Here is a 144,179-nt window from a genome sequence, read left to right as displayed (position 1 = left end):
TATGCAACGACGACTTCATGAGACCATAGAAGCTAACCATCTGCTTCCAGATCACCAATTTGGTTTTAGCCGTTCCCATGGGACGAACGAACAACTTGTTCGCGTCGTTGACTATGTAGCGATTCGTCTTGATTGGAAGCGCCGAGCATTAGGATTATTTCTAGATGTACAAAAGGCCTTCGATCGAGTTTGGCATGCTGGACTCCTGTATAAACTGCGACGAATGAGGTTTCCACTCAGCTATATAAAGGTCATAGCCAGCTTTCTGTCTAACCGAAGTTTCATTACGTCCATAAATGGGCAGAAATCGACGCCAAGACTTGTCCGTGCAGGGGTACCTCAAGGATCGGTGATTTCCCCGATACTTTACTCTTTGTATACTGCAGATGCACCCACCCCAGATAAAGGGATAATTGCCACATACGCAGACGACACTGCACTATTCACTACCGCCAAACGTGTGCATCAGTGTCAGAAACAGATGCAAACTTTCCTGCCGATCTTTGAACGTTGGTCTCAACGGTGGAAAATCAAGATAAATCCAGAAAAGAGTACTTCAGTCGTTTTTAGTCTATCCAATGCCAAAGAAGGGGCCAGCTTGCAACTATTTCAGCGAGATGTACCCAGCGCTGAACAAGTTAGATACTTGGGGGTGCTGATTGATAAACGCCTTTCCTTCGGACCACACATCAATCCCCAGACTAAGAAGGCCAAACAGAGGATAGGATATATATATACCCAATGTTCCGGTCCATGGCACTCACACTCGAGACACGCCTGCATTTATATAAAATGATGGTGCTGCCGATATTACTATACGCCAGTCCCGCCTGGCAGCATGCAGCGAAGTCTCATTTAATTAAACTGCAAAGAGTCCAAAATCGAGCTGCCAGAGCAATTGGAAGGCATCCTCCTCTTACTCGCATAATCCAGATACACGAAGATCTGAATTTAGAGCTTCTTGATGTAGCACTACGACAAGCCAAACTATCCTTTTGGAATAAAATAAAAGGACACACAAATCCACTAATTAGCAAGCTGGGGTCGGAGAGGCCTCGTCATTTCCGCATTAAACTCCCGAGATTGGAGTAAATTTTTGATTTTTGTGTTATGTATGTGGTGATTGTAATTGTTTTGTTCACTTTGGGAACACAAAATTTTAAACTTCGAGCGACAGTTGCCGAAGCTTGTTCTTGTTATTATGTATATGAAGTTAATTGTTAAAGATGTTGTCTACCGAATATAACAGATTGGAGTCAAATATAAGCACTCCATATCGATTATGATATATTACCGCACCGCACCGCACCGCCGGAGCTCAATTGGCTCCCGGATGTCAACTGGCAAACATCCTGAGTAGTATCGGAACGCGATAAGGCCGGTCGCTATTTAATATTCGCAATTTATTCGCATGTACTTATAACTAATGTGCACGGGTTTTAATTAATTCGCACGTACTTAGAATTTATTTGCATGTACTTAGAATACTTTACATTTATGTATTTGCATGTTTATAACTTTTTATGAATATATATTTATTTATTTTATGAAAAATATGTACATAGAAGGTAATTAGAGGTACTAAACGTTATGCATATGGTTTTATATTCATTACTGCAAAGTATGTAATGTATAAATCGATAATAATTAATGTTTATAGTATTGAAAATAAGTTTTCTATGGTTTATGAACCGCTATGAACGGTGGTAATGGGTGTAGGTACAGGTTCAATTACGATTGGGGACGGTCCCGGTACTCGAACCCGCGATATGTAATATTATTAATTAGTACTATGCAATAATTGCATTATATTATGAAACACGGTGGTGCAACACGCTAGACAGAATACTATCTCCGAATCTCGATTCCGCTCTGATGCCAGACAGAGAGAATGAATTAATATTCAGCGCAGGTAGACGAGAAAGGAATTTGGGGGAAGAGCGTTCAAGGTAAACAGAGAGAATGAAATAATATTCCGCCCAGGTATCAAGAATGAAGCCTCTGTTAATTTAGGTCAAGGCGAAAGGGTTGTGGATGAGACGGGATGTTGTTGTTGTGACGGGGCAAATACACGACAAGTTATTTTGGAGAAAATAAATTGGTTAGAGATACGAACCGCTTCGATTTCAGGTGGAAAAAGAAAATGTATCACGGGGTGATTGTGTCCCTTGAAAAAGACAAAAGATTGTAAAATGCTAATTTTTTAAAAGTCTCCCGCTAAGCGGAAAACTCCCTCTCTGTGTGGGTGTGGTGGGGCGATACGGACTTTAAAATAGTAATCGCCAAGGCAGGTACAGAATTTGGACGAAAAAAAGGATTTTAAGTTAAAAGGACATGAGTGGAAGGTGATATAATTCAAGGCGGGTGGATGTAAGGAATTTATCTAATGGAAAGAGAGGCTGTGGGTTTTAAATTTGGACGTCTAGAGTTAACAAGGCAGCGTGAATTTAAAGGGAATGTTAGTTTCCAGTATGGAAAATAGGGGCGGCCCGAATTTTGGGGTATTTAAACTTGGGAATCCGAATTTGTCCGCACATTTTTGTTATTTTTTCTACGGTGTTTGTTGCTGTGTTTGTTTTCTGAGTTTTTCTTCACCATGATGATCCATATTGTAAGTATTGCATTTTTTATCTAAGTACAAGTGTTATACGAGAATGGAATTTGACTAGTGTTTTATTGTAAATACAAACTAACTTGTCAAGTTCTATCTCGGTTGTGTTTTTTTGTTTTAGCGGCAAAGTGTTTAGCGTGGCGAGACGGAATAAAAGTGAATTGTAGTTACAGTCGCGATTAATGTATTTGAGATTTGTGCAAAATCCCTAACAAGGATCGAACCTACGACCCTTTGCACCAACAATATTAGCTTTTTTTTTACTCTACATATAACTATAAACCTTTTATTTTTTTAAAAAGAAATAAAACGCACAAGTCTACTACATACAAGTTTATTGTTCTAAAACTAATCTACTACAAAATAAATACAGAGTCAAATTATTTATACATAGCGTTTACACATAGCGTTAATACAACGCTTTACAGTTTTTTATAAGTCATTTTGTACACATGTTGTAATATATAGCGTTCACACAACGCTTTTCACTTTTCTCAAGCAAAATTGTACATATACATTTATATATAATGAGTTTTACATAACTCATACAGCTTTAACACTACGCTGCTATATTTATACATTATAACTACTCTAAATTACAATGCTTTTAAGTTGTTACTTTGTGGAACAAATAGCTTCCCAGAACTTGTTCTCCAAAGAAAAATCATATGAGTGAAACCGGTGCGAATCCAACGCACATATACAATCGGGTATAAAGATATATCCCTGCCCACAAAAGTGAAACTTTTTTGTTGGCTTTTTATTATATTTAAACACACAGTGACGTACGGGATTACCGTACAATTCTCTTCTGCGTAATGTCTGTACTGGCGCCCCAGAAAAGTACACTTTATTATTATTACAGGTGATAAATTTATTTATATACATTACACCTTTTTGTTCTGTTTTTGATTTGTTTGGAGCCCACAAATCATTGCATGTATATGCAATATGATGATTATTGTAGAAAAATGTACTATGCAGAAATTTAGTATACAGTTTCATAACTAGTTCGATATCTACACTGTCCACTTTTGCATCGAACGCTTTTCTGTCACGTATAAATATTCTTTTATGAGCCTGCTGGAAGTAGCAGCAAATAACACCCTTGTAAGTTTTGATCAACTGTTCCATTTTCTCTTTTTCTATGCACTCAAGATTTAGACATTTGTGAAGTTCTTCTTTTGGTTCGCCAAGTTCACATTCAGAACATGTAGGTTTGGGATAATTTTCTACTATTGCTTGTGCAATAGAGAAAATAAGACACTGGTCTTCGATGCAGTATTCACTGCAGGCACACTGTAAATTAATTAAAGGCACTTGAGAATTTTGTCCATACAATTCTGTCATTTCTTTTTAAGTTTGTTCCAAACAATGACAGAAAATAGGTTAGGGGTAACTCACGGCACATATAATGTAAAAACATAATACAATAAATTCCACACATGGATGAGTTCGGGTTTTGAACCACCGTTTCACTGATGCACCATGAAATACAGTTCTTTTTTATAAATTTTAGTACATTTGCACTAGGAGGCTGACCAAAACTATCAAAGTACAGGGCCTCCTTATCACTGTTTATAAACAAACTTGTCCAGTGTATCCCTGGTCCAGATTCATTGTCGGTGTTAATAATCAATGCAGCAGGCAATTGCACACTTTTTGGCAATGTATTATTAGCAAAAACACCTCGAAAAATAAAAGACAGACATTTGTCTGATTGAACAGTTTTTTCAATTTCAATGTTATTCATTGTTCACTATCCAAAAATGCACTATTTTTGGAAGAGCAACTTTGCTCGGATAAGTAATACACACTTGAAGCGTCGTTGTAAAACGAAGCTAATGAAGAATATCCACTGTCCGATGTTGAGGTGTTCTGTTTAGGTGCAGTCCTTGTGGCTTCTCCTATAATATGCTGTTGAAGCATGAAGCTACGGAGATAAGATGCGTATAAATGTGCGTCTCTAAGAGCACATTTGATTGTCCTTAATCTGTGATAATTGCGACAGCAATTTTGTGCAGGGAAGGCTAACAGTGACGCTTTAGGGCATCCTAGGTCCTCGAGGTTAACCACAGTGCGGTGAAGTACTGTAATCAGAAACTTGCATTTGTCAGCTCCAAAAGAATAAATAACTGATGCGTTTTCAGTGTACTGGGAAAGTACAGAAACCAATTTTGAATAGCAAAGTTCGCCGATAGGCCATTCGAGAGAATGCTTGTTTTGTGTTTGCCACATATTTTCGTTTTTTGCTCCAATATCTAAAGTATCCCATTCGTAAGGTGGTAGAAATATCCATGATTGCATACTATCTGAGTCTGCATCGACTATAGCTAGTTCTTTAGGAATAAAGTTGCCAGAATTGTCTCGGAATCCTTGAAAATCAACGACAGCCCTCATATTGTGATCCGTACTCCTTCCTGGCTGGTACTCAACTGATTAGTATTTTGTATTATCTGGGAAAATGCCTCTATGTTTGTCTATTTGGAGAAGAGAGTCGAACTCTCCATAAATAATGCATGTGACCGCCGTAGGCAACGGCGCAGAGAATGACAGTTTAGCACTTACACTCCCATCGCGTAATATGTCCCAAGTAGAGTCAATTTCCATTGTGGGTGAAAGAATAAAGGGATACAAAGCAAATCCATTATCAAAATCTTCTCGGGAGAGACTATTTCCTGTATCCTGGTAATGTATTCCCGTTCCAGAGAATAAATTGTAATATGCTTGGATAATATTTTTGTCTGTGAAGCTGGGGCAGAGAGGTTGGTTTGGAATGGTTCTAGTTCCAACTTGGAGTTGAATTTTATTCAATCCGAAATGATGGAAATTAAAGGGGTTTTTATGTATTTGACCATTGAAAGCTGAATTTTCAACAAAACCTAATATTACACGTTTAGGAACAGTACCTAAAAATATATTATCTAGATTATAAGAAGTAATATTTTGAGGGATAGTTATTGATTTTACTTCCACGCGTGTAATTGGGTATTTAGCTGTAGTAGTTTCAAGAGCGTTTGCATGAGCAAGCCCTATATCTGGAGATACAGTAACTCTTTTTACATAAAGAGAAATGTCCTGTATTTCTACACGATACGAAGAATTTTCGGCGGCCATCAATGAAAATGCATCGTTTGATCTATGTAATTTAATTCTCATGGACACATTGTTCAAGAGAAGACGAGGTTGGCACATAAAATCAGAATACAGTCGCCCGTACATGTCGAATGACCGACTTTGCGCAGCAAGACTCATTCGTTTTTCAATTCCTTTATTTTCAGTTAGATTTTCTAACTTTCCAGGCGTATCGCGATACCAGAGAGCAGCAGTGAGATGAGATTTTTTAGCCTCATTAGAATAGTTGAGTAATGTTTCAATGTATGCCCTGTAAGCGTAACACCCTGCAGAGGACGAAATCAATTTGTAATTTAACGAAACGTCGACCTGACTGAATGCTGTATGTAGAAAATTGTTTCCGGGGGCAACCAGGTTATCGGCAGCTAAGGCCGTACCATCTGGTTTAGTTATTTTACATTTTAGGTACAGATAAATGTGTGCTGGATCAATGTATTCCCCACTGTCTCCAGTAATGGCAAACTCGACTGGACTGTTACTAGTTAAAGATGAAATGGGACGATACTCCACTAAACAAGAATTTTCAATGCTAGTTTGAGTTAATGGCAGAGAAAACAAATCCAATTCTGTATTTGTGCATTCCGATGAGTTACAGTTTACTAACGACATGGTAGTTAATTAGCGAATATATCTCTGTGTACCCTTCGCCTTTTTTTGCGTGACTGGCAGGTAATAAAGGGTGGTTCGAATTTTATACTTTTAGCTTTTCGTTTCTGTCTCCCCTTTCCTGAAAGAATCTGAGAAATTTTTCTCTCACCTTTTTCACGAAGAGCTTGTCCCGCCTTATTTACACGATCTTTAAAAGATTGTTTGAGAGGCCTGTTTTGTAAAACATCCCCAACAAATTCCATTCCCGAATGTAAAGCTTGCTGGCCAATTGCTTTAGCACCCTGTTTTAATAAAGGCGCCGCAAAACGAAACAAGCTTTTAAATATTGAACCGAGGGCTCCGTGGCCTTTTTGATAGGGAGGACCGGAAAAATAAGGTAAACCTGTTCCCGCCTGGTTGAGATAATAATCTTGATATAACTGACGTCTATCGTATCTCATTGTCACTTGAAATGTAGTTTAACACTCAGATCTCCGAAGGCAAATGAGAGTTTACGACCTGTGTTGTCTCTTAAAACTATTTCTATTGTATCAAATAAATATTTCGATACAGGCATATAATGAACAGGGTTAAATATTATAGATTGTGACCGGCCATAAGGCACCGAAGAAAATGTAAACATTCTTAAAAGAGGTGCCTTTGTGTCTCCTACAAACTGGTAACTGAGTACATTAGTGTATACTAAAACCTGCTGGAGATAACCAATATTTAGGTTGGTTTGTTTCGAACTATGCTGTTGTTTAACAAGATTTCTATTTGGTTCGAATCCTAACTGCAGAGCCAAAATATCAGAGAGGTTCAGTGTAGATAATTGTGCATTGTATTTTCCCTCAACAATATTGCTGGACGGGTTATAACCGAATCGAAATAGCCCTTCTCCAATATGATCTTGATTTAAAACTTGTAAAACAGACTCCACACTTGAATAATATCCAGGGGGAACGATTGTTTTACCGCTCTGTTTACTTGACTGATCCGAGTCTTGGTTATAATAAGTCCACATAATTTCATTTTGTCCTTTTTGAATATTAAACAGACTGTTTGTGAAATGAATTTCAGACAGACCCACTAACCAGCCTCCAGACTCGAGCTTAACAGCATTAGAAAGTTTAGTTAAAAAATGAGAAGGTGTATTAGTCGGAAAAATATTTTTGGATGCATTTGAAACCAAAGTTACATAGTAATCATTATCACTTCCTTCAGAAATCATTATTCCACTTTTTTAAAATGTAATGTAACGCTTGACGCTCCAAACTCAAATGGAAGCAAAGTTCCATGCTCTGTTTTTAATATAATTTCAATTGTTTCAAAGTAACGCTTCTCTACTTTTAGATACTGCCTGGGCTCAAATATATAACTTTTTATTGCTCCATATTCATAATCAATATGATTATGATTTGACAATATCTGTGCATATGTTGATTTCACGGGGGATATGATAATCTAAATTACAAGGATAAATAGAACTTGATCTTGCCGTACCTGGACCAATAACCGAATGTATAGATATTTCTGACTTAGGAGTATCCAACGAAAAACCAAACACTGGAGCTAATTGTGGAGATATATACAATTTCATAATTTCATCGTCCTCTAGTGTTGTTTGTGTATACATACTATGTGTGGACAAAGTATAGCCAAATCGGACATGTTGAGCAAGCAGTTTTCTTTTTGAAGGGGGAATATTGTTTAATAATAATTGAATATTGGAGTAGTAACCTTTAGGAACTATACTTTCACTATAAAAAATCTGGTCCTTCTTTTTCGGTTTAAATTGATATGAAATGCTATTTGTATCGGAAACAATATTATAAAAACTCCAAGTTAAATGAAGCTCTGTGGCCGCCACCACCCATTGTTCATTTAATTCTATTGGTTCGCTCAGCTTAGTACGGTAATGTGCTATTTTATTATCAGGAAACAAGTTCAAGTTTACATTGGAAGGTAATGTAACGTAGAATTCGTCCAGCGGCATAATGGCAACTAACCTAAACACGCGTAATATCTGATTTACGTACGTAACTTGCACATGCGAGGGGGTAGTTTTTCCATTTTACTAGAACAAAGTCTCCCTTTCGTTTTAGAATTTTCTCGATAGTAAATGGCTTGTCTGGATCAAGTGTAATTTTTTGTAATTCTGGTTCATAGAAAATGCCTTTGACAGGATCGTTACTCCAGTCTTTTATACGATATGTAGGGGGATCAGTACTCATACGATCGCTAATTATAAAAATTTCCTCTGTCCAACTAGGTAGATATCCTTTCTCGAATTTCATTTTGGCTTTACTTATCCTTACGTAGTTACCGATATTAAATTTAAATTTGATATTATTGGTTTTTTGACTTGTATTGTTTCTAGACTGAGACCAGACCTGCAGCGCATTATTTTCGCTCACCTCAACAGGAGCCATTTTTATAGAACGGTGATACGAGTGATTGTATGATTTTACTACAAGGGGGAGAATATCTACATAACGATACGTATTATTGGCTGAGAAGTGTTTATACAATTTTGATTTTAAAGTACGAATAAATCGTTCCACTACTGCTGCCTTTAGTTTTGAATAAACGCTATAATGAATAATATTGTACTTGTCAAACACTTTTTTCACTTGAGCGTTATAAAACTCTTTTCCTTGATCTGTCTGGCAGTAAACAGGAGGATATTCTAACATGTTTATAATTTTAGTGATTGCTTTTGCCATAATTTCACCTGTTTTGCTTTTCACTGGTATACAGAACGCTTGCCTTGAAAACACGTCAATTGCACAAAGTATATAGCGCATACTGTCATTGTACTTGGCGATATTCTGCATATCTGCCAAATCCATTTGCATAAGTTCCAGGGGAAAAGTGGTTTCGTAACGTTTACGTGGGAATTTTTTTCTAACTGGAACATGTAAAGTATATGCATCTTGTTTTGATAGCCACTCAGAAATATTCTTTCGTGATTGCGTAGAATGTTTGGATAATTTTTCAGTATTGGAAAATGAAGTCGGTAGTTCATGTGTATAATACAATGTTTTAAGATCCATACTTTATATATCTTCCCATATAAACTCAGCTTTCCTATTTCTTGAAGGGGGTGGGGGCGTGCGTGTAACTATATATTCTTTGGGTATGTTTAGAGAATGAAGGATAGATTGGAACTGATCTCTCCCGACAGGATCTCTACTTTTCTTACGGGGGCGAACAGAATCATTAATCAGATCTATGATATTTGAACCTTGAATTCTTTTTCCATTTATGTACACTGTTCCATATGCGTCCCAATTTATATATTGAGAAGAGAATAGTCTTTTAAGTAAAAGTTCTGTTTTCTTCTGAACAGTTTTCGGTACTGAAGCAAGAATTTCTTCCCTGAGAGTAACACTAGGAGGGGGGTCGTCTTGTTGCACTGGTTCACTTATTTGTGGCAGCTTATTTTCTTCTTCGATCAATGGTAGGTGTGTGGGAATAGGCTTAGTAAAATTAACAAATTGTCGAAGTGCCTGTTGGTAAAGTTTCCATTTTTCACTTTCCCCTATATCTTCACGTGCTAATATTGTACGAATATTAGAATCTAATCTTGATTCGTGTCTCTGAGCTTTCTCAACGGAGGCATGCATATTAGTGGCAAAGTCCTCGGGAACAAGAATCATTTTTCTCACGCTCATTGTGAAAACAATGCACTACCTAACGCTGATATAATCGGACCGATTAAAAATGGCAAAAAGCCGGCGCCTTTTTGAATTAATATTTTCTTTTTATTTTTGAGCGAAGTGCCCTTCGCCGCGAGTTTACGCAAACTGGCCTTATACTTTTGAAGCTTCGTTTTTTGTACCCCTGAAAGCGGAATATTACCGCGTACTGTATTGGCTGCACATTGTCCTAGTACACGAACTAGTCCTGGTGTTGCTCGTTGCAAAAGGCGTTTCCGTTGAATAGGTTTTAATTTACACAATAATTTAAGTGCCGGAGCATGTTCTTTTAGTTGTGATGTCATTCTGACGTTCGCACAAGAAATGGTTTGTTGACATGCTTTCCAGTGGCATAAATAGCCATTTGTTCATCGGGGAAAATATGCGCCCTCATACGTAAAATTTCAGGTGTATTTTGTGTTAAATCAAACATTAAATAACTGTGTGGTGTTTCAGTTGCATCTTGAAAAGCTTCCAAAACGCTTTTACTATTGTCAGGTTTGAATTGTCGTGCTAAATGGTATATTTGGTGTTTGTCACGTGGATTTTTGAATATCACAAGATAGTGTGAGTTGAGGCTTATGTCTCTTATTTTAGCACCTTTGTGAAATAAATTTTGTACTATAAAAATAACACTTATATTTTTGTGATGAGAATATTTTGTAAATATATCTGCAACAGCGGAATCTTTGCTGCTTTCATTCATTAGATCATCAATGACTATTAATCCAGGAGTTTCAATATCCATATTTGCTACATCAGGGATTCCTTCAATAAACTGAATATTTGTATTTTGGCTTAATTTTAATCTGGGAGGAACCGCACCATACGCCCATATTACTGTTTTTGGAACTTGTGTAAACATTTTATGTTTATAAAATAGAAGCTTATCCACAAAAGTGGTTTTTCCACTTTGTGAGGGCCCACAAACCATCATTGCAAACGGGTGTGTAAAACGCAGTTCCATGTTGAACAACACACGTTCTCTGCTTGAAGCGCAGACACACAATGGCCCAAATATATACCACAAATTAATTTTATCTTTTCTTTTCAGGATGAAATTAAACGCGAATGTGATATCTGCTGGGAGGTGGGGTTCCGGGGCAAAAAGGCCCTTATGGACCACGTGCGTGCTGTTCACCGCCTGCGCCCGGTGTCCCCTCCCTCGTCGCGCCAGAGGCGAAGAAGAGAGGGGAGATGCGGGTATTGTGGAAGACAGAGGATCGATGGGGAGTGCCCCTGGATAAATACACAAATTGAGGCACTAAGAAGGGTCTTAGGACTGTAAAAAAAGACAATAAAAAATATAAAAAACACTCGTTTTTTATTTAGATTCCATATGGAACCGTTTCAAAATTTTCAATTTTTCTTCGTTTCGTGTGGACTGCTTGGTGTGTTTTCTGCTCAGATTCAGAAACAATTTCAAAATTGGCTTTTCGTTTAATTTTACGTGGGTTCTCAACAACTCTCTTTTCAATTTCCCCTTTGACCAGTTGCTTAAAATAATCAAAATTAATCTGGAGTCGAGTTCTGTAATTCATGGTAATGCCTCTCTCTTACTTTAATAACATGTTTCTCATCCTGAGGATCATGTTTGTTCACCATCTTATATGCATAATTTTTGGTACCACCACCCAAAAAGCATGTAATTTGGTAGGGCTCTTTAATCTCATCCGTCATTTCACCAAGAAATGAGCCTGTAGGAATAAGTTTTTCATGTTCTCTTTCTACATAGAACACAGAGTCCGTATCCACGTAGTGAATACTTTCCTTGACTTTGTCCATAAAAGAATATAAGTGCATTCTTCCATAAGCAGTAATAAACGCAGAGACAAGTACATTTGAAAGTACTAACGGTTCATTTTTGCTTTCCAGATCAATATAATTCACTAATAAACAAGATTCGGAAATAGGGACAACATTACTGATTTCATACTGTGGATTAAACACTATATCATGGAATTTCTGTTCTGTATTTACGAAAATAGACTTAGTTTTTAAAGGATTTTGGGCAAATTTACAAAAGATTGAATTTAGCAGAATTTTGGAAATAAAACGAAGTCCAGGGTTAGGTGCAATTTCATCTTTTACAAGTTGAATTCCCTCACGTTCGAAATAATCTTGAATATACTTGTCTTTGTCATTCTCTGAACTGCAGCCGGAAGGATATCCTGAAGACTGTTGTTTCAGTCTAAGAAATGTGTCTACATAGTCTTTGAACACATTATCATTCAGGTGAGCCGAAGGAAAATCCCAAATTTCATATATTTTGAGTATTTTGTACCCTTTTTTTACAGCTAGTTTCAGTTCTTCCGATACCCAGGTGCCATGTAAGTATCTTTCTTTATCTGCGTGTGTACATTGTTCTTGATTCTCGCTTTGTGCACAAGTTCTGCATAAAGCAAACATTAATTTGTTATTGCATGACATGCCCAGTACTGGTAAATATAAATCTTTAGGGGGAGAATATCACATTTTACAACCCCAAACACATTATCCAAGGTAGGAAACTCTGACGTGTAAACCACTGGTTTCCCTGTAGGCATTTTTCTTTGCTTCATCATTGCAGGGTAAAGAGAAACTACATCTAGCAGTTTCATGCTCGTATTATCATTCTCTTGTTTTTCATAAACTGCCCTGAAAAGTTCAGTGCGTCCCCCATTAAAAGCTTCTTTTGGGATAAGTGGGTTATTCAGGGAATAACAATTCTCAGCAATAAATTTGCGTAATTCTGGATCTTTTTTAATTTCTTCATTGAATTCACATTCCCATTTTTCTACAACCTTGTACCCCATTTGCTCTAATATTTCTTTACGGGTAACAGTACGTTCGTACCTATGGTCTAGGGTCTCGCCAGTCTCGTTAAGAGGCTTATGCCTGTTGTCAGGAAGACAAATCGGGCAAGCGTGGTAGTAGCACCCTTGGAAACTATAAACAGTTTTGCTTTCTTCATGGAGCCCGTCCAACTTATAACGTCCTATTTTAGCCTCCCCGAGATTCCCTGCGTGTCTTAGAGTGATCTTTTCAGTATTTTCTACCCACTTTAACCACTTTAATGCAATTAGAGACTGTTGGTCTTGTTCGCGAAATCCAAATGGGGGGACTTTAATAAGCGTGTTTTCTTTAAGATATTTACTTCTAAATATCAAAGTCGCTAACGACGCAAGAGTCGCGCAGCGAACAAAGCACTGTATTCCACTCAGATCTTCGATCAGATTAGAAAATTTAATACATGCAGCAGCAAGAATTTCCACATCTTTAATACAGTATTCGCGCAACTCTTTTTGAAAATCAAAAATTTTCCCTGCTTGGACTGTTTCCTCATGCCATTTTAGCATCTCTTCTCTTTCTTTGGGGGACTTGGAATCTATATCATAATATTGAATATCAGGGAATGGACCTACATAATTCTGATTTGCAGGGGTGGAAAACAAATACGGAAAATCGCCTTTCTGCAAATCTTCTGCTAGTCCCAGACTTGCAGGCAAGTCCTTCAATTTCATGAGCATGAAATTCAACGAGTCCCTGAACACTATTTTCTTGGTAATAGACATTTCTATTATTTTCCTACCCTGCATAATTACAGAGGGGGCAATATTCTGTTTAGTAATCAGGTAATTTAAAACAAAATGTGAATCGTATCGCCCTGCATTATGTGCAATACACACAATTTTATCAAACCCTTCCCTTGGAGTTTGAATATATTGCATAAATTCTTGAATATTGGGGAAAATATGGACACGGGGACCGCACGTCTCGCAGAAATCTGCATCAGTGTCTTTACACACATGACAGGCTTGCTTAGCAACAGCCAGATTGACTTCGTGTTTCTGCTCATTTTCTCTTTCTACCAGCATACACTCGAAATCATAGAAAATGTAGAGAAACTTTGCACTTGGTTCAGGCTTAACAGGCTGAATATAGCATTTGTGTGCTGGCTCAACAAAAGCATTACAGCTTTTACAAAATAATTCATCGCATTTGTGTGGTGTTTTGCGATTTCTCTTGTTCACTACTTTGTAACATATGTTACATTGGTGAATAGATTGGCAAACACTTGATTTCCGCCCTTCTGTGCGCAAATGATTTTCATAACATTTCGGAGACAAAAATCTCCTATTACATGCAGTGCATTTTCTGGGGATAGTGTTAGTGGCTTCATTGTCATCATGAGTGTATTCACACAATGAACAATACCTAGTGCATTCAGTATGTTGATACTTGTGAGCGAACCCGACTTGGCATATGGGGCAGTAATAATGTTTCACAAGAAGTGTGGGGACAGAATTGACTATATCAAAATGTTGATTGTGATACAGTAAATTAATCTGTTTAGGGGCATACGGTGTTGACCGAATAACTTCATACTCTCTTTCCCTCTCTTTCATTGAAAACACTACAATTTGGTACTCTGGTCCCAATTGGTTTTGAAATTTAATAATGTCCTCTACAGTGCATCCATTGGTTGGATCGACGCGTGCTTCATGGCATAACCGCATAGCCGCTTCTTTCAGTTTATTATCGTATCTACGAAACGATTTGATTTTGTTAGTATTCTTGTCGACTTTGGCTTGGGCAAATACAATAGCGCGTGGCAAGCATAAATTGTCATCGTTAGTCAGAACAGTGATAGCCCGCTGTCTCTGGTTAGCATTGTTTATTGATAGTAAGGGGGCGTATTTTCTGTAAAGGGGGTACTTGTTCCTCCCTCTACCGCGCTTGGGTTCGACAATATGCGCCATGCATTTCAAAGAGTTATCTACAAAGAAGGATTCATTGCTGTTCAGCACTTTGGTCACATAGTGTTGAATAATTTTAGGATTTAATGCCGAAAGGCTGCGCCAAGGGATATAAATATCCTTATTGGTTTCATTGCCGAAAATAATCAAACCAACCTGACTGTCCGGTGCCACATCAAAGAAAATCTTTTTCATTAGAAATTGAAACATGGACCCAACCAAATATTCAGGGTCCCCCACAACCTGATTAGGTATTTCAATGGATATCTCCCGCCCTAGCATTCCAAATCGTCTAAAATATCTTTCTCTTTCATCCACAATAGAAAACTGATTTGCCCCCACCCCTAATTGACACATTGCTGTTTGCACTGTCTCGCAGAAAAAAGTCGGATCACATGTAGGGATATCGTCGTGGAAAATAACTCTGTCACACATATCATAGTATGCGTTAACAAGTTCAAGTGGAGAAGTATACATTCCAGAATGAAAATTACATATAATTTCGTCCGAAGTACTCACCGCAGTGTGGTTAGCCTCGTTTGTGGAGCTTGTAGACGCCATCTTTCAGTAACAGATTCTTCCAGTCGCACGCACACAGACAATAGTATCACCTGTAAAAATAGAAAAATAGTTGTAGTACTAGTTCATATTACACAAATTTGTTTCGTGCTTCGGTTCATTATTTGAATTACATATTATTTAAAAACACACTACATATATGTAACAATTCACTTACCTTAATTATAGCTTCTTTTGCGTTCTTTGTCTTCAAATCTCAGACAATAATCACAAGTTGATATCTTTTCTGACACAATGGTTCAGAAATTCTTCTCAAACTAACTTCTTCTCGCTTTTACGCGTTTTTTTATACCTCATATACAAAACTGACGCCTTCTCTGATTGGCTGAAATAAAACCGACGCGTTTTCTAATTGGTTGAAATAAAACCGACGCTTTCTTTGTTCTTGTGGTCTGGTTCACCTTGAACTTCTTCCCATCATCCTTTGTTCTAGTGTTCTCGGTAACCTTGGCATACTTTGACAGAAACATGTCGTAGCATGCAAGCGACGCGCAGTTTCAAAAAATTTGACCCTTGCTCCGCATTTCCAGACATCCTTTGTTGTCTGGTTGAATCCTCCCCTGCCCTACACTATTGCATAGCTTTCCCCTGTTCTTGCGTTCTGGTTAACCTTGAAAAAAACCGGTTCTGAAAATCTACCGACGCGTTCTCTGATTGGTCAATCAGCATCTTTCTTTGTTCTGACGTTGTGACGTCATTTGACCTTGAACGCACACTCCCCAAATTCCTTTCTCGTCTACCTGCGCTGAATATTAATTCATTCTCTCTGTCTGGCATCAGAGCGGAATCGAGATTCGGAGACAGTATTCTGTCTAGCGTGTTGCACCACCGTGTTTCATAATATAATGCAATTATTGCATAGTACTAATTAATAATATTACATATCGCGGGTTCGAGTACCGGGACCGTCCCCAATCGTAATTGAACCTGTACCTACACCCATTACCACCGTTCATAGCGGTTCATAAACCATAGAAAACTTATTTTCAATACTATAAACATTAATTATTATCGATTTATACATTACATACTTTGCAGTAATGAATATAAAACCATATGCATAACGTTTAGTACCTCTAATTACCTTCTATGTACATATTTTTCATAAAATAAATAAATATATATTCATAAAAAGTTATAAACATGCAAATACATAAATGTAAAGTATTCTAAGTACATGCAAATAAATTCTAAGTACGTGCGAATTAATTAAAACCCGTGCACATTAGTTATAAGTACATGCGAATAAATTGCGAATATTAAATAGCGACCGGCCTTATCGCGTTCCGATACTACTATCCTGGGAAAAACCGGCCATCCAGCCAGAAGCCTACCAGCCATCCCAGAAGGAAGGAAGGAAGGAAGGAGGAAGATAGAAGAAGAAGAGCCTAGCAGCAACCTAACTACCCGGTCTAGGTGCCAGGTTCTACCTGCCTGGCTTGTCTAGGAGCACCTAGACCTCCTTCCTAACCTGCCGGCCTTGCACAGGAGACACCGGTCGGCTTGCCGATTCCAGCTAGCGCCGGGGGTGTCGCGGCATCAGGCATCCTTAAATCCTTTACCCAGCGCCCGCTTGTCGGAGATGCCGGCTGGCTACGGCCAGTTCCCAGCTGTGGTTGGGGGTACCGCGCACATACTACTTTCTCTTACAGGGGAGCCCGTGACGTCAGCAGCGAACAGCGCCCTAAATAAAATTAGGTCTTTATACTCCTCCCCCTGGCACCTCACTGCGAGGAATAAATTGAATGGTCCCTTCCCCTCTTTGGAATCCAGAAGTGGTGAATGCACGTGTATGGTAAATGTAAATGCACTTAAGTGATAAAGGTTAAAGACTAGTGTGCTAACAGACTTTCTTACGATAAGTTTATAATAAACATATATATATATATATAAAGCTGTTGTTCACGTTTTACCCAGCAAGCCCTGAGATATCTAGAATCTGTGTTCAACGACTGGTAAGAAGTTAGCATTTATGGGTAGACTTTTGCCGTCCTCCTAATTGAAGTGTTTAGAGTGTGGTAATTTTGTGTAGGTGGGACGTTGCAAAACTGTTATCGATTTGTTAAGTAAATGTGTATATTTTTTTCTTCTGTTTTACATGCTCATGAGGTGTTGTTTCATTTAGTCGCTTTGCTTGGCATAGGGATATTTGGTCAGTTGTAGGGATATTTTGACTACGTCTGTAGGGACATTGCCGAAAAATGGTTGGCAACACTGGTCTGTAACGTGTCGGAAAATTTCCTATCCTCACCGATAAATGGCCCACAAATGTATGTCAGTGTGGAGAGGCGATTGGATCCATAGAACACATGATGTTTGAATGCATCTTTCATCAACACGAAAGAGACATACTTATAGAAAGATTAAATCAATTGAAAATTCCAACACCCACTGAACTAAATACACTCATTTTTACACAAAATCCACACATCCTGAACAGTATTAGTAAGTTCATAAATAAATCCCAAATCACCATATAATATTAAAAAAAAAAAAAAAAAAAAGCACCGACATTTATGTAATAAAATGTAACCCTGTGAATATAATTTTCTACATGTTTTTGTTTTCATCCCCACCAGGGCACAAGATACCCGGTAAGAAGACTCCTCGGTGTGTCTAGAAGGAGTGAAGAATAGTAAATGTTTAACTGTGTACTAACATTCAAAATTGTGTAATCGTCTAGAATCAACTAACAGAACTACTCAACACACAATTTAGATCGAAAAACAAACTTCCCCGTGGCGAAGCCCCTATGCTTCGGCATAGCAAACTGATCGCGAAGGTGCAACTTTTATTACAGTGACAAAAGTTAAGAAACAGAAAGATGATGTGCATCGTACATCAATGTAAAGCTAGAATCTGGAGAATACCTGGATATTTTACTCTTTCCTCACGGATAAGGGGTTAGTGAAGAAATAACGTAAGAAAATCGGATAATTTTTCAAGAAACATGTTAACAATTTACTACAGGAACGTCGATATAGTTAGTCTTTACACTGATATACGATAGAAATCAGTATTTGTTTCCTAACTGCTGTCACAGTAACAAACAATACCATTCTGCAATCAGTTTTCACCACGTAAGCGCTAAAAGCGCCTATGTTACGAACAGTGACGGCGCCAGCCTAAAATAAGAGGGGGGCTACAGATTTCGAAGTCAAATTCTCGGGGAGCTAACTAGTATCGTCTAAAACGTAATAGTTTACTTCTGTGTAATTTTAGAAGTGACATATTTCAGTCAAACACTGAGATGTTATGTTGCATTTTGTTCCATAGGTACAAATATTTTATGTCAAATAAAATGTGCATGCTTTCTTTTCCTAAGCCATTATCGAAACGAATAATACCACAGACTTACAATTAATGTGAACAGTAAACAAAGTACACCATAAAAACTACACTCATTATCAACTCGCTGGATGTACGTTTAAATGCTAGACGTAACACCCTTTCTATGTAAAGAATGTGAATGCTTTTTTTTTTGGTCAAATAAGAAAATAACCACAGCAAGAAACTACAATAAGATACTCTCAACGGACCTTTGTACATGACCTATGTTTGACACTTAGTCCGGAGACCGAAGTCCCCTTCCTAGGTGCCGGGCCCAGCTAAACGGTTTGATTCCAGGGTACGTGTGACCGGATCGGTTTTTACCCCCGACGAATAGCCGACTCGTGCATAAAGTGACGTTGAATAATAATAATAATAATCAATAATAATTACGTAGATAATAATAATAATTGATGTTAGCCAGCAGAAATGCTTTGCTGACTTAACGTTGAACTAAAATATAAATACCAACAGTTATGAGGATTAGTATACTATTTGTATGAACACAAATCATAGTCAAACATAGATAACAAAAATGTATATTATATAACACACAAAAATAGACACTCTACACAACCCCTCGCTATCACTCAGCATTCACGCACTCATTCAAACTTCAGGGGAAAATTACATTAATATAAATACATTGGCCCTTTTTTAGACACCATGCAATATTTAGTTTTTCTTATGAATATTAAACTGCGCCCGAAGACGTTAATTTGCTTAGAATTAAAGATACTAAACTTTCATCTGCGCGTGCTCATTACATTCTGCCAACGGGCATGACACATAAACTTTTTATTCTTGCAATTTATTTAGACATTTAAATAATTGTTGTAGAATTATCACTAATGCGCCTTGGAACTTCAATAACATTAGGCTTAGATAGCAACTGCAAGGCACACATGTTTACAGACTGAAAAGTATGTATGAATATATTAAAAATAGCACGAAGTTAACTTACTTTCTCACTTAGCAAACTTGAGAGGTGATCTCTGCAAGAGATACACGATTTATGCCGTTTTAATCAAATATTTACCAAGTAAAGCATATAAGGTGACATCAATAAACATTATTACTCAACAGCTCGGCGCAGAGCGTGGAAAAAGAACAGTATGCTGTGAATATATCTTCCGCATTAGCAATTGTGAAATTTAGATGATGTTGGCAAGAAATAATTTAATCAATACCTTTGCGACTTTTAACTTTAAATACAGGTATCTTTTCGTCCGACGGCCGATCTTTGGAGTCTTGGGTAGATGATCACTCACACATATAGAAAATTAACAGTAGTATACTATACTATCTCGGCGTTCTAGACGTTTCAGCGACGTTTACCGTAGTCCTCTAAACGGCGGCGGGACGTCGATCCGCGGTCCTCTTTGCAACACTAACACTTCCCCACATTACTTCTTTGTAGCGGCACTTCGCAATCTTCTTGGACACACCTTCCTTCTACGCTTCAACATCACGGCGATTATCTTGTCGGCCTCGTAATGGAGCGATTAATTGCTTCGCATCGTCTCTCTCTCTCTTTCTGGGGGGACGGCGAAAACGGGCGAAGTTTCTTTACCGGGGGTACTCGTGGATTCTCGCTGCTAATCTCACACGAGACGTCGGCGTCGTCTCAAGACGCAGTAGGTGTCGCTTCATTATCTCAATCTTCTCTTCTAGACGGTAGATCTAAGTGTGAGCTGGTGTCGCTTCATCTTCCAATTTCTCTCTCTCTCTCTCTCTTTCTCTCTCCGTAGAATTCTCGCCGGGCGTCGGCGTCTCGACTGGCGGCTTTCGGCGGTATCATTTCATGACTTCTAATCGGGCTGTGGGCGTCGTTTGTGGCGACGTGGCGTTTGTGGCTTTTGTAGCGCTTGTGGCGGCGTTTTAGTGGTGTGACGTCGCGACGCTGAGCGATGATCTGCTGCGTTGTCGGCTTCATGCAGGCTAGGAAGACCCATAGCCCTCCTTCTCTTGATTTTAGCCCGCCATAGTTGTATTAATGTTCCTCGTCACAAAACGAATAACGCAAATCCAGTGCACAGGTCACTAATTAACACTGCGTATTCGTACAACTAGTCACTGTCACTCACTCACGCAGGATAAAATACACGGCGCGGTAGAAAAAAGACAAAGTCCCGAATCTTTACTCCGACTGTCGCAGAGGTGTTGTCGGTTCAAAAACTGGCGGTAGACTGTACTTGTTTGTTCGTTCTGCCACTATATAAAGACAGCTTGAAACTTCGAATACAACGGACTGACTTTTAGGCGCGGAAATCTGAAGTTACGACGTTGGTGGTCAAGCGTCCCTTTTTTGCTTGATCCAGCTTCTTCAAGCACACGTGTTGCGTTAGAATGGGGTGAAAAGAATAGTTCTACCCTCATCCGGTACGTAACATGTTCCTCCAGTAATTGGCCTCCCACGTGGACTTTCCTGTCGCCAAATGCACAAAAGTCGCTCAAAAACAGTGAAAGATTTATCACAGCACATTGTTTGTTCTGAACTCCAACGACCGAAAGGGGGAAAAGTCGACAAAAGCAGAGAAACACAAAAGGTTCAGAAACGTGGCGTTTTTCTACCGAAGCTTCCAGAGGATACGAAGGTTACAGAAAATATAAAATAACGAAAACCTAGGATATAGAATAATAAAAAAAAGTATGTGACAGAAACTGATTGTCATAATACGCCTGTTTTTATGAGCAGCTACAACCTTGTTTAAATCCAAAGATTTTGCAAGCTCTCAAAGGACAGAATAGATAGAGCACTGAACCATTCATTATCAATTCGATTACGAAGGTAACACTTGATTTGCCGCAAGCAGGCGTTCAATGACAAAAAGCTTATAAAGTTCGTAAAAGGCCATTTTGAATGTTTCAATTGCAAGGAGGTGCTGAAAGGTTTTCATTTTTGTTCCTTTCTGCCTCATAGTGTGCCATAACTCTAACTAAACTACAAATTACAACAGTAGGGAGAGGCAAAATACTGTAGCTTTTCGTGCTTCATAAAAACAGCACTAACTTAATAAAGTAGGTATCAGATGAACAATACCACCCTTAAATAGAAAGTGTGTTAATGATACCATCTTTTCTGCCATAATGAAATATCTTACGTTTTCTTGTTCAACGATTGGAATTCAGAGCTTAGGTCTAAAAATGGGGAGGATGCGAGAAATACCGTCCACTTAGGAGAGGTGCCACTCTCGAGGAACAAAGGAACGAACATATGTTCACTACAAATTCAGCTCCACTAGTCGGTAACGCGTCTGACTACCATGCTAAAGGTCCCGGGTTCGATCAAATCCGGGAACTTTTCTAACGTTGAAAGCGGCCCCGGCGCCCACCCAGCGTCGAATAACATGGGTACCTGGGGGAAACCCTGGGGGGTAAAGGCGGTCAGGGGCGTGATGCTGATCACATCACCCCCAACTACGACCGGATCAAGAAAGTGTGGGGCGTTACCTCCACACCCCCTATACGCCTTCATGGCGTTGTGCTATGCACAGGGGAGCACTTTTTTTAGGAGACAAATACATTGACATAAAAACAATGAATATTGTTGCAACTATTGCGCTGGGCATTTTGATTAGTGAAAATAACTGCTGAAGATTGAAATTTAATTTCAGAATATATTATGCATGAATACTGATCAGATTGGATCGATAGTTTTAGATGTGCTTCAAAGATTGATTCTCCTGCACGGAATCAAGTTTGGTCACTATGGGGGTTCTGCAAAAATTGTTTTCTAACCTTAAAAAATATAATTATTTAACAGGACTGCGAGTAATAAATTTGCCCAAGCGTGCTGATCTTCGCACCTTATTGCAATGATTACTTGATTGGATTTGTATTAAGGTTCATTATATTCACCTAATATTCAGCTAATCGGGACGAGAGCTACAGCTTCTAGTGGAATAGAATTATTTTTGAAGTCCACTTTATGCACAGATAGATTAATCGGGACTGGGCCTACAGTTTAAAGTGGAATCCGAACCACTTAATGAAATGTTACCTCCAGGGATCGTACCTAGCCCTTAACAGGAAGTATGTGTCTGACAGACACGCATGGTTTTTCTTTTCGTTGTGCTGGCAACCCTGGATGTTTCTGTGAAGCGAGCTCCTCAATACCTTCATAATTTTTTTTTCTTAGTTTGGTGGTGTGATTCATTGTTGTCGGTCGCGCTTGTGTGTTAGCTGATAAGACCTTTTTTGTAACCTACCGTGTCTGAGAGGCACATACTTCCAATAACGTAAGTTTTTTTGCGTGTCCCGTGGACACATACTTCCAGTAGTGTAGTTTTCTTACACACAAGTATTATTGATGTTGATGATTAGAACTTAGTTATAATGGAGGAAGGACCTTCTACATCTAGGAAAAGGAAACTAAGCGATGTAGCTAAACTGGGTGAACCCAATTTTTGCGCCAAGGTTTTAAAAATGTGGGAAGAAGTGGAAGAAGAAGATGGGCTAGAAGAGGAGATGGAAGATCTATTTTCTGATGATGATTCCGATGTGGACTCCATGTTCATTCTTGTGACATATGGTTCTTCCACTGATGATGAAGATTGTCGTAATATCGAAGCTAGTATTTCGTCTGTAAGTTGCAGGACAAATAAAGAGAATGACGTTCCAGCTTTCTTTCAAGGTAAGGAAGGATATTCTTGGGAATCTAAAGAACCAACAAAGACTAGACGTGTTCCTCGTCAAAATATAATACGAGGAATTCCAAGCTTGACAAAGATTGTTAGAAATTTAGGTGAAAATCCTCAAATGGAAGATATTTGGTCTCTAATTTTTGATGACGACATTATTGATCATATTCTGTTGTGGACAAATGTAAAATTAGAGAAAACAAGAATTAAAGTCAAAGAGCATCAAAAGAGCAATTACAGACCAACTCATAAGTGTGAAATAAAGGCACTTTTAGCTCTTTTTATGCTTACATCAATTTGTAAGTCTGGACATGAGGATATGGTTTTCCTATTTTCTACTGATTCTATGGATAGACCCATATTTAGATCAGCTATGTCAGTGAAGCGTTTCTAAATTTTGTTACTCTGCCTCTGATTTGCCGACTCTCAAACAAGAGAAACACGGAAGGAGACAAACAAAGTTGCATTTTCATAAAAAAAGAAAAGTTTTTCTCAATAATAGTTATTTTTTCTTACGTAGCACTTGCGTTGTGTATGTATTTTGAAATAAATTTTATAATATTAGATTATAAGAATAAATCTATGTAATACTTTGCAAGGAAACAAAAGTTTCGGCGTTCCGTGTCTGTCAGACACATACTTCCAATTATGTAATAAAAAATCATACTTCCTGTTAAGGGCTAGTACCCCTTGATATCAACGCAGCAATTTTATTGCTAAGACTATAGGGGCTGTGAGCCCAAATTTAATCTTTCCAATGCATAGTATTTAGGAATTAGGTAGTTTGTGTAAAGTAAAGTAAAGTGTTCCCCTGTGCATAGCACCACGCCATGAAGGCGTATAGGGGGTGTGGGGGTAACGCCCCACACTTTCTTGATCCGGTCGTGAGTGGGGGTGATGTGATCAGCATCACGCCCCTGACCGCCTTTACCCCCCAGGGTTTCCCCCAGGTACCCATGTTATTCGACGCTGGGTAGGCGCCGGGGCCGCTTCCACCGTTAGAAAAGTTCCCGGATTTGAACCGGCCGGGGATCGAACCCGGGACCTTGAGCATGGTTGTTTGTGTACTCTTTGATTCTTCAACTTCGTATTTCTCCTTCTCGAATATTTGCAGCGATAATGATAGGAAGGCTTGTGTTCCTGGAGTCATAAACCTTCGGGTTTAAGAATGCTGGAGAGTTAGTTAAGAATAGATATAACATTGAGACCAATAAGAGAACTTCGCTAACACTCAATTGTCAGTACTCCAATGAGAAACTAACAAACAGATATTGAACGTTGCTCTAGTTATAAAAAATAATTTTTCACACCTGTTAGACCTATTCCGAAATATAGTGATACGATTTACAGAGGAGCCGGCCCCTTGGTGCAGTGGTCAGCACATCGTGCTACGATGCCATGGGTCACAGGTTCGAATCCCGGCCTGGGCATGGGTGTTTGTGAGTGTCCATTCATCAATTTCAACTCATCCCCATCTTCGCAAATTAGCAAAAAGTGGTACAAAAGCGAAGTAAAATAAAGCAAATCAATCAACTATTTACAGAGGCTAATAATTATAATTGTACACATTTAGCTGTATATGCCACTGAATACGTCCACCTACCAGGCAGGCAGCAGACTCCCAAGGTAACTTAGTATATGCAGACTCTGTAGCAAGGTTGGCGACTCATGATTGGTCAATTACTTAGTATCAAATTATCAGTGGCCCCTGGATTTTAGAACACATCGTAATAAAGTAATTGCGATCTAACCCAACTAAAAAATGTATTGAACAACGTAAGTTTTATAGTGGAAAATGTAAACTTTACTTTTTAAATTTTCGGTCAAAATGCGCCTACCGTACTACAAAAATCTAGGGGGCTACAGGAAGGGCTGAGACCTAGTGCCCCCTAGCCCCCTGTAGCGCCGTCCCTGATTACGAAAGCTTCATTTTTTCACGTGTTTCTTAAAAAAAAAATACTCAATTTTTTACGTTATTTCTTAATGAACCCCTCATCTGTAAGCAATTGGTAAAATATCTGTGTATTCACCAGAATCTAATCTTTGTACTGATGTGCGACACATCTCACTATTTCGCTTCCTAACAGCTGTCACTGTAACAAAAGCTCTCTCTCTCCGATACGTTTTCAATGCGAAAGGATAGGAGCACGTGGATTGAAGGTTTGTTTGGAAACATACATCTGGGAGACTCGTCGGCTACGCTCTGGCTCTGGCTCTGGTGACGTCACCGCTTAACCAGTCCGAAAGCAATCCGCAACGATAAGTGGGTTCACCGATAATAATTGGGCTCGGCGTAACTCTTGTACTCTTACGTTGTCAATGCTTTGTCGCCACGTTGGAGACGCAAGTGATATTGCGCACGTTGCAGGTACAATTTCTTCTTGTTGTTTCGTTCATGTTCAGTGGCGATGTCCAAGGTTATTTATTGTGCAATCTGAACCTTCGTGTGTATACACGTGTTATTATTGTCAACGAGTGTCAAGCTGAGTGTCGTGTTAAATGTAAATCTACCGGAATCTACCTGTACACGTATTTGAGTTTTGTCCCTGAATGTATAAATGACATTGGTAAGGGTGCGATCTCCGCCGAACGGATTTCTTCGTTTTTACAGAAGAAAACTACTTACGGAAATTAGCATTCCGAAAATTTGTGGAGATATTCTCTTCTGTAAATTTCTTATATCTGGAAAACGGATTTCTTCAAATTTACAGGAGAAATTACTTACCGAATGCAGTTACTTTATACTTGTGGAAGTTCGGGGAAGTGTTTTCTCGCATCGTTCATTGAATTTTGCCGGTAAATCATCTATTTCTTCGATATAAAGGGTACCAGTTAGATATATTGAAAACACATTTAACTCGTTTATTTCCGAATTATTTACATTTGTACTTACCTTATATGTATAGCGGAACATTTTTCAACTTGGGATTATGTTTTTTTTCACTGAAAAAAGCGTAATTTTTCACATTACAAGTAATTTATTGGTCGTTGCTATATGGCGGGCAAATCTTGACTCACGTTGTCTGTCGTCAGCTGATATGCAGTGTTTCCAAACTTATGAAACGAAAAATGCCACACAAACTATTCACAAAAGGTTTTTAAGGGAAAATTGATCCACAAATCATTCACGAAAGGTTAGGTTAGGCAAACAGAAAATTAAATTGGGGGAAAAAAAAACCGCTCACACGTCATCTTGTAAAACTACCGCGTGGTTGCTAAACTAACACTTATTAACCGAAAAATGATGGTTTTTAGGCTAACATTGATCCACAAACCATCCACGGAAGGTTGAATTAGGCAAACAGAAAATTAAATTGAAAAAAAAAAAAAACGCTCACAATGCAACCTTCACACGTCATCTTGTAAAACTACCGCATGGTTGCTACACTGACAGGGGGTTACATATTCGAACGCATGGAACATTTGATTCACGTAGTCGACTGTAATGGTGGCACGAGCTATCGTGCAACGGATATGCATTAATGTCGAAAATGACATTATTTACCGGCCGATTAAGTTGCACGAATGGAAAAAAACACTATTCCCAGCTTCCACAAGTCCACAGGAACTCAATTCCGTAAGTACTTTCCCATCATTTCTCCTGTAAATTTGAAGAAATGTGTTTTCACTATATCTAACTGTTACTGATATAAATGTGTGACCGATGCACGAATGCTGTTGCATCCATTTCCTTCCAGCCAGCCTTTCAGGTATTTTTCGGTTAGGAAGGTTGGAAACACTGCATACCCACTCATGATGCACAACACTAGTCAAGATGTGCCCGCCATATTGTGTGTTATGCAAGCAAAAAAACGAAGAACAATAATTACTGTTAATGTTACAAAATGAAGTTATTTTCATGGAAAAAGCAAAATGCCACCCTGAAGAATATTTCGCAATGCAGAATAGGTAAGTATGAATGTAAAAAAAGATTAAACAAACGAGTGAGAGGTGTTCAGTGGAGATCGCATAGGTACCACATTAGTTTTATTATGTGTGATTATTACGCTTCGAATTCAACTTACCGGCTAGACTTTTGAACCGTACACCACCTAGCAGTGCACGTGATGTGAGGTTTGTGCACTCTAGAAATGAATATACGAGCTGAAGTATAGAAAATCATGAATTTCTATTTTATTGTAACTTAATATCATCTGGGTTGCTCTTAGAATAATGGGATGTTCTGGCTGTTTAATAGTGGTTTTCAGATTAGAACTGTTCATTTTTTCATTACCTGTTTCCAATCGGCCGAACACCTCTCACTCGTTTATTTCATCACTTTTTACATTCGTACATATCTATTGTGCATTGCGAAAGATTCTTTAAGGAGTGATTTTGCTTTTCTGACGAAAATAATGTCGATAACAGTAATGATTGTTCGTCCTTTTCTCGCTTGCTTAAGACACAATATGGCATTTACAGCTTCAGTAGCATCGATGATCAGTGAGTATACAGTGTTTCCAACCTTCTTAACTGAAAAATGCCCCTTGAACCATTCCCAAATAGCCCCACAAACCATTCACGGTAAGGTTCGGTTCGGTTAGGTTAGGCAAACATAGTTAAAATTTGGGGTCGTAGTAATATCGGGAATGTATATTTCGTTTTTTCATCTTCTTGCAAAACACCGCGTCGTTGGAAACACTGACAGGAGGTTACGCCATTTTTCAATGCCTAATTGATGGCATGTAAAAGCATTTTCCTTTTTCTTTGCAGGTGTGTCTTGAGATTAGTCATCCCATACACACAGTAGTATTAGTGTAATGTGAAATCACAGTCATTTACTTCTTGTTTTAATTTCTCATGCATGATGTAAATAATTAACTATAGTACATAGCGGAAGGGGGCTGGAAATGTAAGGGAAAAAAGTTAACATGTGATTTCAACCTAAATTTTGTTTTTTTTCTGCTAAGTTGTTGTGTATATATTTCAATTATATGGGAATGTAGTTACACCAGAGAATTAGAACTTGTGGTCACATACATTTTGTTGAATTTTACTACTTTACATGTTGCACAGATTTGGAGTTTTGTTTGGAAATGTTAGGTTGCCATAGTATAAGTCAAAAAATACATTTCCAAGAGTTAAAATTTACATTACTACCTTCATCTAGTCAAAACACCTATAACTAATTTATTTAGTCCTTTTTAACATTGCTACTTACTTATTCTGCATTGCGGAACATTCTGTAAGGTGTAATTATGAATTTCTCACGAAAATAATTTCAATTTTTTCATATTACAAGTAATTATTGTTGTTCTTTTTTTCACGTGCTAGCATTCTGGATCATCGCACACCGTGCTTGTGTTTTGTTGATTTGGAGTGGTTATGCAGTGTTTCCAACCTTCTAAACCAAAAAAAAAACCTACTTTCGTGTTATTAATTTTCTATTTTTTCCCGTGTTTGAAATTATGCTAATACCTAAATTTTGGGGTCGTATAACCGTTGACGGATAACCCCACAAACCATTCACGGTAAGGTTAGGGTATGTTAGGCAAGCATAGTTAAAATTTGGGGTCGTAGAACCATGCACAGGTAGCCCCACAAGACATTCACGGATATCCCCACGAACCATTCACGGTTAGGTTAGGCAAGCATAGCTAACTTTGGGGTCATGTCATCATGAAAAAAAACGCTGGGTGGTTGGAAACAGTGACAAGGGGTTACGTCATCAAACGCACAGAACATCCGGTTCTCGTAGAGGAAGCACATGCAAGCAACGGCGATTGAAATATTTTTATACATATAAACATGAATTTAGGGTCAAAAAGATGAAACGACGACAGAAAATACATTTGGTAACTTCAACAATGCTTCAGAAAGTGATTTGCATATATAGTTTCTTCTGTAAAAATGAAGAAATCCATTTTGTTTAGATGAGTTACCAAATTTAACTTTTTAAATTTAATTTAAGTTAACTTTTGTAACCTATCAGGCTAAAATTTAACAGTAATAAATTTTGGCACAATTCTCCAAACTTCAAATATAAATTTTCAAACTTCCTTCTGTACATTTCGTGTAAAGCATCTAGCATATTTAAATTAGACCTTATTTTAGTTATTTCAAACAAACTGACTATAAGTGCTGATTATTATTTTTTTCCATAGTGTAATGATAAACATTTAACAATAGTTCTCAATAAGCATGTAAATAAATGCTTATTTTGCAGTAAGTACACGCATCTTCTGAAGTCTTCATAAGAAACTCTAGAAACCTAAGAAGCAGTATTTAAAGAGGAAGAAAATGTCTAGTGAGAAAAAAGTAATCTGCTTGTTTGATGTTGATGGAACCCTCACTGCACCACGACAGGTAAGGAAGAATTATTTAGAAGGGAATTGGCTATGTAAAATGTAAAAGTATTGACCTTAAAAAAGAGTAAAATAAATTTAGTACAGTGTTACATTTACAAAATTGAAAGGTCACCTCAACAGTACATCAGAATAGATAAAATATATTTATTTTCCATAATTTTTGTTTATGTGTGGTACGAAAGTGTGCAATGATTATAAAATGTTGAAATTTTGTACACAATTAAACATTTGTCATGTGCTATCAATGTAAATTTTGAAAAGTAATAAGTTTTTGTATGTAAATATATAAATTGAAAATAAGATCCTTAGGAAAATCTTTGGACCTAAAAGGGATGAGGAGACAGGTGAGTGGAGAATGTTACATAATTTAGAACTACATAATTTGTATTCATGTCCAGACATTATTAGAATAATTAAATCAAGAAGACTTAGGTGGGCAGGCCATGTGGCACGAATGGGAGAGGAAAGAGGAGTTTACAGGATTCTTGTTGGGAAACCTGATGGTAAGAGACCAGTAGGAAGGCCAAGACGAAGATGGAGGGACAACGTCGAGATGGACCTAAGGGAAATCGGTAGGGATCGAAAAGAGTATATAGATCTTGCACAAGATAGGGACAGATGGAAGGCCTGTGTTGCTGCAGCCATGAACCTTCGGGTTTAAGAAGGCTAGAGAGTTAGTTAGTTAGTTAGTTATGTAAATATATAAAGATATATTTTTTAAAAGCTGAACTCCATGGCAGAGTGGTTACCACAGTGAACTATGATGCCAAGGGTCCCAGGTTCAAATCCCAGCCTGGGCATTGGTATTCTTGTGATTATATTTTCACCAATTTCATATTATCACTTATCCTCATCTTTGCAATAAAGGCGATTCATTTCTATTATTTTCAATTTGCCAAAAGTAGCAGAAAAGTGAAGTAAAATAAACCTAATCATTTTCAGAATATATCTCCAGAAATGGATGCCTTTTTGAGGGAAAAGGTGAAGCCAAAATGTAATGTTGGTTTAGTTGGAGGTTCAGATCTGAAGAAGATAGCTGAACAAATGGGAGGAATGGATGGTGAGTAGCAAGGTATCTCCAGGTTGTAATTTTCATTCTTTATAACTCAGATTACTCCATTTGTCATGAGTTTAGTAGAAAAATTCAAACGGGTACCAGCACGGTAGACCGAGGAGAGTGCAGTTTTAAGTTTTAATTTTAAATGCTTTCGGGGGTCTGTAGGAAGGGTGGGAAGGGCATGGAATAATACATCGAGGCAAGGGCAAGATTTTAACAATTATTTTACTAATTGAATCCTTTCACCCCACCCCACCCCATTCCTTGTTTGACTTAAATTGACACAGCATGGAGGGTAAAATTCTGATCTCCAGGAAATGTATTTCTTCAATTTTACAGGAGAAAGTACTTACGGAACCGAGTTTCTGTAGACTTTTGGAAGGTCGTGGAAGTGTTATCTCCCTTCATTCAATTTATTCGTCCTGTAAATCATGTATTTTTCGACATTAATGTCTCTCCGATGCACAAAAGCTCTTGCCTCCATTACCTTTGACTACGTGAACCAAATGTTCCGTGCGTTTGATGACCAACAGTGTTTCCAACCATGCCGTTGTTTTGCAAGATGATGACAATTTTAACTACGTTTGCCTGACCTGACCTAACCTAACTGTGCATGGTTTGTGGGGTTTTCGAATGTGGAAAAAAATACAAAATCAGTAACACGAAAGTAGGTATTTTTCGGTGAAGAAGGTTGGAAACACTGCATACCCACTGATGATAGACAACGCTAGTCGAGAGTTGCTCGCCATATTGTGTGTAACGCAAGCAAAAAAGGAACAAACAATAATAACTCTATATGTGGAAAATTGAAGCTATTTTCGTGAAAGAAGCGAAATCCCACCTTAAAGAATCCTTAGCAATGGAGAATATGTAAATACGAACGTGAAAAATAACAATATAAACAAGTTGGAGACGTTTACCGGGGATCAGAATTTTAATGTGAGGAATTCCCACTGGCAAAATATGAACTGCATATTTGTTACTACATAACAATATCCCATTGAATTTATACATACTTATTAATGCCCAGACACAAGTTTTTCAGTTTAGCTTTTATATATATCGAGGAAGGAAAAGAAGAAAGCTGCGTGAAAAATGAAACAGAATTCAATCTTTTTACTTTGTTAGTGTCCTTTGCAGAACAATCTATTAGACACACAGAAGATTATTTCAAGATAAGACATCTTGAAATTGATTAGGTAAATTTGATTTTGAACATTTACAATTAACAGTTTTTCGTAGATTAGTATATCCCGTTACATTTGTGACTTGTGTTTGTAGATGTATGTATTTCGAGCCTGAATATGTGAAATGGCAAATGTAAACTCCACACCTTAAATTGAATATTTGGTGTATATATATATATATATATATATATATATATATATATATATATATATATATATATATGTGTGTGTGTGTGTTTTTAATTGAATTAAAACTTTTTGATAGAATTGGAATCACACATATCCTTTATATTGTTAAAAGTGTTTTTTTTTGGGGGGGGTGAGAGGCTCAAATGCATAAGGCAGAAATAGATGTGTTGTACATCTGCCTGTACCCTTGATTTTTTGGGAAGTTTGCCTTGAAAACCGAGAATTATGCTCGAATATTATCAAGGTCATAGATATTTATATGTTACTCTGTTCACAAACAATATAAAATATTGCACTTTCTGAAGGGGGGCCAAAAGTACCCTAAGACCATTTTTTTAACCTTGACTCTCCCGATGATACCATATGGTATCATCAGAATAAGGTCGTACTGCCCTAATGATATACCATATGGTATCATGGTGCTGATTACGAAATGAATGTGCTTTTTGGACCTTCATACTCTTATGTTTGGGTGGAAACTGTGACACAGGTCTGGAGCAAACCTGGGAAATTCACATTCATGACCAACCTCCCCCCCCTCTTCCTCCTCAGCAACATATCCATGCCACATTTCCGAACAGAGTTTCACATTTTGGCGGATTATTCACCAGGAACAGGAAACATGTTTCATTCTCTTTGGAAACATCCATTCTTTGAAAAGAATACTAAGTTTTGTGCCATCTCCCCAAAATAGCGGGAGAAGAGGGGGCAAACTCCAGATTTTTTGGATGTTTTTCATTGAAATTCGGGGGTTGCGTCCCACAAACCCCCCTTTCTTGCTTCGGCATTCTGAATTGTACACGGTTGCATGCTCTGATGTTTTACCTGCAAAACAAAACTTATCCGAAGTAGATTGCTCCCATAGTGCCCGAGTTATAACAATTTTCCTCCAAAAATGCAAATTACTTATTTTTCGTAAAAACAAAATTCACATTTTGGCTTATTATTCAACTTGTATAGCACCCAAGAACATGAAACATGTTTCATTCTCTTGAGAAATGTCCTTTCTTCGAAAATAATACTAAAGTTCGTGCCTTCTCCCAAAAATAATGGGAGAAGAGGAAGCAAACTCCAGATTTTTTTTCCATTGAAATTTTGGGGCTCATGCCCCCCTTCCTCGGTCCAGCGTTCTGAATTGTACACGGTTGCATGCGCTGATGTTTTAGCTGCAAAACAAAAGTTATCCAAAGTAGATTGCTCTTATAGTGCCAGAGTTATAACAATTTTCTCCAAAAAGTGTTCGAACTTAAAATTCCTGCCGAGAAGCCCGGGGCAGAATGGGGGTATTTTCGTAAACCTGCTCGGGAGTCTAAAGGTTAAATTAAAATCTACATAGATTCTTCTAGTGTTTCTTGTTTAGGAAAGTAGAAACTTATATAGCATGCATTACAGAGACTTGTGTTTGGATTATGGCCGATACTGAATTGTTGCTGGATTTAATTTGAGCTCTTTTTTTATTTTTTTTATCATAATGTATTGTTGCCACCATTGTTGCAATTAAATAAAAACAGTTGTGGTGTGTGGCAAGTCTGATAATAATATGTACAGGTGTATATGGCTCGTATTCATTTTTATGGGCTACATGTAAGGAAATCAGTTGGTTTTAAGTTCATTTTATGCTGAGATAGGCTACTTGGAACTGAACATACAGTTTAAATTGGGATCCAATCACTATGCAATGCACACCCGACGACGAGAACACAAAAATATAATTTATATATGTATATCAACATCTCCTTTGCATCAACAGAATTCCATTCCTTAAAAGAATGCAGGATGTGGAATAAAAAGAATAACAAAAATAGTATGGACAATTTGCTTACTATTATGCTTGCAGTTGTCTATATATCCAGTGGGGATCGAACCCAGAATAGGTAACAGTATTTCCACTGCACCACCAGGGAGATCTTAAGCTACCTGAAAAAAGACAACTCAAAAGTTTTGTATTATTTTGTTCCATGAACAGACTACCATAATTGATGCTATACTCTAGATGCAAGAATAATTTCTCACAAGTCAGTTATCAAATTTTGATGTACTTCTAAAAGACTTAAGTTAATACTGCAAAAAAATAAACTTTGCTTATTTAAGGCCATAACCTACTTGAGTAACTATATTAGCTAAACTTAGTTGACAAGTTTCACAGACAGGTTTAACATGCAATGCAACAATGTTCTAACTTGACATTAACTTATAAGCAATACCTGAAACACATGATCATCTTTGGGAGAAATAACATCATCTGTAGATATTTTCAATTCTCATGTTTTAAACCAAAATTAACATATTCTTCATTTCAGTGGTAAAAAGATATGACTACGTGTTTTCTGAAAATGGCTTAATAGCATATAAGAATGGCCAGCTTGTTGGAATACAGGTAATACAATTTTCCTTATATGTGCATTACCTTTTCTTTCTTAATGTTGTAAATGGAAATGTACCTTACCAAACAGTGACTTGTGTCTTTTGCTTATTGTGAATTCTTTTATATTTGTGCATGTGCATAAACAAAAGATGAAACTTCTGAAATATAGGAAGTGTCAAAACATAATGAGAAATACAATGCAGAATTTTCAGTAAAGTAAATGCAGTCCCTATAAAACAGTGCATAGATGTCCAGAAGTGGGGGCTATGACACCCCCCCCCCTTTCCTGGGAAAATTAAAGTCAACCAAAAAATACATATTTCACACACACACAATTTAATTTCAGTCACAGTAATATATGTTAATTATTGCAAGGGTCTTGCAGGAACATGATAACATTAAACTGAAGTAATGATTTTTTGAGGGGACAATACTCTTATGGGGAAAAAATGTGCCTCGTTTACACACCCCCTGGAGAAATACAATGCTTGCCCCTTCATGAAAAAAAATCCCAGGTATTGCAATATTTAGGTATTTCAGAGACAAATGCAGGCCTGATGGAACTCTCTGGCATAACATGCCATCACTCAACCAAAGCAGGCCGAGTGACCATTTTTCGCTGAAATTTGTATGTATTTCCATGTATAGGCACCATCGATGTCAGTGTTTCACATGAAACCAGGTCTGGCTTGGTAACTCAGTTGGTAGGGCAGTGGCACGGTATGTTGGGAACACGATTGGGTCCTGGTTGAGCCTATATTTTTTGCTGAATGTGACAATTCGTAAAAAAAATATATTGCAACGTTTTTTATAAAATTAATACTTTTTTAAAACAAAGATGCAGGAAAATATATATACAGTGCCTTTTTTGGTCGAGTTGCCTGCAGAATGGTGGCTAGCTCAGCAGAAAGTAAGATTGAATCTGCCCGCATTTAGACTCACAGCTGTATGCTGACTTGCCACTGGATGCATCAGTGGTTTATTTAGTGGCATGGCATGCCCAGGATTTTCGAAAGGCAGGGGTTATGTATACTTTTTCTTGGTACTCGGCATTCATTTTGTCATATTTTCCTACCTTTGATGTTCTTTTTTTAGGAATACTGGGCCAAAGGAGAAGGGGTCATAACCCCCACCACCACCCCCCCTTTGGGCACGCCACTGGCTTTACTATCCACATAGCTGGTGCCCAGTTTGCATGTATTTATGAAGTGTTAAGGTGTTACCAAGTTACCAAGCTATCCTTACAATTTGAAACAGTGCATTTTTATTCACTACACTTACGTCATTACAAATTCTTGTAGGGAGATTAAAATGCATTTTGCAGCAGAACTCCCACATGTTGCTGTTTCACACAGAGACTGTGTTCGGATGCTTGTGAACAAATTTATGTAATCAGGGTCTGTTCTTGATAAGAAGCAAAGGGTAAAACGACATGTGCTTAATGAGGAGAACGTTGAAGTACGATTAAAAATAACTCCGGTGCCTTGCACAAGAAGCAGACATTTTCATGACATCTGCGTGGCAAGCTACCAAGCTTTGAAACCTGAAACCATACATTAGAAGATTTGAAAGAAAATATCGGGAGGGAAATTGAAGCATGGAAGAGGAACTGATGCATGCTAGTGAAAATTTCCTTTAAAAATGTTATAAATGTGTTAAATGTGTGGATGCTGGAGGACATAATTTCCAACACCTCATGTAACAAAGTACGTGCTCATTTTAATTGTAACTCTCAGTGTAATTGTATGAGATTCTTTCATTGCATAGCTAGCGGCTCCAGTTACATGGATATTGTATCCTGTTTGCTGTCAGATGTGATCTTCCATTCTGCGGGTATGTCAACTGAAAAAGGCACTGTATAATACAGTAGAACCTTGTTTATACATTTTGTATTACAAATTTCTGGTCCCATTGCAAAATGTGTTTATTCCCCAAACATGAAAGAAAAAAGATGTGTTTAGTCGAAGAAAAAACAATGTATTATTCCCAGGCTTGCAGCACTGTTTAGCAGAATACTACATTAGCGCCAGTTGCATCACAGTACCTTCAATAGTCTGCAAGCTACATTTGTTTATGTAAATATACAATGAAAGTTCCCTGTTAATCTTACATATATCATTCAGCAGAAACTGACTGAAGCATGCATATGGTGCTGAAAACTCTTTGAAAACTAATGACAAGAGACGAAATGTTTGTTTACGAAGGGGGTTCCAAACTTTTTCGTTTCACGGTTCCCTTAGTCTTTCAAGACATTTCCGTGGTACCCAAGTCAGAATGTAGGCCTATGTAACACTTTCAACACTCCGTTAGTGATGTTAGGTTGCTTGCCTGAAGTTAAAAAATGAACACATATTTCAAGTTCAGAAACATTTTGTGTGTCAAAAGTACTAAATAAGCACATATTTGGGACAATCCTATCATTTCACTGAAAATATTGAAACATTTTGCGACATCCCAGGGCACCACTGTGCACATTTTGGGAACCACTAGTTTACGGGTACTATAACCCTCATACATCACTCAATTTTCTCTCCATACTCTGCCTCAGTATGTATTTTATTTTCTTGTTTCCAAAGTTGTAATCAAACTTGTAAGGGTGTAAATCTTTAGAGGAGATTCAACACAATTTAATACCAGACCCACAAAACAAGTTTCAGGAGACTTTTACAAGATTGGACAAATCATTGGGAGCAGTGTGTAGCCATTGAAGAAAACTAGTTTTCTAATTTAAGTTTTTGTTCTCATAAACCCCTAAAAAAATGTAAATTCAAGGCAACAGTATAGGAACCTTCCTTCTACTTTACATGTTTGTAAGCAGAGAGAGAAAGCAGCCAACTAAAAAAGAATATACAGAATGTTTCAAAATTATTTGAATGATAAAAACACGTTCCATGAGCAATATAGCATAATCACTGATCAAATATCCTTTTGAAATACATTTGAACACAACGTTAAGTTTTTTTTTGAATGGTGTCAGTAGTTCTAAATTCTGCCACCAGGCGGACCCATTGTAAAATAGCATTTTGCAAGAGTAGATCAGTCGTGAGTGCAATGTCAGTTTCATACATGATTTTATGAAGAGCAAGGAACTCTATTGAATTACCACAGAGTTGCAAACCATTGATGAGAACATGCTGAAATGTGGATTATCGTGTTGGACATGTGCAGAGTAATGAAGGGTGCTCTGCTCTCACATTGAGCACATTCTATCTTATTTTGACAATTTATGAATAAAATATAACGAGTTGAAATCGTTCAAATCATTTTCAAACATGGTGTGTAATGCAGGGTGCGAAATCCTGGGGGGGATTTCCCCCACCAACAATCTTGGCCTCAAAAATTTCCAGGGGGGAGAGTTTTTGTTATAATAAACAAAAGATAAGCCGTTACTTTTAATCATCAAGTAGCACAACTGTACAATATCAACAAAAATATGCTAAAAAGTAGTTGGGAATTGAAAAGTGAAGATGGATATTTGGTTGAAGGATAGTGACTATTTGGGAATGAGAAATTCTAGCAGTTAACACACATTATCTTTATAAGTTGGAAGCCAGTGTTGTCTAACCTCTTGTTATTTTGAGCATAATTCAGACACCTTTCTTTTCTATCTTGTCTTCATTCACAGAGCATTCAGAAACACGTAGGGGAAGAAAAGTTGCAAAAGTTCATAAACTTTGCACTCCGTTATATGTCAAACATCACATTGCCTGCTAAGCGAGGGACGTTCATAGAATTCCGTACAGGCCTCATAAATGTGTGCCCTGTGGGACGAAGTTGCACCCAGGCAGAAAGGGAACAGTTTGCAGAATATGATAAGGAGCACAGAATAAGGGAGAATTTTGTTAAGGCTCTGCAGGAGGAATTCCCTGACCTTGGACTCACATACACTATAGGTACGTACGTACATTCATCAACATGTATTTTTTTCAGCGTCTCATGATATTTCCTCTCCCGAAAACTGTGCTGCACAGATACACAGAGTTGCATTGTCATCATTATACAGGGAGGTTATTGCAGCATGCCACCGCTTCAGCGTCGGCCGCTTGCCGGCCCAGTCATGCAACAGGTGCCGGCAAATTGCGTAACAGATAGCCCGTTACACAAACCGCTTGTTTTGTAATGTTTCCACTTTTCACAATTATAGTTACAATTACAACTTAAATAAGCACGTACCTTGCCGCAAGGATGCTGGAAAAGGTGTCCTCTAAAATACAAATATTTCTGGCACTTTATTTTTGACATGTAATCTTTCTTAGACACCGCTTCAGCGTCGGCCGCTTACCGGCCTTGTCATGCATCAGGTGCCGCCAAATTGCGTAACAGATAGTCCGTAACAGAAACAGCATAAAGCAAACCGAAAGTGTAAAATTATATTTAAAACTAATAATAATGATGATCACTAACCTTCTGTGTTATAAATGATGTTGAAAATGACCTCCTTCAACACCAATACATTTCCGGCATCTGCGTATGAAATTCCTCTGAACATCCATAAGCTCCTTCTGGCAATTTCTCTTCTTATATTTTCTTTTAAATCCTCTATTGTACGCGGGTTATTCTGATACACTTTGTTTTTTAATGTTCCCCATAAATAATAATCACAAGGAGTAAGATCGGGGCTACGAGAGGGCCACAACTCAGTACTGATAATTCTGTTCTCAAAAATCTCGGCAATAAAATTAAGTGATTCATAAGCAGTGTGAGCAGTAGCAGAGTCCTGCTGAAAAAATGACTGCTGGCATTCAATGTCCGTTAATTGTTCAAAAAATGGTTGTAGTATGTCTCTTCGATACCTTTCACCATTGATAGTACCTTCATAAAAAATAGGCCCTATTATTCTGTGCGCATTCAAACCACACCACACACCAATTTTTGCAGGATGGAGCGGAACTTCATGCACAAGGTCAGGTTTTTCTGCGCTCCAATAGCGATTGTTTTGTGAAATAACTCGGCCATTCAATTCGAACCAAGCTTCGTCTGAAAATATGATTAATTCTGGATTTACTCTGCCAGCAACAATATTATCCAGCATCCAGTTACAGAATCGAACTCTAGTCGCGTGATCGCGCGGTTGCAATTCATGAACCACTGTAATTTTGTAGGGTTTTAATCTAAGTAATTTAGTGGCATTTCGTGCTGAGGATTTTGAAATGCCTGTTTCCTGAGCAAGCCGACTGAGGGATTTTTTTGGAGTATGTTCAAGTCGTTCACCAATTTCGTCTAGCTTTTCTTCCGTAAGAACACGTCGTCTGGAAACACGTTTCTTAGGTTCAAGAGATCCTGTCTCTCGTAATCTTTTAACGAAGTTGTAAACAGTATGTCTGTCCGGAACAGGATTGCCAGGAAATTTTCTTGCGAATCGCCTGACTATTTTTCTGCAAGAGTTCGTTTTCATGTAAGTATCGTACATAAAAACTCTTTGTTCAAGACTATATTTGTTTGGCGGCATAACTAATGAATGAATAACAATTAACACACGATAAAGCACTAGCACTGAACAACACGAGTACTGATAAACGCAAACCGAAGTGAACACGTCTAAACAACTGGTAGCCGACAGCTGTTTCATTCGCGTAGTATCGAGAGGCTTCTCGCGGCTTACCACTACTCCGATAAGCCGCTGATGCTCTTGCGACATCTGAGGAATTTCGCTTCTAGCGTCGGCTCTATAGACACTGGATGGACCAAATTTTGAGAGAAGCACAACAAAAGACTACTCTATGAGGATATGTAATGCTCCTGCCGCAACTTTGAAAAAAAAAAAAATATGGAAATTACGACGTTCAGAAATTTTGCGTAATTACGGGGAAAATAGAACTTTGGGATTTGGCCCCCGTTTCCCCCTGGACTCACAATTGTCAGAATTTACATAAAATGTTGCTTTTTGTTCATTCTTACATTTAGAATTTAAATTTCTTAAAAAGATGCAGTTGTTGAGCAGTTATAGCCTTTTATATTCAGTTTATCCCATAGTAGCAAAAGGGGAAAAGTGCTTATTTCAAATGGCGCTCTCAGAAAGAAAAACGCACACAGTGTATGATCGCTACTTTACTTCAAAAATATTCACACGTTAAAATTAAGTGACACTGTTAAATAATTCGTTTATCTGCGCTTTCGTTTTGCATAATAATGTATACGTAACCTCCCCCCTCGAAAATCTTGGGCACGCCACTGACTCTAGTGTTCAAAAGGATTAATCTTGTGTTATCTGCAAAATAAGAGTCACGGTTTTGTTTATTCGAAGGCAAGACAAGAATGAAAAATTGAATCCTTTATGTTGGATGAGTCATTACTGTCAGAAGCGATATGGGCAGAAATAAAGTGCCAGAAATATTTGTATTTTAGAGGACACCTTTTCCAGCATCCTTGCGGCAAGGTACGTGCTTATTTAAGTTGTAATTGTAACTATAATTGTGAAAAGTGGAAACATTACAAAACAAGCGGTTTGTGTAACGGGCTATCTGTTACGCAATTTGCCGGCACCTGTTGCATGACTGGGCCGGCAAGCGGCCGACGCTGAAGCGGTGGCATGCTGCAATAACCTCCCTGTACATATCCTTTTCTAAATTAATGCCTCCCCAATGGTGTAGTGTCAACTTACAGGTTCGACCCAAGGTGGAGGCAAATTGCACAGTGGTTCAGATTCCCCTCTAACCTTTAGTCGACCGACCCTCATGTACCTGTATTCCCGCTGAAGCCAGTGCCTTTTCAAGCGCTCGCTTTGCAAACTATCCACGAAGTGCAAAATAAAATGATGTAGTAACAATGGATATATTGCTTTGTAATTTGAGTACTAATACCTTTAGAGGTACATACTAATGAACAAAAAAGTTCAAAGTAAAGTGCTCCGCCCATGCTGTGCACCACACTATGAAGGCGTATAGGGGGTGTGGAGTTGGGGCCCCACATTTTCTTGATCATGAGCGAAGGTGGGGGTGATGTGATCATGCCCCTGGCTGCCTTTAAGCTGGTCGAAATACCGACCATCCGTCCTCTACAGAAATACAGGAATAATTCCAAAATCGACCATCAGGATAGGCTAAACCGTAAGTCCAGTTCTGATTAGCCTATCTGCGCAAATTGCTCAAACAACAACGTTAACAAACTCCACGTCATTTTAACTTTATCCATATCTGTCAACATGTACTATTGATGATTCTCAGTAATTTTTCTATCCCATATGTATACACCCACGTAACCAGCCATGTATTGGGTAACATGATCTAATGCCTGAATCACACGAAGCTAGATTTTCTGTTGGATTTTCCAGTTAGACTGGAAAACTAGGACATTCCTACTGGAAATCCAGTTCAGTGTGATTCAGCCTTTAAAAACATTCCATAGAATGTTTTGTATTTCAATCTCATTTTGCATTTTCTGTGTGAAAACTAATTTCAAATCATAATCCTGTTCCTACATGCTTAGACAGTACTATTTTAATTAATTAATTATCAGTCATTTGTAACAGAGCCATATCTCCAATTACTATATTCTACATAAACTAATGCATATGTCTACCAATTGCATTATAACAGAACCCCCCTCCCAAAAAAAATAATCAGGAAATGGAATGAATGTTCCACCAGCTATACAGTATTCATTCAGATTTTATGTATAAGATTTGAGTAGGTTCAGATCGTTGGGTTTGATTGACTCAGTACTTCCATATTTCCCTTCCCTTCTTTTTTTGTGAGTACAGTCATTTCTGCATCCTACTTTTCACAAATTAATACCGTGCGTCCATTTCGATCTGCAGCCTAGAGATCGGGAGAAGCGTGGCGGGCGGCACTGACGGAGATGCCGACATTTGCGGCCTGAAATGCCCGCTTATTTTTATGGACATATGCAGACATTTATATAAATATTGCAAAACGAGCACTAACCTGTGTTATAAGAGTAAGGTTTTAATTTTAGTAGCTTAGTGACTGTATGTCCCGATGATTTTGACACGCCCACCTCTTGTGAAACACGGCGTAGAGGTTTGTTTGGAGAACGTTCTAACGCTGCACCAATATCATCGAGTTTTGCTTCGGTTACAATCCGTCGTTTTTGCTTAGGTGTTTTAAAATTTAACGATACAGTTTCTCGTAATTTAAGGACAAGATATCTAACCGTATCTCTGTGTGGAGTTGAAACGCATGGGAATTTCTGTACAAATTACCTACACACGTCTCTACACGAGTTTGTTTTCACGTAGGTACGTGTCATACATAAAAAAATCTTTGTTCTAACGTGAATCTTGCGGCTGGCATTCCAATCGTCTCACTGACACGTCACACATACACACTACAATAACACAAACAAGTAACTGCAAGTAACCAAGAATAACACTCTTGCGCACAGTACGAAATTAACACGCTCTTGGTTTACATTGCTCGCCACTATATTTACAACTCTGTCTTCATCTAGTCGCGAAGGAACAAAAAACTCGAGCTCGGATATTTCGGATTGCGAGGAACCTCACGAAAACCATTCACTTTTATCGGTTTCGTCTGCAGTGTAATCCTGATACAGTGTTGCACATTCGAAACCTCCAAACGATTCCCATCGCCACAAAACTCTTTCAAGGATATAAACTTAATCAGGACGTTACTGATCAAAACCATGATTAAAATGCTTTTTTTATCTGTGGCTCTTAACATCGTTTCTATAGCGTATTTATTTGTGTATATAAGAGCAGAACTTGGATGAATTACAGAAGAACTTTTGCGTGTTATAACACAGGTTAGTGATCGTTTTGCAATATTTATATAAATGTCTGCATATGTCTATAAAAATAAGCGGGCATTACAGGCCGCAAATGTCGGCTTCTCCGTCAGCGCCGCCCGCCACGCTTCTCCCGATCTCTCGGCTGCAGATCGAAATGGACGCACGGTACTTCCTGTAACTAACAAATGTGAAAATTAATATCTTCAAATTTATGAGTGCTGATCAACAAAGAGTGGGACTGAGTATTTTTGTAGAGATGTTTATTACTCGGGTAGAAGGGTTACATGATATTTTTGAAAGTAGTCCCCTCCGACTTGAATGCACTGATCACAATGTTTCTGCCAGTCCACAAACACATGATGTAAGCCATTCTTTGCGAGATCCTTGAGAATTGCCTCACATTTCTTCATCACTGCCTGATAGTCTGCAAAACGATTGCCCCGTAGCTTTGACTTGAGTACAGGGAACAGAAAGAAATCACAGGGGATTAGGTTGGGGATATAAGCAGGATGTGGTACACAGGTGATGTTCAATTTCACCAAATATGCCAGGACTTGATTTCCCACATGAGGTCATTCATTGATATGATGAAATTGCCACCCATTCCGATGAATGTTGTGGTCATTTATTTGCAATGTGCCTCCTCAGTGTCTCCAACACTGACGTGTAGTATTCTGCTGTAATGGTAGTGTACGGGCGAAATGCATGCTGGTACATCATTCTGTTACAAAGAAAGTGATCACCATCGCCTTTTCTGCAGATGGAACAACTTTCACCTTTTTTGGTGTTGGCAATTAGATACTGTGCTGGCTTGTTTCCCTTCTGGGTCATAGTGGGGCACCCACGACTCATCAAAGCTGATTCCTGAAAGCATCACTGAAGAGATGTAGCACCTCACGACATGTGTCCACTAGATTGCTGCATACTGCTCCTCACCTCCATTTTGTGAAATGCACACAGTGCCTAGACCAAAGAGCATTGCTTATAAACAAAGAATCTGATGGTGCTGCCATCTCTGGGTATTATGTATGAAACCCCACTCTTGTCCGATATGCATGCACATTACAAACATGTAACGATACAGGAGGCTGTGCAAAAAAAAAAATCAGTCTCACACTTTCTGATCAGTCCTTGTACTTCCACATTCATGTCCACTATTCTGAAATAATCTTATGCTCTTGTAAAAATAATTTCACTGTTGGAGATAAAAGTTTGACTAATCATATTGGAAACAATACCATGGTTTCATGTATGCATGCATAACATTATTTGGTGATAACATTTACCAACAGGATGAAGTTTTAACAGTGGGCAACATAGTGCCAAGGATAGCAGATTTTTAACGAAGTAAGTGACAAAAGTATATTTTACACCCAATAGAGAAACAACAACCTAATTGGAAAAAATATTAATTCTACAAGAAAGAGAAGTGAAGCAATGCATAAGATTCACCACCAAATTGGATAATGATAAATACTATAAACTTTCTGGAAATTTTAATTTATCTGTAAAATAGGGTGCTATGAATAAAAGTACATACAAGCCATTGGGGAGTGGAAAATTCATTAATGAGAATTCAGAACATTGACACAATACAAAAAGAGGCATGTGGCATAATTTTATTTGAGATATGATTTGTAAGAATTTGAAAAAACAAAGATTTATTCCATATGTAAAGTTTTGTATTTCTGCATTGCATATTGGGTGGTATTTCAGTGGTCTTTTGAATTTAGTCGGAAATACCATTCAATTCGCAACACGGAAACTTTACAAACTTTACAAAACTTTATATGGCATATTAAAACTGTTTATCACATCTATCATGAAGAAAAATTTAGTCTTTTTGCTGTTTTACACTTAATATTCTTCAGAATTTTGCTTCTTTTGATAATGCGTACGTATGAATTGGTAGGCTGAGAAATTTATGTAGTGTTCTCTCTTTCAGGAGGGCAGATCAGCATAGATGTATTTCCCACTGGCTGGGATAAAAGGTACTGCTTACGTTACGTGGTTGATGATGGCTACAATGAAATCCATTTCTTTGGCGACAAGACCCAGAAAGGAGGCAATGACTATGAACTTTACAGTGATGAAAGGACTATTGGCCATAGTGTCACATCACCAGCAGACACAACACAACAGTTGAAGAAACTGTTCAATTTGTGATGTATCACGTGTGTACATTTCCAAAGAATTCTTCAATTTCAATATAACTGATCTAAAATTGTATTAACTTTAATGATGACTTTGTATATAAAAACATGATTATTGGTCAGTATTATTGTTATTGTTCAATCATAAATTAATTAATTTTTATGAGTAAAGTTGAAATCACATTGTTGTTGTGTATTTTATTTCATATAACTAGCAAAATTGAGATGTTGCCTTGTGGGTAACCTATGCAACAGCAAATTATGAAACATCATGAAAAGATATGAAAAAATGAAGTTGATATTATATTTAGTAAAGTTTAATCTGGGAAGTTATAAGATTTTCCAAATGATGTCAGCTTTACATTAGAATTCCAATGTAACTCCAGTGCTTAGTTTTTATTGTTTCAGCATTTTTAAACAAACAAACAAAAACTTGAGGTAGAAGCAGTGGCGGTGATTGGGTTCCAAAATGGGAAGGGGGGAGGCAAGGACAGTTTATTTGCCTTTGGTACATAAGGTTGAGTATAGTGCAAAAGTGTGTGTGTGGGTTGGTGGGGGGGGGGGGCACTGGGTAGAAGTTTCTATAAGAATTGTCTGTATGCTATATCATTTATTGGACCTGATGCTACTGTAAATGTTCCACTCAACAGTGTGAGAAAAGTAATTAATTCTGTGATTGGTACCAGATCAAGAAAATGTTATCTACACCAAGAAGTGATTTGATTTGAATTTTGTTATTTAGCTTTTCTACCACTTTCTGAAAAAATCGCCACGATGAGGATGAATAATGATGTTATGACATTGATGTGAGGGCACCCATGTCGAGGCTGGGATTTGAATCTGGTACCCCTGGCATCATAGCACTCTGTGCTAACCACTCTGCCACGGAGGCTGGCAACAGCAGTAAGAGGTGAAACTGAATCCGTAGCACAAATACCATTAATTTGGAACTGCATTCACTACGTAAGTAGAATATACTCCATGGATAAAGTTTCAAGTCCTGATTCCAACACCACTTCAAAGAAAGTTCCGAAAGATCAGTTTCCTTCTGACAACCATATGTCAAGTCCACGTGGAGCTCAGTCAAGGTCCGTTGACTTGTTTGCCGCCTGCTTTGGAAAATCTGTTCATACCGACCCTTTTGAGCAAGCAGAGGTGGTTGAAAAACTGTGATGTCATAGGGATGACAGATCGTTGGGGAAAGTTTGGTATCCGCTAGTTTTAGCAAGAGAAACTTGTTTCTCTGTTCTTTCCTTGCACTTGTATTCGTGTATTTCCAGTAATTTTTTTATGCGATTCATATTGTAGTGTCTGGATGACAATAAATAATGTCTCATTGTGCTGAAAGTGCATGAATATATCAAGAAAACTAAAAACTCCCATATTGTTTACCGTTTGATGGCAAGTTCCGAGCAAATGCTATTAAAAGACAAATTTCAGGTTGCTACTTTTCCGAATTAGTAGGAATTACAGCAAAGATGATCCTGAAGAAAGGTGCCATTCCTACAATGATAATCCCAGTTACACTAGCTTAGTGACGATAGCAGTGTTCTTGCAAGACATGTGAAGTTTGGATTGCCAAATGCGGGCCTTTTTTTATATATATGGAGTATATGAGTATAACTGGGAGTTTTTGCACATTTTCAAGCAGCTCCGGCGCTCAACCAGCATCGTATAAAGTGGGAACCTGGAGGAAACTCTGGGGGATAAAAGTGTCCAGGGCCGTGTAAAATACATGGGAGCACTTTACTTTTACTTACGGAGTATATGATTGTGAAATGAGGAAGACTATACTTAAAAGTAAAGCACATTGAGAGCTTTGTTAATAAATTTGACCTGAAAATGGAAAGTGGTTATAAACCTCTATCCCTGAAATTCAGATAATAAAATTTCCAAATCGAGATTTTAAATTTCTCGGAATCTGGATATTTTTTGGCCATCCTTAGTGTGAAGGCAAGATTGCTAGGAAAAATGTTCTGAGTAAGTGTGTGTGTCAGATCGAGAACAAAAATCTTGATACGTTTTATCATTAGTTTGTTCGTAAAAACAAAACCGAAAGTACTTCGTGTTTTGTCAAGAAAGAACATTATTTTTTTCCGAATTCTATATTTGAACTGCAGGATCCAAAAATTAAAAGGACAAATAAAGGGTGATCCATAAAGAACGCCGGATTTGAAGTTGCTATAAATGAAATTTATTTTTGGAAAAAAAGCACAAAAACATACCATTCTCTTCAGGAGATATTAAGGTTTAAACATGGAAAACAATATCAGGCATATGACCCCCCGCCCCCTACTAGCCCTACACGCAATCACTCGGTCCTTGAAATTCACCATGAGCCGATCACACATTTCCCCATCAAGTGTGTTGAGGACACATCGAATTTCTTGCTTAAGTTCCAACAAATTTCGGGGTTTGTTCTGGTAAACTTGTGACTTGGTGTACCCCCACAAGAAAAAGTCACATGGTGTCAAGTCACAAGATCGAGGTGGGAAGGTTTGGTCTCCTCGCAACGAGATTATTCTGTCCGGAAACTTCTCACGCAGCAGATTGATTGTTTCTTCTGAAGTGTGGCAAGTTGGAACCATACATTTTCGATGTTCATTTGATCCAAACGAGGCCAAAGAAAATCAGTTAGCATTGCACGGTAACGAATTACATTCACTGTTAGAGCATTTCCTTCTTCGTCTTCAAAAAAGTAAGAACCGACCAAACCCCCACTCCAAATCCCACACCAAACCGTAACTCTGAGGATGTATTTCCTTTTCCTGAATCACTCTTAGGTTCTCAGATCCCCATATTCGGCAATTCTGCTTGTTTACGAACCCGTTTAAATGAAAATGAGCTTCATCGCTGAAAATGATGCGCTTTGCGAAACCCTCGTTCTCTCGTTCCCTTTCAAGGATACAGTCAACAAATTGCCGTCGTTTTCCATGATCCGCTGGTTTCAGTTCCTGTGTTAACTGCACTTTGTACGTGTGAAAGCGTAGATCTTTCGTCAAGATTCTTTGCATTGTTGTTGGCGCCATATGCAGTTCTTGAGCACGACGGCGATACGATTTTGCAGGACTCACAGCAACAGAATCACGCACAACAGCAACGTTTCCTTCACTCCAGCGACTTCGAGGGCATCCAGGCTTTTGGTGTCTTGTGTTGATCCAGTTTCTTCAAATTTCTTGATCAACCGACGAACAGTTGATTCGTTCGGTGCATGAAGATGACCAAGTATCGTACGGAGTTTCCGAACAGTCACCGCGAAACTTTCACTATTCTTGTACGTGCATTTTGACAATCAAAACTCGCTGTTTCTTACTGTAACTTTCCATGGCGTTAGCAACACACGCAAACAGTAGAACAACTGAAACGCTTCTCAACACAAAACCTCAATGATAACTGATAACAACAATCGCACCAACAATGCTGCCAACCAAAGAAAAAAAATATGGCGTCCTTTTGAAATCCGGCGTTCTTTATGGATCACCCTTTACCATCAAGCAAAAACAATGGATCCAGTGCTGCTCTTTTTCCAATTCTTTCCAGCACTAACAGTGGGTAAATTTGTGATTTTGCTTTCTTATAATTTTTTCTATGTACCATCACATTCATGTATTCTGTGTAAGTTGTGTTGCGATGATCTTCAATATGTGTTTTTTCTCTTAAAAACAAGAGCGTTGTATGCTTTACAGTGTTGGAAATGGCAGACACTCGGAGCAGTCTCATTCTGATGACAACACAGAGACCCTGCCAGGGCTATAAACATGGGGGCTGGAAAAAAGGCGAGTTATGAGCAGACCTTCAAGAGCAGGGGAAACTAACAGTCTACAGACCTTGGAGCTTATTATATCCTTCCCTCAAACCTTTCCCATAGTGCCCGTTTGAGGAACTGACTGTACTTATCAAGTCTACATGGAGTAAATGGGATGTTGCCAATTCAGTTTTCAGATTTCATACCGTGAGGTTGCGATAGTGTTTTGTGCTATTTTTTTATATATACCGTAAAACCTCGTTAATCTGGACTAATGGGGGGATAAGTGGATTGGTTTAATGAAAGTCCGGATTAACTGAAATAACCTAAAAGAAAGTAGAAAGTGCATTAAAACTCCGTTTATAGCAACAAAACATGTTTATTATGGTGTATTTAAAGGGCATAGGCCTAAATACACTATACAGTACAGTAAAATGTAAAGCAATACTGTACATACAATGCAGTATGTACGTACACGATACCCATATTATGATGATGTGCCCGATGGACCTGGCTCTGCATCACTCGAAACTCTTGCTGTGTAAGTTTGTTTGAAGTACATGTCTATATTCTGTTGGGACAGCTTATCGAGGTCCAGATTAATGAGGTTTTACTGTACAATGTGGACACTTGGGAGTGTGGCATCGTTGCAGTTCATGTTGGATGTCTAAACACTGCAGGTAAAAGTGACAGCACCGCTTCTCAGAAAAATAGGTGCTAGCTCAAAACCAGATAATCGTCCAGTTGGCTTCCTTTCGAGCAATGTCAAAGATTCTAATCAGGACTTATACCATACTAATCAATACATTGGTATAGCTCCCTGTTTATTAGTTATAATATTTTAACAAACTGCTAATGAGGTAATTTATATCTATTAATTAACATTGTAGTCGTTGTTCAAATTTTCATCTTTGTAGCATTAGTACCCAAAAATATGGGAGGGGATAGAAACACTGGACTCCACTGCTGTCCTGTATGTATATACAATCCTATTATATGAATTTGATGCCTGGTCAGATACGGTTTCTCATAGAGATATATCTAGATATCAGTGGTGTGGCGTGACTTTTTCAAAAGTGTTACCGGTCATCAGACGTTATCATCTCCACCCTGCCACCCCCCCCCCCCCAAAAAAAAACCATGCCTTTGATCTGGATGATTTATTTAGCCACAATCACTCCTAGAAAGAACTACCATTAATGAGAGAGTTACCACGAAAATCCAGTGAATAGTAGTTGAGCCTTGCCAACCATCTCTTGTTTCTTTGCAAAGAGGTGGAAAGGGGAAGAAGAACCACACATTTGGGTCAGTTTGACGTTTCTGCGTTGAGCAGACAATAGAATTCCCCTCCTCCAGCGGTGGGAGGAAGTCCAGACGTACGTACTACTGTTGCCAACTTAGTTTTTTGGAGCAAGGTTTGTTCAAATCACGAATCGCATCAAGTACTTATCTTTTCGTCTATTACTAAACGGTCTCAGTTGTAGTTAAATTCAGCTTTGGCTTTGCAGTCTAGCTCTTGTTGCTTCAGAGAAATAGTATCCCGTTTTAGGCGGGATTTTGCTCTTTTCTGGAAATCCAATGTGACAACACTTGCTGATCTGATAAGACGCAGTGGCAAAAGGGCCCCTAAACAGGCATATGAATAACCCCTAGCACACTTGCCTCGAAGTCTTTCCTCGCTGTTCCCTTGCATTGGTGGGCACCCTTTCCTTTTGAGGGTAGCGGAACAGCCTGTCTCTTTGCTTTTGTCGGCTGCAGAAAAAAAGGCCTCTGCAATATACACTCAACTGCAACGCTGTCGGTTAACTTATTTATCAATGTTGTTATTTTATTGAGAAAAAACTTTTTAATTTCTTTACATTTTACTGTTACCTGCGGTAACACCAGTTACATGCACGCCACGCCTCTGCTAGATATTATCTTCAATAAACAATGCATTAGATACTGTTAACCAAGGATGTATGTAGGTGGCCCGCCCCCTTCCTCCATTCACTAGCCAATCAGCAAATACTTGTTCCTGTTGTGTGGCTGTGGTGGCTCAGTCGGTAATGCATCTGACTACCACGCTAAAGGTCCCGGTTTCAATTCCGGCTGGTTCAAATCCGGGAACGTTTCCGACGTTGGAAGTGGACCTGGCACCCACCCAGCATCGAATGACATGGCTACCTGGGGGTTAAGGGCAGTCAGGGGTGTGATGCTGATCGCATCACCCCTACTGAAGACTGGATCAAGAAAGTGTGGGGCGTTACCCCCCACACCCCCTATACACCTTCATGTCATGGTGCTAAGCACAGGGGATCACTTTACCTACCTTATTTACTTGTTGCTGTTGTATGTTATGAAACTGATTTATTTCCACAATAATACAGAAAGTTAAGGATTAGGTTGTGAATATATAGGTTTGTGTTAACTGCTAAAATTTGTGTGCACCTCTATCACTAATAATACACATAAAATTAATGATCAGACTTTAGTATTCATCAGCTCAACCTGCCAACATTTTCGTATTCAATCAATAATCCAATCCTTTTTTTTTTTTTTTTTTAAATAATTTCTCTAGTAGGACAGTGGTTTTTACACAAATTTATACAAACTTTTTATTCAAAAGTGATCATAACTAGACATAAACTTTTTACCTTATCTGCTCAGCCAATAATAACAATAATGATTATTAATTACCTATTATTATTGTCACATGTGAGATACTTGGTTTCCCACCGAAATATAGTTCTAGATAGGTGACTGCTTACAACATAACTAAGCAGATTGTTACATAAAAAAGCAACTTTAAACAAAAGTAAGGACAAACATTTTAGTATTAAGTTTAAGTTCAAGTGAGGTATCAACCCATGATTGGTCGTGGGTGAGGGCTGCGCTCACTTTCAATTTAATGAAGTGCCATATTAACAGTATTTAAAATATTGGCCTAAGGTTTTCTGCTAAAATTAACAGTATTTAAAATATTGGCCTAAGGTTTTCTCCAGCTAACTAAGTGTGTCACGGAGTGACCTGATCACATTCTAATGAGATGATGTAAACTGCAGTATGAGAGAGATCATTGTGAAACAACTGTTGTCAGAGTGAGCAAGAGCTCACTAGCGACCTAACATGTTACATTTTTTATTTAGGTTTGTGCATTATTTAGTCAATAAATCTACGCTGTTTATAGTGAGTTAGGAGAAAATACTAAAAGTGTCTTAAGTGATTTTAAATAGTGAGGGCAGCTTTGAGTAACACGTGCTTTTTGATAAGAGTTGTTCGCTTCAACGATATAAAATTATTATTGCAATAACGATTATTATGTTGTTTCAAAGAAAATAAACGGTACCAGTTTCATAGATCGGAGACACATTAAAATTGCATATTTTGTGTTTCGCATGGTTCGTACTTACCAATTGTGTATTGCGGAACATAGTTCAAGGTGCCATTAAGCTTTTTACACGAAAACAAATGCAATTTTTCACATTCTGAGTGCTTTTTTTTATTCCTTTCTTCGCTTCCGGAACACACAATATGGCGGCCACATCTTGACTCAAGTTGTGGGTATGCAGCGTTTCAACCTTCTTCACTGAAAAATACCTACTATCGTGTTCGTCACTTGTGCAAACTATACATTATGCACAGGTAGCTGACGGATAGCCCCACAAACCATTCACGGATAGCCCCACGAATCATTTCCGATAAGGTTAGGTTAGGTTTGGTTACGTTAGGCAAGCATAGTAAAAAAAGGGGGGGTTGAAACACTGACAGGGGCTTACGTCATCAAACATATGCAGCATCCGTTTCCCGTAGGGGAAGCAAATGAATGTCAGGAATGCCAATTGTGCGTCCGTGAGATATTTCTCTTGAAAAATACATGATTTTCTGGTCAAATATATTCCACGATGAAAGAAAGTACATCGACGAACGTTGTAAACCTTAGAGAAATTCATTTCCGTCAGTAGTTTCTGGTGTAAAATTGAAGAAATGTGTCTCCGATGTATGAAACTGTTACCAAATAAACATTTTGAAACAAAAATGTAATATATAATATGGGATATAATAAACAGATCAGTAGAAGTCCAAAAAATAAATTTCAATAAATGAAAATAATGTGAAATATGCCTCAAAAGCAAGGGTGAATACTGCGCTCACCAACGGCAGACTATGTGACTCAAAAGCGAGCGTGACCGATCCGAGGTTAATGGATCTTGTATTTAGGTAAATAATTTTCCTCTCGTGCGCATCTGCAAGAAATTTTCCATTGTTAGGAAAGTGAGTTTCCTCACCAAATAGAATATAATAGAATAATTTTATACATCAATAACATGAGCGTCCGGAAGGGGGGTGGCGTTCTCCCCCCCCCCTGGAAAGTGAAAGTCATCCAAAAAATATGTATTTCACACATATAATTTCATTTTAGCCACAATAATATGTGTTAATTATTGCATGAACACCATAACTTCAAATTAAAGCAATGTTTTTTATGGAACAACACTATTTTTGGTGAAAATTTGCCTTCGTTTGCCCCCCCTGGAAAAAAATACCTTCCTTGCCCCTCTCTGGAAAAAATCCTGCGGACGTTGCTACGCCCTTTGTGGGTACGTACTTAAATGTTATTTACCACGGCTACAGATATCTTAATCTCAGGGAGATAGGTTCTTTATTTGAGAATTCCAAATAAAAAAGCGTTTTATAGCCAAGAGGATATAGTTAAATGCGGATCTATATTCTGAGAACTATACAAAATACAGAGAATATATATATATATATATATATATATGTATGTATAATCGAAAAGGCTTCTTCTTCTTTGATTATCAAAAGGGCTTCTTCTTCTTTGATTATCGAAAAGGCTTCTTCTTCTTTGACTATCAACAAGGCTTCTTCTTCTTTGATTATCAAAAAGGCTTCTTCTTCTTTTAATATGGAAAAGGCTTCTTCTTTTATTATCAAAAGGCTTCTTCTTTTAATATGCAAAAGGCTTCTTCTTCCTTTTTTTATCAAAAAGGCTTCTTCTTCTTTTAATTTATTATCTTTCCTTTTTTAAAGCGTAATATTATTTATGCGCTCGCTTTCCCCGCTTCTTTGGCAAACAATACAAGCTATACTTGTAGAAAGAGTAGGGTCGACTAAACTGACAATAGCGCCACCTCCTATTTAACGACCAAAGGTGAATAACCAGGATCGCTAATAACAAGCGCTACCAATGGCCCAGTGCGACTAATAAAGAGCGCAACCGAAAAGTGCTTCGGGGCGTCTAATTTGACACAGCGCCACCGGGGACAAACAACCAAAACACTGACGATGTTCTCCTCGTCAGAGAAATCAAAAAAGATGCATTTCTGAATTCAATTGCTCACCTAATAACTTTCCTAAACGTTTCTTATATGAGCATGTTCTTAATTATCTTAATTTGCTATATACAACATTTTATTCACTCCTTCTATAATTTTTATACTCTTCCTTTATATATTTTCTATTTATTTACTATAATATATATAATCGCTCTTCTCCGCTCCTAGTTTGTACAATGAACTCTGCTCTTCTTTATATGGCGTGCTGCCATCTATCGTCGCTTCCGAGAAACCATTCCTCCTTGCAACTTTCATTGTGTCATCGAAACTGGCACGTAACACAATATCCCCCTCCTTGAGGATGAAAAATTTATATATTGGAAAGTTCATTTGTAAATTTATAAATTTTTCCCTCGTTCTATGTGACTTCTCTTACTGTTTCTATTATTCATTAACTAAGCTCTTTTTTACTTCCTCCGTGCAGTTGTACCTCCGGATATTCTCCAGGTTTTCCCTTCTCTCTATCTTTGTTTCTGTATGCTTTACTACCGCTGTGTTCCGAAACAAATTCATGATTTCGTATGGACCTTCATATATGAAGAACAATTTCTTGATTGCTTTCTCTGATGCTTTGCTCATTGGGTGTGTTTTGCAAAATACTAAGTCTCCCTTTTTTAATTTTATTTTCATACCATTCTCTGCTTTCTTGTTCATTTTCTTCATTCTCTTAATGTATATGTCTAGTAATACTTCCTTAGTCTCTTCTTTGGATATTACTTCCCTCAGCCAATCAAAATCTTTGAAGATGCTAGGTTCTTCCATATACCCCCAGAAACAATTCAGACGCACTCTTCTTTGTTTCCTCAGATATAGAGTTATTTATCCATCTTATTGCTCTGTTAACTGCTGTAGACCACTTCGTATGATTGTCATGACATAACATTCTTAGAATTCTTACTATTTCCCCGTTATATCTCTCTATCGGGATCGAACTTGGATGATACCTAGTAACGTTTATCATCTTAATTCCTTTAAACTTCAGATAATCTTTAAAGTATTCGGATACAAATTGTGTACCATTATCAGTGAGAATTTTTAATGGAACTCCATAATGTTTGACAAACCCTTCTTCTAGATATTTCACTATCTCCTTTGCTGTAGCCTTCTTGAGGTTATAACAAATCACAAACTTACTGTATACGTCGACGCAAGTGAGAATATATGTAAATCCTCGTGATCTTGGGAGAGGTCCAATCAAATCAATAGATATCATATCTAAAGGATTTTTTGCAGTTAACGTGTAACTCTTCTCTTTCCATTTTTATTTTTGAAGGTTTAGTTTTGATACATAGCATACAGTTTCTTACATGATCCACCACGTTTCTCTTCATATATTTCCAGAAGAAAAATCTCCGGGCAAGTCTCAATGTTTTATCAATCCCGAAATGTCCAGACTTCTCATGCACTTCTGCGAGTACTTTCTCAATTAGTGCGCCAGGTACGCAGAGTTGCACTTGATTGGATTTCTCTATGCTTACTCTAAAAATCATTCCTTCCTTAATTACATATTTTCCTTGTATCTTTGCACGTCTCATTTTCTTTCTATTTTCATTTCTATCTCCATTCAGGACATTTAAGATGCCACTTAATTCTTCATCTTTCTTCATGCTTTCTATCCATTCCTGTCTGGATATGTTCCCGAGTTCTTCATCCATGATTGCATTTATGGATAACTTCAACACTTCTTCTGGTTCCTGCGTCATATGTAGAGGGGATCTACTTAGGGCATCTGCAATTTTATTGTCCTTTCCTTTAATATCCACTACTTCGAAACTATATTCCTGGAGAAGTAATGCCCATCTTGTCAAGCAAGGATTCCATTGCCTTGCAGAGTTTAACCATATAAGACTCTTATGGTCGCAAAGAATTTTAAATTTTCTTCCTTTTAAGTAAACTGCAAACTTTTCAATGCCGAATATGATGGCCAAACATTCCAGTTCGCTAATCGTATACGCCCTTTCAAACGCTTTCAGTGCACCACTCGCATATTGAATTACAACATCTTCTCCATCCTCAGTTTTCTGGAAGAGATAGGCCCCTAGACCTATATTCGATGCGTCTGTTCCTATGATGAAAAGTTTTTCAAAATCTGGCTGGCCTATAGCTGGACTAGATGTCGGGTCTTCTTTTAATACATTAAAAGCCTTTTCCTCCTCTTGTGCCCATTTCCATTTCACATCCTTTCTCAAAAGATCGTATAAAGGCTTGGCTTTTGAAGCGAAATTCCTAATAAATTTGTTCCTCCAATTGCATATCCCTAGGAATCTTTGCAATTGTTTCCTGGTTGTAGGCTTTGGAAAACATTTTATAGCCTCATTTTTATCGCTACAAAGTCTTACGTTTCCTCCAGACACTATATGCCCTAGGAACTTGATTTCTTTCTTTGCAAACGAACATTTTTCTAACTTAACAGTAAGTCCTGCTTCTTTCAATTTACATAAAACCCAGTCTATTTTGCTTATATGATCCATCCAGTCCTTTGAATGTATACACATGTCATCTACATATATTGCTAACCATGACTTTGTTTCCAGACCAAATATTCTGTTTAGCGCCGTTGTAAATGCCGACACCGATGAATTTAGTCTGTAAGGTAGTCTTTTAAATTGCAATAACCTGGACCCATACCTAAATGCTGTGTATTTTCTAGACTTTTCTTCAATCTCCACCTGGAAGTATCCTAGTGTTAAATCAAAAGATGTGAAGTACTTACTTCCCGCAAATGAATGCAACAACTCATTAATTTTTTCTACTTGATTTCGTGGTAGTAATACATGCTTATTTAGCTCTCTCAGGTCCAAAACAGGTCTCACGCCTCCATTTGGCTTATTCACTACATGCATGGGGCTTATGTGAATACTATTTGAATCTTCTATGATATCCCAGTCTAGCCATTTCTGTAGCTCTTCTTCAACAGCTTTCCTCTTGGTAAACGGTATAGAATATTGCCTAGATACTATGGGCTGATTTGTGTTTACCTCTATTTCATATGAATACACATTCGTAAGTCCAGGTCGCTGGCTAAATAAGTTCCTATGTTTGACAAGTACATTTCTCAATTCTCTTCTCTCGTTTTCCGAGATTTCTATGCATTCGCTCACTTTATCTTCTATTTCTTTAACGGACGCCACATATTCACTTTCTTTTTCCTTTATTTCTCTATGTTTATCTTCGTCGTATTCACTTTCTTTATACATAACGTCCCTTTTGTTAACCACAAGACCTTGTTTTCGAACACACATTTCTTTTGTCGACTTGTCACATATTGTCTCCATAGGGATATCAAGTCTACACGACTCTTCCAATTCAACATTTAGCCTTCTCTCTTTGACATGAATGTGCCCATCATACTTTTCTAGGAAAGACACTCCTAAAATAATCTCACACCGTAATCCTTTCACCACTAAGAAATTTACTGAGAAATTTTCACCTTGAATATTCATCATGATTTTTATTGATCCCTGTATCTTGTATTCATCCTTGCCGGCTGCCATGACCAATCTAATCCTGTCTTTCTCGCATGTATCTAATCTAGCTTGCGGGTACTTCTCTCTTATTTTCTTCCAGCATTCGTAACTCATGACTTCCACTTCGCTTCCACAATCTACCAAACATTTAACTTCCAGTTCTATTATTTTAGCTTTAACATAAAACGTTCTCCCAGGTTTTAGTCTTCCAAAGTCTGGTTCTCCTACTAAACATAATTCTAAACTATCGCTGGGTTTCTCTATTGTTTCTCCCCTCATTTCATGTTCCTTTTCATTAGCTCACACCTGGGGATTGCTGCAAGAGCATTACATGTTTGACGCTCGATTATTCTGGGCGTTCTCCAAATGTTCTCCTCCGTGCGATCTTCCTTGGAACCTTCTTCCATCAGTACAATAGCTTCTTGTTAGTTCCATTGCCTCGTTTCTCTCTTCGTCCTGAGATATATTTCTTCTCTCAGTTTCATCATTGGATGCTCGTCCATTCTGCTGTCTTTCTTCTCTTTCCTCTCTCCATCTAGGACTTCCCCTTCTGCCATGTCTTTGGAACCTATTTCGGCCTCTATATGCCCTATCATGTCCCTGGTACCTTCCATCTCCAACAAACTCTTGATTCCTGACGTAATCGTTCCTATTTCTCAAGTTGGTTCCTCTTCCTCTATCCTGGTCCTGACCTCTCAAATCCAGATTTCTAACCTCGAGCTCTTGTCTTCGGAACTTTTGCCTGTTGCTATTATCTTCTTCATTATAACGTCTCTTTGAATAAGGTCGACCATCCCTGTCATTCCTCTCTCTATCCCAAGAGTTTTGAGTTTTCTTCAACATATCTTCTGTCCTTAGGTATTCTATTAAGTCGTCCACTTTCTTTATTTTCACCGCCGCTATAGCTCTTTGGATTCTTATTGGTAGCGTCTGGATTACTTGTTTCACTAATTCCTCTTCACTGCATTCTTCTTTCAAATTCTTAAAGCTTCTCAAAGTTTCCCATGTACGTTCCTCCAGACTTTCAATTTTCGACCAGTCGATGTGTTTTCGTATTAGGGCTTCCAATTGCCTTTTCTTGATGTCTTTGCTACAATAGTAATCTAAAAACTTTCTACTAAATTCTCGAAAGTCTTTGCATTTGTGTTGGTTTAATTGGTACCACCCGGCTGCTGACTGTTCGAAACACGTGTCAATGAGACTAAGAGTCATGTGATCTGGGATTCTCATCAGACGTATGTTCGTGGTAAGCGCCTTCAGGAATTTCCTTGGACATTTTTCTGATATATTTCCATTAAATTTAGGCATATGCTGTAATTCCTGTGGTCTAGGTTTCCTTGATTTATATCTTTCACAGCCTTTGTATTCTTCTTCTAGCGTATCTAAAAATTTCTCATTGTTGCTTCCTTCTTCACTACTCTTCCACTTTCTCTTTCTCCTTTGGTAAGATCTTTTCCCATAATCTTTTTTCCTTTCTTCTTCTGTTGTAGACTCATCGCTAGAGCTTTCTTCTTTTACCTCTTTCTTGATATATGTCTCTTCCTCGCTGCATCGAAAGTTGGATCTATCGTTCCTTTCTTTTACTGATATATTCCCTAATCTTTTTTCCACTTTTTCCATTCTCTTCTCTGTCTTATCCATCCTGGATACTGTTCCGTTTATTTTTCTATCCATTTCCTTTCCTCTCTTATCTGCTGCATTCATTTTGGTTCGATTTTCCACAATCTCCTTTTCTATTCTCAGAGTTTTTTCTTGAGCTTCTTGAAATCCATGCGAGTTTTCTTCTCTGAGTTTTAGAACTTCCCTTTCGATTCTATTATTCACTTCCAAACTTCTATCTTCTATCAGGAGCTTAGCTTCCTCTATCTTGCTTTCGTTTTCTTTTATTCCTGAAACGGCTAATTCTATTTGAGATTTACTTTCGACCAGCTTCCTCTCCAAATATTCGTTTCTTTGTTTATTCTCCTCTTTGAGATTCGAAACCTCCTCTTCTATTCTTCTATTTGTATCTAAACTTATACTCTCGATTAACAACGTTGTTTCTTCTATCTTGCTTTCCAACGACTTTCTATTTCCTTCACACGTCTCACTCAATCTCAAGAACATCTCATGAGTTTCGGACCTCGATGCTTCCAATTTCCTGCTGTTTTCCTCGAGCCTTCCTTCCATCTTTTTATTACTTTCTTCTAACTTTCTACTGCTTTCATCTATCTTTTCTTCGAGTCTTCTATTATTATCTTTTGCTTCTCTGTTATTCTCTTCTATCTGTGTTTTTAATTCTCTTTCTAATCTTCTGCTATTTTCTTCCATTTTTTCATCGAGTCTTCTATTATTCTCTTCGAGTCTTCTATTATTCTCTTTTGCTTCTCTGCTATTCTCATCTATCTTTTATTCTATCTTCATTGATAACTTCTGGAGCATTTCTATCATGTTCACATCTTCCGTCTTCTTTTGTGTTTCTTTCATTTTATCTTCTCCTTTTTCCATTCCTTCTTTCTCTTTTATCCTTTCTTCCTTGCAGTTTTTGCATACGTAATCTCCTCTTTCACGTATTCCTATGTACTTTTTCTCTTCTTATCTTCTCACATAGCCAATGTTTCATTTCTTTGCATGAGCTGCATAGGATAGTTTCTTCCTTATTTCCCTCTTTTCCACAACAGTTCAATATTTCCTTTCTGTCTTCCATTTCCTCCATTATAGTTTATCTGTCCTCGTCCTCGACTTTATTTGCTTTCTCCATCTTGGCTTTCTCTCTCTTTGCTTTCGCAGTCACAATTCTGCTAGCCGCAACGTTGGTCGCCACTAATGCTACGCCCTTTGTGGGTACGTACTTAAATGTTATTTACCACGGCTACAGATATCTTAATCTCAGGGGGATAGGTTCTTTATTTGAGAATTCCAAATAAAAAAGCATTTTATAGCCAAGAGGATATAGTTAAATGCGGATCTATATTCTGAGAACTATACAAAATACAGAGAATATATATATATATATATATATATATATATATATATATATATATTCGAAAAGGCTTCTTCTTTTAATATGGAAAAGGCTTCTTCTTCCTTTTTTATCAAAAAGGCTTCTTCTTCTTTTATTATCAAAAGGCTTCTTCCTTTAATATGGAAAAGGCTTCTTCTTCTTTTAATTTATTATCTTTCCTTTTTTAAAGCGTAATATTATTTATGCGCTCGCTTTCCCCGCTTCTTTGGCAAACAATACAAGCTATACTTGTAGAAAGAGTAGGGTCGACTAAACTGACAATAGCGCCACCTCCTATTTAACGACCAAAGGGGAATAACCAGGATCGCTAATAACAAGCGCTACCAATGGCCCAGTGCGACTATTAAAGAGCGCAACCGAAAAGTGCTTCGGGGCGTCTAATTTGACACAGCGCCACCGGGGACAAACAACCAAAACACTGACGATGTTCTCCTCGTCAGAGAAATCAAAAGAGATGCATTTCTGAATTCAATTGCTCACCTAATAACTTTCCTAAACGTTTCATATGTGAGCATGTTCTTAATTATCTTAATTTGCTATATACAACATTTTATTCACTCCTTCTATAATTTTTATACTCTTCCTTTATATATTTTTTATTTATTTACTATAATATATATAATCGCTCTTCTCCGCTCCTAGTTTGTACAATGAACTCTGCTCTTCTTTATATGGCGTGCTGCCATCTATCGTCGCTTCCGAGAAACCATTCCTCCTTGCAACTTTCATTGTCTCATCGAAACTGGCACGTGACAACGTCCATGATTAATAAGCATTTTACATGCAATAGATGCCAATAATTACATTTTTAGGCTACCTATTGATTACAGTCCCCACTCACAATCATTAAAATGGCACTCATCCAAAAAGAGGCTGAATTTGGAAACTGGACTTCTGCTAAGAACCTGTATCAGATTCACTTGGAATAATAAATTGTGTATAGTAATTAATGTAATTCGGATGAAATTATGTATATGTAATTTTTGTGTAATTCATATTATTCACTTAGCGGGAAGGGCCTTGCCTTTGCTCACCCGTCCACTCGATTTTTTCGAGTGGGGTTTCAACAATTTGATTGAAGCAAATTAATTAATTCTCGAATACAAAGTGAGGTGTCCAAAACCATAGTCTTTGGTGAGGCTTCGACCCCCCCCCCCTCCCCAAAGGCTTTTATCTTGCGCTTCTTTGATTTGGTTAGACCACAGACGGAAAGAAAGGAATACATATCTACAAGGTAACCAAAAAAGTTTTTGACGTCCCATTAATCATAATAATGATTCCCTCTGGTTTCCAGGATGCAAGATTTTTACTCACAAAGGTATCTATAATGTGAATCCAACAACACCATTGTATTGTGTTATGCTGGAAAAATGGAATTAATTAAATAATAATGGCTACATATTATCTACACTTTGATGAATTGTGTAAAAATTTGTAATACTTTTTTTGTACTTGCTAAAACATTAAAACAGTCCACCACGGACTCTATTTCCTTCAAAGGGGAGACTCTTGCATTACCTCAGACAATGTTTGCCTACTGGTTACGTTAACCATTTTGTAAAATATTGTGTGAATTGTATTATATTATAGTTGAAATACATGTTTTACCTGACAAACAAATAGGAATCCCTTGACTGATCAATGACTTCTTGGATTACAGTGTCATCTTTAATATTTCATATTAAATTTCATAGAAAGAAATTATTTTAATAGGGCGCAAATAACTTTACGGGGCGCCATGGCATTCTCTTTAACATTTTTTTTTACTATAGATCATTTGGCTCCCAGGGCCGACTCCCGCCGCCCCATAGGCTGAACTTGGACTATAAGAATAGCAGATATTGCGAGCGAAGCGAGCAAGAACATTTTACGAAATGTATTGTTATTTGTATAAAATTTGAAATGGAGGGGGCTATTGCCCCTTGCAAGTCCCCTTGGCCGTCTGTAAGAAAAATGCAAGGAACACGTAAAAACTAATTCCATCATGAGTATCTAATTGTCCTGCCATTCTTAGATTCTCCTAGTATTGTTTTTTTACTTCAATGTATGCTTCCGTCCAAGGTCGGGGGGGGCAATGCCCCATGCCCCCCTGTGGTTGCGGCACTGTTTGTGAGTGTCTCTTCATCAATTCCACGTCATCAGTCATTGTTGCAATTAGCTAGAAGTGGCAGAAAATCAACGATACGTAACAAAAATCAAATATCCACTCCCTCTCTCTATCACATGAAGCAAAAATTTAAGCAGTTCCCAGTTCATAGCAACACATCCCAAGAAAAACATCCGACATCGTTAGCCACCTTTAATACCAGACTACTCAAAATGTCACAACTCTTCCAGATACTGAAAATTGCGAAATCATTTTCCGAAGTCTAAATCTGGAAGGGAATTCCCCCCTCCCCCCAATCATGATACGACATTATACGGAATCCCGCACACCTTAATAAATCACAAAATCAATAAGTGTCTTTGTTATGTTGCTAGAGTAACACATGATATAATTGTAAAGATTATTGAGAATTTCAGGTAGGAATGTGTTCTGTATTTTTCACAGGTGTGCCAAAGCAGGCTCTCAAGGGGGGCAGTTGCCCCCTGCCCCCTCTAGCTACGGGCCTGTTTTGCCCCCGATCCCGGTCCCGACTTTTCGGGATCCCGCACACCTCTACTGCAGGGAGAAAGGTTGGGGGAAATAGCCCCATTTTTCCGTCACTGTTGAAGTAGATTAGGATTCATATTCATCTAAATTTCAAGAAACTAAATATTATTGAATTACTATCCTCGTCCTGGAAAAATCAGGGTGAAATATTTCCTGCTGCCTGAACAGTTTATATAGCAGAAAACAATCTACAGTGTCATAATAAATTCTCCAAATCAATTTATCTTTTCCAAGTACAAAATTATGTTACCAAAAGTAACCATCTGCGCTTCATTCAGTTATACAAACCAATGCTTAATGAATCGTATCGCAAGAGAAATAAAAATCACGTCATGATCAAAATCACGCATTGCGTATTCAGATATTAGTTACACATTGTTTTAAACGTTTAAAAATTTGTAAAAAAAACAAAGCCGTGTGTTTTAAACGTTTAAAACAAAGTGTTTTAAACACTTTTGTTTTAAACATGCCAACCCTGGAACGAACGCACTGCCAGGCATTGGTTCCAGAAATTCTGTTCGGGAGATGTGAGCCTTTCGGATGAACCTCGCAGTGGACGACCACATGTGTTGAATGACGAGGCCCTGAAAGCAGCCGTCTAGGAGGACAGTGGTCTAACGTGTGATTAACTTGCAGAAAGGTTCCATGTTTCCACTGAAACAGTCAGACTGCACCTGCATGGGATAGGGAAGTCATACAAGTTAAGCAAGTGGGTACCCCACACATTGTTGGCAGCCAACAAGGAATAACGAGTGACAGCCTGTTTGTCTTTGCTCACTCGGCACACCCATATTTGATCGCTTGCTCACTGGTGACGAAAAGTGCGTCCTCTATGACACTCCCAAGCGTACCAGACATTGGTTGTCGCCACGTAACCCTGTTCCTCACACCTCAAGACCACCTCTGCACCCACGAAAGGTTATGCTCTCTGTATGGTGGAATTGTCGGCAAGTGGTGCATTACGAGCTCCTTCCACCTGGTCAGTCCATCACTGCTCACCTCTACTCTCAGCAGTTGCAAAGGGCAGGCACGTATCCAGAGGGGGGCTTAGGGGCTCGAGCCCCCCCCCCCGAAAGTTTTAGGTTTACACTAGATAAAAAGAGGTTTTTGATTTCTTGTGGTGTGAAATAAAATAATGTGACAATAATTTAAGGAGAGAAATAATTATCGAGGCAAGACAGAGCATGTTTTATACCCCTGTTATAGTTAATGGCTCGAGCCCCCCCCCTCCCTCAGAAATTTTTTCAATTTACACTAGATAAAATTAGATTTTTGACGTCTTGAATAATGTGAAGATAATAAATTTATAAATCTGAGAGAAATAATTATCGAGACAAAACGGAGAGTGTTCTATAACCCTATTATTGTCAATAGCACGTATCCAAGGTGGGAATCAGGAGGCTCGAGCCCCCCCCCCCCCCAGGATTTTTTTTTTATTTTAAACTAGATAAAATCAGGTTTTTGGCTTTTTGAATAATGTGACGATGATTTAAGGAGATAGACAATTATCGAGGCAAGACGGAGAATGTTCTATAACCCTGTTGTTGATAATATTACACGTACACTTTTCTTGTGCTTTCGGTGTTCTCGCAGCGTACTTGAGCACTATGTAGATACTTGCCAGCATTTGGAAGCTGCACAACAAAGGTAGCGCCACACTTAGGGCGATTCGTTGTAATTTCTAATCTCTGGAAGGCGGGAGGGGGTACGTTCTTGAATGAGAGAAGGAGTCAACTACTGGCGATATTAACGAATCATTTTATCTGCGGAACGTTCTAGAATATAATGAGGATATAAATACGCAGATTCAATTTTTCGGTTGATTTGTACAAAGAATCGGTTAATGAGATTTCAGAGGTAAGTGTGACAATTCATACAGTCGTTGGTGATCAGATCAGTCAGCATCCTCTGATTGCTTTATAAGATATAGTGATTCGAAAATGAAGACATTGACGACAGCAGAATTTCAGGGGCCTCAGTGTAGTGCAAGTTCGGTTCGAGGGCCGAAGAGATCCAAGGTCTCTCTCTAAAGTGAATATTTCAGCAGTACCGGATATTGGAGTGGTTTATTAAAACAGAAATAAACTGCATAGATCAACTGAAAAGCAAAGTTTTGAGTGATGATTTAGTTTTGCCAGAACTCAATTTCGTATATTCCGAGAATTTCATGGCATAAAAAATACTTTAGTTTAAGCCTACTGGGTTCGAAACACATTCAAACACTTAACTACCATAAAGAGACAGCCAAAAATTTTATGAATGTCGAGAAGAGAAAGCAAGAAGATGTTGCATATGTAGACATTTTAGGCGGAAATTGCAGGCTCTACCAACTGAGCCACCTAGCCATCCTTCACTTCAACCGATTTTTCGTTAAAATGTCTACATAGTACATGTCCTGTGTATATCAAATCGTAAGGTGTTGCCTGTATAGTGAACAAGCACAGAAAATATAGGAGAGAGAAGAAAACTGAGGAGCATTATCACCTATTGAGGATAATTTTTTCTGTGGTCACCAAGAGCTACTACTTCGAGGTGACAATGACAGTGGCCTAATAAGGGAGATTTCACACTTTGTCGCCTGAGGATTTCACAAATCGAAATTAGGTTTGTGCGGCATTTTGTGTCGCTACGGTGTGAAACGTTGCTGTTGATTGGCCCATTCCAATCGACATGTATCGCGTGTCCCTTCGGTCTGAAACCTTCCTAAGTCTTGAAAATCCAAGTCACAAGGATGGAAAATTAGGGTCTTGTTAAGGTTAGGTGTGAAGGCAGGCAGACGACAGCACCCTAAAGGATCATATCCAAACCTGCAGGAAGAACGCATCTTACTTCAATCTCCAATACGATGATAAAAACTTATGGTGAGTTGATTTTCAAAAATGTCCGAGATAAAGAGAGGCTTGCCCAGGATTTTTGGAAGGGAGAGGGGGAATACTGGGTCAAATGGGGTTATTACCTCACCAAACCTCCCTTGGGCACGTCACTGGAGATAAATGAGTAAGCATTTCATCATACTGGGAGACGAAACATTACATGTGTTGGGAACGGAAGGGTTTTGACTGTGCATTAATTGTTTCGTGATCCACCTGTATTCGAGAAGACTTCCCTTGTTTTGTGCCGATATATGACAAGACAGCGGAAGCTGTGACAGGCATTTTTGAACACTTGTGAGTGCTAAGGCCTGAATCTGAACAATTTGGTAGGTTTCGGCTTTTATAAGAGCTGAAAAATGGGAGGACAAGACACGTTAGTGGTGTTCAGGCTCGAATCAGAGAGAAATATTTGAGAGCTGTCTGCATCCAGTTCGCAGCCCACAATTTGAATCTCGCGTTGTCGAGTGGATTGTCCATCCCGTGCATGTGTAACAGCTTCGTAAAAACACTGAAAGACACCATAGATGTTTTTATGTCTGATGAGATGAAATGGACAAACACACATACTGAGATGGTTCCGGCACACAATATTAATGCATGGAAACAGAGGAGTCGAGTGGTAAAAAATGTTCCGATTTCACGTTCTGATTAAAATGAAAGCCTTACAGTGGCAACGATTTAAGAGATAGTTGTTCCCCATTTTTTATTTTTTTGCCTCAACATTATGACCTCTTAATGTTGAGCCTAGGCTACCAAGAGAAAGTAAACTTTCCTTGCAACGCCCTCCGCACCCCCCCCCCCCCCGTTTTGGAACCCAATTGCCACCTCTGGTCTTAAACACACAATTGTGAGGTTCTTACTATACCCCTTAAAAAATTGGTGTTGAGCCCCCCCGAAAGGAATTTCTGGATACGTGCCTGGCAAAGGGTGTTCTGATGTTCGTTGAATGGCTTTGAGCTGCATATTTTTCCACAATGGTAATTTGCATGGTAAGTAAGGATAAATTAAGGCAGTGTCTGCTGCCACGTTCTTTTTCTGCTGGAACCTCAAAAAAGATGCGCATGGCAGTAGACTCGGTCTTTGTTTTATCGTGATTTCATCATGCTATGTATGCAATTACGTCTGTAACACATACTGTGAAGTTGTAGCAATTACTTTCACAAAAATGTTTTAAGATTAGGTCCCTCAGCATTCTTCTTCTAATAATAGTAGGTTAGGTTAAGTTCTGTTAGCATTAAAATAATATCGCTAAATGTTTTCTAAAGATAAAGGTTCTAAATTACCTATACATTCATTCCCACTAATCATAAACTTGCATTTCTCTCGTCTTAATCTGTTCTTAAGATTTGTAACATCATCTTAGCAGACGAATTACGTGGCAGCAGCAAATTTGACGCTTATTCTTACTGCTGACACGTGCGTGGCAGCAGACTCGGCCATAAAATAAACGAGTAAACAAACAAACAGAATAGAAATATTCAAACAAAACTCATGATTGCGATTGCGCAATGCGCAGATGACCCCTGTTGTTTGCTGTTTACTTATAGCACACTTCTGAACCACCTTGTTGCCCCGCCCTTCGACTAGTGACGTCGAACAAATTGCATCGTATACCTAACAACGAAGCAACTTATTTTAATCTGTGCAACGAAGGGCGAGACTTGAGCAAGAAGGCTTTTGAGTTGGGTGCGATAAGTCATACCTGTATTTATTGTGCACAAGTGTCGAGTTCGACAGGTTCGACCAAGAAAGCGGCAAAAACTAAAAAAAAACTGTTCTAGAAAACCTTCTCGTCGGGTATGTGTTTTTGTTATTTTTTTCGTGATGAGTCATAACTTAATTCTGAAATACAGGGTCAAGAATGCGGGATCTAAACGGAATATACGTGTCTCAACGTATTTCTATTCTTCCCTCTTCCTTGCTCATCTGTACAACCATCAAACATGAATCACGAAAGGGAACCTCGGTAAGACTCTACTTTACGTCCTTTTCCTAAGGAATACGTGTCATATATCGTTGGACAGCTTATTGTATATGAAATTCAACAACGTAAATCCCAAAGCGAGGAAAAATTACCTTGAGGAGGAAATCGATAAAAACTGTTGTTGTCCGGATATGCGTAATTGAACGTACTCAGGAAATTTTTCGATGAAGAAGCACGGTAACGGTTCCGATTGTTTTATGATTTCACATAGCACAAAGACTAATTATCGTAGAATTTTGGAAATCATTGTCACACGAAATTTGAACCTTCCTTAAAGTAATGAGCACTGTTTGGACTGGAACTTTGGCTGCTATCCATGCATGGTTTTTGGGGGCTACCCGTGAATGGTTCGTGGTGCTACCCGTGAATGGTTAGTGGGGTTATCGTGAACAGAAAGTGTCTGCCGGCTGTCTGCAAGCAGGGTTTTGAACGATGCACTACATTATTACTGGGGATAAACTTATTTTACACTATCTACAAGTTTTTGGAACCTGTTCTTCTTCATGCACCATACACACACACCGCGAACGCAAAGAAGCAATCACCACGTAGAATGCAAACGAGCAAACCACACGCATTCACAACGCGGACACAAAGATGAGCCTGGAGTGTTGTTAACTCCCATGGGTTACCACCAAAAGGCAATAAGGACAAAAAGTAGAGTCTAGCCAATATCACTGCTACATCATGCCATGGTAACGGTTCCGAATGTTCAATGGTTCTTTGCAAATTTTAGAGGAGTATGAGAAAGTGCTTTAGAATAGCTACTGGGTATATATTTACAATACCGGAAGTATCTCAGATTTGTTTGAAATTCGGTATACTTACTAATTTTGGCCTCCTAATCACGAATGTGCAGTTAAAATTTGGTGCTCACATGTAGATATTTCAAAATTAGCGAAATTGAGTGGTCCGCGATCGGCACAACTGCTCATTATTTACCAGAAAATTTTCTGTTTTAAATACTTAAAAAACTAATCTTGGAGAGACTAATTAGAACAGCTAAAAAGCTGATGATGATTTGGGTAACAGTTCGTTATATCGGAGACACATTAAAATCAGATATTTTGTGTTTTGCATGGTTCGTACTTACCAATTGTGTATTGCGGAACATAGTTCAAGGTGCCATTATGCTTTTTACACAAAAACAAACACAATTTTTCACATACAGAGTGATTTCTTTGATTCCTTTTCTCGCTTCTGTAACACACAATATGGCGGCCACATCTTGACTCAACGTGGGTATGCAGTGTTTCCAACCTTCTTCACCGAAAAATACCTACTATTGTGTTCGTCACAGGTGGAAATTATACATTATGCACGGGTAGCTGATGGATAGCCCCAGAAACCATTTCTGATAAGGTTAGGTTTGGTTAGGTTAGTTAAGCATAGTGTAAAAAGGGGTTGGAAACACTGACAGGGGGTTACGTCATGAAACGTAAGCTGCATCCGGTTTAGGTATGGGAGGCAAATGAAAACAATGACAATTGTGTGTCGGTGAGATATTTCTCTTGAAAAATACATGATTTCCCGGTCAAATAGATTCCACGATGAAAGAAAATACCTCGACGAACGTTGGATTTGAAATTATGCTAATACCTCGCAAACCATTGATGTTAGCCCCAGAAACCATTCACGTTAGTCCCAAAAATCATTCACGTTAGCCCCACAAACCATTTTCCGTAAGGTTAGGTTAGGCAAGCATAGTTTAAAAAATTTTAAAAAAAAATACTCGACATGTCATGTTATAGTGAAAACACGGCGAGGTTTGAAACACTGACTACGGGGTTTAAGTCATCTAACGCATGGGACATTGTGCTGTCGTGCAGAAAGCAAATGGTGGCAGCAGCAACAGCGTGTCGTACAGAGATTTTCGCAGAAAACAACATGCATTTGCATTAAAATGGATCAAAACTACATTCACGAACTTCCACAATGCTACAGAAAATGATTTGCGTAAGTACTTTCTCCTGTAAAAAGTAAGAAATCCATCACACCTATATGAAAGTGTTACCCAAATTTTGACAAGCCGTTCATTTAGCGTTTGGACTAATGTCTTTACCGTACATGTACGGTCAGGACCGTTCAGTTGGCAACGATGCGCTTTCACCACTAGATTTTCCTCCTCCTCCTCTGCCGATATGCCAGCCCTGCTCTACAGTTAGCTGGGACAAGGTATATCTATTGTGCTCCAATATTTAGATTTTGCCAAACTGCCCCACTCACAAGGGAAGAACGTGCAGCACTTTGTCCCCACAGACAGTCCAGACAGGCAAAATTGCAGGGTTTGAGAAAACACATTTTTTTTTTTAAAAAAAAAAAACCTGCCTGGGCCCAGGTGGGTTTAATTGGGTTTATTTTTTTTCTTCAGGTTTTGCTTTTATAAATAAAATGTGAATACATGTAATATAATTCACATTTGTAATTGCCGCTCAACCTACCCACTGCACTTCTTCAGTCACAAGCATAATAAAATAGCGATAGCATAGATAGTATACATAGTATTCCCCGATAGTAGATTTTTTTTCAAATACACTGTTACGTAGAACGTAATAGTTGTGTTATTGTAATAATGTAGTAATCATGTAATTCTATTGTATTTGGTATAAAAATTGCAGTAACGAATGTATTCAATATTGAGCAAACATAAATACATTGCTTTTCAACATACATATTGGAATCTTTTTTCGAAAGTAACTGCAGAATCTACAGCTTAATATAGGCCTATATAATTTCTTAATAAAGATTAAACATTTGTATTAATGTACTGAGCTCTGATATTCGTTCAACTTTATTTCAATTTTAGAAGTCTTGTGCATTTTAGATAGCAAAATTAATCTCAAGTTATAATGACAGTCGTGATCGCATTCTAAGAATCTAAAATGCAATCTTCATTAATGTACACCTGTATGACGTTCCTTCATTTCAGAAATCATTGAAATACCAAAGTTAATGAAAAAATCCACTGGGTTTTAAAATGGTTTTTTTTTTCAAGTGGGTTGGGCCCACCTTGGTGAACCCTGCAAAATTGACATAAGACTTCATACAAAAATGTCTGCATAAAATCTCCGCTTTGGTGGGAGAAGGCTTATCACAAGGCTTAACTTGCATTATTGTTAGATGTGGGAATATTTGCTGTAACTTTGAGGCTAATTTCAGCATGGGGGGTCCTATATTTAACATAGTGACAGTGAGGCAGTTGGGGGATACCATCAGTACTTACCTACCCTCTCACTTTGAGCATTGACGATGATCAAAATCCAAAGTTGCTTTCAATCATCATCAAAGGTAAATATATATTCTAATAGAATATATGCATACTAAACTTGAAGCAAACTGTTCACATACCAGTGATATAGAAGAAATGTGGTAATGGTGTACATGTCTCCCTTAACTTTCACCAACTGTTTTGATATTTTTATTAGAATTAACTTTTGTTCAGAGAAGAACTTCGAAGCCCAAGTTCTGATTGTTTAATGCCCTACTATATGGACATATGATGTCGATGAAATCTGGTGCATAGTGAACAACATTCCAGGAAATGCTTCATGCCACCTGTTTAAGATTGTATGTAATTTTGCTTTCCGCTCCTCATTTGGTTTCTTTTTACTTGTGAGCGAGCGGAATTCAGGGAGTGTGATATTAATAGCACAGCGGCATGGTGCATGTCGGCTTGCGGCAGCAGGAAGAACATTTTCATTTAGCCTGTCGGATGTGGGCTTTTGTATTCATCAGTATGTGTGCAAACATATTTAATTATTGTATAATGTCAAGTGAATTAAAGGACCTGTATGATAGTATGTAGTTTCTTTTCTTGGTGCTACCGGGAAGGATTCCACAGACATTTATGGTCCTCCGCATTCTGGATATAGTGACAGTTTGTGTTTCGTGCAGTGAACAGTGATCATCAGTTGTGACAGTGCTAATCGTGAGCATGTTACAGCAGAAACAGTGTTTTTAGTTTGCACACGTACATTGTTTTCTGCGCTTTTGTAACGGACATTGATTCAACGTGCATTTCGCAGTGACCTTGAACTCGGTTGCGATAACATTGGAATCAGTCGTCACGCCACGGTTGAATCAGCTGTTTCAGGAACTCTCGTTTCGTCGCACGATGCATTTTTTTTTTGTTTCTTCACCACCGTCGTGGGAGGAGATATTGACTTTCTAGGCGACCTTCAAAGAAGCAAATCGGTGAGTAAGTCTGGTTCATTTTACGTTTCCTTCCTTGTATTTTCCTTACCTTGCAACCATGGCCGACATTCAGCATCTTATCAAAGAAAGAAATGCATACAAGCGCAACCTCAAATTTATAGCTTCGTATGTTGATACTTATGATGAAGCATCAAGCAACATTCTTGCAATCAAGACTCACTTGGAACATTTAAACGAGGTTTGGCTATAATTAGAAGAAGTTCAAGACAGCATTGAACTACAGTCAGTCGAAGGTGAACACAATGCAGCAAGAGAAGAAATTGAACACACGTATTTTGATTTGAAAACAAGAATGCAAATTTTGATTGACAAGCATTTCACAAAGCCAGTTTACCCTGAAACTACACAATCTGCATCACGAGGAAGTACTCAGGTGAAACTTCCGGCAATTGCATTACCACATTTTAGCTGTAATTACACGCAGTGGGTGTCTTTCAAGGACACGTTCGTGTCGCTGATACACAACAATGTAGACATTTCCAATGTTCAGAAGTTTCAGTATTTGCGCGTATTGTTGAAAGGCAAGGCCTTACATCTAATTTAGAATTTGCCAATGACAGAAGCAAATTACGCTATTGCTTGGGAGCAACTCAATGAACGATACGACAATAAAATATTGATTGCAGTCTCACATGTAAATTATATTTTACATTGATAGCTGAGAACTTTTCGTTAACTGATATAATTTTAGTTCAGCATTTTGTTTCAAATCTCGAACCTGCAACAAGAAGAGTATTTGAACTAGAAAGTAATGATACTGAATTTAGCTCATTAGATCAGCTTTTTAGTTTTCTAGAGCACAGATGCCAGGTTCTTGAAAAGATTAATCCAGTTACGAGTGAAGGTAACAAAGTAGCAACAAAATCATCTACAACTATGCACAAACAGTACACTGCTAAATGTCAACAATTTTTGAAGTCATATGTTACAACAGATTCTTCATTGTGCATGTTTTGTAAAACAAGCAAACATCGCTTATTTTCCTGCACAGCCTTTAAGAAAGCTTCAATCTCACAAAGGTACAAATTTTTACGTGAGAATTGCATATGTTTTAATTGTCTTAGCAGCAATAATCACATCTCGCCACAGTGTAAATATGGAGTATGCAAACGATGTAAACAGAAGCATAGTACTTTACTTCATGTTGATGAAGGTGTATCCAATGTAAACCAGCATCGTGAGACGTCATCTGAAGGTCACGTGAACACATCGATAGTAAACAATACAAGCGATCCTTCACAGCATTCAGATCAAGCACCTCAAGTTTCTTATTGTTCAATTAAGCAGAAAAGTGCGTCACAGGTGCTACTTGCTACAGCAATTGTTCAAGTACAAGATATAGTGGGCAGTTGGGTTAATTGTCTTGCTCTCTTGAACGTGGCGAGTCAGAATAATTTCATTGTTGAGGATGTTGTTCAAAGTCATCGTCTTCGAAAGGTAAAGCATCGCGTTCCCATTCAGGGAATCAACAATTCATCAACTGAATCGAGTCATTCAGTAGAGATCCATGTCAGATCTAATAATAGCAATTTTACGACACGTATTTCATGCTCAGTGTTGCCAACCATCACAGGACTAATGCCTTCAGAAAAGATGCATCTGAATGGAACATTCCAATAGATATTCGTTTGGCAGACCCAAAATTTTGCTCGCCGGGCAAAATACAGATTCTGCTTGGTGCAGAGGTTTTCTTTACCGTCATGGAAGCCTGAAAAGAGAACAAGAAATTCCCCATTCTGCAAGACACAGAGTTTGGATGAATTATTGCAGGGAAGATTCCAGCAACATCTTCTAGCAATAGCATTACTAGGTCATTTTTCACGAGAAAGGAAGATTCTCAGCTGCAACAGTTCTGGATCATAGAGGAGATCCACACGAAACTGCAATCACCAGAAGAAATTGCTTGCGAGCAACATTTTCAGCAAAATGTAACACGAGATGAAAGTGTCCGTTATACGGTCAGGCTGCCATTACTTAAGAATTGTTCATTGTTACGCGACTCCTCACACTCTGTATTAACTCGCTTTCACCAATTAGAAACGAGGCTTCAACGTCAACCACAATTAAAGGCTGATTATACAGAATTTATGCAAGAATATTACCAGCTGAGGCACATGGAACCCATAGGAAATTTAAATGATGTACAAACAAATGACAGAACAAAATTTTACATTCCGCATCATTGTGTTTTCAAGGATTCCAATACAACGAAAATACGTGTTGTTTTTTATGGGAGCTCACCATCAACAAGCAGTGAATCGATAAATTGCATACACATAAATACCATACAGAAAGATTTGTTTTCCATTGTTCTGCGATTCTGAACTCACAAAGTGGCATTGGTTTCTGATATAGCAAGAATGTATAGAATGATACTTACTTATACATCCAGATGACGGGCCACTGCAATGCATTCTGTGAAAAAACTCTCTTCATGAACTCGTAAAGGTATTTCAGTTAAATACAGTCTTGTATGGGCTTACATCAAGTGCCTTTTTAGCAACCAGATGTCTGACGCAGTTGGCTGAAGATGAAGAAGTTAACTTCCCACACGCATCTCACGTGTTACAGCATGATTTATATGTTGATGATTATGTTGGCAGAAGCAGTAGCGTGCAAGGTGCGTTATAACTTTATCAAGATCTATCAGAACTTCTGAAAAGAGGAGGATTCATCTTACGAAAGTGGTGCTCCAACAGCACTGAAGTACTGATCGCTATTCCAGAATCACTGAGAGAGACTTAAAATCTTATTCATTTTCATACAGAGGGTATTAAAACTCTAGGAGTTTCATGGAATCCCTCGGCAGGCACTTTCATGATTAACATTGGAACAAAGTCTGTTAACATGATGTCACACAAACCAACCAAACGTCAAGTAGCCAGTGTTATTGCCTAGATATTTGATCCAATTGGACTACTTTCACCAATAACAATAAAGTATAATTATTTTTTTTTACAACAGTTGTGGCTTCACAACATAAACTGGGATGATCCGCTTCCAGAAAATCTTCAAGTTGAATGGGTTCATCTTTATTCGCAGCTATCAATCATCAGTGAAATGCAAATACCACGTTTCATCCTAGCACCTGGTTGTGTCAAGAATAGAAAAATTATGGCAGTTGCTTGTGTGTTCGTTGAACGAACGAAGAAGGTTAAACCGAAGTGCACTTACTGTGCTCAAAATCACGGGTCGCTCCGATCAAGAAACCCACTCTTCCTAGATTGGAACTGTGCTCCTCGGTCTTATTGGCCAAATTACTCAACAAGACTGCCAATTTTGAGACTTAATAATCAACAATGTTTATTTGTGGACAGATTTGCAAATAGTTCTGGCATGCATGACTCAGATCGCCAGCAAGCAGATGGAAGCCTTTTGCATCCAACAGAGTAGTGCAAATTCAGGATCTTACTCAAACCTACCAAGGATAATCCAACGGATTTAATCTCCCGTGGAGTTAAACCTCAAGATCATCATCATCATTCGCTATGGTTTCAGGGTCCAGCTTGGTTGCAAGAAAATGAAACATGCTGGCCATCATCCTCATCTGACAACCTGAACAACAAAAGCTTCCTGTAACCACATTGGTGTCTCATCTGCAATCACAGGAAATAATAAACAAGTTTTCTAGATTTTTCAAATTATTAAGGATTGTAACGCTCTGTAAAAGATTCATTCGCAATTGTAAAAATGCAAGTAACAAATAATACAATCCACTTTCTTCAATTGATATTGAAGATGCCACTCAAACATGCGTCGTTATGACACAAATTTCGTTCTTTCATCAAGAGATAAATGATCTCACTGCCAAAGGGCAAGTATCCAACAAAAGTATCCCCAAGGACTTACACTCCTTTCTGGACAATCAGGGAATTCTTCGTTTCGAAGGTAGGCTAGAAAATAGCGACTTGGGATTCAGCAGCAAGCATCAAATCATTTTACATCCAAAGAGTCACTTCATCCGTCTACTAATTGCCTCAGAGGATGAACGATTGATGCATGCAGCACCTCAATTGTTAATCTCATCCATTCGATAAAGGTACTGGATACCTAGAATACGACAAGTTATTAAGCAAATCATTCATCACTGTCTAGCTTGTTACCATTTGAAGGAATCCACAACACAACAGCTAATGGGACAGCTCCCATCCATTAGTGTTACACCTAGCAAGGCATTTAATCATGTGGGCATAGACTATGCCGGACCATACGTCATCAAAGTAGGGTCAATAAGGAGTAAAATCACTTAAGAATTGCTACATCGCTCTTTTTACGTGTCTGGCCACTAGAGCAATACATCTTGAGCTAGTAACAGACCTTACTTCTGAAGCTTTCGTAGCAGCATTGCAACGCTTTACAGCAAGGCGAGGCAAGTGTTCCACCATTATCAGCGATAATGCTACATTTCAGGGAGCGAAGAACAAACTTCAGAAGCTTTAATTGCTATTTCAATCGCAAAGATTCAATGAAGATATTCAAAGGTATGCAGCACAAGAAAACTTTCAGTGGAAAAATTCACCTCCACGTAACCCATCATTCGGTGGTGTCTGGGAAAGCGCCATAAAATCCATGAAGTGCCATCTTCGTAGAGTTGCCAAGAATGCTGTACTGACATACGAAGAGCTGTCAACTTTTTTGTGCGAAATCAAAGCTTGCTTAAACTCTCGACCTCTTACTGACGCTCATGAAGAATTTAATTACCTCACTCCAGGCCACTTTCTTATTGGTGGTCCACTCACTTCCTTTCCTCAATCAGACTTAACTGATCTCAAGGAAAATAGACTTTCCAGGTGCCAAGGAGTTCAACAAAGGGTTTGGAGAAACTGGTCCCGAGATTATCTTCATGGTATGCAACAGCGTCAGAAGTGGACAACCATGCAGCCCAACCTGCAACCAGGACTACTTGTGCTTCTGAAAGAAGGTTGTAGAAGACAACCTACCCCCATTATCCTGGAAAATGGGCATTATAGAAGAAGACAACTTAATTCGTGTAGCTGCGGTTCGCACCAAGGATGCAGTTTACCGAAGGGCTCTCAGCAAGATTGTGCCTCTTCCAGATGGGAAGATCAATTGAACTTTCATGATTTAGTTTGGATGCTGCGCACCTCAACGGGTAGGAGAATGTTTAAGATTGTATGTAATTTTGCTTTCTGCTCCTCATTTGTTTTCTGTTTACTCCCACTGGGAACTTCTTGTGAGTGAGCAGAATTCTGGGAGAGTGATATTCATAGCAGAGCGGCATGGTGCATGTCGGCTTGCAGCAGTGGGAAGGACGTTTTCAGTTAGCCTGTCGGATGTGGGCTTTTGTATTCATCAGTGTGTGTGTGTGTGTGTGCAAACGTATTTAATTATTGTATAATGTCAAGTGAATTAAAGGACCTGCATGATATCCAAATTTCTTGCTGTGTCCGTTGTTCCAGCTCTATGGTAAGGTCTTCAATATGGCGTCAGCCCCAGAGGTATTAGTTTCTTTTCTTGGTGCTACTGGGAAGGATTCTACAGACACCACCATTGATCACGCTGTCTTATGCTTCAAAAGGGTCATTCACATTGACAGCATGCATATTGAACATTGCTGTACTGACATAAACTCAAAAGAAAGCCCATGTGCAACTTCTAATTGTTGTTATTTCAGCACCACATTAAACTATTTTTTTTTAATCGGCATTCACTTCCAGGTGGTCTGAGTAGCATCTATATAAAGTTTCACCGCAATCCATTGCTTTGAATGGGCTCCAGAGGGCTGTGAGTGGGGAAATTTAATTCTAAGCACCATATTTCCATCTGGTGGCAAAAATTTCAACTTTTTTTTATCTGCATTCACTTCCCCCTGGTTTTCATAGCCTGTATATCAAGTTTCACCTCAATAATTTTTTTAAAAAAAGGGCAAAGTTTCCCGTTCATATAGCACCATGCCATAAAGGCACATATTCTCGATGTCTGCCATTTTGGATATGATGTTATCAACACTGTGCTCCAGCTGCCTTTACTCCCCAGGGTTACCGCAGGTACCCATTGATTTGAGGCTGCGTGACCTTCAAAGCCGCTTTATGCAGGGACACGGCTGGAAAAATTCCGACCTTAGATCAGCTACCCCGGGAATCGTACCCGGGTCTCCCAGCTGGCAGTCAGACGCCCTATCAATTAGACCACTGCAGCTCATTAACCCTGCATTGGTTCCAGGTATGTGATTTTAACATCATTTATCAATGATTGTCTTGACAACACCCTCCCTCTGTCTAGCAGAGTTTGTAATCTTCCTCTTTTACACCACGATTTTGTTTTATGCAGTGTTATGCAGATCTTCGAGCCGCTAAGGAGGGTTCGTTGAAGCCCCTTGCTGTCAGAGTTCATGCACGACTACAGGCGTACCTAGTTTTTACTGAAAATCTGGTCTGCCGTTCCGTGCCTAATGAAGAGTGCCTTTTTATAGTTAGAATTTTAAAGTTATATGGAATCTAAATTGTTGTAAGAAAAGATATAATTGTAACAATTGAATGTTTGACATTTTAGACCATTAATTGAACATATTTTAAGAACCCAGTCTCTGGCACCATGCGTGACTATCGACGTAACTTTTCTCGTGCAACCCACGAAGGTTTAGACTTCCGAACAATTTCATTTCTGGGCAGGAGTATTGACACTAATGCAGCAGCAGCATAAATTCTTCTGGCTGTCTTAAGTCCGTGCTCTTGGCTGTATGCCAGGGCCATGCCTATGGTATTGGCACCAGTATTGGCAAAAAGTGGTACCATCTAATATTCAAAATTAAGAAGTCAAGGAAAGGATAATGAAAAAGCACACATGATTTTTAAAATATGCTTTATAGAAAGAGGTCTTGAAAAATAGTTTGTACACATTTTTATCTGTCAGCAAATTAGCGATTCATATTACACTGCAGTACAGTACATATTATATCTATTATTTGAACTTTATAAGATGACTCGGGCATTTTTTGATGTAAAATCCAGACAAAAGTGCAGGAGTTGCCATGTGTGAACATTTTTAAAAATCTAAATCGGTAAACTTCTCACTTTGTATTATTTCGTTAAGCTGTGAACTTCTCAAGACTCAATTCTGTAGAGTTTTCCCCCCAAATATTTATTTTGTCCGAACCTCTAATTACCATGAAGATGAAGCTGACGTTTGTAATATTGTGAAAAACCAATTTGGATGTACCAAATATATTTCATGTGTACGGAGAGGGAAAAGTGTGTTTCTTTCTTGCATGCAACATAATGTGTATCACAGATCAAAGAAATTAGATTGTAGCTTGTACACTGAAAAATTATATTACCATAATAGCCACACAAGGGGCTTCGTTCCACACAACATTTTTTAATGTATACAATATAATTTCAATGATACGAGCTACGGACATGTTGGTAAACACCTAGTACAGTGATACTAGACCAAACAGTAACAAAGCGGTTTAACTACTTGTACACTGAAAAATCTGATAATTCAGTTGTGCATGACAGAATCATTTTGATAGGAACTTCATTGATTTGTAACATTCTGGATAATTATGAAAAAATCGTTAACACAGATGGGAGTCTCCGCAACCATTTGTGTCTGGATGTTTTTCTTAAGAATTCTCACAGGAAACGTTCAGCAAAGCATAGAGCTATGCAATATATGGTTCTCAGGATTAACCACTGATATATTGCATTATGAACTTTAATTCCTTTGATTTCCACCTGACCGACCAGGAAACTTCCTTGCCATTAAAAATAATGGTAAAGCAGCTGGTTTGTGATGCTGTTAACACCACTTTTATCTAACCTCACTAATTATCTGTAGCACCCTAACTTCACTATTCACATGCAAACCTTGGTTTGATTTTGATTATTGAAGATACATTTGTAATGCGATCATTATTAATCAGATTGATATTTGCTTGATACAGTCATACCAACTTGTGACAGTCATCTGTTTACTCCTCTCGCATTCACTGCAGAAATGATGGTACTGAAGATGCAAAGTTCAAGAGTTTGAGGGAAATGTTTCAATGTTCTCAAAATTTAAGCTGGAGATTGGAACACAGCTTCAATTGTAATTCAATACAAAGGTTATGACATAAGTGTAATGTTGTCTTGTAATGAAGGGGTCTCAGTGGAGGCACACTGTACAGGGATTCAGTCTCAATTAGCCTACCTGAACATAAATGAGACACAATGCCACTGATAAAAAGATGATGAAATTTTAAATTTTACCTGCACTGAGGAGCTTCTCAAAACCATACTTCGAAATTGGTGGCTCATTTCCTAATAGAGACTGCATATTCTTGTGTAAGTTCTGGTTAATCCAAGTGACACTGCAGCTAACAGATGCATATTAGGGAATTTGCCATGCAAAATCTTTAACACATTCTCTTGTGATTTCGATCAGGTGAGTTCTGAAAAGGTGTCCAAACTTTCATCTTCAGTCACCAATCTCTCAAAAACTGAAATCTTTTCAGAACTTGCCTGCTCGATATTCCAAGAGAATCTGTTCATCATTCAAGCTTCAACACTTTCTTCATGCAGAATCTTAACCTTCGGAGTTTCAAATGCAATTGTAGGAGGACGTAACTCTACCTTGTTTAACACTTAAACGCAGCTGCCGATTTTCCCTGTGTAGGCCCTAATGCTGAGCGTATTTAAAACTATGCACGGTTTTAAATAATAATTTAAATCTTTGGAAACTGTGAATCCTAGAGTTAAAAATTATACCTCATTTTCTTCAGTTTAGATTAGATTATAAGCTTATGATTGACAAAAAATAATGTTTATCAAGTAGAAGAAGATGATGAAAGTTTTTCTTTAACAAAATTTGAACTTCGTTGTGCCCCACGTAGGCAATCCCAGGGCATGGCACCTGCACATTGCCTGATATTTGTTCTGCTCTCGTGACAAGAATTGTGAACTTATTGCTGATACTTTGAGAAAAAATTAATTTACAATACCCCCTGCCACAAATACAGCGAGAATCAAATAAAACTATTAATAACTAATGAGATACCTCAAGGCTCATGTAGCACTGTAAATGTATCTCTGAACATTACCTGAGTCACAGTATATACCAAATTAAAAAAAAAAAAACTCTCTACGTGACACGTATGTCACATCCGGCATGTAAGAGTTAACGAGTATGTCAGTCTCGGCATGTTTTTTTTATGTTGCTTACATGTGGTATCATTTTTTTTATAAACTAATGTGACCATATGCTACTATGATGAGATTGTAGGATCAGTTTCTATATTCTTGAAGTTCATGTGATGGATGATCAGAGACATATTAATGTTTCAAAAATCACATACATAATTAGTGACGAATTGCACAGCCTTAGTGAAGAATAATTATAACTTATGAGAGCACAGAAACTACAGATCAGATATTACAGCACACTTGTTTGTACACACTGAGGTCCCACGCAATACATAAAAAGTTCATTACATGATACATACATCATTCTCTTTTGTAAATCAGGTATCAATAAATATACATCCATATTTCACATACAACAGTAATATTTCATAAAAGTAACAGATTTTTTGCTTGTATTACATATACTACAAAAAAGAAAAAAAATATTTACACAACATGCACAGTATTGTACCATTCTGGTAAGTTGGTATAGTGAATAAGGCATACTGGACGGTAAAAAAACATTTTGCACTGAAAGACTAGCTTTTCTCCAGCTATCATTTTCCACTTTGTGTTTATACACAATACTGATCTAATACCAGTCTTATTTCTTTTTGTATGAAGTCTGGGGTTTCACAGAAGTCAAAGGACGCCGTGATTGGTCTGGAGTTCGCTGAGATCCTCCTGAAGTTATCCGCTGCTGTTCATTCAGTAGCTGAACGTCCTGTCCATAATGACTGTTCCTATAATTTAAATCCAATTTCTATTTTTAAAAATTTGCATCGATTTTACTCTTTTGGAGTAATGTATAATTATTTTCAGTCATGCTTATTTTGTGCTACCTCACTCTTATTCTAGACAAAGCAGGATTGCTTGTTATATGAAGCTATAAAATGTGAATGCATAAGAAAATAGTAGTGGGTGTCCACTGGAATCAAACTTAGTACTGACTAGGGATGGCCGGATCCGGATTTATCCATTATATCGGAAAACTTTCTATCCAGATTTCAAATATCTGGATATTGGAAATTATCAACGTGGCTTGGGTGGCCAAGGGAGCAAGCATAGTATTTTACATAATTTGATTTGATTTATTTGATTTTACTGCTGAAAAACAGCATACATGCCTAATGCAGCAGTTTGTGATGGCATATGACATATACACAATATTACAATAAAAAATAAAAATAATAAAATGTGTACTACATGAAAAAATACAGTGAGAAGAACAATTTAGTTAAAATTAAAGAAAAATACAAATTTGAAAAGTACAATGTAATCACATATACTAAAAAAAAACAGTTAAAAGTAAAATTACACAATGTTATTATCACAATAAAAGGTTACTAGGCTCCAGTGGATTATGAGCATATTGGGATATAAGAAAATCAAAATACCTATTATGTCTAAAATAAGAAGTGACAGAAATTGCAGAGCAGTTGTTTCGGAATACATAATGACGTGTCTTTAATGTAATTTTAGATAATAAATATGGTACATCAAGTTTTCCATTAATTAATTTGGAAATGTAATTGTAATCGTTGATATTTCTTCTCTCAAAGAGACACAAAATATTAAGTTTGTCGAACAAATTATAATATTTGTAATAAAACCTAAGAAGTCTGAATTTAAAATATAGAAATGAGACAAATCTTTTCTCTACATTTTCCAGTATGTCTTTCATATTATTATTACATGGAAACGAGAAAGTTTATGCGAGTTTATCACTTCCAGATATCTGGACTATCCAATTCACATGCTTTAAAATCTAGATATCTATCATCCAGAATATCTGGCCACCCTAGTACTGGTCAGCTGAAAAGATGAAGTAATAACCACTAAGGTACTTGTTGACACTATAGTTTTGTACATGTATCCCTCATATGATACTTCCCAATGCTAGCACATAATTGCAGGTTCCAACTAGGGATGGCCAGATCCGGATCCTGGTGGATCCGAAATCCGGATCCGGTTGGTTCCGGATCCATGGGATTCGGATTCTAAATTTTTTCGGATCCAGATTCGCGGATCCGAAATTTTTGGTTCCGGATCCAGAACTTTCGGATCCGTATCCAAATTTTTCAGATCTGGATCCGTTTTGCCATCCCAAATGAGCTCTTCTTTGGAAAGTAAGAATGTGTCTATAATATTACATATATATATACAATATACTATACTATCTTGTTAAATGTGTGAAAGGTTTCATCCTGGAATGGAATGTCTCACATTTATGTGCGTTTCCATTTCAAATACGTACATTCGAATGAATACATATTCGTTTCAATGGCATTTACAAAATCACCTCTGACATTTTATGTTAAACAAGTAAGATTATTTTTGTGCACGTGTGTGTTAGCCGATGCGTAGCAAAGTATTTTAGGAACAACACTTGAAAATAATCTTGTAGAACTAACTAATGAAAAATTTCGTTGTAACCGAAGATCATAATACCTTTTAAGGTGTGGTAATACAGATTCGAAACTCTCGGATCTGGATCCGGATCCAGAACTTTTGAATCCAGATTCCGATCCGAAATTTTCGGATCTGGATCTAGATCTGGAACTTTCGGATCCGGATCCAGATCTGGAACTTTCAGATCCGGATCCAGATCTGGAACTTTCAGATCCGGATCCATTTGACCATCCCTAGTTCCAACCATAGGCGTAACTTGGGACTTAACGGGGGGGGGATAGAATCAAACTTGGAGCATAACTTTTCTCCTAAGGTTCCAGGAGGTTAACAGAAGTACTGGGGTTGTGCGGGATTCTGATAAGTTAGTACCAGATTCAGAAAAAAAATTCTCGTCACTATCCGGAATTGCGGAAATGATTTCCCAACGTTTCGGGGTCCAGACCAGTTGGGAAATTCCAAATGATAGCATTTAAAAGTGTTTAATTATGATGGTTTCTGTCCCACGAATGTCCGAAATGTCTTGGAAATGGAAGTTTTTATTATAGGAATGCAAAAATAATCTTCCAAGGAAAAAAGTGTGTATATTTTGAGATTTTCGCCTCCCCAAAGGTGCAGTGGTAGCGTCATTGCCTTGTAATCAAGGGGTCCCGGGTTCGATACCCGATGGAGGCACATAGTGGTTCGGATCCCACTTTAAACAGTAGGTCCAGTCCCGATTAGTCTTACTGTGCATAAAGTGGATTTAAAACACCAAATCAATCCCAATTTCGAGATTTTCACAGTTTCGGTAAATTTGGAACATTTTCTGTCCCCAAAATGTTCCGAAAGTTGGGATTTAAAAAATTCCCGTCCCAACCAAAAATTCACCATCCTGCACACCCCTAAAAAGTACTATTAACTTGTAAATTTTCATAAATCTGAAAATTGGGGGAGGGGAAAGTGCCCCCCTTGCCCCCACCACTTGCCTATGGTTCCAACATTCATACAAGATATTTATTGCACATCTTTCAAAGGCATAATACTTATACTTTAACAAAACTATTGTCTATACATACCTAATAGCTGTATTCTTCTCTTGCCGAAGCAAATCTTTATTCAGTGTAAATAATACTGTACTATATGGCACCACTGCTGGATTATTACACGATGAAGCTGCATCCAGAACACCATTGTACACCACCAGGTCATCAACAAGTATCTGAAAAAAAAAGTTTCATTAATGGAATACTGGGAATGTACTTTAGCGAAGCACTATTGCAATTGCAAGATATTAGAATTAATTGATAAGAGAACTTTTCTCTTTTTTGTGCAAATAATGATCCTTGCTTAGTTGTGTTACATTTTACTCAATTACTTACTCAGATCTTATTTTGTTATTTCTAAACTAAGTCCATGAGCACCAATACTTGCCAAGTAACTGTTGATTGGATAGAATCTGACTGCCAATTAGTCCGGTGTTTAAACGTGCAAGGTGGTATTTGTAATAGTGGACAAGGGGGAATTGTCTCTGGTTGCATTTTTGTTAAATCGCTGGGGGTATATTATACAGGGTGGTTGGAAAGTAACTCCCTGTTAAAAAAATACTTCATTTTCGTAAATAGTGCTGCATTTGCATTGAACAGAATTTAATTGCTAAGTTGTACTTTCTCCTCAGGGTACAGGTGCAGAAATGGTGGTGGGGTGTTCATGGACCCCATACTTTAGTGGATGCCAAGAATATCTGAAACTGCAATTGCAAGCTGACGACTACAGGACTTCCAACAAACATATTCTGCACCACCTGCAAATTTTCCTCCAATCTGGATGTTGAGGAACACCTGCTTCTGTGAGTATCTACCACAGATCCCGTCATCGGCTTGGAATGGCAGTTTCTGATGGTCTTGGCATCCACTGAAGCACGGGGTTCGTGAACACCCCGCCACCATCTCTGCACCTGCTATGGACTGCCGTGTATTATAATGGTATACCAGCTGGGCACAATCACAGTGTCAGACACCAGGCCACTGGGGACTGCTCATGTCACCGTGAGGACAAAGCACAAATTAGCAATTAAATTCTGCCACTTCAGGAATCACAATACATTTGGTTTCATGCAAATGCAGCGCTATTTACAAAATTTATAAGTATTTTTCAATATTGAGTTTCACTGAGTTTGAAAATTTCAGTACAAACTAGAACAGAATTTCAGGTTCAAATTTTATATAGAATGACATTTCGTTGTTTTTATGATGAATAATATGTCAAAATAAATTAGCAAACTTTACACTACATTAAAATCTCCACCTTATAATATGAGCCTTCTATCACATATAAAAAAGTTTGTAATATTATAAAGTGCATTCAATTTTTTTAGAGAAATCTGTTTTTCATCCTACTATTTGTTACACAAATTATCAAGTTTGGGAACTCGTAGGATAATCAGGATTTTGGCAAATACGGTGTCAGCAAATGTTAGAAAGATCCAATTCCTTCCCTTTCGAATCACCTAACATTAATATTTCAGTCTCCCATCGAGTCCCATTGCCACTGTTTTTCTGGCTTTTGATACCGGAGTAGTTCCCCAATCACTATCCGAAATTATTGAACTCCGACCGGGAATCGAAAGAGGACTGCTAAGGAACCAATACAGTGGTAACCATTCGTTTAAGCTGGAGCTCTTCTTGGTACAGTATATTCTTATGTTACCAAACCACACTTTCCATATACTAGGTGCAGTACAAGAGGGAAAAAAAGTATTTTAAAGCCTTACCCCAAATTCTTTTACACCTCTTGTTGGGGTTTTCCCATAATTCCACAGCTTGATCATAGAAACTGTTACTGGGTGATCAAACACAATGTACACTCGATTCAGCTGTTGAAAAATGAAAAAAGAAAAATCAATCTAGGTCAATCTTGCCCTCTGTCAGAAAATGTAATTTTATATCATACCATGTGTTTGAGAAGAATAAAAATGTGTTAACACAACTTTTCCCAGCAAAAGAAAACTATTAGTTGACTTTAAGTAGAAAAGCATGAGGATTTTGTTGCATGTTTATTAATGGTACACATTCCTTGTCACTATATTGTTTTGTTTCATGAAAAAGCCATTGAAAAACAAAATAATATGCTTATTTGTAATTCCATGCAATGAATCCTGGACTAATTATTTTAATTCTATTTCAAATTTAAAGAATAATGTACGAACATGTTAAATTATGTAGCAAAAATTAACCTAGGGGCTATTGATACCCTAATGTGGAAACCATTACGTAAGTTCATTTCCACTATAAGCTATAGTAGTAATAGACTATTACCTGATTTGGTAAAATTGGTGCAAGCCAAGCATGTATTCCATCATGTGTGTCATTATACCCATCGATCAACTTATCTGGTGTTCGGACATCATTGTTTACCTTCTCAAGAATGTTGACACTTTCTGGGAACGCAGCAATGTCTGTTGAAATATGAAAATAGTAGGTGTCAAATTATAATGTACATGTAATGATAGTTGTTTAGCTGGGGTCGTTGCTGCATATTGCAACCAGTTAATTGTTAGTTAGTTTTTAAGACCAGTTAACGTTTTGCATCCCGAGCGTCTCAATCGAGATCCTACATGTAATCCCTTGCATCCTGAGTGTTTCGATTGAGATCCTCTAGCATGCTCGTAGTTTTTACGTTATAATGTCGCTATTTTTGGCTGGATTTGCTATTTTCTTCTTTTTACATTATTGTTAACACATATTTTGCACCGTAAAGACTCTTGCATGTCTTGTTCTTCCATAAAAAGGGGGGGAAATGGCAGGAAAATGGCGGCTTCCTTTGAAACTGAGTCAGTGGCGCATAGACATGTTGTTTGGGAGGTACAAGTCGTGTTCTATTGCTCATATGATAACAGTGCAATTATTTTCTTGTTCCAGACATGCCAGCGATCATTTCCATGTGTATTTTGACAATGTCCTGTACTTTGTTGTCCAGGGGTGGAGGGGGGAAGGGGCATTTTTCTTAAATTTTTTTGGAATTTTCCGTTTCCTCCCCCCACCTCCCTCCATATATATGCCGAATGTGCATACATTTCATATAGTCCGAATCTATGGTTCATTCTGAGTAAAACAATGTATCATTTGTCTGTCTAAGGCAATTAGCATCCGATCTACAGTCATTTTTATAAAACTGCATTTTGCTGAAAATTGGCTTGGGCAGCTAAAGGTTACCTTTAGAGGCTGGAGCCTCGAATGCATGTCTTCCAATTTTAAACCATGCTTTTTCAAGAGCATGCTTTTCAAATTTAAAATTTATACATTGTGCCTCCCAATAATTAGTGTTAAAGCGAGAAGAAACTTGATTTTTAAAATAAAATTGACATATAGAATGCCCCTGTGCTCCTCTTAATAGACCGAAGTGAAAGAAAAAATGTATGTAGTGGTGGTGGATTCCTACATCCATGCAAAGTTTCTCTGAAATGAAACTGATACTTCTTGAGTAAAAAATATAACATTATATAAAGCGGCAGTGTTGCCAGCTTTGGGACAATGTCTGGAATTTTGCTTCTAGCGTTGATCCTATGGAAGCTGGATGGACAAAATTTGGAAGGAAGCACTACAAAAGACCACTCTATGAGGATATGTAATGCACGTGCTGCAACTTTGGAGGGGGGGGGGGGACTGGAAGTTACGGGGTTGGAAATTTTGCGTAGTTTCAGAAAGCAGAAGAATCCTGTGAATAAGTATCATTGGATTAGCATGATAAAACACACTTATATTTCAAGAACAACACATGGGATATTACCCATGAATTAATAGAATCCTTATTTACCTGCATTTTTTTTTTACGGCACGAGAGTGCAACTTAAAATATATAACCAGATGGTAATTAATTTATATTAGACATGATGATGTCAAATTTTAATACAAGGCACATTTAGAAAGTAGTACACATTTGGTACTAAAAAAGAAGGAAATAACTTATTTGAGGAAAACCTTTTTACTCTGAAATTACATGCTATTATAATGCTATTTTCTGAATAGGCACCCATGGCATTCAGCCACTATTCGTGCCGGGAAACAAGTTTTTGTATATCATTCTCGCACACTTACATCTGCCAGTATAAATTTCTACTTACTTTTTTCTGTCATATTGAGTCTTACTCCAGCTGCATCGTACAAGTCTAATCCATTCAGCCCAACATAATATGGGTCACCCCACGTGGAAAAAATGAGAATTTGGAAGATGAAACCTTCTGGCATCATCGGAGACTCATACTCATCTCCTGACCACCCATCCAGGCATCGGAGCAATGACGATGATGCTGCTCTGTCCACAATGTCATAGTTGCACTTCTTACTTCCAAATGGCGATGAACTTGGAGAGTACTGAAGAAAGTTGATGGTTTGAGAAAAGTCGAAATGATTGTTCCCTAGAGCTCGCCGGATTAAGAAACCTTCAGGAGGCGAAACGCCTTTGCCATCCACATGGATTGTTGCTAGTTTTACCTAGAGAGGTGGAAAAAACAATGATAATGGTGCAGAATCTTCGGACACAGATGATTTAAATTTAAATTTTTTAAGTTCATACTTCACAACACTAGTAAATTTTCTCAAGTGTAATATTTCGACTATAGTGCACAAAAACTACTAGTGTTCATTAACCCTGCCTTGGTTATGCACAGTCTTTAGTTCCGGATGTGTGATTTATCAATGATTGTTTTGTCAACACCCTCCCTCTGTTTAGCTGAGTTTGTGACCTTCATCTTTTAAACAATTTTGTTTTAAGTGTGGTCAGATCTTTGAGCCAGTAGGGTGGTTTGTTGAAGGTCTCTAGTCTAACAGTGTACCTAGTTTTTACTGGAAACCTGGTCTGCTGTTCCATGCACGACTAATGAAAAATTGTTAATGTGTGTGTTTGTGATTTCTGTTAAACTGTGATATTTGTGCAATAACGGAACAGTCTGTGTAATGGGATGGACGAAAGGGAAGAAGAGCAGATAGGACAGTTTTTTTCTGGAAATTCTGAGGGAAAGTGACTCCAATAGATGGACAGTTTGATTCAGATGAATATTAAACCTCTTTCTTCCTCTCTCTCTCTCTCTCTCTCTCTCTCAGAGAGACAAGTTTCCTTCCTCTCTTCTATCCGGAGAGAGAAAGAAGAGAGACAGAAAAAAAATTCTCTCTTTCTTTTGTTATTTCTTTCTTTTTATCCCCCCCCCTCTCTCTCTCTCTCTCTCTCTCTCTCTCTCTCTCTCTCTCTCTCTCTCTCTCTCTCTCTCTCTCTCTCTCTCTCTCTCTCTTTTTTTTACTCTATCTCGAGAGAGAAAGAAGGAAAAGAGAGAGAGAAAATAAAAAGAAAGAAAGGGAGAAGGAAAGATGGAAAAAGAAGAAGAACAAGAAGAAAGAAGGAAAGATGGAAAAAGAGGAAGAAAGAGATAAAAGAAAGAAATACACTTTTTCGGACAGTTTGATTCAGATGACCATTGAGACCCATGAGTGTACCATTTGTAAGAGTGCCATGAAAAATGTAAAAGATTTTCAATCACCAGTTATTTTATTTGGAAAAGAAACTCACTTTTCCAATTGTCTCCCCAATGTAGCAGTGAAAACGTAACCACACTGTAATCAAAGAATCCCAGGTACGATATACCCTGTGGAGGCATGTAGTGGATCTACTCACTTTTTACTTTCTGTGCATAAAGTGGATTTAAAACAAAAACTAATTTTTTTCAATGTTATGGTTGCACATGTAACATTGAAATTTTCATTATGTGGACTATTACTTATTTTGTCCTGTATATTAATTAATTAAAATGCACATTTCATAGTTTTATAGAATCTCAATTGTTTGAAAAAAAAAATATTTAATCGTGATAATTGAGGGTTTGACATTTTAGACCTTTAATTGAACATATTTTAAGAACCCAGGCTCTGGAATTGATGTAATTTTTTTGTGTGTGACTCACGAAGGGTTAAACTAACATGAAGAAATGATGTGCATTGATTTGGACTGTTGAATTTTAATGTATTTTCATGGGTATTCCGTGCATCCTAATCTTGCACCAAAGACATTTTAGTAATAAATTATTTTTAAGTACCAGTAATACCAGTACTTTTTATTAAAAGAAAGTGCCATGTAATGGTTGCACCCTACTTTTTAGTTTTAAGAAAATGGGACATAAAATCTGTTGATTATGTGGTGAAATACAGTATGTTTGATGAAAATACTTCATATCAGGTAAAAATATGAAAATGTGAAAATAGGAAGCTGAAATTTCACCACACACTACATTTCCTTCGAGGTCAGAGTTATACATGTGTTGGCACATTACTAACAAGAAATCAAGTATTACTCTACCTCATCATGTACAGACATGCACATACATATGCTCAGCCATAAAACGGACTTCTTAGTTTATAACATTACCCAAAAATATATGGAGTTTATAACATTACCCAAAAATATATGCAAGTAATACTTGATAATAGTACACCGATGAAAAAAAAATACTTACCCCACAGTAAGAAAGATCCGGTGATTTATTATAATTCCAGAATTTGATACCCGCTATGTACACTATTGTTGGGAAGGTGATGGTAAAAATTATCTTCTTTCCTTCACAGAAACCAGAATACCACATATGAGAATCATCTGTTGTCCTATGTTCTCCATCTATTAGCCTGGAAATAATAAATTTAACAAATTGAACTTCCGAATATAATTGTACAATTTTTTTCTCTCTCTCTCTCTCTCTCTCTCTCTCTCTCTCTCTCTCTCTCTCTCTCTCTCTCTCTCTCTCTCTCTCTCTCTCTCTCTCTCTCTCTCTCTCACTCTCTCTCTCTCTCTCTCTCACCCACACACACTCACTCTTTTTTTTCTTTCCTTCTATTGGTGGTGTTCTATGTTAGTGATCTCCCAATAAAAATACTAGTGTGCTCATAAAACTTACAACTTCATTCAAACGGAAGACATCTTTGTGAAACAAATTTATAAAATTACAAAAATTAACAGCTAATAATTAGCTATTACTGTGCTCTGTGTGATATATGTTTTTAAAATATTGTATTTTTGTACATAAATGTATCATTTCAAAAGATAATAATACCTGTAGATATGAGAAGATGACTCGTTACACTGTAGGTATTGGGCTTCGATAGGAAATATAACGCTTTTGTCGCCGATAATTTCAAAACCCGTCAAACCTGCAATGAAATAGCATTTTAAAGAAATCATCTCCACAAAATCAAAGCAGAAAATTATTCAAGATGAATGTTATTACATGCAACAAGTGTAGTTCACTTGGCTTTCTAGTACATTATGTGAATCATATTAAATTAAGTGAGTTTGAATGCAGATTGTAGCACAACACAGTTTGGTTTAACTTACCATTGCTTCTTTCATGTTTTAATCAAAGCATAATGCACTTCCTAATATTACAGTGAAGGAACAAATTAATTGGTAATGTATTGGTAGCCATGCAATCAAGGGGTCACAGGTTCGATTCTGGTGGAGGCACATAATAGTTCAGATTCAACTTTAATCTGCAGGACCAGTCCCAATTAGTCTTTCTGTGCACAAAGTGGACTTAAAAACAAACGTACTTGTTTATCAGTAATTGTCAATAATTGACCAATCCAATATTTTTATAAATAGTTAGTGTAAAATACTGTCATTTTGCATGCAGTTTGTTTGTAACGCGAAGTCTATTGGTAATTTATAGTACAGTGAATTAATGACAAACCATTACACTTAAAGTTAAAAAACCTAGGACAGCAGTCGTGTCCTGTTCTGCCCCTTCCTGAGTAAATGTGTTATTTTCACTGTTATGCAGTTCTGGAAATATTTTTTCAGCCACTACACAGGTAGTAAATACAAACCTTTCAGTAATGTTACATGACAATGTGATTACTGTTGCATTAAAAAATTTCTAAAGATCTTTGTACATGAAGGAATTTCAAGAAGTAGTTCTTACCAATAATTTTTGGATGGCCCCAATTTGCTAGAAACACTATTTCTATCTTCTGTCCAGCTAACAGCACTGTATCATCACTACAAGGAGACCCGGTTGCTTGTTTTTCTGATGAACATGCACTTGTAAATGGCCGCTCGTCCTAGTTGAAGAAAATATATTAATATGCAACAGGGTGTCTTTAGAACAACATACTGTAATCTAATACAACTTCTACATTTTTTATTTTGTTATTTCCATAACATCACCATACTCAAGTAAGTCAAATTAACACCCATACTGAAACAAAGTATTGTTGCATTTTTCTTCTCATAATTCTTGAAGCTTTCCTGGAGTGGAAATAATGAAAAGATACTCATGTGATATCGGCCAGGTCACTTTCAGAGCTTTCGAGAGCTAATGCTATGTTCATCTTTAGGGACTGTGAGCTAATGCAACTCATCTTCGGGTGGGGGGGGGGGCTCTATGGCAGAGTGATTAGTACAACATGTTACAATGCCAGGGGTCCCGGGTTCAAATCCCAGCATGGGTGTTTTTTGTGAGTGTCCCTTCATCAATTTCATCATATCATCACTCATCCTTATCTTTGTGATTACCCAAAAGTGGCAGAACTGTGAAGTAAAATAAACTAAATCAGTCAATGATTCATCTTCAGAGAATGGGAGCTAATGTCATGCTCATCTTCAGGGATTGTGAGCTAATGTCGCACTCATCTTCAGGGATTGAGAGCTAATGTCGCACTCATCTTCAGGGATTGAGAGCTAAGGTTGCACTCATTTTCAAGTGTTGAGAGCTAATGCCAATCTCATCTTCCGGGATTGAAGATGAGAGTAATGTTATCTCTCCAAAGCTTGGAGACATATCTGGAACTGACCTGGCTAATATTCCATGAGAGTCTCTCTTCATCTTCCATCTTCTTGATCTTCAAGCTTTTCAGGAGCCCCTATCAACTAGGAGGGTGTCTGAGATGCCTGCTCTTTGATTGAAGGGAATGGATTTATATGTACCAAAAAAGTGGTGGATACGTAAATATATGTTTATTTTAATCAAAAATGGACTTAAAATTCTGAAAAATGGCAATTTTCATGAAGCAAGTGGCTTACCTAGCTAAATAAAATGCAATAGACTTACGTGACATTAATTGTAATGTAAAATTCATATACAAAATAAGAATTATTTTCTGTTACCGACTTAATGGACTGCCATACTTATTTTTTAGTGCTTCTCCTGTTGCCCCAAAACACACATTTACATTGACTGAAACTGTATTCATTAAGCACAAAGTAATGGAAGTGTACTAAATATGCAATGGATTTCACTGCAAAAGCCTGAGGAATGTTAGAATGACAGATGCACTGCCTATTGTCAAAACTTAAAATAAACATGGCACAAAAAGAACAGGATCCAGATGAACGGAAAACTTTTAGTATTTAACACAAGAAAAAATGGCACGAATATGGTATATGTCAGAAAATGTTTGAAAATATGGAAATTATGTCAAAATATGTGCTGAAAGCTAATATACATAAAAATATTGAAAATAAAAATAGCATTTTTCAAGATTACGTACAATTCGCAAAGCTAACAGAAGATAACACTGATTTTAGCACCATATTATAGATAATAAATGTGTTCCCTGATGATGGATGATTTTGTTTACCCTTTTGTCTCTTGACAACAGAGCTCCACTGCTTCTTTTCTCCATGCCTTCATAGGAAACTTTCTCCTAGCCACCTCCCGACTCGATGACAAGGTCTATAGCAAGATATGTGGAAGTGATATTCTTGCATTATCAACCAGGTATTTTCTGGCACCCATTTCAAAATTGCTTGACAAGAGCATCACAAATAGAAGTACTTACGGCAGTATCTGCTGTAACAGGCCTTTCTGCTTTGTCCAAACTCATATCACTGGTGTCATCTGACATACCATTAAACGAGTCATCAAACTGAGAGATATTCTCCAAAATATCCTCGTCTGTAGTGAACAAAATAGTCTGAAACGAAATATAATATTTTAAACACAATGAATTATTTTCAAAATTACTGACTGTATATTGACAAGTATATCCACATGGGAGTAAAAAAATTGCACCTGAAAATTTTCACCTGGTGACTGAATTTTTTAATCCACTTCTAAAAAAGATATTTTCTAATATTTTTTAGTTTGATTAGCAACATTTCTATTATGTGTTTTGTAATTAATGAGTACAGTCTGTGTTTTTTTAATGTTTGTGTGTTTTCTGTTATCATTAAATCAGAAAAACATCCAATTATAAATTTTTGCACTGTTGCTAGTTGAATTTTAAAATCTGCAGGAATATGGTAGAGAGAGCCATATATTAGAATGTATTTCATAATTATTCATGCTGTTACCGGTTGAGCCTTCTTTAGGAAAGCAACTCCTGTCAGACAATTAATTACTTTTAATCCAATCTTGTATAAATTAATAAATTAAATGTTTAAGATCCCATTTCATAGCTTATCTTGGTTATATTCATGGCCTTCTTAGCCCATGTTTAAAAAAAAAAAAGCCTGAATTATTTTTAGTTCATCTTCCCCTGCATGCACATAGCAACAGTTTGACACATCAATGAAACTTCAGTTTTCTAGGTGCTTGTAGACTTGTGTAAGTGCTTCTTCTCATAATAGATTATATCTAACTGATTTGGTACATGTAGTTCCTTGAACCTTTATACTATAAGAGTTTAATGTGGAACTTGAATCTCTGTGCAGTGTGCTTCCACTGGAAATCGAATCTGGGACTCCTTTATTACACGCTGACAACATTACCCGAGGAAATCTGTTTAAAATGTTTTAAATATTATATATGTGCAAAACGTACCAATAAACCAAGTATATATACAGTGGAACCCTGCCAACTCGAACATCAACATCTCAAATTCCTTGATAAGTCGATTTTTTTGTAATCCCCTTGAATTGTCCATAACACTCAATACTAATTTTACCTCAACAACTCTAATAAAACCTTGATAAGACAAATTATTGTACAGTGTATGGGATGCCGTTCAAGCTCAATAACTCGAAGGTAGACTATGAAGAACCTCTATGAGTCGAAGTTATATTCTAATCACCTCTATAACTCGAAGTTTTAGTCACATGGACCTCAATTAGTCGAAGTGTAGGGTGCGTACGTACAATGTCAGGTGATCAACAATCGTGTCGGGACGTGTTATAGGCATACGTAGTGTCGATGTTCAGAAGGGTCAGTAAACTTTAGACCTCTATAACTAGATTGATTGATTAAATTGCTTTATTTTACTTTGCTTCTTGTGCCACTTTTGGCTAATTTGCAAAGATGAGGATGAGTGATGATATGATGAAATTGATGAATGGACACTCACAAACATCCTTGCCCGGGCCAGAATTTGAACCTGGGACCCCTGGCGTCGTAGCGCAATGTGCTAACCACTCTGCCACGGGGGCTGGCACTCTATAACTCGAAGTCGGTGATTTTGGCCCTCAATAACTCGAACCTTGGCAAGTCAAAATCCTTGAAACCTCAAAATTTTTCTTTTTTCCCTGAAGTTCGAGTTATCAAGGTTCCACTGTATTTATTATTTAAAAGAAATCCTGTTGGCACAAAGCACAATTCATGTTTCAAATATGTATTTTATTTTATGTCTTTTTGTGTACAGTTGTTGTGACATTTGACCTTTTGAAACAGAATGATTGAATGATTGATTTGATTTTATTTTTGTTCTTTAGCGTCACTTTTCTGCCACTTTTGACTAATCGTAATGATGAGGATAAGGATGAGTGATGATATGATGAAATTGATGAAGGAACACTCATAAAGAATACCCAGGACCTCTGGCATCATAGCACCAAAATAGAATGCACCAACCTCTGTGGCAGAGTGGTTAGCACAAGCTGCTACAATACCAGGGTTCAATTCCAGCATTGGAATGGGTGTTCTTTAAGGGTGTCCCTTCGTCAATTTCATCATATCATCACTCATCCTCATCGCCGTGATTAGCCAAAAGGGGCAGAAAAACTACGCTAAGTAACAAAACTCAAAACAAAAAGGTAAAAGAAACAGAGGACAAAATATTGGATAAAATTACTTACATCGCCAAAAGCTTCTGTTCCTCCCAGTATCCCACCACAGGCTCTGGCAATTTCACCTCGGAAAATGAGTTGGCCATCCAGAGACATCTCTACATCCTTTGCTCCTCGATAGGAATGGATCCGAGATTTATTGTAATTCTAAATAAGAACAAAAGAAAGTATACAAATGAATCATGTGGGAATGTATTTGCTGTAAATAGGTGGGAAAAGTAAAGTAAATATGTAGTTCATGTGAGGAATTTTTGCTCATTTTCAGGTCTGTTATCAAAACGAACAAATATGGCAGAAGGGAACGAAACAGAAGTAAATTCCTGTCTTCGGGAGGTCATTAACAATTCTATGCCAGAAGGTAAGGTTATTACAAATACATGTACAGAAGTGAATTTTTTTGTTCAAGGCATCAATTTTTTTCAAACAAAAGCTGTGTGATATGAATCTCAGGGTAGGACATTTCAAAGATGCATAGTGATGTGAAAATGAAGTGAATTTATGGATTCTGACGTATCCAGTGACATTTTTTTAAAACCATTTCATACTCAAATATATGATTTTTTAAAATAGAAACATGATGAACTTTCCTTCATTCCAAATATAAATGTTTTCCAATATAAATATCATGAAATATTTTTACACAGGTAAAAACCAGAAAGGAATAAAGTAGGGATGGGCTGATATGAAATTTTGGCCATTACGGATAAAGTACCGATATAAAATTTACCAATACCGATAACCAATATTCTACCGATCCGATATAAAATTAGAAATGGTCCTTGAAGAACCTGAAAGGTTCATTGACCTCCTTAATAAATTGTTTCAAGGTGACTGTAGTGCAAAAGTAGTTGCATATTTAGACATTTACTTTTTTAGAAAGTAGAGCATGGAGATTATCCATAAAAATTACAACAAAATGGCAGAATTTTGCACTAATTTATCAGATATTTATTGATATATCAGATCGGTAAAATATTTGGTAATTTAACAGATATGTCTATATCGGCCAATACCGATTAATCGGTCCCATCCCTAGAATAAAGTGTAATAAATTTGAAACATTACAAGAAAAAACAGCTTGAGACCATAATTCTCAGGTTTACCCTTACATGAAAACATTACAACACTGCATTGCAATTGGAAATGCAAATTTCCTGAATTTGGGGAGTTGTCTTCAAATATTTGGATCTGCTTATCCATAATATGCCTACTGTAGCACTGGTGAAACATATCCAGCTTCTTTATGCTGTTTCTCAGGTTTTTATTATGATGCTAGGGCCCCTGTCAACTAGGAAGGTGCAGACCTCCGTGGCAGAGTGGTTATCACAACCTGCTGCAATGCCAGGGGTATCGGTTTTGAATCCCAGCTTAAACATCGATGTTATTTGTCAGTTAACCTTCATCAATTTCATCCCTCATCCTCATCTTCGCGATTAGCCTAAAGTGGCAGAAAAGCAAAGTAAAATAAACCAAATCAATCGACTAGGAATGTGGGTGAGACATTTGTTCTGATTTGTGGCACATTTGACTGTTAAATGTGGCTTGTCCTTGTACAATGGATAATCATAGGGTTCTGTCAGCTGCTACATGTACTTTTTTCATGGGCTATGAGAAGACTGGAATGTTGCTATTTACACTTTCACCTTCCACCCTCAAAACAAGGGTAAAGAACTGAAGACAGAGGCAACCATTATGTGGTTCTTTTCGGCATACTTTCACTGGAATCTTTCTATTGAATGCTTCCTTGTTGATGCAGGTCTTTGTTCTGTTATTCCTTTACAACCTGTGGGATGAGCGAGTTGACTTTTTACATTCTTTTTCACAGCCAACCTCCTCTTCGCCACTTGGAAAGTCTTCATATTCCTAGCTCCTCTACCTTGTCCCCACCCTGTGTATTCTTTGATGTCTCCTGGCCAGATATTTATCAATCTCTACAATGGATTGAGGCTTCATTTCCTCCTACCTTTCTATATAAATTGTTAAGCAATGCAGTTTCGTTATTAGGATTTAGTTTTCAATTTGATTTGATTTTTGTTATTTAGTGTCGCTTTTCTGCCATTTTTGGATAATTGCAATGATGGCGAAATCAATGAAGGGATGCCCGAAAAGAACACCTATATGCAGCCTGCAATTTGAATCCAAGACCCCTAGCATCGTAGCATACTGTGTTAACAACTCTGCTACGGAGGTTGGCTATTAGGATTTTGACAACGTACACTTTCGTGTTTTTGCAATGCTTCTTGTATCCTTTGGGTCAGTTATAAATAAACAAAATAATATTTAACATAATTAGTTTGAACCTAAGAAATGCCAGACAAAAAAAGTGAATACATAATTTGATTTCGGATGCCTCACCATGTGAAAACCCAAGTCTCTATTGTTTTTACCTTTCTTTCAGATCAAGTGATTCATGACGAAACAGCTACATCAGCGCAACATTTGGCTAACCATGATTCATACACAATTGCACACTTGATGGAAACAAACGGTGACTATATTGATTGTGCAACAGTTGAAGTATGTCTTCCAGATGAAAATCTAGAAGTGCAAGTTGTACCCACCAACACGCCAAATCCTCATATGAAACAAGCTTCAGCTACCAGTGTGCGTGTGACGGGCCATGGCCCATGCAAACTTGTGTTCTATGACCTCGAGCTAACTGGATTAGGACCCGAGGCAGAAGTTTTGCAGATAGCAGCAGTGCACGGAAGTACGGCATTTTCAGTATATATGTTGCCTAAACATATTATTCCAGCAGAAGCTTCACGAGTAAATGGATTGACCGTGAAAGAAGGTAAACTCTTCTTACGTGACACACAAGTGTCGACGATTCGCCGTGTAGAAGCTTGGAAATGCTTTGTGCAATTCATCGAAGACATAGGACAACCAATAATCCTCGCAGCGCACAATGCACGCTTTGATTTGCGATACACAATAAGAGATCTTAAAACATATAGGATGTTTGACGTATTCGAAGAAATAGTTTATGGGTATCTGGATACTCTTCCACTTATGCGACAAGTGTTACCAACCAGAAAAAGTCACAAACTGGTAGACTTGGTTGATGATATTCTTGGATGTGACTTCAACTTTGAAGCACACAATGCTGTAGATGATTCCTGTGCTTTGCAGCAACTAGTTTCATGCTTGAAGATAAGTGAACAAGCCCTAAGAAGAAATATATTTCCTTTGGAAAATTGTATCAAGAAACGCAAACCATACTGTGGCAAACGTGGTAAGTATCTCTTAACACTCTTCAGTACCTATCAGTGTCACCCATATCGCCTTAGAACTACGGGTGCAAGAATTTTCTGCCAGTTTTTTCTTGTCAGGTCCATTCCACCCTAGACACCACCCCTCGCATAACTTTCTATGCAGAAGCACCATCATGTTTTCACACTATGCATGCAATGTTTGACTAATGTAGTAGTAGTGTTATATTTGTTTCAAAATGTATTTTTTATTGGCAGAATGTAGAATCGCATGCGATTTTTTCAAGAAATATTTCTGTCCCTGATTCCCAAGCTATATGAAAAAGCATGACTTTTCAATGCATTGCTTCCTTATTCTATTCTACACATTCAAAATCTCAGAAGTCATCTATTCTAAGAGACGTTAGAGATTGTCAGTCACCTAGTGTGGAAAATGTAGGTGTTTAAGGGATGGCCGGAAGAAAAAAAAAAGTTTCTGGTCCAAAACAACCAGGTGGCACCTTGCATCACCATTGCATGGGTTTGGGTTCCAGATTAACAGGTCATTTTGTTTGAGACCTGGTGTTTTAATTCTACATGTGAAAACTAAAAGTTTTGTCCTGTGAACACAGAACTATTATACTAATTATACTAGATTCACTATTATACTAATATTGACTTATTTATTTTTGTTGCATAACATAAATTATTTCCAATGTATTCTCACTTTATAGGGAAGAAATTTGTCTTGGTTGGCTACACAGTCTGCCTATTACATATGAAATATTTATCTTAGTTTCTTGGTAGATAAAAAAACATGTATGTGATAATCTTCACTTTAAACATATGGTGACATAAATACAGCATAAGAAAAATTGCTTTTTTTCTCTCTTTTCCTCTTCTCATAGAATCGAAATGAGTGGTCAGTGAACATTGAGGAAAGTTGTTCATTTTAATGGCCTCTACACTCTGCACAAGCATGGTATTGCAGTAGATAGATACCCTGTTTAATTCCTCTGCAAAGTTCACCATGCACATTGCAGTGCCATGAAACCACATTCTCAATCTTGGCCATTTTTGGAGTTTGTGATGAGCATCAGCATTTACCATTTACGGTTGCTCACAAGTACTATGGGTGAACCCCAGAGTAATTTTATGCTGGAACAAGGCTGGAAAAATTCCAACTTTATGTCACACACCCTTGGAATTGAACCTCGATGTCCTGCATGGCTGTCAAGACACCCTGCCGACTAAACCACCATGGCTCCCAATATAACGAAATAGTATATTTAAATTTAGATTGAGAACTTAAGTGACTGTCTTGTATAAATTAGTATCGCTAGAGTGTTGCAAGTACTTATGAACTTATGATATGTGGTTATTTCTTTGTATAATCATAGGAAGGTAGGAATTTAATGACATACAATTGTCCACAGATTTTGTGGTGCTTAGCATGCTTCTTTGAAGCATCGTTTATATGTTGCTGTATGGAAAAAAAATTAAAATTAACGCGCACGCGCGCATGTGTATGTGAATAATTGTAGTAACCTGGTCACTTTTTAGGTAATGAGTAACCCAATTAATAGATACTTTTCTGCACTTTTCAACAGTAATGAACAAAATTATGGTTTCCTAAAAAATAAAATAAAACTTCATGTATACTCTTGTTTCAAACAAATGTTTTCAAGTAATAAAGGTTTACTTTGAACTTCCTTACCTCTATATTTCTATAAACATGTGAAGTTTATCATAACTATGAAAATTATGTTAATTTTACATGATCATCAGTGTAACATGTTCTATGATTTATATCTCACCTAGAATAAAGTAACAGTCAAATTAACCAAACTTACTTGAGTAAAGAGGAGCTACCCTTTTTTGCATTGCACAGTGCCATGACAAGGGGTGTGAAGTTAGAGCCACACACATTCTCGTTCTTGGCCACACTGGAGGCGATAAGATCTTTTTGAGCAATGAGCTACTACTTTTTGAAAGGTATTTTTCCCAAAGAGTGGTTCAAATTTCATAGAAAAACTCTATTTGTTTGACAATGGATGACTTGAAGGTTCAAAAGCTAATTCAACTTCACATTTGAAAAGTTAGGGTGTGCTGTTTATAAATGTATAGTCAATTATAATATTTTTGTATTAAATTTCTTTCAGATACGAAGAAGGAAACTAAAATGAATACATCTGCAGGCAGTGCACAATCTCAAAGAACTGCACAATTAATTCCAGGAACAAGCACTGATCATATCACATGCACAACAGTTGCAAGAAAATACCCAGATGCAAATCTTGAGGCACAGGATATTCCCGCCAATGTGCTGAAACCTCACATGAAACAAACTACAGCTACTAGTTTGCAAGTTAATGGCATAGGTGTAAGCAAACTTGTATATTACGATCTCGAGACAAGTGGATTAGGAGGAGAGGCAGAAGTTTTGCAGATAGCAGCAGTGCATGAAGATAAAACATTTTCTGCATATATGTTGCCTAAAAATAACATTCCACTGGAAGCTTCAAAAGTAAATGGACTGACAGTAAAAGAAGGGAGACTCTTTTTCCATGACACGGAAGTGTCAACGGTCCCTCCGGAAGAAGCATGGACAGACTTCTTGAAATTCATCCAAGACATAGGACAACCAATAATTCTTGTAGCGCACAGTGCACGGTTTGATTTACGATACACAGTACGAGATCTTAGAGCAGTTAAGATGTTGAAAAGATTCAGAAAATTAGTTTATGGGTATCTGGATACTTATCCACTTATGCGAAAGGTGTTACCATGCAGGCAAAGTTACAAGCTTGTAGACTTGGTTGCAGATATTCTTGGTGCTGACTTCACTTTTGAAGCACATAATGCCTTAGGTGATTCGCATGCTTTGCAGCAGTTAGTTTCCAGATCAAACATAAGGGATCAGGTCCTAAGACGAAGTCTCACATCCTTGGAAGATTTCATTACAAACATGAAACCGTTCTATGTTAAACATGGTAAGTTTCAGACTGATTATACGTATATACACACTACACTGTAGTACATTCGTGTTACATATTTATTAACTGGGCCAGTGGCGTGCCCATGATTTTCAAAAGGGAGTGGTTATGTATACTTTTTCTTGGTAGTTAGCCCTCATTTTGTCATATTTTCCTACCTTTGACGTTCTTTTTTTTTTTTTAGGAATACTGGGCCAAAGGGGGAGGGGGGTTAAAACCTCCAACAACCCTCTCTTGGGCATGCCACTGAGCTGGGCTTACATATCTTGCTCAAACCATGCATGTATCAGTGTATGTAGAACTGTATACACATGTAGCTTATCGTATTTGATGCTTTTAATCTAACTAAAGATTTACATGTTAGTGTGGGACTTGTGTTGTGTGCTGTCCATTTGTGTTTTGTATTCAGTTCATCCTCATTTTCACAATTAGCCAAAAGTGGCAGAAAAGTAAAGTAAAATAAACTAATCGATCAATGATATGAAAGTTTCTTTAGTTTTCTCTAAAAAAAAGTAGTGTTGGTGGCCATGTGAATTTGTATCATACGGTAGCGTAAGAGTTTGTTGGCATTGTATATGGAGATACCTTGTAATTCTTCCACAATGTAATGAAATAGTATATTTAATGTTGGATTGAAAATTTTAGGAATTGCAGCTTTCCTGGCGACGTGATTCCAACATGTTCTTGGGTTACCAGCCAGGTTAAATCGGCATTAGCTTCCAACGTTTCGAGTGCATACATTGTTCTCATCTTCAGGAAAACGCTGAAAGATAACGCCAATTTATCCTGGCTGGTAACCCGAAAACACCTGTTCGAAAATTTTACTCACAATTGTTTATAAGTTAGTATGGATATGACTATACAAGTACTTATGAACTTACAAACATACCTGTTGAGTGAATGGACAAGCATTTGGATAGAAGTTTGATTCATTGATTTAGTTTATTTTACTTCGCTTTTCTGCCACTTTTGCAAAGATGTGGATGAATGGTGAATGAAGGGAAAAAAGAGCCCCACAGAGGATTATACTGACTGTGACTCCAGACACCATCCCTTGCTAGTCTGCAATATGCAGTCCAGGGTGTATTACATGGAAGGGGTGTTGACATTTGGAAAGGATCACCCCTTACATTTCATTTGGATAGAAGTTTTTAATGAAATTATAGCTGCAATTTTTCTTGTTTTTCATTGAAGTTTGAAAGTAGGCAACTTTGAAGGTTCAGAACCTGTCCATTAAAAATTTCTCATTTGAAAAACTAAGACTATATGATTTTTGTTTTAAATTTCTTTCAGGTCAGAGGACGCAAACTGAAACCACTGCTTCTGCAGGCAGTGCAAAGTCTCCAGAAACTGCATTATTACTTCCAGGAACAAGCACTGATCATATCAATTGTGCAACAATTGAAAGAAAATGCCCAGATGCAAGTGTTGAGATGCAGGATATTCCCGCCAATGCTGCACTATTACTTCCAGGAACAAGCACTGAAAGAAAACACCCAGATGCAAGTGTTGAGACGCAGGATATTCCCGCCAATGCTGCACTATTACTTCCTGGAACAAGCACTGATCATATCAACTGTGCAACAATTGAAAGAAAACACCCAGATACAAGTGTTGACATGCAGGATATTGCCGCCAATGTGCTGAAACCTCACATGAAACAAACTACAGCTACTAGTTTGAAAGTCAATGGTATAGGTGCAAACAAACTTGTATATTACGATCTTGAGACAAGTGGATTAGGAGCAGATGCAGAAGTTTTGCAGATAGCAGCAGTGCATGAAAATACAACATTTTCTGTATATATGTTGCCTAAACATAGCATTTCAGTGCATGCTTCACGAGTAAATGGACTGACAGTGAAAGAAGGGAGACTCTTCTTGCATGACACAGAAGTGCCAACGGTACCTCTTGCAGAAGCATGGAAAGGATTTGTGAAATTCATCCAAGACATAGGACAACCAATAATCCTTGTAGCACACAATGCACCATTTGATTTACGATACACAGTGCGAGATCTTAAAGCAGTTAAGATGTTAAAACAATTCGAAGAAATAGTTCAAGGTTATCTGGATACCTGTCCACTTATGCGGCAGGTGTTACCATTCAGACAAAGTTACAAGCTTGTAGACTTGGTTGCTGATATTCTTGGGGTTGAATTCAAATTTGAAGCACACAGTGGTGTAGGGGATTCTTATGCCTTGCAGCAGTTGGTCTCGAGATTAAACATAAATGAGCAACTCCTACAGAGAAGCATCTCTTCTTTGCAAGATTTTGTTAGGAATAAGAGACAGAACCCTGATTTTGGTAAACCCCGTAAGTATTCCAAGACTAAATATGCAAACTATCGTAGAAGTCCACTATATTTATAAGTTTTTGTTATCTTATAAGCGGATTATTTTTATATTTAATTTTAGCTTTGATGATTAGTGACCCTCTTTTATAAAGTAGCGTTGATAGGGACCAACAGAATGACATGCTTGTTTAATAATAAATTTGCTATTGTGAGTGAGGTCTTTGGGTGGGGGGAAAACATTTTATACCAAGAACAGAAAGTCTCTTGAATCACAAAAAATACAACATGCAATTTTTGCCCCTTATTGGCACAGAGCAGCAATATTCTTGGCTTTCATTGAAATTTGTTTTGCCTTGGGTGAGGTGCATTAACATCACTACTGCTACCGTCTAACCTAACCAGGTAGTAGTACCCAGAAGGGTAGTTAGGCACAACAAAAAGATTTCAACACACTTATCGAAGAACTTTAAAAAGGAAATGAAATTTAAAGCTTTCCCGAAAGTATAATAAAGTTCTCTTACGTTAGCCTAGTGATTTCTGGAGCAAATTGAAGCTGCCACTGTAATGCACTTTGAATAGTATGGTGTCTCCAGATACACCTGGTCAGTGACCTAGAATATCGATTAAAATTAAGTGTTCCTTATTTTTCAATTCACTTTCTTCTATATTCATGTTTTTTGAAGCGTAAATGTTCATTATTATAATATTTCCTCATTTCAGAAAATGCAAAAGACAAAACTGCATCACAAGTCATTGGGATTAATATTCATTTAGATGAGGAATGCACTACTGTGCTTGATGGCCCAAGTTCTACAGAAGCTCAGCAGTGTGATGCTGCCGTAAGTGAGCAAAACACTTTGCAAGAAGCCACACAAAGTTCTGCCAGCGCTGAGACTTGTCTAGAAGCTCCAGAAGCCACACAAAGTTCCCCTGCCAGTGCTCAGACTTGTCTAGAAACTGAACAAACCACGCAATGTTCTTCCATCAGTGCTCAGGCACGTCTAAACTCACTAGTAGATGCAATAAAAGATCTTCACGTGGACTCCAAATATCATCAGTCCACCACTAAAGGTAATTCAATTGTTTACTTTGCCATCGAGACTACAGGTAGTAGTGAAGATTCTGAGGTGTGTCAGATTGCTGCAGTACACAGAAGGGATACTTTTTGTGCCTACATAATGCCTCAAAATAACATTCCGGGGAAAATAAGTTCTATAAATGGTTTATCTACAAGGGAAGGGAAACTCTTCTTTCACGACTTAGAAGTGGACTCAAAAGATCCATCCGTTGCATTGTCAGACTTCATTGATTTCCTGATGGGCAGGCAAGGAAAAGTAATACTTGCTGGTCACAATGTGAATTTTAGTGCAAGGTTTATTCTACGTGCCATTTGCAGAAGTAATCTGACAGATTCATTTAAAACAGCTGTGTCAGGGTTTGTTGATACACTGCCAATTTTGAAGAGTAACCTTCCTTCAAAAATGAGTTACAAATTGAATGACTTAATAGTCGATGTACTTGGAGATAATTTCACTTGTCCTGACCATGGTGCCCTCTACAGAGTTTGTGGTCTTCGTCAGTTAATGACATATTGTGATCCTAATAGAAATGAGCATGCACAAATTGCTCTAACAGAAAATTTGATGCAAAAAGTGCAAACTAGTAAGAAATAGATGCAGCTAATATGGTAAGTATTCAACAGCTGCTAGTCAATGTGTGCAGTTTAAAAAGCAATTTCATTCAACTGGAAATGTATTATAACGTCACTAATTTTCAAACCAAAGACAAAATGTTGCAAACAAAAATTGTAAAATTTTTATATGTACATTTATTTTGTTGTTTATTTTTACCATTTTTTTGATATGGTATATAGATAAAGAAAGATTTATATATTCTTTACTTTGCTCTCTGTAAAAGAAAATGTGTAGCTATATACGATGTATTACATACCCATATTAATATGTTTAATTAGGCACAATGTGTGCCAGCATTCTAATATATATTCCCTACAACAAAAATCCTATCTTGCAAGAGAGGCCTTAGAATGGACTGTTTATAATTATCATATTTTTAATTTTATTGAAATGTTTTTTGTAAGAATTTTATGATTTCTAATCAACTAAAATGTAATGTATTAGATACTCTAAAACTAAAGATTATATAAATGTACTATAAAGTTATGACAAAATGTTATGGTTGAAAAATGCATGATGATGTATTCCAAATAAATTTGCTATAACTTGTAGAAAGCCTCCTTTGCCTAATTTTTTATTGGTATTATCAGAAACATGCATTTTTGATAAAAAAAAAATAACAAGCCTACATTCATGCTTTGGAGAAAGAAAGATGGGTTAGCAAGTTAATGTACTGAATGAAGTACTACTACAGTTTCATTGGTAAGAGAGTATTTTATATCTGTATACAGTGGAACCTCTATTTTATGTTTTTCAGGGGACAAAGCCGAAAAAAAAACTTAAAATGCAGGAAAATATAAAATTGAGGGAAATCTTATAGCATGTTACTGTGTTGGGACCATCAGGATTGAATTTATAATGAGGAAAAATGTTAAATTCAGGAACACAAAATCAGGGTTCTACTGTATCTACCTTATATTCCTCGTGAAAACATGCAATATTTATTTGTAATTACTAATTATTGTATTACTAACTAACTCTAGCCTTCTTAAACCCGAAGGTGCTTGGCTGCAGCAACACAGGCCTTCCATATGTTCCTATCCTGAGCAAGATCTAGATACTCTTTTCCATCCCTACCGATTTCCTTTAGGTCCATCTTAACGTTGTCCCTCCATTTTCGTCTTGGCCTTCCTACAGGTCTCTTACTTTTATTAAAAGCAGGAATCGTGGAACAGGCATTTAAATAGTTAATAAGGAGTCAGCAGTGTCTTAGATACAGGGTGGGGCAGAAAAACATGATAATTTTTTAAATCACATAACACAGTAAATAAAAATAATTTGTCTTTATTCATGTGCTAGTCTTACAGCCATACATATGCCATTTTTATTGAAAAAAAAAAATGATTTACACCAACATTAAGTGTGGAAAATAACATCTTGCAATGTTTCAACAATGAAAGCGCAGTGTGTTGCGTTCCACGGCTGCATGTTGATTGAAATGGCAGCTGGTGAGGAGTGGAATCCCAACCATGCGACACAAGAACAAAACAACAATTGGCAGGATTATCTTCCCCAGAAAAGAAAAGTTTCAGCCACAGACTCCAGCAATGTGTGGACCAAACTGGGTGCCATTTGCAAGATGTTATTTTCCGTACCCCCCCCCCCCCCATAATAATGGCATACCTATGACTGTAAGGCTAGACTAACTCTTTTTATTTACTGTCTTATATCATTTTATATTTTATAACATGTATATTTTATATTAAGGCTGACACAAAAAAATACACTTGAAAAGTAAAAATTTAAACTGATAACCTGTATTTTCTAGCAAAACTGAACTAGCTATACTAAATATTTATAGCACACTGATCAGGCACGTATCCAGAAATTCTTTTCAGGGGGGGGGGGGACTAAACATCATTTTTTTTTTTTTACAGGGGTATAGATAGAACCTCGCAAGGTTTAAGGTCGATGGTGGCGATGCAGTTCCAAAACGGTGGGGGGAGGGGGCAAGAAAAGTTTGCTTTCTCTTGGTAGACAAAGGTTAGCATTAACCTGTAGTGCAGGGCCAAAAATGGAGAGCAACTGTCTCCTAAATCTGCCACTGTTTAAGCTGCTGTTTTTTTTTCTTTTCTTTGCTTTTTTTTTTCTTTCAGAACGTGATATCGGGACATTTTTTTATCATTTGACTCCTCTGTTACAATGTACGAACGTTGTGTTTGTGCCGAAACGATCTCGGTGTGTGTCAGTTTCACGAAGCTGTTATGCAATGAACAATCCATTCGAATGTGTTCTCCCAGGTTTGGATATGATCCTTTATGGTGTTGTCGCCTGCCTTCGAAACATAACCTTAACAAAAATCCTAATTGGATCTTCAAGATTTAGGAAGAATTCAGACCGAAGGCACACACACGTCGTTTGCAATGAGTGACCCAATCAACAGAAACTTTTCACACCATAGCGGCACGACAGGCTGCACAAGCCTATATTCAATTTGTAAAATCCTCAAGCGACACGTATAGCTTGTAGCTTCGGTGTGAAACCTGGTGGGTCAATCTCATTGTCACCCTGAAACTGCAGCTCGTGTTGACCACAGAAGAAAAATATCTTGTCAACCGGTGGGAATGTCCCTTAGTTTTATTCTACCTCCTTTTTCTGTGCTTGTTAATTAAACAGGCAACATCTTACGGTTGGGCATACACAAGAGATGTGCTATGCAGAAATTTTAGCGGAAAATGCAGGCTCCACCAGGCATACCATGCCATTGCTCTATAGTGACAGCAAAAGATCAAGTGAAGCCAAGGGTGACTTGGTAGCTCACTTGGTAGAACAAAGAATGGCACGGTATATGCCAGAGACCCTGGTTTTGGAGACATGGTCGAGCTTGCTTTTTCCGCTAAAATTTCCACATATGCAACATCTTCTTGCTTTCTCTTCTCGACATTCATAAAATTTTCGGCCTTCATGGCTGCCCCTGTGTGGTAGTTAGTGTTTGAGTGTTTTTCCAAAACAGTTGACTTAAAAGTCCTTTTCGGACTGCATACACGAAATTTGGTCCGGTCACTAATAAATCGTCACTCAAAACTTAGATTTTCAGTCGATCTGTGCAGCTTATTTCCTTTTTTTAAAAAAAAAATGATGCTCCAATGCCCATTACTGCTGAAATATTTAGTTTAGAGACCTTCGATCTCTTCGGCTCATGACCCGAAACTAGCACTACACTGTCGGCAATGTCTTCAGCTTTGGACCCAAACTTGTACTAATAGTGTAGACTTCAGCACTTTCCAGGAAAATGTGTCACTAGTCCTCTCCCCCCCCCCCCCCCCCCCCGGAATCTCTACATCTTATAAAACTGTCAATGGACACTGACTGATCACTAATCGACTGTCACACTTACTCGTGAAGTCTTATTGAATTATTCTGTTGTACAGACCAACTGTGAAATTGAATCCGCGTATTTATATCCATATTATATTCTGGAATGTTCCGCACTTTTTTTTATTGTAGTAATGCAACGAATCGCCCGACTCATGGTGCTACCTTCAACAGTGCTTTGTTGTGCAACTTCCAAATGCTGACAAATTTTTAAATAATGCTCAAGTTCGTTGCGACAACACCGAAAGAGCAAGAAAAGTTTACATACAATATTATCAATAATACCAGTCGAGAAGACCTACAACCCACCCGTCACCCCAATACTGGTCTAAGATCTCCACGCTATAACAACAGGTGACAGAGGAACAGTGTGGGAGGAAGACCAGCAGTCGGTAGGTAAGCCAAGGCTCTCAGGGGCTGTCGCGCTGTGGGTTATTATTATTATTATTATCAATAACAAGATTATCCTTCAGGGTTCTAGAACATTCTCCGCCTTTCCTCAATAATTATATTTCTCTTTAAATTATAATCACAATATTTTATTTCACACACACAAGCCAAAAACCTCATTTTATCTAGTGTAAATCGAAAAATTTCGGAGGGGGCTCGAGCCTTCTGGATACATGCCTGACACTGATATATTCCACACACAAATAGATTCTAACACCACATGCTGAACAGAACAAGTTTGTCTTACCTGTCAGAGACCAAGAACACTGTGTTGTGAATGGTATCTGCCACACGGGATTTGTGTGTGTGCTGCGTTCCTGCTTTCTGATAGGTAACATCGTCATTTTATGTTAATGAAAAGTCATGCGGGAAGTAAGCATCCAGGAATTGAACTTTGATATTTGGCAGAGCATCACGGCAGGATGCCAAAGGCCCAAGTTCAATTCCTGGCAGAGCCTCAACGCTTCAATAAGTATCATTCCAATTGTAATTCAAGAATATAAATTAGAGATGACTAAACCAATAAATACATCACCCAACTTATATTGATGCTTGAACATTGCTACAATTTTAAGTAGTGCAGAGTATTTATAAATTATAATATACAAGTATTCCTTTGGAACTATACCATATTAATGTGCCTCACTTGTAATTTTAAATATTCCTTAAGTTTGCAAATGTGAGAAATCAGCTGTCACATAATCAAAAAAATCCATTTTCCACACTACTGGTGTAAAATAAATTTCTGGTTCTGCAGTGTCAGTTCGGTTATTAAGATTATGTTCTGAACGTAGAATACCCTCTTCTAGCAAGTTAACACCTAAGTTATGCACAAATACTTTTTCTATTATCATGTTTTCTCATGTATTTTTTACATCCAGTAATTAATTCATGTAAAGACATTATTTTAATATGAAATTTATTGCAAGTAAATAGCTATAAAAGTGCATATATGTAGTACATATTTACCCATATTCTGATCATTGCCACCTCCTCTTTCTCTTTGAATGTAATATATATAAAATGATTTCTTCCCGGGGTGAATGGAGCCAGCCACAGGTGCATATCATCCCTCGTCCTATTGACACCATCCACAAGGTTAATTACTACTCTGGGATCTTTGCTGTACTCTGGTAGTATGTTGATGTCAGCTGGGTCTGCACTTATCTGTAAATAGGTTCGTTTGTTTGCAATAATGTTAAAAGAACTACTACTAAATATGAACCACACTGGAGTCCAGCTGTCTTATGTTAGTCTATGCAATTGTATCTTTTGATTGATTGAATTGAGGTTTCTGTACATAAAGTTCACTTGATGTACAGAAAGGCTAAATAGAACTTTTAAAATAGGACACGAACCACTGTGCCATGTGCCTCCACTGGGTATCAAACCCAGGATCTCTTGACTACAAGGTGACAACATTAGTGTATGCCATCAGGGAGGCCCCAATTGTATATATTTTGAATTTACAAGAAGAGCTTGAAAATATTAACCTATTGAAGCCTAACTCAGTATATACCTATATTCCAACATTTTGTTACAAAATTGTCTCATTACAGAGTATGTCATCTTGTAGTCCGTAATTTATGTTAGTGATTCATTATTACATATCAACTTATATTCACCTGGAAATTGAGAAAAAAACATTAAGTAAAAAATATTTTGAAACTACTACATGACCTGTAATGTCCCATGTTTATATTTACATGCACATTTAACACTTTAATCCAGGCTGTGACACACATGTCTAATGCTGAGCTGTGATGCATATGTCGCAAAGGCCAGTATGTGCCTTTTGGAACATAATGAGAGACTGGTAATGTTTGGAGATACATGTTTTAAGTGCTGCATGAGCCTTGAAGTATATAATTAGTAAAGTTTAATTTGATTCTGGCTATATTTGGAGGGGAGGCAGTCCTGAAGAGAGTGTGCAATTTCTTTTGGCTTTTTTTCTTAATGAATTTTGATATCATCATTCTTTTCACAATTTGGAAGCTTGACAATAAGTTTTACCAAGAAAAAGTGTCTTGTAAGGCAGGGCTCGAAAAATCCCAGTCTCCTGGTCGCCTTGGCGACTGAAAATTTCAGCCTGGCGACTTTGATGTTTTGCTGTAATATTGCCATTTTTAATTTGTATGTACGAAAATTTTGATGATTCTAATTTTAAATTGTAGTACAGTGGAAGGTAACAAATGATAATTTTTTTATCAATGTTGTGCACATCACATAGAATCAATAATTTCTTACTCTTTTTTCCTCCCTTCCTTGCACATAGCAAGCACTTCATAATGAAATGCTCTTGTGATTTGTGTATTTTAATGACACCACAAGGCATGTATATGGCCACAAGAGAAACATTGCCGTTGTGTAGAAAGGGGTTCACAATTCGCCACCTTTATGACAAAGGGGCGTAAGCGCCAAATGTTGAGAATTTGATATATTTTGCCTAATGTATAATGCATTAATCTTTCACCTGACAAACAGGCGTAACTCTATCTTTATTAGTTTCTTCTGTATAGAAAACATGACTTTGGCGTAAGCGATACTTTCGAATGTTGTATTATGTGACAAATGGGCGTAAGTGACAACGATTGGTGCTTACGACTGTTTGTCAGATTATAATTTTTCAACGTGTGCATTGTACGCACACTTTGTTTTTCTCATTGTTGAGTTGCCGTGTAAAATAAAAGGACTCTGAAGCATTTTATTCAGTCTGCAACTTGTAACAATGAATTGAAAATAAATTTTCTGTTTATTATTTTTCTGCCGCTGTTCTTTTTCGCACCACTACATAAAGGATACCGATAACCGAATCAGTTACGCTTTTTTCCCCTTGTTGTCCAAATTTTCTTTTACTACAAAAGTTATTTGTGTTGCGTTAGTGTGAGCAAAACAGTGCCAAGGATGGATGTGTTTGTGCGATGGGAGGACGGCACTATACCGCGTTTGTTACAACCTGTCCCGGTTCCCATGCTAGCTGATCGCTGGCTTTTCTCGGTGCTGGGGAAAGTCAAAGCCAGGCAGCCAATTAAAATACGCAACGTGGCAACAGCGTCTACGTAAGCACCTCTCTTCTGGCTTCCATTCGCTCTTTGCTGTCCAGCAGACAATTCTTTCTTCGTTTCTCATTGGCATCGAAACTGTCGAGTGATCCCTAGTGCGGGAAACGGGACAGGATCTAACAAACGCGGTATACAAATGTATCTTCAAGGGAAATAGAAACTGTGGAAGCAGGTGCTACCTTACGAAGTGGTGTTGGGATAAAAATGTATTTGCCCCCGGAGGAAAAATACTACTCTGGGAGTATTATTACATTGGAAAATGTAGATAAAAACTCCGAATCAGTTGACTCGGAAGATGTTCCATTATCTAAGTTAAAATCATGTGAAGGTGAGACATAAAGACAGAGCTGGGAAAGAAGAATCAAAGTCTGATTATCATGCAGATACCGATGAAGAAGAGGAAACCTCAGCAGTGAATTCTGATGATTCTGATCAGGATCCTACCTTTACACAAAAGTGTGAATATTCTAAGTGTAAGCTTGATGCTTCTCATTGCTGCCTTCCATGTCGATGTTTTCTGTGTTCTAACCACTTCAAAAGTAGCACCGACTATAACATGCATCACATACGCCAGTCATCAGATGAGGATGATGTTGATGAACCTATTTCCATTTTTCAACAACGGGAGGCCTGCCCTCCTGGTGAACACATTGGAACTGCGGATGATATTATTCCAAGTATGTCAAAACCACCGAATTATAAGCAGTACGAAGTAGATGGTGAAAGGAGAGAAGAACCAGGAAAGGGAAGAAGAAGAAAAAAGAAGGTGAAAGCCCAGTCTCTTCGAGCCGCAGAGAAATCCTACGTCAGTTCTGTCACAGGGAAGACCATGAAGGCCAGCACATTGAAACCTCGCTGCAATAGTGATTTGTGTGCCAAGCAAGGAAGAAATTGTGTTTTAATCACAGATGAAGATAGACGAAAGATTATGTCAAGTTACTACGGAACAAAGAATTTGCAGTTGCAAAGGGAATTTATCCTGAGACATGTCAAGGTGAATGCTGTGAGGAGAAAAAGAACAGACAGTGAATCTTCAAGAAGATCTAAGACGATGCACTATTTTTTACCTCTGAACAGTGAAATAGTTTCAGTGTGTAAGACAATGTTCCTGAACACCTTAAGCATTTCTGAGAAAGCGGTACAAGAAAAGAAGTGCACAAGGGACAATTGAACTGGACGTCTATAGCTAAAATATATGATATGTACAGAAAGGAAACACCTAACCATGTTGCTAGCTACAATACATACCACAGGGTTTTCAAATCAATGAACCTGTCATTTCACCATCCAAAGAAAGACCAATGCACTTTGTGTTGTGCTTACAAACCCATACATTGTTCACAACTTGGAAGTAGAAGACTTTTTTAACTACAAACTATTGGCACAAAAAATGCGTGTTCTATCTGTATGACAATACAAATCGGGAATCAAAGTAGAGTGGACCAGGGTCAAAGAAGTAATGGTAAAGAAAGAGGATCTTTCATGTATCAACGTGAAACTCAGCCACTTGTCTGAAAATTATGAAAGACTTATCCTGAAATGAAATGCCATTGAAGAAGTACAAGAACCTGTGCCGCAACTGAATGATTGTGCACCTAAATTAACTACTGACAAGTATGTATAATGATCTGCAGGCTTTGTGCTCAGGAGTAACCCCTGTTGTTAGAGAAGCTACCTTTCAGCAATTCTACAAGCAAATCCCACACTGCTCAAATGACTAAACCAATTTAGTGTAAAACTTATTTAAGAAACAATTCTTATAATTAACATTTTTTTATATTGTTTAACTCTTACATTGTAATTGTTTTGTATAAGTATCTCTTCTTAAACCAATAAACAATACTAGCAGAAGTTAAAAGATGAAAATAAATATTAATTTTAAAAAGGATTATAATTGACAGCCATTGTAATTCCTAAATTAGTAAAACCTGACAAGCTCACTCGTGCCTCTGAATTCCATTCCATAACATTGGTTTCAGGGACTAGATTGACCAGGTCAGACTCTTAATTATACTTAGTAACAATTCAAGTGTGGGCGTAGATCCAATAGAACAGTAACAACTAATCTGACAAACAGGCGTTTTTCCATTCCACCCCTCTCCCCAGTTTTTATGACTCTTGTGTTTGATTTTAAGTCACCTGAAACTTGTCTTGAAAGAGTAGTTCTTTTGCACAAAAGTCAAGATTTAAATTTGAAGATAGACTTATTTTCCATTCCAGGACAAATGGTTAAACAGCACAGTTTTCTTTGAAATGCTCTACTGTAAAAAATGCTTTTTGTCACTTAAGCCTCTTTTGTCATAAAGGCGACGAATTGTGAGATTGGTGAATCTACTTGACTGCCACGTGATCTGGGACTTTTTGTAAATAGTGAAATTGTAAATGACTTATATATACAGTTGGGATCAATATTTTCTTTATGTGCTGGGAATGTATGAGTGTGACTCCATGTGTGCACAAAGGGGGGAAAAATGATAAACTGGACATATTTCTTCACAAAACTACAGTTATACGTCTGTGGATAGACTCTCAATGCAAATATAAGTTTATACCTTTTTAATTGCAATTTAAAGTTAAAAAAATGTAAATGTGTACATGATGTATTTGTATTTTCATTAGCCATTATTTTTTCCCCCTGGCTCCTGATTTTCAGAACTGGCACCTGGCTCTGAAGAAGATTTTTCGAGCACTGCTGTAAGGGTCTTCTGATTCATTTCACAGATGAGTGCTAATCAAATGGGGGCAGGAGAGTTTTGTTTTCTGTAGAGATGAATGCCAGATGTTTTGATGCACTTTTACTTTGAGCAGCGCAGCATAGAAAGGGAATGGGGAATTGGCTTGAACTTCTACTTGATAAATGAAAATTAGTTGGGTTTTTTTCAACCATAGGCTTGTAGCCTAATTTGTACTGAACAAAACAATGTATAATTTGTAACTCTAGCATTTGTAGTTTCCAAGATATAAAATTTAATTTAAAGCCTTGCAGAATTTTAAACCTCCCACTGAAAACATGCTCGGCATTGCCACCTACACCAGGAAAATCAACTTTGGCACTTAAGGTTGACTGATTGATTAAGTTGGTTTATTTTACTTTGCTTGTCTGCCACTTTTGGCTAATCCCGAAAATGAGGATAACATGATGAAATTGATGAATGAACCCTCAAAAGAACACCCATGTCCAGTCTGCATTTAAGGGGTAGAGGGACAATTTCCCCTAGGTCGTCCTCTCTGCGGCAGCTGCCAGCACTGTTGACAGCTTCACTCTTTTGAAGCAAGATCTGGCTCTTTCGTGCACTCATTTGGCTGTGAACTGTGGCACCCGCCCCCTGCTCACAAAGACCAGCTTTTGCCATGAGTATATATTTTGCACAAGATTTGATATTATTTATATTGGCTTCGTTGCTCCACCCCCTCTTACCACCTCAGCTGCTTTTTATAGCACCGTAGCTGACATGAAGATGACATAATTTTGATATCTGGAATTCCTGTATTTCCAATTTCACGCAACCATTGGTGGATTAGTGAGATGGGTGATGCCGCCAGATCTAGATGGTGAAAACTAAGAAGAAATTGTCATCACTTTAAAGTTAAAGGAATCAGCAGTGCCCCCACCTCTCTGACACCTAAAATTACCCTAGGAGGCACTTTATGCAGCCTTTTTTAATCTAGCTCCTTGAAAGTCAACTTTAGCTAGATGAAATTTATCTCTTTTATGCACATCAGGTTTGGTAACACTGCTAGGATGCATGTAAGCCGCGCGTCAGGCTAAGTTTGCAGCAGGTTTTATGTATCAATCCACGCGAGAACTGAGCTCAAAATCTTCCGTGCCAGTCTTGCCTCAACCGCCGAGCTGCTTACATCGCAGACACTGAGAAAATCCACAGTATTGCCAACAGCACAACACATCAAAACCCACATGCATGTCAAGCAGAATGTATTTTTGTTTCTTTTTGTCTCCTGAAACATAACATTTTAGAAGTACTTTCGGCACATAAATTATTTTTAAAATGTGTCATTACTTAATATAAATGTGAAGTATCTTCGAAACATGAGAGCATGTGCATGGAAGTCCGCAGGATTTTTACAGGGAGGGGAAAGAAGGTATTTTTTTCCAGGGGGGGGGGCACAGTCCCCTTGCCCCCCTTCCGGATGCCCATTAGCATGTGTGTATATTTCGAGCCCACAAAAATAAAAATAAACAAAGATATAAGTAAACAACGATAGGCCCTCTTGAATTTAATGACAAATTATTGTTTTTGGTTAATAAAAAAATACATTTATGAAAAACTTGGTTACTGTAAGACACACGCACTTCAAGTTATACCAGGAAAAAAAAAGCAAGATTTGTTATTGGTGACATATACAATTAGGTGCATTGTCTGCTGCTATTACTCTGGTTTCAATTTATGAATCACTTCACTAAACCAGGATTCAAATCTTGGTATGTCCATTTCTTGCTAATCATCCTTCCCTTTCTTTGCACGGAACAGTAAATATGCGCCTTCAACAAAGACTTCATTGCTGCCAGTGGGTGAAACAATAAGCCTCCCCCTTTCCCTCTCCCTTTCTCGGTTTCTACAGCCCTGGCGGTGGTTTTGCAGGGTGGTATATATAAAAAAATCAATGTACGCCCCCACCCCTCCCCTGACCGAGTTAAAGCACATCTGGTCCAAATAATAAACATGATTCTTTTCACGGGGATATCTTTTAATACCGAGGACATTCTTTTGTCGTCAAACAACAAACAATCGTTTCCTCTTCCTAAACTCAAACCGCAAATCATTCAACACCCGTGATACAGTTGCACCGCACATTGACGGCAAATCACCTCACGCCTTGTTTTACTTTGATCTTGTTTCCGTATATGGATTATGCATTTTAAACAACTTGCTTGATTTGAAGAGCTTTTCCCTTCAGATGAAGTCCACAATAACACTCGGTGAACAGGAGACCTCGATTCAGCCATTCTTGCCGATCTATAGCACGATTTTTAATCACAATAAACATACGGTTAAAATAGTGGGATGTGCAACACTGGTATCACGGATTCCATGTACTCTGCAACATACTCAGTCTTGCCCGACTTGCACTTGGACTTCAGTGATTCCTCAGCGCAATACAAACTCCAGTTGGCGAATCTCCGGATCCAAGTTCGTCTGCACAGTGATTGCAACCGATCAAGTCCACACCTGCTAATAGATGTATTATTTTGTCTGTATTTTACAAATTACATAACTGTTTTCTTGCAAGTATACAGTTGTGTCGGAATAGAACCCGTCTCAGTGGAACTTTATTCTGCGCGCACGTTTGGATCTACATATGCCAAAACCTGCTGCAAAGTTAACCTGACGCTTAGGAAGCAAGGAGATATGCATTACGCTTATGGGACCATTATTTTATTCATTCTCTCGGAAATATCAAACATCCAATGACGTAGAATAGTACATGGATGGAAAAGTCGAAACTCCCAATAATTAGCCGTAACTTCAAGTTGATTTCCCGCAAGAAATACATAGGACTCTGTAAAAATTTATTCATCATACTTTTTAAATATCATTCACCTTAAAAAACTGCTTCCACATGCAACATCGAGAGCAATTCATACTCTCTTGTATAGTCAAGGTTTTTTTTTTTTTTTAGAAGTAGTGCCCATTCCGACGATATTGAAATAAATGCGCAACTGGTGCGTAATTGTCACTCTTCCCCTTAAGGGTAAAATATTAATTCAGTATTATAGCTCACAATTTTGATTGATGCAACAGATATAACCTAATACAATATATGTGGAATCTAGAAACATATGTATTGAATTCTGTCCTTAACCATGATGTTTCTTTAGAGCCATTGTCGCACAATGTTTCTCTGATAAGGGCAAGGTGGAGACATGTTTATTATTCTTGAAATGAAGGCTAAAATTCGTAAAAGCTATAAGTGCCACAATAATTCAAACACCGTTTTCCATGTTAAGCTGTGAAATGTGCCATGCTTTATAATGAAAATTGGCTGGTAGCCCTCTTAAGTAGTTCAAAGTGTGTGTAAAGAGGTCACTAGTGTGAACGTTCTTACGGGTTGATGTGCGGAACGATGCTATTTCCCAACACTTTCGCTTTTGGCACTTACAATGTTTACCACTTTTAGTCCTCAAATATAAAAATATTTTACCTCATGCCAGACAAACCTTTGTCACATTAACATCCTAGGCTGTATTTGACTGTTCCAACAGAAGGATGCAAAGGGCCAATTGTGAAAGGCAAGAATTTCCCCATGAAAATGAGTAGAACCCAGAACCTTTTGTGACAATGAAAAGAAGAGAAAAGGAATACCGAAATATCGAATTAGATGAGAACTGAAGAGAGAGAAATACATGGAGTCAATTTATCTCGGTTCTATCATGTCAAGAGAACTCAAACATTGAAGATTATGATAACCAAACAACACACTTTTAGGAACTCTGGGAGAAAAAAAGGGTAGAGTAGATACAAAATTGTAAATTACATTTTGTATTACAAATCATATTTTGATTGATTTGGTTTATTTTACTTCACTTTTCTGCCACTTTTAGCTAATCACAACGATGAGGATAAGTGATGAAATTGATGAAGACACACTAATCGCAAAGAACACTCATGCCTATATTGGGATTCGAACCTGGAACCCCTGGTGTCGTAGCATGCTGTGCTAAACCACTCTGCCATGAAGGTTGGTGACTAAGTATTTTCATCTTATTCAATATACACTTGTGAACAATATTTGCACAAGATGTTAGCAGTAATAGTTCTATGAGGATGGATTCAGGTCATTGTTTTTTTTCTTAGTCTTACTATATTCTCTTATTGTTCAATTCTTGTAACTCACCTTAGATATTTTCACTGGTTCACCTGTACTGCTGTATATTTCTATTCCATTCAGACCAACATAGTGCTTGTCTCCCCATGTTGTATGGATGTTAATAGTTAAATCCTGGCCTTTGGGTAGTTCGGGTATTATGAAGTCTGTTTCTGTTACCCCTCTTCTAGTGTGATTTCCTGTTTCCTGTGGAGAACTCGCAGGAGATGGCGAAGCACTGCTTTGCGATTGGGTTTGCTTCTCTTCGTACAATGTTTGAAGCTCGTCTGTAATAAAATATATTTTCTAGTTAGAAGTCTGAATGAAAATTGCATTTCGTTAATGACTTTTGTGAAGAATGTAACTAGTACATTTTATTTGGCAAAATTTTTCAATGGTATCTGTGCACAAAAAATAAATGTCATAACAGACTTTTGAGTGATTGATTGGGCTAATTTTACTTCACTTTTCTGCCACTTTTGGCTAATCATGAAGACAAGGATGAGTGATGATATGGTGAAATTGATGCAGGGACAATCACAAAGAACACCCATGCTCAGGACAGGATTCGAACCCTGGCATCAAAGTACGGTGTGCTAACCACTCTGCCGCAGAGGTCGGCTAACAGACTAATAAATTGACTCAGAAAGCCTTAAATTTTTATCCTCTTTACTTTATATGAGGATAATGATGATTAGATGAAATTCATACAACCATTGGTGGTGGGAATGTGAGTTGCCTGCTACGTGCACTTGGCCACTGAATCAGCTTATATGGTCTTTTAAAAATGTAAGACACATGGAAAATGAAAAAGATAGCTCCAACACAGGTTACAAAAAAAAAAGTATCTCTATTCTTACACAAAATACTAGGGAGTACCACGCATGTTACTACAATATGTGTTTCTTTGTATTTCTGTCCTTTGCCATTTCATTAATTGATTAATTTTACTTCACTGCTGCCAATTTTGGCTAATTGCAAAGATGAGAATGAATGAAACTACAATCACAAATGAAAATGGACAGTACCTCACACGAGCCCAACAAAGGATTATACTGCCTGTGGGTCCAGGTGCCAGAGCCTCAGTTACCGGGTGTACTACGTGGAAGTGGGGTTGACTTCTGGGTGCCTTCTCTAAAGATCACCCCTTACAACGTGGTATTTGACTATTCAACAACAGTTATCTTACCGTTTATCATTTTGGTGAGGAATGAACAATGAAATAGATGAATGAAACTCAAAGATGCACCCATGCCTGGTCAGGATTCAAAGACATTACCCTTACGAAACTCAAAGTAGATTGCCTGTGTGCAAAATTTGACAACCCCAGCTACCAATATATTATACTGTATTTTCACAGCAAAAGAGGCACTGTAAGGCAGCTTTCAGACAGAAATGACAAGCAACTTTTGACACTGATAACACTCCCTGGCAACTTCATGTACAAGAGGTCCTTGCAACCGACAGACGAGGTGGAGCCTTGGCCACCGAGAATAATCCTACAAGGCAACAATTTATTCTTTATATAGACATCCCCAAACACATCATGTGTCCAGGGATTGCAATGTGATTTAGTAGATCACACACTACCCTGAAGACGGAGACGAAATCAGCCTCCGAAACGTAGGTAATTTTAAAAATAACACAGTGGTTAAAAGTCCAAAACTAAGAATGAATAAATCACCACTGATCAGCTACAAAGAAGAAAGGAACCTGCAGTTTGTGAAAAAGCATTCACTGAGCAAGCACAACCAAGCTGACGTGGCATGATGCTACGGTTACCAGATGTTCTTTTTCCCAGACATGTCCTACATTTTAGCCTTATGCCTGGGGCTCGGGAGGAGTTTGAAAAATATCATAAATGTTCTATATTTTGAGCATCACATAACTTGAATATAAAAAAGACATGCTATTTGAGTATGGTTTTAAGTCCATTTTGTGCATGGGACGGCTAATCGGGACTAGACCTAAAGTTGAAATGGCATCCAAACCAATATGTACCTACACCGGTGATCGAAAATACATGTTTCATTTGAACAAAAAGAGAAATCACAGGGAAACATCATGCAAGTTACAAGTCTTGGGACAACACTCCCCGAACTCAATATTGAAATTTATTTTGATTCAGACATTGCAAAATGAGTGTTGTGCTAGAACAAAGACTGAAGCAGACCTCCACGGCAGACTGGTTAGCTTGATTGAATTAGGTTGTTTTACATCGCCTTTCTGTCACTTTTGGCTAATCGCGAGGATCAGAATGAGTGATGATATGAAATTTATGAAGGGACACTTACAAAGAACATCCATGCCAAGGCTGGGATTCTAACCCTACCTACGGAGGTCAAAGTGGTTTGCACAGCATGCTACGACCCAGTACAATTTTAAAGAGTTTGACTTGTTAGAGTTTCATAAGTTATTTTGACTATATATATATATATAAGGGGGCTCCTCTGAGAATTACAACTGAAAACAAATGTAGTAAGAGGTATATTGTTTAGTTAAATGAAAGGCTGGAAATATTTTATTTGAGGAATAATTGATTGAATTGAAAATTTTGGGTGCATCAACACTTCGGCTATTTTCCACCCATCAGGTTATACGGGTACAATAATAATAAATATCACGCACAAAGTATACTGGAATAGTAAGCCCCATGCTGGGTGTGAGAATATAAATATCAAGTATAGCACTCAAAAAGGAAGAACAACACCAACAAAACTAAAATAAGATAATCCAATAATACTATTTAATAAACTAATTTCCCCAATAAATTAATAGGAGGAGGAGCTGCTATCCCAGACCCTTACCACAACTATAATAAACAAGTGTCTGAGGACTAAAACAATATTGCCTGGGTTAAAAGCTGAGGCTGTAAAGGGGCACTCTGCACATATGAGGATAAAACACAGGACAACACATACACAACCCTACAGAGTATTATATGGGCCATAGGTCCAGATGCCAGAGCCTGGTTAGTCTGCAAAATCCAGTCCAGGGTGTACTACGTGGAAGTGAGGTTGACATTTGGGTGTACTATGTGGAAGGGTCGCCCATTACACCCCGATTAAGGAATAAGAAATCATTAATATTTTTTGTAAAACTGAACGTGTGTAAACTTTACATGATTTGCTAACATGTTCTGTTAATAGTTATTATTTACTGTGAATGTGTCCTATATTTTGGGACAGCATGTCCTACTTTTCCCTTATGGTGATCTGCTAACCCTACATGATGCACACTATTAAGAAAATGGCCCACTCAGTCTGACATATTCAGCTTGCTGCACCACTTTCGTCTGAAAGTTCCCTCAAAGAATGGCCTACCTGCACCATCTAACTTTAATGACAACCGCCCTTTGTGCTTCTTGTTGAAAAAGCTAAGCGAGCTCCAAGATTCTTCAAGAGAGAGATCCATCTCCTTCCTTCTCATGGATCTCGTCGAGGGTTGATCACAGGCTGGTCTGTTTACCAACGCTGGATCCGCATTTGTTTCTGCAGCTGCCTGAATTTCACTGCCGGGCTTCTCTAGCTGAGAAGGAGCACTTTTGGTGGGACTGTTCCTTGGTGTGGATTCAGCTGTGTGCGATTCTGATGTTGGTATAGCTCGCCTGCCATGTCTGGCTGAACCTTCACGTTTTGGTCGAGATACATTGTTGCTGCTGAAAATTAAGAAAATTACAATTTAGAAACAAATTAATCAAGAGAGCTCAGCTCAGTGATGTACCACATCCTTTAGATGATTAATTTTATACAAGCAAGGTATAAATAAGTGAATAGAAAAAGTCTTGATATGTTGTTGAAAGTAGGTACATCATACATGTATTGCCAAAAGATTAACAGTTGTACATTTATCCTTGTATTTATTTGCTCTTTATTAATTGAAGTATAATTTGGTGACTAAATGTCAACATTCAGTTTCAAACACTGGATCTCCATGGACATAAGGTTGAAAATTGTGATTTGAACCCAGGACCACTAGTATCGTAGCACAGTATGCTAAACACTCTGTCACAGAGGTCGGTGGTTATAAATTGCAAGAACTAAGCAAGAGTGCATCGTACTGTTACACTTTGCACTGTCAAATCATCCACAAGAACTTGTGTGTTGGTATGCTGTCTGGACTAGGGATGGCAAAATAATATCTGGGTTCCACAAATTTTAAATTCCAGATTCGGCCACAGCCAGTCTAATAAATCAAAAACTTATGGTCAATATACACTGGTACAAGATCTAAACTCTCAAGAAAAATCATACCTTTTGTTCTGCATAAATTATGGGACAAAGTTATTAACTTGGTATCAAGAGAGAAAAGAACTAATTACCTGATGGATAATGCTTGATCAAATTGGTCTTCAACAACACTGGTGTTACTATAGGAAGAAATCTCACTGCTTGAAGTTCCAGACTGTGAATCTGGAGCAAAAACAAATGAAGCAGAACTTTCTGGACGAGGACTGCTCGTTAACTTCCAGGATCCTGGCCGATGCTTTTTAACACTACTGCATTAAAAACAAATAATAATAATAATCAAGTTTCCAGCTCTACATACAAATTTGTAACTAGGACACTATATTAATGTAGGGATTTTTTTTTCAACTTTTGTCTATTTACAGTGGTGAGGATAAAATGGCAATTATATGAAATTGAACAATAAGGATCCAAAAATTGACTGCACATGAAAAATTCATCTCAATCATCAGTTTTAAAATGCATATTCCTTGCTGGATATTTTTCCTTTTCATTACTTTTCTGCCACTTTTGGCAAATAACGACAATGTAGATGAGCATGGACGTCCGCAAGATTTTTTCCAGGTAGGGGCAAAGAAGGCAACCTTTTCCCAAGAGAAAGGGGGGGGGAAGGAGGTATATTTCTCCTTATAATAGTAATGCCCCTCAAATAACACTGTTTCAATCTGAAATTATCATATTCCTTCAACACCCTTATAATAATTAACATAAATTACTGTAAATGAAATGAAATTACATGCGAAATATTTTTAATTGGACATTCATTTTTCAGGGAGGGGTGTGGCCCCCCAATTCCTGATGTCCATGCAGATGAGTGATGATAAATTGGATATACACTTGCAGAGAACACTCAAAATATCTGCATTACAATATTCCTAGCCTTTGGAATTTATTATTTAATTTTAAATTAACATTCTGCTAAGAAGTCTTTTCCATCCTTGAAGAATCTCGGCAGACCAGAGATTTGCAAATCAAAAATTAGATATGTTGTAACTATGCCAAGATGAATATTTACTGCCAATATTAATGAATAAAACAACAGAAAAACACATACCTCTAGAGGTATTATGGGAAAAGACATTGACATTTCAATATTGTTGTGGACGAGTAACTTAAAACCTGTGGAAAACCAAGATCTCAACTGAAGTACCACCCACGGGTATAGTTTTATTCTTATGACATGCTTGTGCACAGACAGACTAATTAGTACTGGACCTACAGTTTAAATTAATTAAGCATGTGCCCGCCGGACCGAAATTTTGCCTGGGTCTTAAGAACATATTTTTATTATTATTATTGCAATGACATTCGCACTAAATGAACCAAGATATAATATGCTGGGTAGGGAAAATCTGCTTGCATGTTCGAAAAATAAACCATTCACTTACTCTGACATATCCTCAAGCCATTTGGGAACCTTCCCATGTGAAGGTGACTCCATTTCATCACTGTTGAATTTTTGTGCCACCAGAGGGCCTGGTCAGCACACGTGTTCTATTCTACTCGAACAGCATCTCTTGTTATCTGAAAAGATAAATAGATTTTCAGTACACAAATTTAAATGGCATCACATAATATAACACCAAATAGTAATTTTCTTTCAGTTTATCAAATTATTTGTTACAAAGATAATAGGAGCACATATGGTATGAACAGTTCTACAGACAACTGAAGAAGTGACAAACACAGAGTAACATCCATGTTTTGGTCGTGGCACAAAACCTTTGGTGGTAAGACTGTGCTTCTAGTATTAAATATCTAGTTGCTACAATTTTTTGATTATGAAACTCCCTGACATTTCCAGGTTTTCCAGTCCAAAAATGAAATTTTTCCAGACATGTTTATCATCATGATTCTTGCTTTCGAACCTTGTGTTTTCAAATAAATATATAATGCGTTAATTATTATGAATATTCATTTTCACAATTTCTTTTTTAGCAAAGTTCATTCTACACACACAAGAACACGTGTAAATTAGAAGAGTAAAATGTAAAATTACAATCGGCATCAAATGTATTGGGAGCTACAATCACGTAAATCTAGCCTTCAGGCTAAGGTAACAGAGGTACATTATTTCACCATAACAGATCTCCACAATATAAAAACAACAGAAAAAGTTCATAAACCATAAACAATTTTTCATTTTCTGGCGGATTTATAGTGTCGTAGAAACTGCTACGTCTTTGCTTACATTTATAAGTAGACAGCATCTGGAGAAATGTTTGTTGCATATAAGAATTCTGTAGGAAATACCACAACAAAACTTAAGATCTATAAAATAATAGACGATAACCTCATCTTCACCAACCTTTCCGATAATTATGATCATATTGTCAATGTACTTTAGTTATCGATCAGATATCTGGAAGTTTTACTTTGATGTTCTTTCTAATATCTAGTTTTATAAAAGTGAAAATTTATTATAGAAATCGAAGGAACCATAATTTTGCACAAGACTGAGAATCATAAGAATGAAAGAAACAAGTTTCTAAACTGAATCTTTTTTGGGAATGGAATCAAGACCTGAATCCAGAAGTGCAAGTGAACTGCTTGTTCATTTTGCAATTTTTTCTCTTGCAAACTCCAAAAGGTACGTAAATTCCAGCCGATCTGCAAAATTCCCTGACATTTCCCTGTTTTCCAGACACATAGCAACCCTGAAATACATTCAGCAATTTGGGTGGTTTACTACAAAATGACTTCTTGTTTCAATATGAATAATCCACATGTTAATATCAGCTTGCATGTTTTACAATTTGTAGTATTCTATGCATATTTATAAAATACATTATGCCATGTTATAACCAGATTAGACTAGTCAATTGTAAATTTCGCAACTTGAAGGGCCTACGTTGTGAAAACTAATTGACACTGCTGCAGAACAGCTCCTATGGCACATAGCATGTATATTTTTTGTTGCTTTTCTGTCCCTTTTGACCAATTGCAATGATGAGTAGATGAAATTGATGAAAGGACACACATGCCCTGGCCAGGATTTAAACCCGGCAACTTCTGTGACAAGATCATGCTCAACCACCAAGTTGACTGACACATATATCCATGAATAAGTGTCAGATGATGATAAAGAACAGACCCATAGAGATGATGAACATTGTCCAACATATCATGTCCTGAATGTAGGGTGACCAATTTTCGAGCATGATTTAAGGAAGATATTCAATTCGGCATTGAATTTATGGGAGATTTATTCGCAACAAATTTTGCTCATTTTTAGCAGCGAGGCATCACTCCAGCAAATGTTTATGCAATGGTTAATATTACACAAAAGAATGAATTTACATTTTATACGAGGGTTAAGTCATAAGTCATGGCAACTATTATTTTTCTCGAAAACAGGGGACAACACGAAAAATCTAAGATATATATTTAAAAGTGTATGGAATGTACTTTCGAAAGAAGCCACCAAATTATGTATGTAAACAAAGGTGGGGTAGTAAACACGCACCCAAGTTCAGTCGGTGAGTGATAGCATTCGAAAATTCAACTGCCAAAATAAAACACTGTTGTCCAATGTCATGTGTTCTGCCTCTTCCCTACGAGAGTCTCCTGCATCCAAACTTCATCTAGTGGCTTCTGTCGAAAGTACATTCCATACACTTTCAAACGTATATCTTAGATTTTTCATGTTGTCCCCTGTTCACGAGAAAAAAAAATAGTTGCCATGACTTATCACTTAACCAACGTATAATACACAGATTACAATAGAGAATAAAAATTTACAAATTTGCATATTTCTTGGTCCTAACCCAGATGTATTTGTTCACTGCCACTGCAGAAATAAACATCAATCAATTACTGCAAGATATGATGTCACTTCCGCCCACCAAAATTTAAACATGCAAGATCTTGTAGTTGACTTGTTTGTATGGCTCGCCGAACTGGAATGAGTTGAAATTTTGCAATCTTGGTTGTTAATGAAAAATATGGGATAAATAGAATGTCAATACGGGAACTGGGGGCTTGGGGGATCCAAAAAAAATTAGATCTAATACAGGAGAGTTGGCCACCATACCTGAATGACTAGTGGCGATTGCCTTTTTAAAGTTCATTACTCCCACTTTTCTTCACTGCATCCTTTCCATTCCACAACATACATGCTGTGCTATAAACAATTGTTCATTCAATGCTAATGAAAAAGTAAATATCTACACTAGTCTTTAAAAGCAATCAAAAAGAGAGAACAAATGAAGATTAATGAATTGAAGTGACTGAAATTGATAAGAGGACACTCAGACTTACGGCTTGGCTGGACCTTTGATCGACGCCAGGGCAGCTTCTTTCGAATTTTCATCTCATGAAAAATCATTATGTTCCAAATCTGAAAAATTAAATTTGTTTAGAATTCCTTCAAGAACAGTTACATGAATCTTTGTGTGGTTTGCTTTCACTGTTGTCTAGATATTATCAATAGTTTCATGGCTGCGTAAGTCTATTAAACTATTGATAATATCTAGAAAACAGTGAAACAAAAACTACACGAAAATTCACATCAATGCTCTAGAAGGAATTCTAAACAAATGTCATTTTTCAGATTTGGAACATCATAATGATTTTTCACAAGGAGATGAAAATTTAAAAAAAGCTGCCCTGGTGTCGGCTAAAGGTCCAGCCAAGCCTTAAGGCCCAAGCCTGAAATCTTCAATGGCAAAATCCTATTTTCTGTTATTTGCTTTAAACTTTAAGTCTTCATTGTAGTACAGCACCTTGAACACGTAGTGTGGAAAACAACCGAAGAAACTAGTTCCCAAGATGGATAACAACATAGATGGCAGTGCGATCAGTATTGCTGCTAATTTTCTTATGAAAGTAATGCGGCTTAGTTAGTTTTTGGAATATATTGTGTAGATTTGCTCGTCTTGAAAGGCAAATTGGTGGAAACAGTTATATTTGTGGAGTGATTTGCAGCCACGAAATGACATTAATTTGGAAAGAAAAGTAAAATAATATTAAAAAATAAATAGCATGCGTAACACAAGAAGAAACATCGCAATGTGATTCCGGACGTGAGGTGTTGGATTGAGTACTACAGTTCTCTTTTCTATGTTATTAGAATATAAATAGTATCCTGAGAGATATTTCATACCGAGGCGACAAACCACAAGTGTCCCTTGGAAGTGAGCAGTCGGTAATCAATGCAGCCTTTTGAACAGTAGGGACACAAGCTCTGACTGCACAGTTTCCTCAAGGAGATTTTAGAATAAAGCGACACGCGATACGGGGATTTCATACCAAAGTGACATGGGTCCTTCTGTGCAAGGCAACTTTCATACCGAAGCGACACGTGACACATGTAGCTTGGAAACGTGCCAGTCAAGAGCAACATTTCACATCGTAGTGGCATGATGGGCAGCACAAGCCAGCGTTCGATTGGTAAAATCCTCAAGCGATAAGTGCTGCATGCCGCTTTGGTGCGCAATCTCCCTAAAGCAAGACACCCAATTGTACCGTGCATGCGCGAACAACAAACCATGGCAACATGTTGCAAACTATTGAGGAAATGGCCCAGTTTGAGCGATATGTGTGGCTTATCCCGTCGCCTAGATCTGTTGTAACGTGTGGTTTATCGTGTAGCCTAGATCTGTTGTTCGCACAATTCGCAACACAGCTATACTGCTGCAGATAGAAATATCAACAATGTAGTCAACAGAATGAGAATAAATTACAATTACAATAGACTGAAGGCACCATGTCCCTTGTCATTTAGTTAGGAACTCCCCTGTGTCACGTCGCCTTGGTCTGAGCACCCTTCCTTTAAGGAGCTTTCCGACCGAAGTAACAAGTAGCACGTGAATACAACATATGAGCGTGTCGTTTGCTGTTTGGACCCTCGTCCAGAATGAATGCTATTTTACAGTCTGGAAGTGTCTGTGTCACTAGACACATCAGTGTGAACATCCCGTGTCGCTTATCCAATTGGTCTGAAAGTTTCCGTACACTCATGTCGATGGCACTAAGGAAATTTTGTGGGTTTCCCCTTGTCGTTTCATGCAATCATCATTATCATTATCGCCGCAATTAGTTTAAAGCGGAAGAAAAGAGACAGTAAATATCAAAAATACAAATGCTTCAATGTGTACATCTTTAAAAGAAATAATGATGATGATAACAATAATAATGAACCTAATTCATACATAAAAATTTATTACCAAGAACATTCCACGTGTATATTTTGTCCCGTATTATTAATGAAATTAACGATAACAGGTCGACTGTCTAGAATGTTTGTTAATATCTTCGCGACCACTGTACCAAATATCATAGCAATTATCACATTCATAGAAATGCTTCTTGTAAAAGAATCAGACGTTGCAGCGAAAACTCCATTTACTTCAGAATACTATGCACCAAGACCGACACCAGCACCTCTGAGCAGTATCATATTCGAGTGGAACCTGCCAGAGAGCCCAGAACAGCACTATGTATTCAAGGCACTATAATTGTAGAAGATGTTATTCAATACTGATGGCATTGATATGGTATGTTGGTATTTTTATTTTCAGTTATTAATTTTTTTGTCTTTAGACTAGTCATGTGAGGATGTATGATGATGAAAGGACATTCGCAAGGAAACAATCCTTGCCCAGGCCAGAATTTGTATCTGAAACCTTTAGAGCAGAGATAGCTTCTGCTACATTAAGTTTTAATATTAACTATTACGACATATGTATGTAGGATTGTTATAAAATCTGTCTGGAAAAATCTTCATAAAAATCTTAGAGGGGTTGTTGTTAATATAGAGAGTACACTCCATGCCTTCTCTTTGTTTTTCTCATCACAAGCCACATTCTCATAGAAAGTGAATTACCATCATCAGATGATCAGTTGCACTTTGATGTCCTCCATCTGCCAGTGGCCAAGCTGCAGCATAACTATACTTCAAAATTTAGGTTTTCTTGATTCAATCACGGTATAAGTCACCAAAACTAACCAGAGTTAGTTCAATTTTGCAAAAATTGGTTAAATCACTGCCTACAGATATGAAGACAACAGAATAAAATAGCAATCTTCACTTCCCTTACAAACTACAAGTTCAAAGACTGTTACGCCACCTTCTCATTTCGGAAAAATCCAAGAAAAAGTTTTTTTGTTTTTTTTCTGAGTGGACTATTGTACGGGAAGTCAAATTTTCAAGTAGAAACACTTGAAAGTAGATGTAAAGACAACTATAAACAGGTAAAGGCTCAAGTTCTGATTGTTTAATTCCGAATTCATCAAGATATACAGGCAATATTTACACAGTTTGACTCAACTCTTAGTTGCATCTTTTTTTCAGAGTTTTGGATGTTGAGAATTTAGGTGCATTTTGGATTCAATGACATCTGCAATTCGAGTATATATGTACACTCCTGCTTACATATAGTGAAACACTTTATAGGGTTGGGCAGTTGAAGAATGTGCCACTTTATCTGAACAACAGGAGTGAACAAATATACCACGACAATAGTGTAATGTAGAATTGAGTATTTGTCACTTTCAATAATCAAGTTTTTTTCCCTTGATGTTTTACCGAAATACCGGTATTATTAAAAATCATCCTTAATGATTTTTTTATGATAGTATTGTTAACAGTCATTGTAACAATGATGTGGGAAAAATGTAAATGTAATACTAAATGCTACTGTTCTAATAAAGTACCAGTATAAACAGTATGTACATCTGCACACCTTAAATTGTAAGTAATATATTTTTCTGAAACATTGAAGCAATATTTTTGTGCTCCTTACAATCAATGGCATCTTGAATTCAAAGAAATACTGTATGTCTGTAACACATACTTCGGAGTCTTAGCCTGTAGGATTCTTTCATCATGAGCAGCCATTCTTTTACTACCGTCTTGAATATGGACTGCTGCTGCCATCTACTTCACATGTGTGAGGTACAAAAGGGTATTACATCGTGAAATGCTTTTTTTGTTAGGTTTGGCAGGACAGGTTTAGGGTTCTTTGAATAAAACATATCTAAATACTATTTGTAAGGTTAGGTAGGTCAGGTTTAGGGCTTTTAGCATTAAAATAGGAACAACTTGAGATGACCGGACCCCTCTCCGATTTTCTTCATATTTGGCATACTCACTAATTGAGGCCTCCTAATTACGAATCTGAAGTAAAATTTGTCTGAAACGTCTAGAAATTGCAAAATAAGCGAAAATAAGGCGTTAGTTTTTGTAATGGAAACAGTCGATTTTCGTGAATTTTTTTGTTTCACAAGCAAATATATATATTCCTGATACTACCACGACACCAAATTTTAACTATATTTGCCTAACCTAACCTAACCACGTGCCAATGGCTCGTGGCGCTAGTGTCAATGGTTCGCAATTATTTGCAATTTCTAGATCCTGATACTACCACGACATGAAATTTTAACTATGTTTGCCTAACCTAACCGAAACTAACCTACCTACGTGCCAATGGTTCGTGGGGCTAGTGCCAATGGTTCGTGAGGCTAGCACCAATGGTTTGTTTCCGACAAATTTTAACTTCAGATTCGTGATTAGGAGGCCTCAATTAGTGATGTCAAATATGAAGAAAATCGGAGAGGGGTCCGGTCATCTCAAGTCATACCTTAAAATAACATCCATAAATGCTTACAACACCTAACCACAGGCGCGGAGCGTCCATGTAAGCCGTGTAAGCCGGGCTTACACTTTATTAGTTCTAGTGAAATGTATGTAATTATATGGCAAAATTCGTAAAAACTTCAAAGTTCATCTCGGCCCGATACCAGTCTTCGAGATCCTGTTTGTTAGATTGCAACACTTCAGCACCAGATGGCACATGAGAACTCCCGCCTTTTGCTTGGGGAAGTTGTAAGCCGTCTGAATGTTGCCTTACAAATTTCTGACCGCGAAGGAGCAGTGCCTACCGTCGTCCACCGTATCTGGAAGGAGAAGAGCAAGGAATATAGGGAGAAGAGCGCGTCGAAACCCTAGGTGTGTAAACCTACGGCCACAGGCTTACAACAGCGTTGCAAACCGCATGTTTAAAAAAAAAGTGTTGTTCATGGAGGTCAGCAGTATTTCTTTCCACCAGGGAGGATTAAGCAAAGTATTTTTTTCAGGGGTTAGGGTAAACTAGGTATATTTCCCTTCTCAAAATATACTAATTCAATTTGAAGTTAACATTTTTCTGCAACACCCTTACAATAATTAACAATTTGATGTGACTGAAATGAAATTATATGTGTGAAAATGGTTGACATTAATTTTTTCAGGAAGTGTCTCCTCCCATTGCCCTTTTTTTCAACATCCATGGTGTCGTTTAAACTCCGAAATTATGCTACATACTACTAAATTGTTCTGGGATTTTCATATTATAAATATTGCCCGACCCTGTGGCCGAGTGGTTAGCACATCGCGCTGCGACGCCAAGGGTCCCGGGTTCGAATCCCGGTCGGGCTTGGTTGTTTGTGAATGTCCATTCATCAATTTCATCATTTCATCACTCATCCCCATCTTCGCAAATTAGCCAAGAGGCACAAAACGCGAAGTAAAATAAACTAAAATCAATCAATCAATCAATATTATAAATATTAATTTATAACAAAAACAAATATAAATTCGAATGGTTCAACCAACGGCATGGGTTCCATGTTATGTGAAAAGTTTGAGAAAATTCAACCACAACGAAAAGCGGCCCTGTTGTTTTATTTATATCTCCAACTTACAAACGACTTATTAAACTTGTGCGAGATTTAGCACCATTATGCTTGGGTTGGCTTCACTGAATACGCGTCAGCGAGACACAGGTCCTGCAAGAGGAGGGGCTTCAGCGTTGTCGGGTATGAATGGTTGACTGCAAAGGAAATTTGAGCCGGTGGTGCTTCAAGGAGGTTTTTTTTCTCAGGAACAGGGAATTCTGAAGCAAAAAACTAACAGGAAGGCGAAAAAGGAGAAACCTAGAAATGAGCGGGATACGGGAAAACTAGATACACATTGATGTGCTAAATTCTTGTTGTTTCTGTTTTTCGCTTGTAGGAGAGCATAAACATTAGACATATTAAGACTCTGTTTTCCGTTTATGTATGAACTCAGCTGGCAATAATTCAGCTAAAAAGTGAAATAAATGTTAATGAAAACTGAAGATTGAACCAATTTTACAAATTTCATGTCAAATGTGAACCAGATATTATTAATTACATAGTCCGTGATTCAAACACTCTTCGAACAACGTACGAAAAGCCTGTTTATGGTCTTTTAGGTGCTAGATTTGCTTTTACACTATCCTAAGAAAGCACTTACATGTCCTTTGATAGAAATTTCTGGATATATCCCTACAATTTGTGAGCATTTCTTTTATATTGTATTTTTTTTTTACTAAATATAGGGAATTTTAAGGCAAGAGAGGGAATTTATTTATATCCGAAAGGGATATTCCCCTCACAGTCCGAAAGATCACTGCTTTGAGCAGTGACCGATTTTGGATCTGGTTTCTTTTTGTTTTCCCCTTCTTGCTGTGTGTTTGTTAAAGTCTCGAGGTATTGCTTTTGCGAATTCCATCTATTGAAAAGCGGACTGTCGTCCCTGTGCTGTGGTATGATACAGTAGTGTAGTGCATTATGGAATAAAATGAGTGTCATTGTGCGGTGGGGTGGAGAACTTGTTGAACACGCCGTTGTCCAGCAAGGATTTTGCTGCCAAGAAGAAACTTGTGGATATAGGTAGGCCCACCCCTTCCTTCTCTAGCAGACATAGTAACAGAAACGAAAAATAAAGTGCGCCGATTTTGCGATTCATGATACGGAGCTGATACTTGGTTATGCGGTTGTAAAAAGTATTCAGCACTTTTCTGATTCCTTCTGTTTTCGTTTGTTTATTATTATTCATTTTATCTAACTTTGCATATTTTGTATCGATACGTTACTTATTGTGATAGGAGTAACACTGACTTAATTATCAGATATCCAGAATTTTTAATTTGGTGAAAAATTCCAGGGAAGTGTTCTGAAAAAATTGGGGGGGGGGGGGGTCGATGTGTGTGGATAAATCACTAACCATGTCAGCCCAAAAATAAGCACAACGGGAAATAGCCTTCGTCATGCTAGGCTTACACTGTTGGAAAGGTCACGCTCCGCCACTGCCTAACCATGTAATAAATGGTCTCGAGCACGAAACCAAGAATTCCTATTCACATAAGGCTTATGATAAGCTACATTTCAAATCATAATTTCTCCAGTAACTAATACTTAGTACGGGTTTTAACTGTGCTAATTAGTTTCTCCAAGCTTTGAACTTACTCCCACAATATCCCAGTATTATAAAGCACTTCCAAATACCCCAAAAAAACTTGCGAAAAATCATGAAATATTCAGAACTCGTACTGAGGCAAAAATCATGGTAACAGTTCCGTATATCAGAAACACATGAAAATCGGATATTTTGTGAGCATGGTTCGTACTTACCGAATGTGTATTGCGGAACATAGTTCAAGGTGCCATTATGCTTTTTACACGAAAACAAACGCAATTTTTCAGTCTGAGTGCTTTTTTTTATTCCTTTGTTCGCTTCCGGAACACACAATATGGCGGGCACATCTTGACTCACGTTGTGGGTATGCAGTGTTTCAACCATCTTCACCGAAAAATACCTACTATCGTGTTCGTCACCGGTCGAAATTATACATTATGCACGGGTGGCTGACGATAGCCCAGGTAGCTGACGGATAGCCCCACGAACCATTCACAGATAGCCCCACGGACCATTCACGGATAGCTCCACGAACCATTATGCACGCTAGCTGATGGACAGCCCCACGAACTATTCACAGATAGCCCCATGAAACATTTCCATAAGGTTAGGTTGGGTTAGGCAAGCGTAGTAAAAAAAAAAAGAAGTTTGAAACACTGGCAGTGTGTTACGTCATTGAACGTGCGGAGCATGCAGTTCACGTAGCGAAAGCAATGGCAATTGTGCGTCCGTGAGTTATTTCTCTTAAAAAATACATGATTTCCCGGTCAAATAGATTCTACGATCAAAGAAAATACCTCGACGAACGTTGGAAAGCTTGCAGAAAATCATTTCCATAAGTAGTTTCTTCTGTAAAAATGAAGAAATGTGTTTCCGATATACGGAACTGTTACCAAAATCACAAACTTTTAAAATAATCTATGTTTGGAACATTATACTATTAATTTTCATTTGCTACCATCTCAATGTTATTTAGTGTAAATTTCAAACAGATTGAAATGCTAAAAAAAACAACCATCAATGTTCGCACCTTTAGTAAACCTTAACCTATCAACTGCAATTGTCAACCGAACATTTTAAAGTGTGCATATGTCCTTTAATGTATTACCTTGTGTTGCAATGTGTTACCTTGCATTGGTGATTTAAGTATGATCCAACTTCGCACGGGAACACAAGTGCAGACGAAAATTCATCACTTCCATTAACTGTCACTGTTGAGTTTGTTCTACGTTCGTTCCCTATGTTCTGAACAATAATTACATGTCATGTAAATTTAACACTTTGTATTCATTTGTGGAAAATCACTACTTAATACAGAAAGGAGCTACTACAAAAAATGCACATAAAAAGATCTCAGAAATCTTCACAACATGCTAAATGAATACAGCGATCGAAGAAGCGTCAGAAGGCGATAGTCACTTGTTTCTAGATGTCGCAAGTAGTTCAGAAGACGATCGATGGTGACAGCAGACGACAGCACTGACAGAACCGGCTCGAAGCTCAAAATAAAGAATTGTAGATTTGCTCAATCAGACGCAGTTGAGTAAGATTGTTTACATTTACAGCCACAATTACTAATATAAATTTGTTGGTATTATTTTACGTGTAAAACCGTGCTGAAAGTGGAAATTGTAAGATTGGGGGAAGTAGTAGTTCTAAAACTCAGGTTTCGCACGGTGACAGTCAGGCAACTGGCTCATTACGAAAAAAATATTTAATACATGCAACTTCGAACCTCCAATATAAAGTAGCCTGTTAGAAAGAATTAACGATTGTGTAATAGTTATTCCTGTTCGCTTATGTAATAATTCGTAAAATATTTCCGTTTTCCGCCCGATTTGAATGTATAGTATTCGAAGTGCAGGGTGTCATCCAAAGTATGTGTCATCCACTTGGATAGAATAGTTGACCAGTGGCGCAACCACAACCTTGCACTGAAATGAATTCAAAGGGGTGGGGGGTGGGGGCAACATTGCTGCCCACAACTTGAAATCTTATGCAAATAAAAATACTTTTCGTAAAATTTTCTTGCTCGCCTCGCTCGCTCGCTTCTCTTAGTCATTTCAACTTCAGAACCGGCTAGGGGGCGGCGGGAGTCGGCCCTGGGCACCGAGTGACCTAAATGAAAATAAGTTGTAAGATTTATTTATTTTTGGTTTTAAGTCCACTTTACGCACATAAAGGCTAATCGGGACTGTGCCATGTGCCTCCACCGGGTGTCGAACCCGGGACCCCTTGCTCATAAGGAGACGATGTTACCACTACACCATCGGGGAGGTACAAAAGTTGTAAAGAGAGAATGCATTGGCGTCCCATGAAATTATTTGCGCCCTATTAAATCAAAATTGGATCCAAAAATTTTCTTGCTCGTTTCGCTCGCAATTTGTCTATGTTTTCTTTAATGTACTGTGAATTTACAGACAGAGGAATAAGACTTATTTAAACGATTTTGTTTTAGATGCAATAACAATTATTTTCAGGAAAGGAAACGTGAAAGACAAATGATGTAATTTTTGCTGTTGGTTTATTGTGAGATGGATCAATTGAATTTGTAATGTATTCAGGGTTGCCCATCCCCCCCCCCCCAAGGCCAATGGCGCAATCCCCCCAAATCTTCTCATGTGTCCCCTCGAAATCATGTCATGTGCCCCCTTCAAATCACATAATGCGTCCCCCGGGCCCCGATTCATGTCATTCGTCCGCTCAAACCATGTTATAATCTCTCTAAAGTATTTAATTACGACAGCGTGTCTACTGACAGTAACTATTTTTTTAGCTTCACTGAACACTATAATTTATCTGTCCCTCCTCTCTAAACAGGGATGTCCATCACCCCCAAGATCATGAATGCATTACCCCCCACCTTAATTCATTAATCAAAATCCCCCCCCCCACAATAGTTTGGATGAATACATAATAGTTGATGTTTATTTGAATGCAATAATATGTTGAACTGTCCATATTTTATTAATTGTTCATTTTTCGAAATAACGGAAAGATAGCACATTGATTGCTTAAATGTAATTAGTGTTGCCCACGAGACGAGACGGGACGAGACATTGGTCTGTCCCGTCCCGTCTCGTGAAAATGCTGTCTCGTGTCTCGTCTCGAAAATATTCGTTTGTTCCGTCTCGTGTCCCGTCTCGAAGGGTTCTGTCTCGTCTCGTCTCGTCCCGTCTCGTTTTGTCTCGTCTCGTCTCGTAAAAGTGATCCGGGATATCATGCCAACAAAAGTCAAAAGTAGTAGAAACACGAAATATTTTTCCGGAAAGTGGGATAAAGCTCCAAATATTGTACCCATTGCGTGGTGAGAATAAATAAGGTTCGTTAGTCACGAGGACATTAATATTAAAAATGCAGTTTGTTGGTTACTGATTGCTAGGTATCTTATGAAATCTACCTTGTGGCTTTTCTCGCTTCATACAACTGTCTATCCATCGTACATTTATACCAAGTTTGTTAGAACCTGTCCCGTTTCCCGCGCTAGCGATCGCTCGGCAGTTTTGGTGCCAATGAGAAGCGAGAAAAAAGTCGTCTGCTGGGCAACGAGGAGCGATTGGAAGCCAGAAGAGAGGAGCTTACGTAGACGTTGTTGCCACGCTGCGTATTTTAATTTGCTGCCTGGCTTTGGCTTTCCCCAGCACGGAGTTCAGGCGGTCTTCAGCAGCAACACCGCTTGGTTTATGCTAGAAAAGCCAGCGATCAGCTACCGCGGGAAGCCGGACAGGTTGTAACAAACACGGTATAAGTGAGCAGTGGCGTGCCCAAGGGGGGTTTGTGGGGGTTATAGCCCCCCCTTTTTGGTCCAGCATTCCTAAAAGAAAGAACGTCAAAGGTAGGCAAATATGACAAAATGAGAGCTGACTACCAAGAAAAACTACACATAACCCCTCCCTTTCGAAAATCCTGGACACGCTACTGTAAGTGAGTGCTCTTTTCATTACTGCTATACCTTTTAAAAGTCTTGAAATGTTTTCCAATAGACCTTCTTTCTTTCTGAATGTCGAACTTCCGTGCACTATGAAAATGTACATTTTTTCTTTAAATTCTAAGCTTGGCGCTGGGGAGCAACAAAAAAGTTTTTAAATGTGTAGTACGAACACAAAAGACTATTTAAAATTTCAATATTTAGTATAGTACAAATAGAAAGCATTTATTGTTCTTAATATTGTTAAACATCTTCTATGATATAAGTTTCAAAAAGTGTTTCTTTGTGATATTGTGCTGTTTCTTATGCTCAGCTTATGACGCACATACTTCTTTGTTTTCCCTTTAGCCTCTAAGTCCGGTACCACCACCGCTTGATCTAATTTATCCTTCGGCAGGCACCCATCTAGAAATATATGTCGGGGGAGGGTGTCTGAGCCAAGTGTTCCAGAAAAAATGATAATAATAACATTAACGACAACAATTAAGCAAATGTTTAAATTAATGCATTAATATAATTCATAGGTCTATTCACTTGAATATGTAAATTAATCAATTCTACATGACATGTTACAAAGATGGTAGAAGAATAGTAATATAACAGCACAAATATTAGCTAATATCTAGCTTACGTGTAGTTAAGATCGTCAAAATCTGCATAAAAACAGCTGTCCTGGCAAGAAAATTAATGTCAAAAAAGGTGATGAATTGAATATTTGCTGAATAACAAAAAAAGATGTTACATCCAGTTGACGAAAAATAAAGTTCCTGATTAATATTTTATGCTCATTATTATAAGTAGTAGCGTACATAAAACTTCATTGATACTGTCATTCAAAGCAGTATGATCCCAATAGAATCCTTGTTTTCTAGTAAGTTCGGCAGGAATATGTAACCCTCGATTATGCTAAACAAATATATTTTTTGTTTAGCTAGAGCAAGGCCCCAGGAGGATGCAAGAAGCCTTTCCTGCAAAAGTGTATGTTTTACGAAGCGAAGAAACGTGACAAAACCACCACGTATGGAAGGCAAACCTGCGTTAATTTTATATCGCACGTTTACAGAGCCGTGCCTCCTGAAGTTATAAAAATCCCAACTTCAATGATTCTTTTAGCCATGCTATAGTTGAAAAAAAATGTTTAGATGCACCCAAAGTGCATCATTATCAGATTATGCATATAACGTGTTATTGGAATCAACATATTTGTGTAAATTGGGTGCCTCCCCGATGGCGTAGTAATAACGTCGAGGTCTTGTAATGTAGGGTCCTCGCGTCGATACTCAATGGAGGCACAAAGTGGATCGGGTCGCACTTTAAACTGTAGCTCGGTTCGCGATTTAGCCTATTTGCGAATCAAGTGGACTTAAAAAAAATATATATATATATATCAACCTTAAGAATATTAGAATAAACTAATTCGCCCGCAGGTAAGTCAAATTTCACATATCCTTCTTCATCCTCGTTCATAGACTTCCTGCAATACTCTTGTGTTGCATCCCACCAGGTGCGAAAAATGTGAAGTTATTATTTCCCCGTACTGCGTTATTTCTTTTCATAACAGTAAGGCTAAATTCTCGTTTTATCTGAACTTTTAAAAAATGCGCAAAATACGTCTCTATCTTTAAACAACCACCCTTTCCCATGTATGTGTAAAACAATCCCACTCTGTCTCAGAAAACCTCTTCCTAAGATCAAATGAAGGAAACAACTCTCAAGTCTCAACAATTATAAATTTTTGCTTAAATTTCCTATCATTTATACAAACCGTAGCACATATCACGTCCTTTGGTGCAACACTGTCAACAGCTAATGTTACTTTCCTCGTCCTAATAAATTTACTTCCAACCAGTGACGGCGCCAGGGAAATTTGACGGGGGGAGGGGGAGGCTGGCAACAAAATATTGTAAGGGGACAGTCACATTAAAACGCCCGAAAACACTACACACACACACACACACACACACACACACACACACACACACACACACACACACACACACACACACACACACATATATATATATATATATATACTTATATAATAATAATTATTATTATTAGAATTATTATTATATTCATGTATGGTGTTTTGTGTATGTCTTTTATTTGGAGTGGACGTTTACAGCCTAAATTTACTTCTTGATTACGAGTTTATCTCCATATGATTCGTTTTAATAAAGACATTAATTCTTTTTTATTGGTAAGTTGCGTTGTCTCTAGTGGCCTATTTCAGTATTGAAAGACATTCATAATTTTATAATTCATTGTCTTTCTTGAGATGAAACTACTGATATAAATATTTAAGTTATAAGATAATAATATAAATGATGAAAATAATTCTTCTAAGAGTTTAATTTTCTTGCAAAATAAACGTGACGTTGGAAGAAATGAATCTTCTTAAGTATTAGAAACAATGTGAGGCACTTAGTGAAGTGCAATTCTCCTGTAGGAGAATTCTTCTCTAGGTGCTTTGGAGAACACATTGCACACCTTTGGTACGTCCAGGACTTGACATTTCTTCTCAATGGCAAGAACAGCCAAATGAGGCAGTTTGCATCCAGCAACCTGTTTCGAGCAAGCCTTTTCAAAGATTTTAAGGACAACCATCTTCGTAACGCTGAAGAGTTTTGGGCAAAATTTGTGTTTCACCTTTCAGGGAAATGTTATCACAGGATAAAAAATCAGACAAAGGTTACAGTTATCTCAGAATTCAAGAAATATTCTGACCCTGGCAATACTTACTCTTACTCTACCACTCCATCGTATGTTTATGCTACACAATTACAGGCACGTATGGAGTTCGTGGGAAGAAGTTCTTCGATTTTGATATGTACGAGAAAGAGCGAACCTGTATCTAATAATTGAAGAGTTGCAAATCCTAATAAGCGTTCTTTTACCTGCCCGCGATATGTTTTGAATCGAATTTTAAGTGTAATTTGCAATTTTAAGGTTCACGTTCAATACATTTCCAAATAATATCCCCTCATTAGCTTCAAGAGTATCGAAGAAATCCCCTTTGTTAAGGTTTGCCTCAGACTCATCATCTCGAAATTCAAGTCCCTGAATAGTAAGAAACCGCGATGAATCCACAACAACTGACATGTAGTGTCTGCTTTTTCTCCGATCACCTTTGGTCCTGGGTTCGATACCCAGTGGAGGCACTTTAAACTATAAGTCCAGTCCCGATTAGCCTTACTGTGCATAAAGTGGACTTCAAACGCCAAATCAACCAACCAACCAAATCTTGAATCAACTTTGAATGTCTTTTAATACCTAGCGTTGTCACTAACGACCACGATTAGAATAATTTGCCGTACTACAGATGATGTCTTGTGGTCCTGAAAATATTCGTGATGTTTTAAAATCATCCACATTCAACACTTTTTCCCAGTTCTTAAGACTGGTTAAAACTTAGGTTAATCTAGGCTATTACAGGACATAAATGAATGAGAAATCACCTATGCCCAGGTCGGCGCTCGAATCTTGGACGAAGCAAATTAATATTTGTTAATCAAGTTGGTATTATAAGCAGGAAGTGATATCATGCAGAATACACCACTTTGAAAAGGTGAAAATCGTCATACTCTTATAAATGAACTCTCTTATTATTCGATATTTAATTAACTTCAGTTGGGGGGCCGGGTGGTGGGGGGCGAAGTGTCTGACATGGGGCGTCCCCCTGCCCCCTCTGGCGTCGTCACTGCTTCCAATCCTCTAATAACTTCGCTGCTGATAGCCTCACCTTCGAAATGGAAGCTCGTGTGTCGGCGAATAATACAAAGGACTTGTGTTCGCTGTCCCTCTTTCATTCAAAGTCTGCGGTTTTCCTTTTCAGCTTTTCCTG

At 37.8% G+C, this 144,179-nt stretch overlaps 3 protein-coding genes across 9 annotated transcripts; 2 read left to right on the top strand and 1 right to left on the bottom strand.

The window, feature by feature from the left end:
• Positions 1-25,544: 25,544 nt before the first annotated feature.
• On the top strand, positions 25,545-45,476 carry Pmm2 (phosphomannomutase). 5 transcript variants are annotated; one of them, XM_083125950.1, is made up of 6 exons: positions 25,545-25,694; positions 29,493-29,632; positions 30,577-30,694; positions 34,368-34,444; positions 38,058-38,325; positions 45,087-45,476. In XM_083125950.1, the coding sequence occupies exons 2-6, from the start codon at positions 29,567-29,569 to the stop codon at positions 45,305-45,307; spliced, it is 750 nt and encodes a 249-aa protein (XP_082982076.1). In that variant the 5' UTR covers positions 25,545-25,694; positions 29,493-29,566; the 3' UTR covers positions 45,308-45,476. The 5 variants fall into 5 exon arrangements, with proteins under 5 accessions (XP_082982076.1, XP_082982078.1, XP_082982077.1 ...); XM_083125952.1 differs by lacking the exon at positions 25,545-25,694 and adding an exon at positions 25,701-25,827; XM_083125951.1 differs by lacking the exon at positions 25,545-25,694 and adding an exon at positions 25,701-25,893.
• Positions 45,477-68,026: 22,550 nt separating this feature from the next.
• On the top strand, positions 68,027-107,847 carry LOC145989935 (uncharacterized). 2 transcript variants are annotated; one of them, XM_083125464.1, is made up of 6 exons: positions 68,027-68,169; positions 97,391-97,483; positions 99,524-100,360; positions 102,479-103,309; positions 104,606-105,628; positions 106,329-107,847. In XM_083125464.1, exons 2-6 carry the CDS (start codon positions 97,414-97,416, stop codon positions 107,279-107,281), a joined length of 3,714 nt encoding a protein of 1,237 aa, XP_082981590.1. In that variant the 5' UTR covers positions 68,027-68,169; positions 97,391-97,413; the 3' UTR covers positions 107,282-107,847. The 2 variants fall into 2 exon arrangements, with proteins under 2 accessions (XP_082981590.1, XP_082981591.1); XM_083125465.1 differs by lacking the exon at positions 68,027-68,169 and adding an exon at positions 68,194-68,338.
• Positions 79,396-137,821, bottom strand: LOC145989936 (katanin-interacting protein-like). Of its 2 annotated transcripts, none has more exons than XM_083125467.1 (16): positions 137,516-137,821; positions 126,590-126,725; positions 125,276-125,452; positions 124,278-124,612; positions 120,985-121,241; positions 112,037-112,234; positions 97,135-97,272; positions 94,905-95,039; positions 93,047-93,185; positions 92,180-92,276; positions 91,589-91,754; positions 89,210-89,579; positions 87,405-87,544; positions 86,861-86,962; positions 85,167-85,309; positions 79,396-82,442 (listed from the first exon to the last, which is right to left on the bottom strand). In XM_083125467.1, the coding sequence occupies exons 2-16, from the start codon at positions 126,640-126,642 to the stop codon at positions 82,304-82,306; spliced, it is 2,589 nt and encodes an 862-aa protein (XP_082981593.1). In that variant the 5' UTR covers positions 126,643-126,725; positions 137,516-137,821; the 3' UTR covers positions 79,396-82,303. The 2 variants fall into 2 exon arrangements, with proteins under 2 accessions (XP_082981593.1, XP_082981592.1); XM_083125466.1 differs by having other exon boundaries at positions 137,536-137,821.
• Between the last annotated feature and the right edge of the window lie 6,358 nt (positions 137,822-144,179).

Source organism: Lepisma saccharinum, chromosome 7, assembly GCF_977018435.1.
Source record: "Lepisma saccharinum chromosome 7, izLepSacc3.1, whole genome shotgun sequence".
In the NCBI taxonomy this organism is placed as follows: domain Eukaryota; kingdom Metazoa; phylum Arthropoda; class Insecta; order Zygentoma; family Lepismatidae; genus Lepisma; species Lepisma saccharinum.
This window is presented reverse-complemented; position numbering and strand designations above follow the sequence as displayed.

What these genes read in the sequence shown, in the direction of transcription:
- LOC145989936 (XM_083125467.1), bottom strand. Translation starts at nt 126,642, where the DNA reads ATGGAGTCACCTTCACATGGGAAGGTTCCCAAATGGCTTGAGGATATG. An exon ending in GGGCCATCCAAAAATTATTG is followed by an intron (nt 92,277 to 93,046) that starts GTAAGAACTACT and finishes ATTTCATTGCAG; the next exon opens with GTTTGACGGGTTTTGAAATT. An exon ending in ACTCAATATGACAGAAAAAA is followed by an intron (nt 87,545 to 89,209) that starts GTAAGTAGAAAT and finishes ATATTTCAACAG; the next exon opens with ACATTGCTGCGTTCCCAGAA.
- LOC145989935 (XM_083125464.1), top strand. Translation starts at nt 97,414, where the DNA reads ATGGCAGAAGGGAACGAAACAGAAGTAAATTCCTGTCTTCGGGAGGTC. An exon ending in ACCATACTGTGGCAAACGTG is followed by an intron (nt 100,361 to 102,478) that starts GTAAGTATCTCT and finishes AATTTCTTTCAG; the next exon opens with ATACGAAGAAGGAAACTAAA. An exon ending in ACCGTTCTATGTTAAACATG is followed by an intron (nt 103,310 to 104,605) that starts GTAAGTTTCAGA and finishes AATTTCTTTCAG; the next exon opens with GTCAGAGGACGCAAACTGAA.
- Pmm2 (XM_083125950.1), top strand. Translation starts at nt 29,567, where the DNA reads ATGTCTAGTGAGAAAAAAGTAATCTGCTTGTTTGATGTTGATGGAACC. An exon ending in CCCTCACTGCACCACGACAG is followed by an intron (nt 29,633 to 30,576) that starts GTAAGGAAGAAT and finishes AATCATTTTCAG; the next exon opens with AATATATCTCCAGAAATGGA. An exon ending in ACAAATGGGAGGAATGGATG is followed by an intron (nt 30,695 to 34,367) that starts GTGAGTAGCAAG and finishes TCTTCATTTCAG; the next exon opens with TGGTAAAAAGATATGACTAC.